The sequence below is a fragment of the Capra hircus genome, chromosome 23 (genome assembly GCF_001704415.2).
Source record: "Capra hircus breed San Clemente chromosome 23, ASM170441v1, whole genome shotgun sequence".
NCBI lineage: Eukaryota > Metazoa > Chordata > Mammalia > Artiodactyla > Bovidae > Capra > Capra hircus.
This window is the reverse complement of record NC_030830.1, coordinates 23,995,377-24,138,482: the sequence shown is the minus strand read 5'-3', so window position 1 is coordinate 24,138,482 and position 143,106 is coordinate 23,995,377. Positions and strand designations below refer to the sequence as shown.

At 44.6% G+C, this 143,106-nt stretch overlaps 4 protein-coding genes and 1 pseudogene across 18 annotated transcripts; 1 reads left to right on the top strand and 4 right to left on the bottom strand.

Annotated features, from left to right (window-relative positions):
* Positions 31,286-49,133, top strand: TMEM14A (transmembrane protein 14A). Of its 12 annotated transcripts, none has more exons than XM_018039202.1 (7): positions 31,875-32,268; positions 41,673-41,757; positions 42,413-42,512; positions 43,127-43,211; positions 45,435-45,536; positions 46,811-46,898; positions 48,383-48,989. In XM_018039202.1, exons 4-7 carry the CDS (start codon positions 43,142-43,144, stop codon positions 48,420-48,422), a joined length of 300 nt encoding a protein of 99 aa, XP_017894691.1. In that variant the 5' UTR covers positions 31,875-32,268; positions 41,673-41,757; positions 42,413-42,512; positions 43,127-43,141; the 3' UTR covers positions 48,423-48,989. The 12 variants fall into 12 exon arrangements, with proteins under 12 accessions (XP_017894689.1, XP_005696478.2, XP_017894691.1 ...); XM_013973903.2 differs by having other exon boundaries at positions 42,194-42,512; XM_018039204.1 differs by having other exon boundaries at positions 31,877-32,268; positions 41,708-41,757; positions 42,325-42,452.
* Positions 57,413-71,218, bottom strand: LOC102173702 (glutathione S-transferase A2). Its single transcript, XM_005696422.3, has 7 exons — positions 71,081-71,218; positions 65,433-65,547; positions 63,287-63,338; positions 62,158-62,290; positions 59,437-59,578; positions 58,336-58,467; positions 57,413-57,782 (listed from the first exon to the last, which is right to left on the bottom strand). Exons 2-7 carry the CDS (start codon positions 65,517-65,519, stop codon positions 57,657-57,659), a joined length of 672 nt encoding a protein of 223 aa, XP_005696479.2. The 5' UTR covers positions 65,520-65,547; positions 71,081-71,218; the 3' UTR covers positions 57,413-57,656.
* Positions 82,871-88,430, bottom strand: LOC102186642 (annotated as a pseudogene). The gene is made up of 6 exons (XR_001917065.1): positions 88,361-88,430; positions 87,978-88,023; positions 87,060-87,192; positions 85,306-85,447; positions 83,882-84,013; positions 82,871-83,061 (listed from the first exon to the last, which is right to left on the bottom strand). The product of XR_001917065.1 is annotated as a glutathione S-transferase A1-like (transcript).
* Positions 102,100-117,153, bottom strand: LOC102174170 (glutathione S-transferase A1). 3 transcript variants are annotated; one of them, XM_018038498.1, is made up of 7 exons: positions 117,025-117,153; positions 110,253-110,365; positions 107,766-107,817; positions 106,864-106,996; positions 104,765-104,906; positions 103,416-103,547; positions 102,100-102,594 (listed from the first exon to the last, which is right to left on the bottom strand). In XM_018038498.1, exons 2-7 carry the CDS (start codon positions 110,337-110,339, stop codon positions 102,472-102,474), a joined length of 669 nt encoding a protein of 222 aa, XP_017893987.1. In that variant the 5' UTR covers positions 110,340-110,365; positions 117,025-117,153; the 3' UTR covers positions 102,100-102,471.
* Positions 119,431-141,521, bottom strand: LOC102174444 (glutathione S-transferase A2). The gene is made up of 7 exons (XM_005696425.3): positions 141,472-141,521; positions 134,617-134,730; positions 127,659-127,710; positions 126,702-126,834; positions 123,829-123,970; positions 121,302-121,433; positions 119,431-120,683 (listed from the first exon to the last, which is right to left on the bottom strand). Exons 2-7 carry the CDS (start codon positions 134,701-134,703, stop codon positions 120,561-120,563), a joined length of 669 nt encoding a protein of 222 aa, XP_005696482.2. The 5' UTR covers positions 134,704-134,730; positions 141,472-141,521; the 3' UTR covers positions 119,431-120,560.

The following is a 143,106-nucleotide window of genomic DNA, read 5'->3' as shown; positions in this document are numbered from 1 at the left end:
AGCCATCATGGTCAACGAAAGAGTCCGAAATGCAGTACTTGGATGCAATCTCAAAAACGACAGAATGATCTCTGTTCGTCTCCAAGGCAAACCATTCAATATCACAGTTATCCAAGTCTATGCCCCAACCAGTACTGCTGAAGAAACTGAAGTTGAACGGTTTTATGAAGACCTACAAGATCTTTTAGAACGAACACCCAAAAAAGATGTCCTTTTCATTATAGGGGACTGGAATGCAAAAATAGGAAGTCAAGAAACACCTGGAGTGACAGGCAAATTTGGCCTTGGAATGAGGAATGAAGCAGGGCAAAGACTAATCGAGTTTTGCCAAGAAAATGCACTGGTCATAGCAAACACCCTCTTCCAACAACACAAGAGAAGACTCTACACATGGACATCACCAGATGGTCAACACCGAAATCAGACTGATTATATTCTTTGCAGCCAAAGATGGAGAAGCTCTATACAGTCGACAAAAACAAGACCAGGAGCTGACTATGGCTCAGATCATGAACTCCTTATTGCCAAATTCAGACTTAAATTGAAGAAAGTAGGGAAAACCGCTAGACCATTCAGGTATGACCTAAATCAAATTCCTTATGATTATACAGTAGAAGTGAGAAATAGATTTAAGGGTCTAGATCTGATAGATAGAGTGCCTGATGAACTATGGAATGAGGTTCATGACATTGTACAGGAGACAGGGATCAAGACCATCCCCGTGGAAAAGAAATGCAAAAAAGGAAAATGGCTGTCTGGGGAGGCCTCACAAATAGCTGTGAAAAGAAGAGAGGTGAAAAGCAAAGGAGAAAAGGAAAGATATAAGCATCTGAATGCAGAGTTCCAAAGAATAGCAAGAAGAGATAAGAAAGCCTTCTTCAGCGATCAATGCAAAGAAATAGAGGAAAACAACAGGATGGGAAAGACTAGAGATCTCTTCAAGAAAATTAGAGATACCAAGGGAACATTTCATGCAAAGATGGGCTCGATAAAGGAAGGAAATGGTATGGACCTAACAGAAGCAGAAGATATTAAGAAGAGGTGGCAAGAATACACGGAAGAACTATACAAAAAAGATCTTCACGACCCAGATAATCATGATGATGTGATCACTCATCTAGAGCCAGACATCTTGGAATGTGAAGTCAAGTGGGCCTTAGAAAGCATCACTACGAACAAAGCTAGGGGAGATGATGAAATCCCAGTTGAGCTATTTCAAATCCTGAAAGATGATGCTGTGAAAGTGCTACACTCAATATGCCAGCAAATTTGGAAAACTCAGCAGTAACCACAGGACTGGAAAAGGTCAGTTTTCATTCCAATTCCAAAGAAAGGCAATGCAAAAGAATGCTCAAACTACCGCACAATTGCACTCATCTCACATGCTAGTAAAGTAATGCTCAAAATTCTCCTAGCCAGGCTTCAGAAATATGTGAACCGTGAACTCCCTGACGTTCAAGCTGGTTTTAGAAAAGGCAGAGGAACCAGAGATCAAATTGCCAACATCCGCTGGATCATGGAAAAAGCAAGAGACTTCCAGAAAAACATCTACTTCTGCTTTATTGATTATGCCAAAGCCTTTGACTGCGTGGATCACAATAAACTGTGGAAAATTCTGAAAGAGATGGGAATACCAGATGACCTGATCTGCCTCTTGAGAAATCTGTATGCAGCTCAGGAAGCAACAGTTAGAACTGGACATGGAACTACAGACTGGTTCCAAATAGGAAAAGGAGTACATTAAGGCTGTATATTGTCACCCTGCTCATTTAACTTCTATGCAGAGTACATCATGAGAAACCCTGGGCTGGAAGAAACACAAGCTGGAGTCAAGATTGCCGGGAGAAATATCAATCACCTCAGATATGCAGATGACACCACCCTTATGGCAGAAAGTGAAGAGGAACTAAAAAGCCTCTTGATGAAAGTGAAAGAGGAGAGTGGAAAAGTTGGCTTAAAGCTCAACATTCAGAAAACGAAGATCATGGCATCCGGTCCCATCACTTCGTGGGAAATAGATCGGGAAACAGTAGAAACAGTATCAGACTTTATTTTTGGGGGCTCCAAAATCACTGCAGATGGTGATTGCAGCCATGAAATTAAAAGACGCTTACTCCTTGGAAGAAAAGTTATGACCAATCTACATAGCATATTCAAAAGCAGAGACATTACTTTGCCAACAAAGGTCCGTCTAGTCAAAGCTATGGTTTTTCCAGTGGTCATGTATGGATGTGAGAGTTGGACTGTGAAGAAGGCTGAGTGCCGAAGAATTGATGCTTTTGAACAGTGGCGTTGGAGAAGACTCTTGAGAGTCCCTTGGACTGCAAGGAGATCCAACCAATCCATTCTGAAGGAAATCAACACTGGGATTTCTTTGGAAGGAATGATGCTAAAGCTGAAGATCCAGTACTTTGGCCACCTCATGCGAAGAGTTGACTCATTGGAAAAGACCCTGATGCTGGGAGGGATTGGGGGCAGGAGGAGAAGGGGACGACCCAGGATGAGATAGCTGGATGGCATCACGGACTCAATGGACGTGAGTCTGAGTGAACTCCGGGAGATGATAATGGACAGGGAGGCCTGGCATGCTGTGATTCATGGGGTCTCAAAGAGTCGGACACGACTGAGCGAATGAACTGAACTGAACTGAACTTCATTTTTTTAAGATTTTTTTTTTTTACTGGTCAACATTGCCTTTAGGAGGAAACAAGTAGGATTAGTTTTAAAATAAGCTCAGTGTTTTATTCTGTTTTGCCAACTGAAGAACTACAGTAATAATTAATGCTGAACTCCTCACCGTTCATATTTTAGAAGATGAATTAATGAAAAGGATGAGGTAGACTGCTGTTTTTACCGATTACTTGCTATGTGACCTTGAATAAATTTTTTGATCTTCCTAGCCCTCAGCCTCCCTAACAATAGTATGAATATGTACCTCAGTGTCATAATGAAGAGTAAACATCATCTGAGAAAATGCCTTGACATCTGCCAGGAGCTCAATAAATATTACTGCCTCCCTTTAACTCCTTAGCAGGGAACAAGAGTGAAGATGTTTCTTCTTCCATATTTCAGAGGTAGGTACACTCTAAAATCTGGACCTTCTCTGGGGAATTTACACAAGTCCAGTTTGAACTGTTTTACAGGTGAGGTGGCTATGGACGGATTGAGGCAGGTGGGAGTGGGAGGGCCGTGTGAGCCTCGCCTTTTATCTCCCTAGAACATCATGAACATTTCATAATAACTAATGATGAAAATATTGCCTGCAGTTTCTTTTCTTCTCGATGAAAGAGTACTAAGAAAGCCGCTTCTTGCTGTTGTTGTTTTTTCACTGCTTACTGGGAATCACTGATCTGGGACCTGGCTGGTGAGTGGGAGGGCAGCTTTCCCAAGAGCCGGTGGTGGGGGCATGTCAGCCCAGGCTGCCGAGGTCACTCTCAGATCCTGAATGACGCTCCCCAGTGTGGCAGGGAGGGCAGGCATGGAGAGGTCCCTCTGCCCTCTGTTACATTTTGTTTAAAGAGCCATTTCTGCCTTTGTCACCTCCCTCAGAGCAACCAGACTTCACTACAAAGCCCAACCAGATGTAATAAATTACCTGGCAAGAGAGAAAAGGACATAGTATTAGGAAATCTGACTTCCTAGAGCATTCAGGGTTACCTGTTCCAAAGGCGCAGGGTTGTACTAGGGTGTGTGCTGGGCAGTTTGCAGCTTAACATTAGTAGGAAAATGTTCAGTTGGTTCAAATCATTTACAAATTGTTTGTATTAAGGGTTAAATGTTTCCAAACCTGGAGAAGTAGTGTTACAAGACAGCACTGGACATTTGTACTGCAGGTATAAATAAGCCTGTAATTGATAACCTTTACAACAATTATGTGAGGTTGGTTATGTGTTACCCATTTTTATAAATGAGTAAACAAAGGCTCAGAGAGGATGTGTGTTTGCTTGGTGTCATGCGTATCATAAGGAAGAAGATGAGGCTTAGAGCCCTGGCCTTGCTCCAAATCTTTCCCCACTAGATGGTCAATGAATGCTGGATGCTAGTTTGACTTTACATAAGTGTGTGTGTATGTGAAAGTGTTAGTTGCTCGGTTGTGTCTGACTTTTTGCAGCTCCATGGACTGTAGCCCACCAGGCTCTTCTGTCCATGGAATTCTCCAGGCAAGAATACTGGAGTGGGTGGCCATTTTCTTCTTGAGGGGATCTTCCCGACCCAGGGATCGAACTCAAGTCTGCTGCACTGCAAGTGGGCTCTTTACTGTCTGAGCCACTAGGGAAGCATGTGTGTGTGTGTGTGTGTGTGTGTGTGTGTGTTGGAATAGAGTATGTTGGAATAGAGTTGCTTTACAATGTCTGAACTCTTTTGAGAATAGTATTAGTTGACTGGTGAGCAGAAAACTAGCCCAGAATGTGATCCTGGGGATCCAGAGAGTGAGGGAAAAGGTGGAGACGAAGGAAGCTGACACGAGCTGCTGTATGCAAGCATGACAGCAAGGACTTCAGGGGACAATATAAGAGGCGTTTCTGATGGACTCTCTTGAATCAGATCTCCTTTCATATATTTCCTTTCTGGGATTACACCTCTTTCTCCAACTGGAAACAACCAATGCCGAGTGAAGAACAAGGGGAAATAGAAACACATATCATTTCCAGAGTGTCAAAAGTATCATCAAAGTGAGGAAGAAGTTCATAAATGTGCACACATAATTTTTTTTAGATTAAAAACACCATGTCCCACCTAGTACAAAGCTTGTTCGATTTTTTTTTTGGTCAGCCCCGTGTATTTTTGTTAGTAATGTTGACCACTGAGATTATTTTCTTAGCACAGAATTTTCCAGTAAACCTCCCACATTGGTACAAACTTCCTGTTCTTCTTCCTAGGCCCATCATTACCAGCGAGTCAGTGATACCATCCAACCATCTCATCCTCTGTCGTCCCCTTCTCCTCCCACCATCAATCTAGGCAGCAGGAGAGCTGATACTCAGCAGAAAATTAACTTGGTGGGGTGTATGCTTAAAGGCATCAACTTTCGAGAAAAGGAAGTTTTTGTTTTGTTTTACAAAGCATTGCTTTTTACTTGTGGTGGGTCTTTTGAAGTTATGGATTATTTTCTGAAGATAGAGGTTTTTGGTTTAGCACAATTCTCAGTACCTGGAAAACACTCAGTGTATGTTGTTGAACTGAATGGCTAACATGTACTTTCCCTTGATCAAATAAAGAAATGTTACGGGTTCTTATTTATTTTGATTTAAGATACAGAATTATGCACTTATTTATTTTTGGCTGTACTGCACAGCATGCGGGACCTTAGTTCCCTGACCGGAGATCAAATCCATGCCCCCTGCGTTGCAAGGAAGAGTGTTAACCTCTGGACTGTTGGGGAAGTCCCTTCATCCTTTATTTTCGATGAGCTTATAGGAACAGGCAATCTTTGGAAACTAGACAAATGGATTCATGAGGACTATGGTCCAAGAACATACTTTAAAAAGGAGGCTTTGATCCTTTATTAAGCATAAAACAAGCACACAGCTAAGTAAACCTCCTCTTAAATTTGTAGCTATCAGGCTTGGCTGTATATTGTAATCACCTGGGGTAGAACAGTAGTAGCTTTAAAAAACATACTGCTGCCAGGTCTCAGACTCAGAAATTCTTGTATAATTGGTTTAATCTACAAAATTTTCCAATAGCCATGTATAGATGTGAGAATTGGACTATAAAGAAAGCTGAGCGCCAAAGAATTTATGCTTTTGAACTGTGGTGTTGGAGAAGATTCTTGAAAGTTCCTTGAACTGCAAGGAGATCCAACCAACCCATCCTAAAGCAAATAAGTCCTGAATATTCATTGGAAGGACTGATGCTGAAGCTGAAACTCCAATACTCTGGTCACCTGATGCAAACAACTGACTCATTGGAAAAGACCCTGATGCTGGGAAAGATTGATGGTGGGAGGAGAAGGGGATGACAGAGGATGAGATGGTTGGATGGTATCACCGACTTGATGGACATGAGTTTGAGGGAAGGGAAGCCTGGTGTGCTGCAGTCTACAGGGTCACAAAGAGTTGGACACAATTGAGCAACTGAACTGAACTGAGCTTCAGATTTTAAAAAACTTCCCAGGAGATTCTAATGGGCAGCCAGAGCATCATTCTTTTACATGAATGAATGTATTTAATCAGTATCTACTGAATACCAGGCACTGTGCTGGGTACTTGTTATTCTTTATTTTACTAACATGGAAACTGGGACTTGTGCATGTTGGCTTGCTCACCACGATAGGGCCTTACACTCTTTTTGCCATTTCAGTTCAGTTCAGTTCAGTTCAGTCACTCAGTCGTGTCCGACTCTTTGCGACCCCATGAATTACAACACGCCAGGCCTCTCTGTCCATCACCAATTCCTGCAGTTCACTCAAACTCATGTCCATCGAGTCGGTGTTGCCATCCAGCCATCTCATCCTCTGTCATCCCCTTTTCCCCCTGTCCCTAATCCCTCCCAGCATCAGAGTCTTTTCCAATGAATCAACTCTTCGCATGAGGTGGCCAAAGCACTGCAGTTTCAGCTTTAGCATCATTCCTTCCAAAGAAATCCCAGAGCTGATCTCCTTTAGAATGGATTGGTTTCATCCCCTTGCAGTCCAAGGGACTCTCAAGAGTCTTCTCTAACACCACAGTTCAAAAGCATCAATTCTTCAGAGCTCAGCTTTATTCACAGTCCAACTCTCACATCCATACATGACCACTGGAAAAACCATAGCCTCGACTAGACAGACCTTTGTTGGCAAAGTAATGTTTCTGCTTTTTAACATGCTATGTCAGTCACAACTTTCCTTCCAAGGAGTAAGCGTCTTTTAATTTCATGGCTGCAATCACCATCTGCAGTGATTTTGGAGCCCCCCAAAATAAAGTCTGATACTGTTTCTACTGTTTCCCCATCTATTTCCCATGAAGTGATGGGACCGGATGCCATGATCTTCGTTTTCTGAATGTTGGGCTTTAAGCCAAATTTTTCACTCTCCTCTTTCACTTTCATCAAGAGGCTTTTTAGTTCCTCTTCACTTTCTGCCATAAGGGTGGTGTCATCTGCATATCTGAGATTATTGATATTTCTCCCAGCAATCTTGATTCCAGCTTGTGCTTCCTCCAGCCCAGCGTGTCTCATGATGTACTCTGCACAGAAGTTAAATAAGCAGGATGACAATATACAGCCTTGACGCACACTTTTTCCTATTTGGAACCAGTCTGTAGTTCCATGTCCAGTTCTAACTGTTGCTACCTGACCTGCATATAGGTTTCTCAAGAAGCAGGTCAAGTGGTCTGCTATTCCCATCTCTTTCAGAATTTTCCAGTTTACTGTGATCCAGTCAAAGGCTTTGGCATAATCAATAAAGCAGAAGTAGATGTTTTTCTGGAAGTCTCTTGCTTTTTCCATGATCCAGCGGATGTTGGCAGTTTGATCTCTGGTTCCTCTGCCTTTTCTAAAACCAGCTTGAACATCAGGGAGTTCACGGTTCACGTATTGCTGAGGCCTGGCTTGGAGAATTTTGAGCATTACTTTACTAGCTTGTGAGATGAGTACAATTGTGTGGTAGTTTGAGCATTCTTTTGCATTGCCTTTCTTTGGAATTGAAATGAAAACTGACCTTTCTAGCACTGTGGCCACTGCTGAGTTTTCCAAATTTGCTGGCATATTGACTGCAGCACTTTCACAGCATCATCTTTCAGGATTTGAAATAGCTCAACTGGGATTCCATCACCTCCACTAGCTTTGTTCGTAGTGATGCTTTCTAAGGCCCACTTGAAGTAGGGATGTCTGGCTCTAGATGAGTGATCACATCATCATGATTATCTGGGTCGTGAAGATCTTTTTTGTATAGTTCTTCCGTGTATTCTTGCCACCTCTTCTTAATATCTTCTGCTTCTGTTAGGTCCATACCATTTCCTTCCTTTATCGAGCCCATCTTTGCATGAAATGTTCCCTTGGTATCTCTAATTTTCTTGAAGAGATCTCTAGTCTTTCCCAGCCTGTTGTTTTCCTCTATTTCTTTGCATTGATCGCTGAAGAAGGCTTTCTTATCTCTTCTTGCTATTCTTTGGAACTCTGCATTCAGATGCTTATATCTTTCCTTTTCTCCTTTGCTTTTCACTTCTCTTCTTTTCACAGCTATTTGCAAGGCCTCCCCAGACAGCCATTTTCCTTTTTTGCATTTCTTTCCCACGAGGATGGTCTTGATCCCTGTCTCCTGTACAATGTCATGAACCTCATTCCATAGTTCATCAGGCACTCTATCTATCAGATCTAGGCCCTTACATCTATTTCTCACTTCCACTGCATAATCATAAGGCGTTTGATTTAGGTCATACCTGAACGGTCTAGTGGTTTTCCCTACTTCATATGCTAGCGACTGCAGAAGCCAGTGTCTGACCTTTGAAAATGTAGACATGAGTGAATGAAGACTGACTCACTGAAGATTAGAAGGACAGTCCTCAGAATGCTATGTGAAGCAAATTTTTTTAATATTTATTTTTATTATTTGGCTGTATCAGGTTTTACTTGTGGCTTGTGGAATCCCCAGCTTCAGCACACGGGATCTTTAGTTGAGGCACAGAAACTCTTGGCTGCAGCATGTGCGATCTAGTTCCCCAGCCAGGGATTGTACCCTGGCCCCCTGCATTGGGAGCATGGAGTCTTAGCCACTGGACCACCAGAGAAGTCCCTGAAGTCAGTTTTTAAACATACATGGAAATAAAATCTGGGTGCCAGGCCTATTGGATACATATTTCCTTCTAATGTATTTAGAATGTATACATATTTCCTTCTATTTTTCAAAACCCAGCAACGTCTCTTACTGAATTGGAAATTGCAGATCATTAGAAGGGCCTGGGAGAGGGCAATGGCACCTCACTCCAGCACTCTTGCCTGGAAAATCCCATGGATGGAGGAGCCTGGTAGGCTGCAGTCCATGGGGTCGCTAAGAGTCGGGCACGACTGAGCGACTTCACTTTCGCTTTTCACTTTCATGCATTGGAGAAGGAAATGGCAACCCACTCCAGTGTTCTTGCCTGGAGAATCCCAGGGACGGGGGAGCCTATTAGGCTGCCGTCTGTGGGGTTGCACAGAGTCGGACACGACTGAAGCGACTCAGCAGCAGCAGCAGCAGCAGAAGGGCCTGATGTCAGCCCTTGTTGAGTTGAGCCTCAGCGATGTTCTTACTAATAGCCATTGAAGAGCAGGACTGAGTGACCACCACAGAGAAAATCAGGGCTGAGGTGTCCATGGGGTGGGAGTCACAAAGGTGCCGTATGGCAATCAGGTTACTCATTGCCCCTGTTGTAAACTAGTGTGCTCTGGACTGAGACTGTGTATCATTTATGGACATCCAGACTGCTTAGAGACCCAGGGAGCAGCTATTCAGTTAAGAAAAGGTAAGCTAAGAAAAACCAGACTTCAACCAAACCCAACTGTAATCGTGGTGGAGCTCATTGCCTGTCTGGAGGTGGCTTGTGAATAATGTGTGAGTGCGCTGTGCGTATGTTTTGGCTTGAATAACCCCTTATTCACAGTGTTATGCCTCAGATGTCCCATCAATGCTTCCTTTTTCCTCTCTGAAGTTCCCTCCCTTCAAGGTCTTTCCTCCATCCTTATAAACTCTCTGTTGGCCAAGAAACATATGGGGTAAGCATGGCTTGTGGGCATTTTAGAGTTCTGTTGGGAGAAGTGAGAACTATTTAAAAAATAAAGACAAATCTGAGACAAAGGCTGATGAGAAAGGGAAGTGGACACAAAAAATGAAATGGGCAGGTAGAGAAAGTGATAGGAAGGTACTTAAATAAGAGATGGAGAAGAACAGACAGTGTAAGAGTGAATGAGGCACAGACAGGCAGAATCCTAGCGAGAGAGAATGGAGAGAAACAGACAGGAGCTCAGAGAGAGCAGACAGACAGGGATAGGGAGACAGACAGACAGACAGAGGCAGCCAGTCAGCAATGGAGAGAGAAACAGAAAGAGGCAGCAGAGAAGACCAGACAGGAGACAGAGGTGGTCAGAGGTGAAGGGAGAGAGACAGGTATCGAGAGAGGAGCTTGGGACAGAAAGAGGTGAACAGGGAGACGGACAGCAGTGAGCAGAGGGGAGAGGCCAGTGGGGGTATGGTGTGTCTCCTCACAGAGAAACGAGAAGGCGGATGGGTTTGCCAGGAGGGACAGCCTTTCTACTGGGGCTGTTGAAGGGGATGAGTTTAGTCATCTTCAATAGAAGCAGGATTCCTTCCTCCCTAAGCCCAGATCCATGTTCCATCCGGTGGGCAGTCCAGTGAATGCGGCTTCCTACACCCGCACTCTGGGCCTGGGAAGGACCTCACAGAATTACAGATGTGGGAACCGAGACCCTTGTGGTGGACGTGTGTGGTTTCCTGGCCAGCCCTTTTCCATACTCTCTGTTTCCAGTAACGACCTCCCATGTTTGTAGGGAACCACCCCTCCCCACCTCCATCCACTGTGGTTTTTGTGGCCTTGGCAGGACCTCCCACCACGCCCATTCCAGGGACAGTGTAGGATCCAGGCTTGGTGTCTGATCCAGAGCATCAGTTTACCCTGTGGCCAGTGATTGGCTCAGGGGTAGGCACGTAACTCAAGGGAGGCAAGTCAGAGCCAATCAGTCTCCTTTGGAGGGTGTACGTGGGCTCCAGGGTTTGCCCTCAGATCCAGACTTGAACCTGGAGACACGTTGGCTGAAGCTGGGGCTGCCATCTTGCCAACTCGCATAGTCACAAGATGAAGCCAGCACACAGTGAAACAGAGAGTAAAATGAAGAACCTCTGCATTCTCGTGGTTTCTTCTGAACCCTGATCAAGCTGTTCTAAGTCAGAACTATCTCTAGAGTTTTTATTTATAAAAGTTAATAGATAAGCTTTTTCTCTGGCAGCATAAACCAGTTCAAATGGAAGTTTCTGTCACTTGCAACCAAATCCTAATTGATATAATGTTCTGGGCTATATCATCACATTCTACAGACTTGTAGTTTAAGTAACTTATCTAAGATTTTAGCTAGTTGGTACCAGCACGTGAACTGAGGTTTCACCAGCCAAGTACCCCACCGAAGTCACTCTTCCACTCTCTCCCCCTCATTTTATTTTTAAGATAATTGGGCCCATTTCAAATAAATGGTTTTACTCTGTGACTTCCTAAGGTCTGGAAATGCCAGCTCTAAGCAAAATTTCTATCCCCAGGCAATGCTTATTTAGACTCAGCTGTTTCCTTATTCTATGATGTTCTCTCTCTTCCTTGCTGTGCTAAGCAGAACATGATAGGTGTCTCAGATACTTTCATGTGAAAGTATCTTGCAGTGGTTCAGACATTAAAGAACTTGTCTGCAATGCAAGCGGCCTGGGTTTGATCCCTGGGTTGGGAAAATCCCCTGAAGAAGGGAATGGCAACCCACTCCAGTATTCTTGCCTGGAAAATTCCATGGAGAGTGGAGCCTGGCATTCTACAGTCCATAGGATCACAGGTTAGACACAACTGAGCAACTAACACTTCTTCTTCTACCAAGTAGAACTTTTACCTTTTAAAAGAGGACAGTAAAAAGATCCCAAAGGAATAAATCTCTAAAGCAGGAATCCCAAATAGTGTAGCATATGGTTAGAGAACATACTTGGAGGTGCTGAAGCATCTTCTTATTCTCTGAACAGTGGGCACTAGGTCCAAGGGTCATCTTATAAGATTGTAAATGAAACCTTCCTGAAAAATCCTGAAAAATGTCCCCATGCTACATACATTTAGAGCAGTGACTCTCCAAATTTGCTGCACGTTGGAGTCATTGGACAGCTTGTTAAAACAAACGCTGGGCCCCGCCCCCAGAGTTTCTATGGGTCTGGGCCTGAGAACTTGCATTTCTAAAAAGTTCCCAAGTGATGCTGGTACTGCAGGTCTGGGTGGCACCGCACTTTTGAAGATCACGTTTAGATTTAAAAATACAACTCTGAGAGAGTTTGACCAGCTGACATAAAACCTCCACACTGTGCTGCCCTAGTGCTAGACAGCAGTAAACCCCCACTTCTCCCATCCCAACCCCCAGGAGAGATGCCAGTCAGATCTTGAGGTGTAGCCTGGACAGTGGTGCAAAGGTCCCTGGTGTCCCCCAAGTGAGCCCACTTGTGAATAAGATGCAGGACTAGCGCCAGGAGTCCAGGACGGCTAGGATCAGCTGATGCCTGTGTGGTGAGAAAACATTTTAAAAGCATGAATTCAGAGTTTTTTCCTTTCTGGTAATTCCTGTTACTCTAGCACTGTCCCCTACCCAAACCTCTCCTCTGACTCTACTCCCGGCAACAATTAGAACCCCTTAAAAAAAATTGTTTATTTGGCTGCCCTGGGTCTCAGCTGCAGCAGGCAGGATCTGCAATCTTCACTGTGGCACGCGGGATCTTTAGCTGTGGCGTGTGAACTCTTGGTTGCAGCATGTGGGATCTAATTCCCAGACCAGGGTTTGAACCCAGGCCCCCTTCATTGGGAGTACAGAGTCTTAGCCACTGGACCACCAGGGAGGTCCCAGCTAAAACGCTTTTATTCTCAGTGCACCACGGAAGGGCTGATATAGTATAAGAAACAGGAAGTCTGTTTCAAGCTTTTGTGCATCGGACCACACAGGCCAGCCTGTTTGGCAGTGTAATCAGTGTCGTACACAGGGCACTGCTCCCAGAAGGCCCTTGCACTTAGGTCGAATGCTCTGTAGTGGCTGCCCTGAAATTCTTAATAATTTTTGCTTTGCATCTGTGACGTGTAAACCAGACCACAGGACAGTGGAGCGCGCACAAGGGGCTTGGAGCCGTGACTCTTGTGCATCCTGCCCCCACTGTGTCTGGCTTGGGATCCCCACTGCTCACCTCTACGTCCCCTGGTGCCACAGCCCGTCACTTCCCTCTTCCTGTGTTGTGATCTGCTAGCTCCCTCCACACCTGATGTGGGCCTGGGCACAGGTGCAGGCACTTGGGGTGTCAGGGCTAGGTGCACCCACCCCATGGCATCTGGGGGTGGGATTCAAGGAAGCTGCCTTTTGGCCTCAGGCTGAGGGCACCAATCTGGTGGAGTTTCTTGCCCACTCATCCAGAGACTGAGTGTGTACGTGTGTACCAGCATGAAGGTTGCCATCCTTCGGGGATCGGCTGTCTGCTGTGGGCTGGCACTGTGGGCCCTGGGGAAGGGGACATTGACTTTCCCAACCCCTGCCCAGCTTGGTGTTTTCATTTTGCCTGGAGTCTGGCAAGTGATGCAGCTGACCTGAACATGGGGCCTGACACAGCCCACCAAAACCTCTGCACCCAAGAATAGCAGAGATGTAATAAAGAGATGTGGAGAAGGCAATGGCACCCCACTCCAGTACTCTTGCTTGGAAAATCCCATGGACAGAGGAGCCTGGTAGGCTGCAGTCCATGGGGTCTCGAAGAGTCAGACACGACTGAGTGACTTCACTTTCACTTTTCACTTTCATGCACTGGAGAAAGAAACGGCAACCCACTCCAGCGTTCTTGCCTGGAGAATCCCAGGGAAGGGGGAGCCTGGTGGGCTGCCGTCTATGGGGTCTCACAGAGTCGGACACAATGGAAGCAACTTAGCATTAGCAGCAGCAGCAGCAGCAGCAATAAAGAGATGAAACAGCAGAGATGAAATGAAGTAGAGAGATAGCCCCATGGAGGTTCCTGCTTTACCCAGCACCATGTGGGAAAGAAGACCTTTGCACTCCAAGCAGTAAAGAGTTGAGCTGAGAGCAAGCTGGAATTGGGGGGCCTTGGGTCAGGGATGACTCAGCACTGACCTGCGCAGTCCAAAGGCCAGGTGAGAGCAGGCATCCCTTGCGGGATAACAGCATGGATAGACTGTGACCCAGACGAGGTGGATCTGTACCTGTGTGTAAGCTCACTTGGACAGATTAAACTCCCGCCATCATATGAAATGGAGGTTTGAAGTAGAAAGTAAGTTTGTTTATAGACGAAGAATCTTCAAGGTCTTTCCCGAATTTATGAATTGCGGTTCATACCTGACACACTATCCTCCCCAGAATGGGAAAAGGAGGTTGTAGAGGCATAGGGTTAAGAATGTGCAAGAAAAGGCATCATCTTGCAGATTGGGAGCTGAGAGACTGGTCAGCCTGGCAACCAGCCTGAACCACTGTTCAAAGGGCCTAAATAGAGAACGCTGGATGTCACCCACAGGAGACAAATTACCCAGGCTCATGTAACATCAGGACTAAGGCTGGTCAGAGGAAGCCACCCTAGGAAGCAGTGACATGGCCCACTCAGAAACTCCCTTATAAGAGAGTTGTCTAAACTGTTCATTAAAATATTTTGTTCTTTCGTGGATATATATTTCTTTTGCATTTTATTTGGGAGAACAATTTCCTTATAGTAACTTCATTAAAGTGGTTTAGGAATAAAAAAAAAATGTTGGTCGCTAGGGGCACTGTCCCCATGAAGGGCAAGATCAATATCTGATGAAGTGAGCAGGAGCTGAGTTAGAAAGACTGGAAGGAGGAAAGTGACCTCAGCCTGATATTTTTACTGAAAAATCGTTTTAAGATGTTTTTCTTTTTACCTACTTTTTCTGTAACAAGCAATGCTTTCCTTGTGCATTTTTACAAGAGGGGGAAAACCTCTGAAAACAAGAGGAAACTGGAAGGACTCACAATACCTGTGGTGAAGGCTAATTTATGATTAGCCGTTCTCTGCATTTCGGAGGAGAGGAGGAATAAAGGAAGAAAAATCCCCGACATAGACTACCTGTCACATTCTGTTTTTATTAGCTGGATCCAGATGTAACTGAAAGAACAAACATCCCCAGGGAGCAACTGGAAAGATGCGGCAGCAGGGTGGTCCCCCATGGGGCCTGAGTCTTCAAAGGTAGAAAGTCCACCTGCAGGAGCCCTTCTCAAGTTGTCAACTTGGATTAGACGGCAGCTGACCCAGAGGATGCACCCCAGCAGGTTGCTGGGCTCTTGAGATTGCAGGGTGGGGGCAGGGAGTGGATTCTGTGGCCAGACTAGACCCATGTCTGTAAAACTTCTTACATAATCAAGTATGGTCCAGGTTGCAGCAAATGAGATAAAACTCAGATAAAACCAAAACCACTGCACCCAAAGTGCACGGATGGTTCCCTGGGGTTCCCTGGAACTGGATCTGACTTAGGGAGGGTTTCAACTTCTCCATTTGGTGCCAAATCTACCATAAGAGAGAACTCCCGATAGGGATGCAACTTAAACCTGTGATAAACTAGGACAGAAAAAGCCATTCAAAAAGCTGAAGCAGCTACACAGAACAAAAAGGGAGCAGAGACAAGCAGACTCAGAGAGAAATGGCATTTGATCTCTCAGAGCAGATGACTGACTTGTTCTTATGGAATCAGAGTGGAAAAAGGTTCTTCAGAAGGGGGTCAAGGCCCCCGTCCCATTTGAAAGAACATGCACCCTACTTGGCTGGGTGCCCTTCTTCACCGGCGTGGCCTCTATGTAAAGAGAATTGGACCCTGGTTCTCAGAAGCTTGTGTTTCCTCTCTGTCAGGGAGCCTGTTTAGCTCATGATGGGAATTTTGTCTTCAGCAGCATCGGTTTTCAAAATTCCTCACATGGACACAAAATTAAAAGGGAAGTGGAGTCCCTTTGGGATGTTTTATCTCAAGAATCATCCATCCCTTCCTGACTCTCCTGGGAATCCCATCCACACACAGAGGTCCCATTGACTCCTGTGGTCCCTGTCGAAGCCAACTTCAAGAATGGAAAAGATGAGCCCGAGTTGATTTCATGTTGGACTCACCAGCTAAATTCTATTGCTGGCAATGGTCAGATCGGCCTAGGATTAAAGAGACAAAAATACAAGAGCCTGCTATTCAAGTACTTGGGGGTTTCTAGCATTTGGACTGTAAATAGATCCAATAATTTATATGCAGACAGATGAATGGGCAACAGAGCTCTGTAGAGCTCTTTAGCTTGTTTGGGTAGTAACTAGGCTGTAAACACATGCAACTAAAGAAAGTCCTTTGTCGATTTTTATTTTTCTTTTAATATTAGAACAAGTAACAGAGTTTAAGAAAGTTCATTGAAATCTGTGCAGTCCAAATCGTTTCTAGGGACACAGCAACTTCAGTTTTTGAAATGTTTGTCTGATTTAAATAGTCAACAAGAAAAATTATTTTTCATAAACAGGCTAGAACTGTTCTGTATACCTCACAATCCCAGGAAGAGAAGAGAAAGTACTGACTGATGGTCATCAGAAATTTGTTCTTTGGAAACATGAGTATTTCTGTGTTGTTCATAAATAAATAACTGATTTGCACACTTGGTCATTCATCCATTCACTTTGTTCATTCACTGGACATCAGGTAAGTCCCTTCTTGTGCTAGGCCTAGGTGAGTAAAACGAAATTAGATAGATTCCAGTTCTATGTAAGATGGGGTAGGTAGCCTTGTGTCTCCCACTGAATGCAGCTGTAAAACCTGGACAGAATACATGGAGCAAGTATTCACCATGAAAAGTAAACAGTATTAGGCTGACTAGAGAAAAGACCCAATTTTGAACTACCACTGAATGGGTGGTGAACCTGACACTTTTTTCCCACTGATATGCCCTGGCCTGGTCTCAAGGCAGCCTCAGACCTGGAGGGGAGCCTTGGCAAGGATGCGAAAGGAAGGCTCCAGAAGACGCCATATAAATTCTGACATGAGGAATGGCAAAGGGTTTCCTGACATTCAGAGAGAACAGAGAAAATTCCCCACTTTTCTTTTTCCTTCCTTTGCTTTTCCTTAATCTCTCACATGATCCAGCCTGCAACAGCCCACAGGCACCTAAAAACTCTGAGGGAGAGGAATCCTCCTCTCTGATTGGAAGAAGTGGCCCTAGAGAATAGCACAAATCCTATTACTTTTTTTTTCTTTCTTCTGGTCCTTACAATGATGGATCTGATTCTGTTTTTGAAGTTCGAACGCTCATAGCTCTCACACCTCACCATACCCTCTTCCCTTTCTGCCCTACATCTGGGCAAAACTGCTAGAAAGCTCAGATACTCCTTTGTAACTAGCAGGCAATTCACACTATGGAGCTCCAGCTCCCAAGAACTCACCCCAGCATCAGACCCCAGCATCACAAACACCAAGCCAGTCTCCTCACCTGGTTCTTAAGCCATTTTCAGGCCAGACTGAGAGCTCTCCGTGCTCTCTCCAGAATGTATTAACCCTTTTCATGCCTCCTAGTTGCATCTAGCTGCATGTGTGGTATCATTTATCTTAATATCCAAAACAAAAAAATTGGCGGTGGGGTTCTATCTCACTTGCCTGAGTGACCCTAACAGCTCCAGACATGGGTGCATTTATGGGAAACATACAGCAGACGAGGGTCAAAAAGGGACGCTCCAGGGAATCAGAGAGCGCCAGGGAGATCTCAGAAGATCTCAGAGGGGAGGCAGGTGAAGCGCTGCTCAAGTTGTTTAAGACTCGGCTTATTCTCTAGCTGTGTATGTGTGAATCTGACCCTGAAGAGTCCGTGAGGGACTGAGAAACCTACCACGGGTGAGATCACCGCCCATGGTCAGATTGGCCACTAGGTGGCGTACACAGTGAATCAGAAGAGCGCGGCAAAGGCTTTGAAAACAGAACCAATACTGAAAACATCATCCACAGCAAGTTGGTCAGACCTTGCAGACTGAAATCAGCTAAGTTGATTGCCTGCTAAAACAGAAATGGCAACATTTTACAGGATTCAAACAAGGCTCATAGTCTTATAATATCATTTCCAAATGTCCAGGATACCATTATTTAAATTATTCAGCATATCAAGAACCAGGAAAATCTTAACTCAAAAAATATACACAATTCTCAAACTTCATAAACCGTATATAAAAAGTCAGATTTGCTGTATGTCAAAAAATTTTAATTATTACAATGTAAAAAATTTTAATAATGTCATTTGTCTACAAGAAGCTAACAATCTAGGGTTGGAAATAGAATAAAAAATGGATAATAACATAACCTTTACCACCTATGATTTTTTTTTTTGTTTCTGTTCAGTCACTAAGTCGTGTCTGACTCTTTGCAACCCCATGAATTGCAGCACGCTGGGCTTCCCTGTTCTTCACTATTTTGCTCAAATTCATGTCCATTGAGTTGGTGCTGCCATCCAACCATCTCATCCTCTGTCGCCCCCTTCCTCTCCTGCCCTCAATCTTTCCCAACATCAGGGTCTTTTCCAATGAGTCGGCTCTTCACATCAGGCGGCCACAGTATTGGTGCTTCAGCTTCAGCACCAGTCCTTCCAGTGAATATTCAGGGTTGATGTCAGGAAAGATAATGTGGATGCACAGGACACCTAACTCAATCTGGAGAGGAGGGCATTCAGAGATTAGGATCACCTTCCTAGAAGCACAGGTGCTTAAGTCTTAAAGACTAAGTAGGCAAAAAAAAAAAAAAAAAAAAAGAATAAGTAGGCAAAGAGAAGGTAGGTAAAGAAGCAGAAGGTATTCACACCTAAGTAAGGGGCTTCAGGAGCAAAGATATAAGGTCTAGTGGGATGAGGCGCTATAAAAGTTTTGTTTTGTTGAGGTTCTAGCTGCCAAGTGGGATGCCCAGAATCCAGCCATGGAAGTCTTTACCATATACTGCACTTAACCTGATAAATCATCATATCTAGAATCTGATCTTAATTCTGTCAATGTTAACACAATGATCATAATGAAATCGTGGCATCCCTCTGCATCTTAGCTTTTTGTGGGAAAAAACTATAGGTGTGTGACCGATATCGGTGTGGTCCTCTGTTTCCCAGCCTCTTTTGCAATTGGGTTGGCTGCAGGATCCATTCTGCTTGAAGGATCTGAGCGGAAGTGATTCATGAAATACTCAGGCCTTGGATGTCTAAAGTAGCCAAGTGCCTTTCCTGAATTCTCTTCCCCTTTCCCATGGACTTTTCAGGCCACGTGTTGAGGGGACATGAAACAAGATAGAAGGAACCTGTATCACTCAGTCATCACTTGGAGGAGAATGCCTGATCAGAAACATCCATAAAGGAGTTTGCACAAGGGACCAATCAACTTTTCTTCTGTTAAGCCACTGAGATTTCATAGTTTATTAATGCATTATAGTCTAGCCTATCTGACTGATACAGTTTCTCCATTTCTTTATCAAGAGCAAGACAGCCACCCCCTAAAGTCTTTTCCAGCTCCATAAATCCAACTTAATCTCGAGAAGGCTCTCTTCCAGTTATCTGGCTTCTTCCTGGTGCTTTGCCTAAATTTCTTGGGATCAGTCCTGCCTATACTCTTGCTTTCCAGGATAATTCTGCATCTTCCCTTGTAGAAAGGAGATGTTGCCAGAGACACCAGGACTGCATAGGCTCTCAGAGTTCACCTCGTTTACCTTTCTACTGCCTGACTCATCTCTTCAACACCCCTGCTATGTGGTGGTCCAGGGCCTGCTTGAAAATCTCTAGTAACTGGGAACTCATGACCCTGACTATACAAAAGCTCTTCCTCCCTAAACATTCTAAATAAGAAACACATTGCCTATAATTTATAATCCCCATGGACTGTGCTTAAATCCCCCTATTTTATTTTTCAAATATTCCATTCAAATGAATGAGTTATAATTCCATTTGGGACATCTGAGCCTTTTCCCGTCCTCTTCTCATCATGACAACACTTCTTTTTTTCTTTATACAAAGAACTATTTATTTGGTGAGGTTGTATGGCCTGTGTGTGACAGTCCAGAAATGATTCTTATATCCATCAACTCCCTTATCCCCATGGGTAAAGAGCTTTCTTTGAAAGAAGCTTGTCCATAATGTCAAGGACAAGATCTGATAAGCAATAGTTGTCTTGCAGTTTACATCCTTGGAAATTTCAAGTTTCTCTGTATGTCCTGGGGTTTCTCTGAAACCACAAACATCCTTCAAAAGTCAACACACCTAAACAACAAAGAGAAGGGAAATATCTTCATCTAGATGGAAAGTTTTTAACATGAAAGCTTTTTGCAGTGAGGGACTCAGCATTCTTTGATGCAATGTGTTTAGTGGATAATGCTAAACAGTCCTTGAGTAACATCAAGCTTAATCCATGAAAAAATATTAAACTGGACTGCATCAAAATTAAACTTTTGCTCTGTATGGAAAAACTCTATCAGAAGTATGAAAACACAAATTCCACATGGGAGAAAACATTTGCAAACCACAAATGTGACAAAGGACTAGTATCCAGAATATATAGAGAACTCTCAAACTCAAAAGTAAAAAAATGTCATTCAACTAGAAAATGGGCAAAGACATGAATAGACATTTCACCAAATGGTGGCAAATAAGCACATGAAGTTCAGTTCAGTCGCTCAGTTGTGTCTGACTCTTTGCGACCCCATGGACTGCAACACACCAGGCCTCCCTGTCCATCACCAACTCCTGGAGTTTACTCAAACTTATGTCCATCGAGTCAGTGATGGCATCCAACCACCTCATCCTCTGTCGTCCCCTTCCCCTCCTGCCTTCAATCTTTCCCAGCATCAGGGTCTTTTCCAGTGAGTCAGCTCTGCGCATCAGGTGGCCAAAGTATTGGAGTTTTAGCTTCAGCATCAGTCCTTTCAATGAATATTCAGGACTGATTTCCTTTAGGATGGACTAGTTGGATCTCCTAGCAGTCCAAGGGACTCTCAAGAGTCTTCTCCAACACCACAGTTCAAAAGCATCAATTCTTTGACGCTCAGCTTTCTTTATAGTCCAACTCTCACATCCATTCATGACTACTGGAAAAACCATAGCCTTGATAGATGGACCTTTGTTGGCAAAGTAATGTCTCTGCTTTTTAATATGCTGTCTAGGTTGGTCATAACTTTTCTTCCAAGGAGTAAGCGTCTTTTAATTTCATGGCTGCAGTCACCATCTGCAGCGATTTTGGAGCTCCAAAAAAAAAAGTCTGCCACTGTTTCCACTGTTTCTCTATTTATTTGGAAACACCTGGAGTAACAGGCAAATTTGGCCTTGGAGTACAGAATGAAGCAGGGCAAAGGCTAATAGAATTTTGCCAAGAGAATGCACTGGTCATAACAAACACCCTCTTCCAACAACACAAGAGAAGACTCAACACATGGACATCACCAGATGGTCAACACTGAAATCAGACTGATTATATTCTTTGCAGCCAAAGATGGAGAAGCTGTATACAGTCAGCAAAAACAAGACCAGGAGCTGACTGTGGCTCAGATCATGAACTCTTTATTGCCAAATTCAGACTTAAATCAAAGAAAGTAGGGAAAACCACTAGACCATTCAGGTATGAGCTAAATCAAATCCCTAATGATTATACAGTGGAAGTGAGAAATAGATTTATGGGACTAGATCTGATAGAGTGCCTGATGAACTATGGATGGAGGTTCATGACATTGTACGGGAGACAGGGAGCAAGACCATCCCCAAGAAAAAGAAATGCAAAAAAGCAAAATGGTTGAGGAGGCCTTACAAATAGCTGTGAAAAGAAGAGAAGCGAACAGGAGAAAAGGGAAGCACATGAAAGGCAAAATAAAAGGTGTTTACTTAGCCATTAGGAAAATGCAAATTAAAACCACAATGCGCTATCAATACACTAAAATAGAAGAGACTGACAACACCAAATGCTGGTGAGGATGCAGAGAAACTGAATCACTCACACGTTGCTGTGTGTGATTTTTTGCATTTTTACGAATGCAAAAATGGTACAGCCCCTCTGGAAAATAGTTCAGCATTTTCTTTAAAAACTAAATATGCACTAACTGTACAACTCAACAATTCTACTGCTGGACATTTATCCCAGAGAAATGACAATGTATGTTTACACAAAAATACGTACATCAATGTTTATAGGAGTTTATTCCTAATAGTCAAAATCTGGTAACACTCCAGATGGTAAAACAAATTGTGGTACAAACTAAATATTGACACCTGCAACAGCCTGGATGAATCTCCAGAGAATTATGCTGCATGAAAAAAGCTGGTTCCCAAAGATTACACATTGCATGATTACACTTACATTGTTAAGATGACCAATTATTGAAATGGAGAATAGATTGGTGGTTGCCAAGAGGTTAAGGGTGGGGTTGGACGTCAGGCATGAGTGAAACTGCAGCTTGCCCTCCGTCTCCTATTGCTGATGACCCTTCAGCTCTACCATCTCCCACCTCCCCTTCTTCCTCCAGTCAGTAACTCTTCTTGCCTGTTCACTTGATGCCAGTCCCTGTGAGCCTCCTGTACTTTTCAAGGTGCTGCACTGTGAGATTAAAATTGTTTTACTTTAAAAAGCCAAAAAAAAAAAAAAAAAAGGATGGAGCTGGAGTGGGCAGGGAGGTAGGTGTGGTTATAAAAGCCCAACAAGAGGGAAGGATCTTGGTGATGATGGAAATGTTCCAGATCTTGCATATATCAATGTCAATAATGTGGCTGTGATATTGTATTACCATTTTTGAAGGTGTTACCATGCAGGGGTAAACAGTATACGGAATCTCTCTGTATTAGTTCTTACAATCATCTGTAAACCTATATATAAAAAGATTAACAAAACCACTCCCCATGCCTGGGTTGCACAGTCCATACCTGGTAAATTACAATACTGAGAGATGGGAGCCAGGCATCAGTAGTTTTTAAAGATGGCCAGGTGATTCCAGTGGGCAGAAAATTTGGGGACCACTGAATTGAGCATTTCAGAAGCCTCTAAGGAGATAATCTAAGAAGAATGAGAAAAAACAAACAGTTTTCTTAAGGTTCTGTTAGAGGCATCTTTGCAAAAGGGAATGGTGGAAGCATCCTATTACATTTTGGGCACAGCCCCAGACAATTTGAGGGAGAAGCCCTGACTGTTTCTTATTCATCTCGTAGGCTCCTAGCACTGAGTTTTCCCTAACTGAAAACTCCAGCCTCCACACCAGCATTATTAACCACTTTACTAATTGTATTAACTGACAAAAAAAATTTCATAAATAGCTCAGTTTCTTCCTATCCATCTTTATCCCAATGATCTTTATTAAATCCAGCCTGAGAAGTGAGTTATATAAACGCTGATAGAAGTTCCAGGGCCTCCCCAGGTGTGTGGTTGTTTTAAAATTAACTATCCATCCACACCTGGTTGGAATTTCAGAAACTAATATTCACTTCCCTTTTTTCCATGACATTTATTAGAGATGCTGCTTAAACTTGCTCTAATAATTGGTATGAAGTATAAGACGAAAGGAGAGGAAGAGGCTGAAACTTTCCTTTCTTTACGTTTGGACCCAATTTCACCTTTACAGTGAGTCCTACTACACTGATGAGTGGATTTTCAGAATGTTTCTCCATTGCATGTTTCCAAATGTTATCATGCCCTCTTTTTCGACCGAAGTCTTCTCTTGGGACTTTTTCTTTTAAATTAAAAACACTGTTTAAAATGCATGATCAGAGCAACATTAAAGTAATGAGAAAAGGCAGCCTTATCGGATAAGATAATCTGCTTTTCCTCAAAGATGCCATTTTTATTGCATTAAGGGTTGCTTGCTCAGAGATCTGAAGAAGAAACACAAATTAACTCTGTACATCAAGTCCTCTTTCTCACATCTGTTTGATTTTTACACTACTAGTACAGAATTGGCTCCATGGAGACCCATAGAATAGAAAAAATGAGCTATCTTTAATATTTTTTTTTTATTCCAAGAAATCTTTAGGGAAAGATGAAGTTAGACAGAGATGCTAGTGAATGAATGTAAATCCATTTTACCATTCTTTTACTGCTAAGCAGGACAGGTCAGGAGTCATCTCCTCTGAAACAGAGGCACTTGTGGATTTAAGCATACACAGATGCAAAGCATTCAACTCCAGTTAAGAACAACCAATGGAAACAAAGCAATGCACAAGGTTACCTCTCACCCCATAATGGAAATTTCCCTTCAGCAACACCTGGAGGCTGCAGTCAAGACGATTTAAATAAAAGACTCAGAGGCAGGAAACCCATCAGCCCAGCTCTTTATGAACACTGCTTGTTGCTGCACCAATTTACTCTGCCTCTAATTCACTATTCTCTACTCCCACCCTCCTTTGGGTCTCACCAGGCATGGAGCCCTTCCCATCCAGCCCCCCTGCAAGGGCCTTTGCTCAGGCATTCCTGCTGCCTGCAATGAGGACCCCCCTGACTCCTTGCTGCTGGCTCCCTCTCAGACTTCAGGTTTCAATTATAATATCCCTTCCCACTCCCCTTGCTCCAGAGTCAGTCTCTAACTCTGAATCCTATTCTCAGACTCCTATTCCAGGGCTTGACATCTGTTGCGGGGCATCCCACAGGTCTGCAAGCCCTGTAGTTGTTCAGCCTCGAGACCAAAGAAACAGCCTGGAGACAGCGACAGAGACAGGGGTGGTTTATTGGACGGGGGAATCCTACCAAGGGTCCTGGAGCGACAACTCAACACAACCAGTGGACAGGACATGGCAACAGCCTTTGCTACTCAGGGGAGGAGGAGGCTACCATACACAGGGAGAATTGATGTCTGTTGCCAGGGACTAATTAAGCCCTATAATTAAGAGGACTGAGTATTTATGTGAGTGAAGTAGGGGCTGGTGGAGCAGGGGATGTACAAAGAGCAAGAGAACAGCCATCCAAAATGGCCTGACCATATAACATCAAACAGATAATTATTTGTGAAATTAATAAATGTTTTCTCTGAAAACTTAATAAGTGCTTCCTCCAGCTAGAAGAGTAGATACCCTAACATTCCTTAGGACAATTTCAGTGACTAATAAAAACTGACTACATTTTTCTTTTGGCCTCACCGTGTGGCTTGTGGGATCTTAGTTCGCCGACCAGAGATAGAACCCCTGCCCCTTGCTTTGGGAGCACAGAGTCTTAACCACTGAACCTCCAGGAAAGTCCTGACTACAGTTTTAATTAAACACGCACACCCATATGGTATCTAAATACAGAGACTACAGTGATCAGCTCAAGCCATTCGGGATCTGAGACTACTTTCTGATGATGATATGTAGGCTACTCATTTAAGCATTCAGTGATCTGCGAGCCAGACCTGACCACTCTTGTTTCACAGCTGTTTTCCTCCTCCACTCACTTCCATGCATCTATTCTCTGTCCCAGTCACCCATCAGAGACATCTCTACTGCCTTATGTGTCATAAGGACCACTGAAAGTAGATTTTAAAGTCTTGGAAAGCAAGGACCACTCTTTTAATAGTAATAGCAAACACTATTGAGTATTTCTTCTGTACCAGTCAAAATGTTATGTGCTTTCCTGTATTAATAAAATATGCAGTGGAGCCATGATGGGAGCCCACGCACGACGACTGCAGAGACGGTATACACACTCTTCTTTAACCTGGATCGACACTTCTCAGCTGTCAGCATGAGCTCTGGCAAGCTGCCTCAGTTTCCTCTTCTGTAGAACGACTCAGTATCTATCTTAGACGGTTACTGAGAGGATTAAATGCTTAGAAGGTGGCCGGCCCACTAGACTCATTAAATGTTAGTTGTTATCATTATTGTTTACAATTATTCCAGGAAACCTCTCAGTCCTGGTCTTAGCACAGAAAGTCCCCTGTTCTAGGCAAAAGTTCAAAATGAGTCTAGAAGGCAGGCGTAGGTAAACGAGTCAGAGGTACCTTGCTCATTCTCCACCGCCTGCCTCTTTCAGAGCCCACCTTAAAATTTCCCCTTATATCCTGGAACTGACCCTTCCCCTCGCCACAATATTTCAAGAACCTGTACTCCTTAGTCTACAGGTCGCAGTGCAGAAAGCATTACTTTTTTTGTACATTCTTTTACGCAGACCACCGATCTGTTTTTCTGAGCAAATTATTTGGTGTCAGACCGTTCGTCAATCTATCAAGGTTTAAAAAGTCCCGGCTACCTGAGCGAAACGAGAGCATCTAGTGCCCCCTGCCGCCTTTCGCAGGTAAGGCACCCAAACAAGAAACTCGACTTGCGCTTCAGTTCAGTTCAGTCGCTCAGTCGTGTCCGACTCTTTGCGACCCCATGAATCGCAGCACGCCAGGCCTCCCTGTCCATCACCAACTCCTGGAGTTCACTCAAACTCATGTCCATTGAGTCAGTGATGCCATCCAGCCATCTCATCCTCTGTCGTCCCCTTCCCCTCCTGCCCCCAATCCCTCCCAGCATCAGGGTCTTTTCCAATGAGTCAACTCTTGGCATGAGGTGGCCAAAGTACTGGATCTTCAGCTTTAGCATCATTCCTTCCAAAGAAATCTCAGGGCTGATCTCCTTCAGAATGGACTGGTTGGATCTCCTTGCAGTCCAAGGGACTCTCAAGAGTCTTCTCCAACACCACAGTTCAAAAGCATCAATTCTTTGGCGCTCAGCCTTCTTCACAGTCCAACTCTCACATCCATACCTGACCACAGGAAAAACCATAGCCTTGACTAGACGGACCTTAGTCGGCAAAGTAATGTCTCTGCTTTTGAATATGCTATCTAGGTTGGTCATCAAGTTCTAAATAGAAATCGGTAAAAAATATAAATCCTAAAAATTCTATAATAATATATAAATAAATAGAAATAAAATAGAAATAAATAAAATAGAAATCCTAAATAAATAAATAGAAATCGTAAATAAATAAAATAGAAATCCTAAAATTGAAGTTAAGATTCCCGTTTTATCTTTTCTAGAATTCAATGCCCTGAAATTCATCTGTTTACTTCGCCTATGCAAAAAAAAAAAAAAAAAAGTCTGGCTTAATTGTACTTTTCTCTTTTACCTTTGCTTTCCTTGAATTCGACTGTAGCTGTTTTGACTTGGGGATTTATTTGTACTGGTTTTTGTCTTACTCTTGGCTCGCTTTCACTTCCCTGAAGCCTGAGGCTAATGCCCGGTTGAGGCGTCGGCTGGCAGAGGCGACCTCCGCCGGCTTCACCGGCCTCGGGAACCCTCCGACGCGCTCTGAGAACCTTCTGACCCGCCCGGAGAACCCTCTGACGCGTGTTGACCACTCAGCTTTCTCAGACACCGAACTTCCCCGGATTTATAGAGGCCCCGTTGGAGCCAATGGGACGCCAGCGCACGACTGAGTGGCTGATGAGCTCGACCAATGACCATGCGAGTTAGGTGATATGGGCCCGCCCACCTCGGCCGTAGAAGCGGTCTGCTGGTCGCTCACGACCAAAAGAGATGGTCCCGACTATGGTCTGGCCTGTGACCGGTGCCCATTAGCGGGCTCTGCGGCGTCCTCGCCGGGGAGGGTACAGCTGGATCTGCCATGGGGGTCAGAAGCAGGTCAGGGCGAGCAGCCTGTGGAGACGATGCGCCCAGCCGAGAACAGGCACGGGGCCTCCAGAGAACCTTCGAAGAGCGAGCAGGTCGCGGGTAGGGGCTGGGAAACTCGAGAGTCCCTGGGTGGCCTTGGGCATCGTCCCCATGCCGCCTGGCCTAGAGGGTAGGAGGCCGGGAGTGAAGTGTGCACTCGGACTGGGGCTGAGCCAAGTCCTGCGGTGCCCCAGCCAAGACCTCCATCCCCCCGCACGTTCTCCCCTCCAGCTGGGAACGGACTCACCTTGTGACCGCAGTCTCTGCCCCAGGAAGCCCACGTTTCCTGATAGCGACATCTGAGCACAGAGGAAGACAGGGATAGACGGTAGCACTTTGATAAGAGGGTGTCTTCCAGTTGTGACCGCTGGCCCGGCCAGGTTGCCCTTTCTTTCCCCTCCCAGCCTGGAGGGGCTGCGGTCTTGAGTTTTGTTAGGGCCTCGGTGGAGTTGAGATCTCAGTAAGGAGGTGGTGTAGCTGTCTTTCCAGAATGAAATCTTTCATCCTCAGGGTGAGTGAGAATGGACTTTTGCTGCGGATTGTGGCTTTATTTGTAATCCTTCCAGTGAAAACTTTGGGAGATCCAGCCCTTCCTTAGCTCGTGGATTTCTAGTAAGACATTCAAAGCTCATGACTTCCTTGTAAGACTTCTTGTGGCCATGTGTCTCACCCGACCTTTTCAGAAAATTGTTCATTGGTGACATAAACTTGGACACCCAGCCTGTGTATTAACTGTCATGTTTTGTATCAGGAGAGTGCTAGTTTTAACTTTTTTTTTTTAATAACACTGAGTATTGTGACCATGTTTTCTAAGAGGTCAGATAACGAAAATGAGAACGACCAACGCAAAAAAGGCTAAACAACTGTGTTACGTTAACTTCCCTGGTGGCTCAGACGGTAAAGCGCCTGCCTATAATGCAGGAGCTGCTGCTGCTAAGTCGCTTCAGTGGTGTCCGACTCTGTGCGACCCCATAGACGGCAGCCCACCAGGCTCCTCCGTCCCTGGAATTCTCCAGGCAAGAACACTGGAGTGGGTTGCCATTTCCTTCTCCAAGGCATGAAAGTGAAAGTGAAGTTGCTCAGTCATGTCGGACTCTTAGCAACTGCATGGACTGTAGCCCACCAGGATCCTCCATCCATGGGATTTTCCGGGCAAGAATACTGGAGTCGGGTATCAGTCGAGAAGATCTCCTGGAGAAGGAATTGGCAACCCACTCCAGTATTCTTGCCTGGAAAATCCCATGGATAGAGAAGCCTGGTAGGCTACAGTCCATGGGGTCGCTAAGAGTCAGACACAACTGAGCAACGTGACTTTCACTCTTACGTTAACAGCAAATGGAAGGACACATACAGTTGGATCGAAAGGGGTGGATGGTGGTAAATAATCCACACAGAGCATCCTGTACAGTGTGTGAGAAAGACTTTGGGATTGGGCATAGTGGAGAAGGGGATGTGAAAGCACATTTGGAGATTGAACCTGGCAAGTTCAGAATGAGAGAGGTGAGTGCTTCCAAACAAACCAAAAAGTGTTGTCTTTTGGGAAAATGAAATCAGCCTTCAGTTAAAAGTGTCGACAGCAGCTACTGAATTAGGGTGGGTGTCCTACCTGAACAGACATGCCTTGTCCTTTGGGTGCTTTGATTATTTTATGAAACTGAGTACAGTCACTTTTCCTGATTCAGAGGCAGTGACCAAAATATCCTGTGGTTATATGATGAATTTACAGATGTCAGCAGCTGGGCTGTCACAACAAGCCTGTGGAAACAGTGGGTGGACGTTTTTGAAGAAATGAATTCCTACAAATCTAAAAACTTGTCGTTGCTAATAAGTAAAATTCCAAGTATTCCATGTTCAAACATTTGTGTTGAGTGGATATTTAGCTTAATGTCATCACATTGGACTGAGCCTCAGTGTCACATGAGTGTGAGAACAGAGCTGCAGGTCAGAGAGAATTTGACTCTTGATCGTGTTTATCCAGTTTTACCACTGCATCAAAGAGAAGGATATCCTGAAGGCTGCAAGCAACTCAGAAAACTATTATTGGAAAAGAAGACAGAAAGAATGAAAGTATTCTACCATATCTTGGGACAGAAAGAAATATGTCGTCTTTTAAATATGGGAAATACCTGTTTAATCTTATTCATATTTTCCTTTTAAAGTTTTACTTTATGTCTCTTATTTATATATTTGTATTAAAAATATCCACAATATGTCTACTTTAGAGATAAATGATACACATGTATTGAGATGCTTGTTCAAAATTTGTTTTACTGATGAGCAGAGAGAGGCCTAAATGATAAGGCCTAAATGATCTGGAAGAAGAAAAGAATCAAGGACCTGACACAGGCTTTGTCATTTGTTTAAAAATCAACAAGTCCCTTATGATGTTGGTTTCTATGAATCAGTCTCCCAAAGCCAGGACGCCCCTGGAAGAAAGGATACAAACTGAGTTTCTGCACATTTAAAAATGAGGACCAGGCTCAGGATCACAGGGCACTGACTGATGTGCGGAGGTCCTTGGAGGTCCTGCCTGAGCAGCCCATCTGCAAGTCAGTCGGGCTCTCAGCCTTGCCCTTTTCTTTCACATCCACCAAATACAACTTAGGAAACCCTGCATTACTGGGGACTGGGAGTTCTGCAAATCCAAAGGGGCCTGAGGATAGAAATCAGGAATTGGAGAATCTGGATGGGAAAAAGAAGTTTCTGTGTCCACCAACCTCTAACTGAAACTTAACATTTGTTTCCATTAGGAAAATGGGCAGCAGACCAAGAAGTACTGCTACCTGTGACTGATTCCCCAGGAATCACAGATGTTCACATGTTACAGATACCTCAAAGTATTGTTATATGCACCACTACTTGGAAGTTACGGTAATTATTATACCCACTCCTAGATCCCGTGATTTAATAATGAAGCACATCTTTAGCACAGATTTAAATGTTTCCTACTTTAATAACTTTCCTTCTTTGGATAACTTTATTTCAATAAAACTGGCTTCCCTGGCAATCCTGTGTATTTTATCTTGTACGTTTCTCCAGGAGTAGTGGTGCATTGGAAGTTAAGACTCTGCTGTGGATAATGAGCAGAGAGCTTTACAAAAAAGGTAGAGGTGAATAGATTTTGCGGCACCCTCACCTTGGGCTCTAACCTTCCCATTAGATGGAGCAGGTGGCAGTTGGTGGCATGTAAGCTAAGAGGACAGTGGCCCCTTTTAAGAACCTTCCTGTTCCTATATGTTGTTCATGTTGGTCTTTTTTTAGATGAAAATACTTTGAGTAGGAATATCCTGCTTTCAGCCTCTAAGACCACAATGACAGGGCTGGAAGGGATCTCAGCATCATAAATCCAGGCTCTGGGGTTCAGGGGTAACTTATTTACTTGAGGAGGGGGATCATATTAGTGAAAGATATTGAGGCATCCCAAGATAGTTTTTGGTTTTATTCTGGATAGAGAAAGTGTCCTGGAAGTCTTGGGAGAGAGGAAAAGGGAAGGAGGGAGGAAGGAAAAGAGAGACACACAGGTGGGCATGCATAAGCGTGGGAGAACACGTGCACACGCGTGCCAGCATGCACTGGGCTAAGGTCGGCATAGAAGGGGGTGAGGAGAGCTGGAAGGACTCAGCACCAAACTCCAGGATACCACTTTCTCCATCCACCTCCCAGCACCTGCCATCAACACTCCTATGAGTCTCCCAGAATCCTGTTAACTTCCCCGGCCCACCTTAGACTTCTCAGAAGTTAGATGCAGTCACACTGCTTCCTTGAAACACTTTTAAACACAAGGAGTAGATTCAGCAAACAAATTTCAAAGGTTTAATTTATATTCTTAGTTTCTTTTTTTTTAATTAAAAAATTCTATTATTCCCAACCCCACGGCACCCCTAGAGCTGCTTGATGAACCCTAGATGATGCTTTCCTGGTGGCTTAGATGGTAAAGAATCTGCCTGCAATGCAGGTGACCTGGGTTCGATCCCTGGGTTGGGAAGATCCCCTGGAGACGGGAATGGCGACCCACTCCAGTATTCTAGCCTGGAGAATTCCATGGACAGAGGCGCCTGGCGGGCTACAGTCCATGGGGACATGCCAGAGTGATAGCCTAGATGACAGTCGTCTTCAAATCTGAAAAGCTATTATATAAGGAAGAGGGTTGGAGCTACTGGCAGTGGCTTGGACGGCAAAACTGGAGTGAGATGAGAAGTTGTAGCCTGGAGGCAGGATTCACAGGTTTACCCCTGGGATTAGACATGATTTAGTGCCTTTCAGTTCTGGCAGTCTGTACCTGGTCCCTTCAGGTACTTAAGCCCGGCAAATCCTGGGTTTTACCAGGATGCTGGTCTCCGCACCAGATCTAGATAACGTCGTAGATGGTAGGATGTAATGAAGGGTGCTCGGGCTTTGAAACCCAACTCGCGCTCTAACCTTTGCATCCCACTTAGGAGTTAAGTCTGTGGAAAAGTCCTTCGCCTCTCCGAACCTTAGCTCCCTCCGCTGAAAATGGGGTCTATCTGCTGGAGAGTACGTAAAAGGCCTGCTGGAGAGGCCCACAAACGCTCCTTAAGTGAAGGAACCTCTACACTGGTTAAAAATCTTTTGCCAGCTGGAATCCCCGTTACACCCAGATTCACGCCCAGTCTCGCTCAGTCCGGCAGGGGGCAGCAGACTCCAGTCCCAGGATCAGGGCCAGGACCGAAAGCCGTGCCGCCGGAGCGAGTGGCCGGGTCCCGAGCGAGTGACCGGGTCCCGAGCGAGTGACCAGGTGTGGCCGCCGCCTGAGATGCTACAGCGCCGGCACTGCAGGTGGTACAGCCAAGTAACAACCTCCGCTGCACCGGGAGAGCACCGACCCGGTAGGACCGAGCTGCGGAAGAGGGAATGCTGCGCATGCGCATGCGGGGGCGGGGCCCGGTGCTTTCCGGAACCAGCAGCCCCGCCCACTGCTGGGAGGTGAGCTCTCGGAGTGGGAAGGCGCTGGCGGCAAGGTTAGCTTCTCGGTTCCAGGTACGAAGTTTTCCCTTAGATGGCTCCCACCTTTTTTCTTCAGCCGCGGGGAGAGCTTGGGGCTGTAGGTGAGCTGTACATCTGGCTGTACCTCGAGATCTTTCTGCCCGTAATGTTCATGCAAAGATGCAGAAATTGGCAGATAACGATGCCGAGAAACTTGGGAAGATTTTGCAGGGGATGGAGTCTCTTCTTCCGGGGATCGCTTCTCTCCTTTTTCTGGGAAGTCCCCGAATTTCTTCCTTCCGAGGTCCTGAATCTCCTACCTGTCCTCTCTCCTTTCTCGGAGCTAGGGAGAGATGGAGAAAGGGGTGGGGCCCTTGGATCATCGCAGAAATGCTTGGTAAGGTTTCAAACCTTCCCAGCACCACCCAGACTTCACTCGAAAATGTCTTTCAAGCCCCGAAGAGTTCAAAGGTGTTAGGTAAAAGAGGACCAGGACACCAAAAGAGTGTAACAGGCTTTAATGGCGAAGCGCTGCCGGGCGGGGTTCCCGGACCCGAACCGGGCAGGTCGAGGAAGTCTGCGCCCCCGGACCGTGTTAGAAGTTTGTTTATATATGCACGTTGCGAGGGACGGCCTTTGGGGCGGCTTTAGCCGGGGAAGTGTGCTGTTATTGGTCCCCGGGATCCTTTAGGGCGTAGGGACTTCCCCCCGCCGGCGGGGGAGAGGAGGGGCGGCTCATCATGGCAACCGGGGAAGTGTGCTGTCATTGGTCCCCGGGATCTGGGAGGATCCTTCCGTTAGGGACCTTCTCGCCGGTGGGAGGGAGAGGAGGGGTGGCCCATCATGGCCCCAGGGGTCGACCTTGCATTCTGACCCTTTTGATAGGATAAGGGGCGCCGTTATCGTTTCTGGCTACTTCCTGCTGAACTGGGGCGTCGTTGGTGCTGAGGGTCGTGGCTGGATCCCGGTGACCTTTAGGGGGCCTCAGGGTCTCTGGACTGGAGTTTGGAGTATGCGGCCACCATCAGCATCTGTCCAGTAGCCATCTGGGTCAGGTCCCTGACCCTCCGGAGGATGATCTGAGAAACACAAGGTCCTATCAACAGGATGAGGAGCAAGGCTGTGAGGGGTCTGAGAAGTGGGAGAAGCCATTTTGCCCAAGGTGACTTCCACCATCCGGAAAAGTCGGAACCGCCCAACTCGGCCTAAGTCTGATGCTTTCTCTCAGCTCTCGGACCTTGTTCTGAACTATCCCCGAGGCATTAATGAAAAGAAAACAACAGTCTTCCCCTAGGAACTGGCAGGTCCCCCTTTTTCAGCCCTTAGCAGGTCTAGGGCCCTTCGATTTTGGAGAGCCACTGCTGCCAGAGAGGTTATCTGGGTCTGTAATGCCATCAGGGAGTCTGCCACCTTGTCCAGGTCTCGATTGAGGTCTGTGGACTGCTTATAGCAAAAGTGCGTGGCTGATCCCAATCCTCCTGCCCCCAGTCCTAAGGCTGCGAATAAACCTCCTCCGAGGAGCAGGGGAGCTGCAGCTAATGCCCTCCCTTGGCGGTGGGTTGGTCGGATCTAGTCTTCCACCACCTGTGGTGTCAGAATGATCAGATAGGGCATAAGGAAGACCGGGGTGCAAGGCTGAGTCCAGTTGGGCGGGTTTGGGGATAGGGGGCCTCGTCTTGAGCCATCACAGGCCACTGTGGTTAATGAGGTGTTGTTGGCCAGAACGCAAGAGGCATTGGCTGGTAGATACAGTACCTCAGTGGTCAAGGGCCCCATTGGCCAGGTTACTTTTGTGGCATTTCGAGTGAGATTTTAGGCCTCTACCCATTTGCTGGGAATCGGTTGGGCAAGGAACGGTCGGGGTCTCAAGGGAGGACAGAGCCAACATGAGAGGTTTGGTGAGGTTTCAATCAGGGTCTGATAGGTGTCATTGATGCTGGTGAAAATTTGGGATGAAAAATCCAGGGGTTTGAGCGCCTGATGAACCTGGTCTAGGAGTTGTTGGGCTCATGGTGTGGATCAGAGGCTTCAGTCGCCAACTTTATGAGGTCCTGTTGGACCTTATGTTGGGTTTGTTGTTGCCTCTGATCTTGGGCCCCCTTCCCGTCTGTCATTCCATAGTGAGTTAGCATGGTAAAACAGAGATCTTTGCCTCCAGCTTTATGGCAGTTAGAGGCTGAACTTGATTTGGCTGTCCCAGGGCTCTTGGCCATCCAATACCATTTACCTCCATGAGAGCATGGCTGGGAAGGTGGAGCATAACAGTCTCGGTGGACATAAGTGTAGGTTGTGAACCCAGTTTTTTGTGGTCTCGTTTGGTGTAGCCCCGGGGGCAGGGTGTAGGTTGTCCTATCCGTGTTATCATGGCCAGGAGGAATAGTGACAAGAGCGTGTTTAGCTATGATATTAGGAGGAGAGTGATAAAGGAGAAAAAATCAATTTGAGCTTTTGTGAAAAGGAGGAAGGTCTCCTGTAAGTGCAGATCAGAAATTGCCTGGGTGAAAGAGTCATGGTCAATAATCGGGGTAGCCAGCCAGAGGTCTTGTAGTAGGGTCAAGATAAAGTCTTTAAGGCAGGCTAGAGACATATGGCCAGGTCAGGCCATTCTAAAGGAATAGCACCCCAGGAGCACCCCAGATGATAAGGTAAGTAAGGGCCAGTGAAAGTCGGAGGGTGGGCGGCCAGTCCTGGGGGGAGCCGTGACAGCCAGTCCAATGGCGAAGAGTATAGCCAAAGTTGTGATTGGCAACAGCCACAGCGGATGAGGCCAGTCAGGCATTGGACGGGGTGTGTCACTCACTGGCAGGAGGCAGGGGTGTCTTAGTAAAGGTGAATTGCTGGAGCCAAGAGTTGCTAAGGTCTGACAGGAATTTGGAAGCCAGGAGGTCGGCCAGGTGGTGTGGTGAGAATATAGTTAGGGGTTGATCTAGAATTAGTTTTTTTTTTTTTTTTTTTGCATTTGCGTATAGAGAAGCTGCTGCTGCCAGGGCGCGTAGGCAGGGGAACCATCCCCGGGCGGTGGGGTCTAACTGTTTGGAGATAAATGCCACTGGCAGGATTTCAGGGCCTGCAGGCTGTATGAGGGCTCCAAAGGCTATGACCCCTTTTTCATCAGTATACAGGTGATAGGGGAGATTGGGATTGGGCAGGAAGAGCGGGGAAGAGGACAGCAAAGCTGAGCGGAGGTTGTAGAAAGCCTTTTTGACCTCTGTTTCTGAAGAGAGCGGTCCAGTGGGGGTGTCTTTTGCGGCTGTGTAGAGGGGTTTAGCCAGTGAAGCATAGTTGGGGCCCCAGTGCTGGAAGAATCCTGTTAACCCCAAAAAGGACAAGATTTGTTCTCCAGTGGAAGGGGGCAGAGGTCTCAGAGAAGGCTGAGTCTGTCAGTAGTTAGAGCCTTGGTTGTTGGGATAATCTTTAGACCTAGGTAAGTCACAGAGGTCTGGGTGAGTTGGGCCTTTTGTTGAGATATTTGGTATCCTTTAGAGCTAAGGAAGTTAAGAAGAATAGTGGTATGTGTCTGAGAGAGAGCTTGTGAGGGGCTGCAGAGCAGAAGGTCATCCACATACTGTAAGGGGACACTAGGGGCCAGCGGGCATGTGGCCAGATCCCAGGCCAGAGCCTGGCCAAAAAATGGGGGCTGTCTCTAAACCCTTGGGGGAGGACTGTCCATGTTAGCTGGGAGGACTGTCGGGTTTCTGGGTCGGTTCATGTAAAAGCAAAGAGGAATTGGCAGTCTGGGTGTAAGGGAATAGTGAAAAAGGCATCTTTGAGGTCTATGACAGTAAAGTGAGTCGTACTGCTAGGGATGTTAGAAAGTAAAGTATAGGGATTGGGGACAATCGGATGAGCAAGGATTATGGCCTCGTTTATCAGTCGAAGGTCCTGGACCAGTCAGTAGCCACCAGCAACTTTCCGTACTGGGAGAATGGGAGTATTGCAGGGCGAGGCCGTGGGGACCAGCAGGCCGTGGCCTAAGAGACGGTCTATGATTGGCTTAAGACCGCATAGGTGAGTCTGAGAGATGGGGAATTGAGGGCGGCTTGGGAAGTGGGAAGGATCACGTAGTTTTATCAGGATGGGGGTGTGATGGGTTGCTACCAGAGGGATTTCAGTGTCCCAGGTGGTAGGGTCGACAACTGGAGCCTCAGGGGAGCAGAGGAGAAGTAGGGGCAAGGTGAGAGATTGGGAAAGTGAGAGAGGTAGGTGAATGGTGGCCCTAAGCTTAGCTAGAATGTCTCGCCCCAGCAGGGGAGTGGGGCATGGAGGGATTATCAGAAAAGAGTGTGCGAACAGGAAGTGGTCAAGCTGACAGGGCTGTGGCCCAGTCTACAAGGGTCATGAAGATGTGCCATCTATACCCACCACCGAGACCTGGGAAGGATGCAAGGTGTCCCCGAAGGAGGGAAGAACCGAGTAAGCAGCCCCCGTAGCATCAAGAAATTGATAGAATTACCCGCCACTTGAAGCATTACCCTGGGCTTGGCTTGGGTCATGGGGGTCCCCGAGTCTGGGCACCGTCAATCTTCACCAAAGGAGAGAAGTTCCAAGGTGGGGTGCGGGGAGGAAATGTCCTTTTGGGAGCCCAGACCTTGGCCCGGTATGGCCGGGGCCTGAGTCGCCTGGGAACAATCACTCGCCCAATGTCCCGGCTATTTGTAGCGAGGGCAGGGCTTTGTCGGGAGCCAGGGGTTTGGGCATTGGCGGGCCCAGTGGCCCTCATGATTGCATTTGAAGCAGGCTCCTGGCGGTGGCTTCTGGGAACCCACCCTCTGTCCCGTGGCCGGCCGCAGGGCTGCTACCAGTGCCTGGGTGTGTCTCTCAAGGAGGTTAGCCTGGAGTTCGGCCTTTTGTTTAAGCCTCGCCTTGCAGCTGGCTTCGGTGGCTTCTTCCTGGGCCATTTTTACCAGGTCTCGGAGCGGGGTCTGAGGCCCATCCTCAACCTTGGAGAGTTTTTTTCTGATGTCTGAAGCTGATTGGGATATAAAATGGTTGGCTAGGGTAGTAACCCCCACCGGAGAATCTGGGGCAATCTGGGTATAGGTGGTGAGAGCCTCTGTCAGCCTGTTAAGAAAGGCTGCTGGGTTTTCATCGGGGCCCTGAGTCACTTCATCTAGTTTAAGTAGCTTTACTACCTTAAGGGAGGTGGTTTCCATTCTCTCTAATAGGCATTCTATCATGTATTGAATGTTGGCCTTCCCTCTTTGTCCCTCTTGATAGTCCCAGTCTGGGTCTACGTCTGGAATAGCAGCTGCTCCGGGTGGCCGGGCTGGGTCTGCTGGGTTGGCTACATGTCTCCGGTCTGCTACCACTCTTGCTGTGGCCCAAATGGCCTTTCTTTTCTCTGGGGTAGTAGTGGACCCCAGGATGACAAACACGTCTTGCCAGATGAGGGCGTAAGACCGAGAGAGCTGTGTGAAGTTTTTGATGTAGTTAGAGGGGTTGGCCGAGTAGGAGCCTAGCCGTTGTTAAATATGGGCAAGATGTTGGAGTAAAAAGGGCACGTGGACATGGGTGAGACCCTCTGGGCCGGCCACCTGGGGGAAAGGAAGCAGGGGAGCTGGTGGCAGATTGGGAGCAGTCTGCGACCTTGTGTGTGAGCTGACTGGTGAGTCAGAAAGGGGGGTGGGGCATGGAGGAAGGGGCGGATACTGAGGTGGAGCCAGGGGAGCGGCGAGAGGTGTAGTCACAGGAGAGCTGAGCTGTGAGAACAGTGAAGGGGCAGACGATAAGGGGGGAAGGGGTGGATGGAGAGACGGAGCCAAGGACGGAGTCAGGGGGCGGCGGGAGGCACAGTCACAGGAGAGGGTCCATATGGAGGGAGTGGGTGAGGGCGATAGAGGGGAGGTTGGTGTGGGGGAGGTCGGTGAAGCCGGGCATGAAGGGAGGGGTGGATATAGAGGTGGCTTTGTCACAGGAGGGCTGGGCTGTGAGGGCAGTGGAGGAGGGGAGGACACGGGAGAAGTTGGCAAGGGCGATAGGAGAATTTCAGAAGGGGAACAGTGGGTATATAGGGTGGGACAGGAGCGCAACAGCCAGAAAGCCCGTACGTAGGGTACCTCAGACCATTTTCCTGTCTTCTGGCAGTAATTATCTTAGTCACGGAGGATGTTTAAATCGAAAGTTCTGGTTGGCGGCCATTGTGAGCCGTTATCTAAAGAATATTGGGGCCATGCCTCAGAACAAAGGTAGGTTAAGCGTTGGGAACAAATTTCTCCGGAGATATGTAGAGTTCTGAGGTTGGCAAGTAAACATTCTAGTGGTGTAGACCAGGGCCGTTCGGGCTTGGAGGGAGCTGCCCCCATGGTGACTATGAATCAAAGGTCCTGGACCAGTCGTTAATGGGGCTGGGAGTGGTCCGGTCAGGCGTCCCCGAATAGTCCGTCAGCCCAGCGAGGAGAAGGCCACTCAGCCAAGATGGATGTCTCCAAATTGACAGGCGGTGAGGAAGCAAGCCTGGCTTGCGGAGGAGGGGTCCAGAGCGGCCGCGATTTACCCGAACCGGGACACCCTAGGCATAATTGCCATGGAAGCAAAAACCCCCAGAGCCCAACCGATGGAACTTACCCCGTATCCTGCCAGACGGTTGAATGGTCCCAGAGGGGTGACGGGGTGACCTGGTCCGGTGCAGGCCAGACCTGAGGGGGCCGCAAATCCCGCTTGTCGCGGGATGGGCCCTCGCCTCGGGCCCCACATTGGGCACCAAATGTTAGGTAAAAGATGACCAGGACACCAAAAGAGTGTCTAACAGGCTTTAATGGGGAAGCGCTCCCGGGTGGGGTTCCCGGACCCGAACGGGGCAGGTCCAGGAAGTCCGTGCACCCAGACCGTGTTAAAAGTTTGTTTATATATGAAAGTTGCGAGGGATGGCCAGTGGGGCGGCTTTAGCCGGTGAAGTGTGCTGTTATTCATCCCCCAGGATCCTGGAGGCTCCCTCCGTTAGCGGGTAGGGACTTCCCCCCGCCGGCGGGTTAGAGGAGGGGCGGCTCATCATGGCAACGGGGGAAGTGTGCTGTCATTGATCCCCAGGATCTGGGAGGATCCTTCCGTTAGGGACCTTCTCGCCGGTGGGAGGGAGAGGAGGGGTGGCCCATCATGGCCCCCGGGGTCCGACCTTATAAAAGGTAGGTAATTATTGATACCCAGCATATGGAAATGCTTTTTATATAATAGCTTAGGGAGATCTCTTAGTGGGTTCTCCAAATTTCGGAGGGCTAGGGACAAGGCAGGGCCCTGTCACCTAGTTTTGTGCGCTGTGCAGTAAGTCGTTTTGGTGCATTGCACCCAAGATGCTTTCTGGCCTTTCCAAGGGCTGGGCATTGCATTTGCGATGGGAGCACGTGATGCAACACGCACACCATCTTCATTCCCATCCCCGCCTTGTTAACGCAGCCTCTGGCTTTGCTCTGTGATTCTGAGCAAATCAAACAGTCCTGCAACGGAAAAGGAGCGACAAGGCGAATTGCCTTTTGTTGGGATTTTCACTGTAAACCCTTACAACAGTTGAGAATAGATTTCTTTTGCCTCCTTAGAACGACACTCGGCTCCCTAAGGCTGTGAAGGGCTTTTTCCTGGCAATAGAGCTATACCGAGGGTAGGTCGGTTTCAGAGTATCTTAAGGCAGAAGTTATTCCTGAGTTTAGTCCTCAAGGACCTTGACTGGTGCAGAGGAGAGAGCTCAAGGGAAGTGACTCTACATCAGGGCCCCAAGAGAGGATCAGAGGAAAAACTGGGGGGCTCAGAGGAGGGAAGGGAACCAGCCTTCCACAGCAGGTGATTGACTTAAGGAAAAAATTAGGGTCCTAAGTTACCACCTGATGATGAGTGATCTCTCTCATAACTTCACCTCCTGACTGTGTGTTGGTCATCTTAGACTGAACATGTTGCTTCCCTGTCTCAGGAAACAGCATCAAGGCTCTCCTCCCCACTAGTGGTCCAAGCCAGAGACTCATCCCGTCCCTGTTCCCCCCACCCCCACTCCCCCACTCCGGGCTTGTTGACTCAACCCCCTGACCTGTCCACCTCACTCCACTCTCATTTCTCCAGGCCAGACCACCATCATCTCTTGCTTGGCTTACTGCATCAGCCTCCCAGCCCATCTTTACCAGACTCCCTTTACAGGGCTTCCAGGAGTAGTCTGGCCCTTACACAGCAGTGCCCGCTCTTTTCACACCCCTTGCAGTTCTCTCCGTTTTAAAACCGTGCCATGCTGTCTCACGCCACTAGGCTTTTGTAGGTGTCTCCCTTCTGCCTAGCACACACCCTTCCTTGCCAGACTGCTCCCTTGCTTTACTCCTGCCCACCTCAAGACCCCAGCTGGGTCCCTGCTTCCTCACAGAACGAAGCTTAGGCTGCCAGCCTGGGAGGGTGAAGCTCCTGGTTATAGGGCCTGTGCCTCTCCTCTGAGGGCTCCCTCAGGCAGCTGCGGCCTTCCCGGTGCTGCGCTGGAAGTCTTGGAAGATCAGGGCCGTGTCCATCAGTGGGGCTTTCCATCTCTTCCTGCTTCCTGCACATAGAAGACACCCAAGAGATAGTCGTTGATGTAATTGAGTATACATGCAAGTTATATCGGTAATATTATGGTTTGAGTCTATGAACGCCTGCATCATAAATCACCCTGCCTCAGTTGATTTCTCATTGTGCTGAAGTAGTATTGCCCTTGTTCACATCAAGCTTAAAAATGGGTGTAAGAGTGAAAGGGAGGAATCACCATTTGAGCAGCTAATATTTGTTGGGTGCTCAGTGTGTGCCAGGCATGGGTTCTGAGTGCCTTACAGCGTTAACTCATTTCATCACCACAGCAACTCTGTGAGGTAGGCATTTTTATTATCCCTGCTTTACAGATGGAGAAACTGAGACACAGAGAGATTAAGGAAGGTGCCTAACATTACACATTGGTGAAGCCAAGCATACACTGTGGAATGTGATGGGCTCCTTGAGAAAGACAGGAAGTAGGACTGGATGTGAGGTGCTCACAGGGCTGAGGGTGATAGGTCTCCAGGTGGAAGCCAGTGCAGGGTGGGCTAAGCTACGAGGCCAAGAAGTGCTTAACCCAGAATTCAGAACTTTCAGGAACTTCAGTCTCACTTGCACCTTCACTCTTTTGGCACCTAACTTAGTTTTTGGAAGTACTGCTGATTAGGAATGAAACTTCTCTGAGTCTGCTATCTTGGTTCTGCTGTGTGACCTCGGGGCTGCTGCTTGCCTTTTCTGTTCTTTAGTCGCCTCATCTGCAAAGTGGGTAATGATAGTACTTACCTCCTAGGGTCGTGGTGATAATTAAATGAGCTGGTACATATAAGGCCTTGCAGTGGTGCCTGGCACGTGGTAACTGCTCAGGAACGACATCCTCATTATGATTTAACCATGGTTTGGAACACAGGTCCTTCTTCTATATTCAGCCCCACTGGACCACTTCTTGGGCATCAACAACCATCCTGTTTTAATTCTTCATCCCACAGACATTGAGAATTTTCCATCGTTGCCTCCTTTTCAGCGCCATCCCCTCCTGTGCCTTGGGCTCCCAACCCCAGACCCTTCCTAACAGTAAGTGCTAGCTTACTCTACTTTTCCATTCTTCTGGGCGAGTTTGTTACCAGTTGCTACAGAGAATTAAAGACCAGGTTAACCTAAATGGCAAACAGTGAGAAAATTGTGAATATACAAAAAATTCTCATATACCATTCCTCGTGTATACAAAGGTAATTAATTTTCCCAGGGAGAAAATAGAGATGTAAAAAGTGTGCAGTCACCGCCAGGAACCTTAGAATTAAAAAAAAAAAAAAACCAACAAACTAGAGCTTATCTCATCTATTCTCCTCACTTTGGGGGAGTTGGCCTTTTAGGGATGGGGCATGGTCCAGGGTCCAGCAGCCACTAGTGACCAGAGGCCATGTGTCCAGCCTGTAGCCAGCACTCTCCTACGTCTTGGAGAATTCCAGGCAGGATTTCCATGGAGTTTCTTCGAACTTTTCACCCGTAGGTGTTTCAGCTGCTTCTGTGAGGCCTGCAGTATCTCGCGGTCACTCAAGTTAACTTCCTGCCAGGGCTGCATTGCATTGCATCCTTCAGTGGTTTCCCGTGGACCAAGCGTGTGTGTCTCTGCCACCACAGGGGAGCTGTCTCACAACAAAGCAAAGAGCACGTTGAAAGGGAATCAGTCAACAAGCACACGTCCTTGTTACCCCTTTCCTGTTCTTAGATGTGAAGAGGAGCGGGTACAAAAAGGAAAGAATTACAAGGTAGAGTTAAGGTCAAGGAAGTTAGAAGAGCAGACACTCCAGACCAGGTGGACGGCGCAGGTGGGAGTGGTTAAGGAGGTTAGGGGTGTGGCTGAGAAGGGGCGTGGTTAAGGAGACTAGGGGTGTGGTCGAGAAGGGGCGTGGTTAAGGAGGTTAGGGGTGTGGCTGAGAAGGGGCGTGGTTAAGGAGGTTAGGGGTGTGGCTGAGAAGGGCCAAAGTTAAGGAAGTTAGGGGTGGGGCTGAGAAAGAAAGTAGGTTCAGAGGGAGATGGTTCCTAGAGAATGTAGGTCCGGGAGAAGCGGGCAAGTTCCAGGCGCGGGACTGCAAAGTGAACACGGTAGAGTCACTGCCCCGCTAGGAGCCCAGGCTAACCAGAGCAGAAGTCCTGCTGGGGAGGTGGAAAGGCGTCCCCAACTGAGAGGACAGCAAGTCTTGGCAGACGGGAAAGGAAAATCAGCCTCGGGTGTCTCCCTGAGTGATCTTGAGAGTGACGAGGGTTGGGGGGGACGGCGGCTGAGTGCCCTTGGGAGAGGGGGAAGACCTAGCTGCGCTTTTCTTAGTGAACTAGAGAAATTAATTTATATAATTCTGTGGAATGCACATCATTTTTATATACATTGGCTCCCCCAGACTCTTCTTGTCTTGTAAAATATGTCCCTTCCCCCTTGCTTTAGACTTGAACCTTGCCAATGGACCTGATTGGTTTTGGTTATGCAGCCCTGGTGACATTCGGAAGCATTTTGGGATATAAGCGGAGAGGTGAGGCCAAACCAGATTTTTCATCAAAAGGACCTGGTGGGAGGTTGTGCTGGGATCATCTGAGAAGTCTATAAATAGGACATGAAGTCCTCAGGTGGCTGAGGACCAGCATGTGGTGGGAGGATTCGGGGAAGTAGGGGGGTTCCCTGCGGCTGGGTGAACAGAGCCTGGGTGTCTGGGTCTCCCTTCATCTGTTAATATTAGTTGCATAATTAATTGACTTAACCTCCTCAGGGCTACTCACTTATTATCAGATGAGTTTGTTTTTTTGTTACATACTCATAGTGTCAAAAGGGCTTCCCTTGTGGCTCAGGCTGGTAAAGAATCCGCCTGTAATGTGGGAGACCTGGGTTTGATCACTGGGTTGAGAAGATATCCTGGAGAAGGGACCAGCTACCCACTCCACTTTTCTGGCCTGGAGAATTCTATGGACTATATAGTCCATGGGGTCGCAAAAGTGTCAAAATGAATTATGTTGATGTTGTGTGTTGCAACAGAAAATTTGTTCAATACTTAGATATAATATCTGAAGTGGTCTCTTCATCTCTGTCCCAAGATGGAGAAAATATGCAGTTGATAAAAGACTTTCATGGAGAAAAAATGAAAGGCCAAGTTTTCTATTTTAGTTTGTTTTAAGGTAAATGCATTTATATAGTCACAGTGCCCCACAATTCTCTTTCTTATTTTTTTAGAAATTCATAAAATGAAGTTATATTTTGAAGACTGGTTGATTAGTGACATTGGAGGACTTGAATTTCAGGTCTATATGGTTTTGAAAGTTACTTCTTTTAGCGATTTTTTGCTGCTGCTGCTGCTAAGTCGCTTCAGTTGTGTCTTGACTCTGTGCGACCCCATAGATGGCAGCCCACCAGGCTCCCCCGTCCCTGGGATTCTCCAGGCAAGAATACTGGAGTGGGATGCCATTTCCTTCTCCAGTGCATGAATGTGAAAGTGAAGTTGCTCAGTCGTGTCCTACTCCTAGGGACCCCATGGACTGCAGCCCACCAGGCCCCTCCGTCCATGGGATTTTCCAGGCAAGAGTACTGAAGTGGGTTGCTAGTGACCTGATTTTTTCTCTGAGGTGTAGGAAAGAGAGAGAGAGTGCGCGCGTGCGCGTGTGTGCGTGCGTGCGTGCGTGTGTGCGTGTGTATGTGTGTTGGGGTTGCTGGAGGGTGTGGCAGGAGAGGGTTACTTTAGTTATAAGACAGCTGCTTCCACTTGTTGCCTGAAGAATTAAGCTGGAACCTAGTGCACGTGGCTTCGGTTTCTGGATGGGGGTGTGTGTGTGTGTGTGTGTGCATTGCTGTAATGGTTTTTAACCCTGCTGCAATCTGAATTTTCTGTCGATGTTTTAAAAAAGATGCCTTGTAACTGAATCACTTTGCTGTACATCAGTAACTAACACAACACTGTAAATCAGTTATACTTCAATAAAAATAAATGATACATTTAAATCCCTCCCCTCAAAAAAAAACCCCAGAGGTGCCTTGACCCTAGAGATTCCAATCTGATAGATTCTAAATAGAGTGAGTGCCTTGAAGTGGGGACTATGTGTGTTGGTCACAGTATCACTGATGTGTACCCTCTTGCTCCCTACCTGGGGCAGAGGAAGTCCTCTCTCTGTCCGGGTGCCTGGGGCAATGCTGGGCGGGTACTGGCTGGGGAAGGGGATGGGTTGGCAGCTGGTTAGCTGAATCAGTGACCAGGTTTTTCCTGTTACTCATTATGGTCCTGATCCACCCCTGAATCCTGATGTGTTGAGGCTGGAAGCTTTGTTAATTACTCAGGACAGAACCACTGCTTGGTTTTCATAGGACCCCCTCTACCTCCATGAGTTGAAAACATCATTTATCTTATTTTTATCATCACAACCTGAGAGTGAAATAATAGAGGCAAAGAGAATAGGGGGAATAAAAGAGGGGCATAAAGAAGTTAGATAATTGTCTAGGATCATGCAGTTGCCATTGGAAGCACTACTCCAAGGCAGGCTTTAACTCCACACCCATCCCTCCCATTGCTGTGTACTTGGGGTTCTGCATGAAACAGTCATTTCTTAGAAACTGTCCATGGATAGCTGATACATGATTTGGCCTTGTCCAGTTACAGTGCCCAAGAAGAAACACATTTTTTTCCACTTGTTGCATATATCACACATTAAGTGATAAAGGCATGTCTTCATTTGTGGATTTTCTATCTGAACCCTTACTTTTTTTTTCCCTCCAGGTGGTGGTCTGTCTCTGATTGCTGGCCTTTTCATTGGATTTTTGGCTGGCTATGGAGCTTACCGTGTCTCCAATGACAAGCGAGATGTAAAGCTGTCACTGTGTAAGGCGTTTTTTCCCTGGTTATGCAGAATCAAAGCTTGGGGGTAGCTTTTTAATACCCAGCCCAGGTGTCCTAGAAAATACCGGTGAGTTGGCAGGTGGCAAAATGCTTGTATGGAGATGGAACACTATTCTGGTTCCTTTCTACACATACCCGATCAAAAGTAATGATGTTGCTGCCAGGCCTCAGAAGAGTATTTCTGTAAAGTTTGTTACTAGGAAGAGAAAATAAAATTAGAAAAAATGAGGAATTATGTCTGAATTTTCTGCTAACCCTTCTAAATGCATGTTAGCATAGTTTTTTATTACTGTGGAAATATCTAAAAAGAGACCGTCTTGGATTGTTTTATTGAATTTACAAACTGCTTTTAGATCCCACTTTGCCTTAAGATTGAACCTAGGAATGCAAGGCTGGGGCTTCCCTGACTGTCCAACGATTAAGACTTTGCCTTCTAATGCAGGGAGTGTAGGTCTGAACTTCTGGTCAGGGCACTAGATCCCACATGCTGCAACTAAGACCTGGCACAGCCAAATAAATAAATATTTTAAAAAATGATACACATTTTGGGCATTTTATTCATATGCACTTAAACAGTTAATATATCTTATTGCCAGTCATGTTGATTTGTATATCAGCAAGTGATTTTGCCTTTAAAGTTGTTCTTAAATTGTGATATCAGTGGCCTGGTCTCTTACATAATCTCTTATCATAGTGGTTCAGCTCCTAAAAAGCTGGTATGGTGCTTCTGAATTTGTATTATTATTAGACTGTTGTTATATATTTTGTCTCCAAGCCTTCATTTTTTTGAAAATGGAATGCTATGAAATAAAGCCAGCCTTTTCCTGCTATTATTTTATTAATCAGTCTTACTTTAAAGATTCACTTTAGAAACTGATTCTTTTCCTTCCATTTATTGGATGTCTCCTGTGAGTCTAGGCATACTGCCTAGTATTCCTGAGGAAACTTGGAAAAGATACAGTCCTGGCCTTCCCAGGAGTGTTCTATAAATAGAAATTTAACTTAGAAAAACACTTTTTCTTTTCAAGATATTTCAGTGATGGATTTTTAACATGCTTGTTTACTCAGAAACCTTTTTGATTAGCTAATTTATAAAGTATTTTGACAGAACACTTTATCTTTTCAAGAACATAGCAACTCAGTACCAACACATAATCATTGTTATATTAAAAAGCTGAAATCAAATCCATCTGTTTCACAAGCAAGCACTGATAACATGTTTGAGGCCCTGGTTCATGCACTGGTCTGATTTTTAGTTACAGCTTTCTTCCTGGCCACCATGATGGGGGTGAGATTTAAGAGGTCCAAGAAAATCATGCCAGCTGGACTGGTTGCAGGTTTAAGGTAAGAAAAACCTATTTTGATCTATTCTTTCCTCTGCTGTCATTTTGAAGTGCTGAATTTTGGGCAAAAGTGAGTTTTAACTTGAAAGGTCAAAGTAATTTTTATTACAGTTAGCATGACTATAAAACCTTAAAACATCATCCATTCAATCAATTGCTGACATTTATGTGCCTGGGAATGTTTTTTATCAAATATACTTAGTGTTGCTATAGTATCTGATCACATGTACACAATTATACCTTTTTCAGAATAAAGAATTAAAATCAGCCTCATTTTTTCTCATGATTTACCTGTCTGAGGCAGTAAGTGTATTCATTTAAATCTGGTATCTCTCTTAGAGAGTTTGACAGTAACAGTCTCTCACAGTTATTTTGAGTTTTTAAGGGAGAAAACTTAATATTTTTAAAAAAGATAAATAGGGAGCTTCACATTTCTCTTAATCTCAGTAATTCTTTCCATGAGATTAAGCACATTCCCAAGTAAAAATTTGTGCGTAACATTTTAAATTCTTCTTGGAAGCTGCCTTTATATATTGAAAGTTGTCAATGTGTTCATTTTCTTTGATGTAGGTTTTCACTTTTGGCAATTTATGCTGAAAAAATAATGAGATATATACAAAGACTGATGTCTATTACAACTCTGTGTCTAGTTGAAGATATGAGGAGCTGAAAAATTAGAAGCAGCTTGAAAATTCACCAGTAAAGAAATGGTTCAATAATTGTTTTTCCACTTAGTGGATTATTGAGCAAGCATTGCATCTCATGTTTTCAAAAACCATTTAGTGATTGTTTGAAAATATTAATGACGAAATAGGAGATGAAAACAGAATAAACAACCAAATATAGTGTGATCTCAATTTTTTGAAAGTCTGTGTATAGAAAAACAAGATAGGAAGGAAATACTTCAAATACTTCATGTTAGTAACGGAATGAGAAATTTTCTGCTTTCTACTTTTCAATAGAATTTTCTAGCATGACTGGATATAATGTTTATGATTTGGGAACAAAAGTGTGATTATACAGACCTGATTTCTAATGAGAGTCCTGTTCCAATGATGATACTTGGTAGTGGAAAGTCAAAGTAGGGTTTATAGGTTAAAAAGACACGACTTCAAGCTTGGAAAGTAGCTGAGATTGTAATAATAACACAAAATTGCCCCTTGATGAGTTTTTCAAGCTCCTTGCCTTTACTATCTATTGAAAATTTTGTTTCCTAACTTTTCTCTTATGAAAGTTCAGCCCAGATTTTCAGAACATTAAATTCTGATTTTTCTCCTTCACTTAGTGAACATTTTTAAAGTGGCCAGTTCAGTCACATCTGGGAAGTTCAAGTACAGGGATCCTGAGAGCATCTCTGGCCCAGGGAGTAGCAGCAGAGCCGCACCCTGGAAGCCAGGGTCCAGTACCACACAGGTTAGGTAGGCACGTGAGCCTTCTCTCACCTCCTGAGTCACCTCCCCTTGCCTGTCTTTTGTTTTAATCCAGCCTCTTGATGATCCTGAGACTTCAGTTACTGCTGCTTTGAGAATCCAGAGAAAGTGAAAACTAAATCTGAGTCTTTCTGCTCTAACGGCCAGAAGCCTACTGTTTGTACCGAAAAGATAAATTCCAGTATGGAATGTTCAATGTGGTCTTATTTTATGTCGGAAACTACCCAAGAAACACTGTCGCCTCTAATATGGACACTAGTTTGAAGGATTTTTGTTTTTTTTTTAAATAAATAGTTTAACTGTTTTCTATTGTTAGATTCTGATTTCATTAAAGATATTTTAATGAAATTGTGATGTACATCATAAATTGTGATGTACTCTTTGATTTTCTATGTCATGTTTTATAGATGGTGGTTCCAAATACTCATGTCTGGAGTAAGTTTAAACTATAAACTATAACTTATCAGATGATGGAATGCCCTAAGTGGGCTTCATAGAATGCTCTTGTATCTATTTGTCATTTGTGTTATATTCGATTTTTTTTCCCATTTTAATTGTATTTCTGCCAGTGTTTTTTCTTCCTTTAATAAACTTCATCTCCAGCACACTCTGTACAAATAGAATGTATTCAGTATTCAAATAAAAGACCTGTTTTAAGCCTGTTTCTCTCATTTTAAAGTCTTCTCTATATCCTCATCTTTAATAGTCTTTTTTAAGGATTCTATTCTACTCCCTTTATAATAACAGAAAATAAATAAAAGTTTAAATGTTTACAATTTGGAACAATAAAAAATATTAAGAAAATATACTGATACATGGCTCCCTGATTGTCATTCCTTAATATTTTATGTTAAATAGTGTTAAACCACTGAGGGCATCAGATCACCCTCATTCTATACCGTGAAGATCAACTACAATTAATTAACTACCATTCTCAAAACCAACAGCAAGAAACATCTCTATTTCCAGGGAATCCTGCCATTTTCAGAAGACAAGACAGATGCAAAGATGAAAAAAAAAATCTGTCTTCCCCTTATTCACTTACAAAATGTTTTCAATATTATTGCATGTTATAGAAACTCATTGTAGACAAATCAGAAAATATGGATAAGCTAAAAACATTTGTCCTCCTTACCGGCCTTTTTTCTCAGATTGAGCAGGTGTTTAATAGATGTGCATTTTTCCTGTGGCTGTCTATGTCTTAATGAGTAGAAACACGGCATTCGCAAGGTAGAAATTGGGCGCTTAATTACGTTTAAAAAGAATCCTGTGTGAGAGTGGAGTGTGTGTAAGGGCGTCTCTTCTTTTTTCCCCTCTCCTCTTTGTTTTCACAAAATAAGTTCTCTTTCACACTACTATATATAAAATAGGTAACCAACAAATACCTACTGTATAGCACAGGGGACTATATTCAGTATTCTGTAATAACCTGTGATGGAAAATAACCTAAAAAAAGATGATAACTGAATAACTTTGCTGTATACCTGAAACTAACACAACATTGTAAATTAACTGTATTTCAGTAAGTTTTTTTAAGAAAAACAACCCCAAATAAGTTATCTCTGGGTCTGTTCATGATGCCCAGTATTCAGGCTTTCTCCCCACCTCCTCTTCTTCTGTGTCTCCAAACTTTCTCATTTCAGACAGTTGGTGGTGGGGATCCCCCTCTTTCTCTCTCACGTATTTTCACCAGCAAAAGGAATAAAAGGGCGGGGGGAGGAGCTGACATAATCACCTTGGGGCCCTTCTACAAGCCTTTGTTTGATTCTTGGGAAGCCCAGAGACATTAAGTGACTTTCCTAAAGTCCCTAAGCTAAAGGGTGGGAAGGACCAGGGCTGGGATCTCTTCTCTCCAAGCCCACCACCTTCTGGATACTCATGTCTTAGCAAATGTTTAATTTGTATTTAACTACTTTTGATAGGAAGAAGCCATGTTCCAAAATTAATAACAAATACAAGAATACAGATCGGGGTAACCAAAATAAACCAAAGCTTCCCCAAAAGCATTTTCCCCTAAATTTAAAGATTACTTGTGACTTCTATGAAGTGTGACTTGCAGAAAAAAAAAAAAAAAAAAGCATATGTTCCTGATTTCAATTTCTCCTAAAATTTGTCATGTCAGGAACTGCAGGCTAATTTTTTGCTGTCTGGTTTGGCAAGCCTCCAGAAGCTCCCAGAGTGGAGCCCAGTCTAAAATTCCAATGGGGCCATTCTTGTTACCTTGTTAGGTCTTGCGGGCAGCTGGGGAAGAGGGGAGAGGGCAGCTGTGAACCCCGTCAGGCCCAGGGGTGCAGTCTGGGTGGGGCCATGAAACATCCTGGGATCCATCAGAAGTCCAAATAGATGCCGTCAAAAGAGTTTTCTGGTATATTAAGATTGACTTTCTCCAGATTACACAGAAAAGTTTTCCCAGCAGAACTTTGTTTTAAAAAAATGATATGTTTTTCTCAATTTTTCAATGTGCTTATAGGCTTACTATGTGAGGGCTTACTATCTGCAGGGGCTCCAAAGATAAAGTGCAGCTGTTCTGGCAAAGTTGTATATGCTAGAGCATGATGATTCAGCTTCTGAAAATTTGCTGTGACTCACATCATAAGGGAAATTTGGGCACAGAAGGTGAATATTGACTAGGAACTTTCTTCTAATCCTGGCCGGCTCAGATGGTGCCAGCACTGAAAATAAAAACCATGAGGAAATCAGAAGACCCAGGAAGAGCATCACATAGCTCAGATTTGGCCCTTCCCCAATTTGAAAAAATTAGATCATCAGAAGAAGAAATGACAAGTTAAATGCTATTTTTTATATTAAGCAGTTTTGTTTTTTTTTTTTACTGTTCCTTAACATTAGGAAACAGTTGCCTGTTTCTTAACATTCTTGAGACACAGTTAAACACAGTACTTGGCTGATAAGAATGAGAAAAGCATTGTGTCCCTTTTTTCCTTCCCTCCCTCCCTTCCTTCCTTTGTTAAAATCACTGTTTGCACCACCTTGGATAAGCTCAGTATCAACAACCAGTTACCACAGACTTTGGACACTTATTTAAAAACACTGAGTCATTCATTCACAGCTCAACATTTAAAGAATCAGTGATAAAAAGTGCTTTTTGTTTGGGTATCATAAAAAGAGTTTTGTACAACTGCTCCCTAAGTAAGTTCTTAATAACCCCCTGAGATCAAAGTCATTTTCTTATGCTGTTATTTATTTATTTCTTTTTGGCGCATTGCAGCATGTGGGATCTTAGTTCCCAACAGAGATTGAACCCATGTCCTCTGCATTGGAAGCACGAAAGCGTGGAATCTCAACCACTGGATTGCCAGGGAATTCTCGGCCCCCATCCTTTGAATACATTTACAATTCATTTATTTTACAAGTTTTACAAATTATGCCAGCATACTTATCCATGAAACTCCAGAAAGCTAATGAGTCTCGTTGAGTTGGCAAATCCACACTCTGACCGGTTTTCAGTTTTCTCTTCATCCTTTCTTTTGGTGCAGAAGCAGATGAGTTTTTTCTTCTTCAGTTCAAGCTATGCTTTCAAATAGCTACAGTGTGAAATTATACCTCCCAAAATACTGTATCATCTGGCAAAAGCTTATGGAAGAAAGCCAGACATTGGATTCTCACTTCATTTAGAATAAGATCCAAATTCCTTGACAGGACTGAAGGAGCGTGTCATCTGCCATCTGTCGCCCCTTCTCATTCTACCAGTGGCTCAGATGGTAAAGAATCTCCCTGCAATGCAAAATACCCGGGTTCAGTCCCTGGGTCGGGAAGACCCTCTGGAGAAGGATATGGCTAAACCCACTCCAGTATTCTTGCCTGGGGAATTCAATGGATAAAGGAGTCTGGCGGGCTACAGCCCACGGGGTCGCAAAGAGCTGGACATGACTGAGCAACTAACTCTTTCTTTCTCATGCCGGAAGCCACCCACTACCCTCCAGGCATGCCTACTTTGGCTTGGGGTGCCAGACACTGCTTTCCACTCCAGGGCTTTGAAAATTCTGGTGTGTCCATCTGGAACTATCTTGCCCAACTCCTTGCGTGTCTGCTTCTTTCTTACATTGTGTCTCAGTTTAAATGTCACTTCCCCAGAGTGGCCTTCCCTCATCACCCACCTAAAGTAGAGCTCTCCGGCCTTCCCTGGTGGTCCAGTGGCTGAGATGCCACGTTCCCAGTGTAGGGGGTCTGGGCTCGATTCCTGGTCAGGGAACCAGATCCCACACACCACAACTAAGACCCAGCACAGCCAAATAAATAAATACATAATAACAAGAAAAAAATAAAAGTAGAGCTCTCATTGGGCAAAGGGTATAAACTTTCAGTTATAGGATAAATAAGTTCTGAGGATCTGAGGTATAATGGTGACCCTAGTTGGTAACGTGTGTGTAAGTTGCTCAGTCATGTCTGACTCTCTGCAGCCCCATGGACTGTAGCCCGCCAGGTTCCTCTGTCCATGAAATTCTCCAGGCAAGAATACTGAAGTGGTTGCCATTTCCTTCTCCGTGGTAACATTATATTGCATTTTTTAAAAGTAAATATGTAAGGTGATGATGAATGTGTTAATTTGGTGGGGGCAACCATTTCATGATGTATATCAAACATTTTTAAAATATTGTACAATTTTATTTGTCAATTATACTTTGTTAGAGCAGGAAAAGATAAAGCAGAACTCTGCCCTCTCCTCCCCCTGCAACTCGTCTCCGGGACAGACCCTGTTTGATTTGCTTCACATCCCTATCATGCCACTCCTGGGTCTCATCCAGGTTGCCCTGCCACACACGGCATTTCTGCCCAACGTCAGACACTGGAGCCTTTTCAGAGCCTTATTCACAAGCCGGAGGGCTGTCACTGATAACATGTTATTTATTTTGTGAAAATTCTGACCTTTTGAAATGAAGCAGGATTGGGTGGGATGAGTGTGACAGCATGTTGGCAAGGAAGGCGTGTGAATCACAAAACTAAGATGAGCGGTATGGACAACATGAACGCTAGAGCGATGGAGGGCGGGGGTCTGGCAGAAGGCTGCTGATAGAAGAGGAGACGGGGCTTGGATTTGCAGTAAAGAAATCAGAGGATAGATATCAGGCAAGACTTTTGAACTATTAGAACTAATATGGTGATTAGTTCATTCAGTAAGAAACCTAAGCTCAAGACTTTGGAGAGACGTCAAGTCAATGCAAAGACTACTTGAGTTTTGGAAGTGACAGCAGAGAGGGAAGGAAATACCAAAGGGAAAACCAGCCAGGGATGAAAGAGGACTTTTTGGATTTGTTTTGGAGTGCTTGTTGTTGTTGTTGGTTTTGAGGGGCGGAGATATAGATGGCTAAGGGGAGCAGGACAGGAGACCAAAGCCTGACTGTAATTAGACGACAACTTCCCAGAAGAGAGAGGCAGCCTGGGTGGGGAAGAGAGGAATTGTCGAGAATGACCATCACAGGATAGGTTTGTGGGGTTTTACTTGCCTCCTTTAGTCTTAGCATCATATTTGGGGGTTTAATTGCCTTATAATAAATTGCACATAATTTAAGTGTACAGTTGGATACGTGTGTGTGTTAGTCACTCAGTCGAGTCCGACTCTTTGTGACTCATGGACTGTAGCCTGCCAGGCTCTTCTGTCTATGAAATTCTCCAGGCAAGAATACTGCAGTGTGTTGCCATTCCCTTCTCCCAGGGGTCTTCCTGACCCAGGGATCCAACCCTAGTCTCCTGCCTTGCAGGCAGATTCTTTACCATCTGAGCTACCAGGGAAGTCCAAGTGTTGACAGGTATACACCCATGAAAGAATCATAGTCAATATGGTGAACGTTGTATGTCCTATGCCCTTGGACTCGCTTCCCCCTGCTCCTCCCCTACTATGTGTTACTTTCTTGTCAAGATAGACTAGTTTGCATTTTCCAGAATTGTATATAAATAGAATCATACAAGTGTTGGGTTTTTTTTTTGGTGTAGTTTCTTCCACTCAGTGTATCATTTTGAAATACGACCATGTTGTTGTGTGTATTCATTCTTGTTTATTGCAAAGTAGTTGCATTAGCTTTCTGTGGCCATTGTAACAGATGACCACACACTGGGTGGCTTTAAACAACAGAAATTTATTCCCTCTGGAGGCCTGAAATCAAGATGTGGACAAGGTTGGTTCCTTTTGAAAGCTCTGAAGAAGAATCCGTTCCATGACGCTCTTCTAGCTCCTGTTGCTGCCAGTAGTTCTTGGGGTTCTCGGCTTGTGGAAGGATCACTCTGATCTGTATCATAGAAACGGAGGATGGAAAAGGACATGGAATAGACGGACTGATGGAAGAAGGTGAAAAGATGAGGGCATAAGAAAAGTGTCAAGGGGAAAAGAGGAGAACGCTCCAACTTAGCCTTCCATCAGCAGTTTTAGTTTCTCTTGGGAGCAGTTTATGTGGATTTACGATTGTTTAAAATTTTTATTTATTTATTTTCATTGGAGGAGAATTACAATATTGTGATGGTTTTTGCTGTACATCAACATGAATTGGCCACAGGTATACATGTGTTCCCCCGCCCCCCCATCCGGAACCCCCCTCCCACCTCCCTCCCCACCCTACCCTTCTGGGTTGTCCCAGAGCACAGGCTTCAGAAAAAGCAATTTTTCTGTTCCAGCAAGCAGATTGCTCTCACCTGAAGAGGCCCCACCTACTCTGGGCAGTGAGTTCGGCGGATGCCACGGCTGAACACTAGGTGGCGCACTTGCACTCCCTGGGGTCTGGCATCCTAGGGCTTTAGGAAGCTCTGTGGCTGTGACACCCGCTTCTGCTGTTCTTGGGTGACTTCCCACAATTAGAAATAAAACTGAGCCTAACCCTCCCTTTCTGTCCTAGATCTCAGACAGAGATCTTTCCTAGATCTCTATGATTCCACTCATCTGCCTTTTGCAGCGCAAACCTTCTCAAAAGGGCTGTCAGTGGCTGCTATCTCTATGTCAAACTTCCCATGAGACCCTGCCCCCCCAACCCCACCGTCAGACGTCTGTCTCAGCACCCCGCTGCCGTCTTCAGTTTCCAACTGTGTGATGCCACACTTCCCTGCCTCACAGATGCCTCCTCCTCAGACTCCTTGGCTGGCCCTGTCGCTTCGAGGCCGTCTCCTCAATCTATCACTGTCCTTGGAACCATGACTTGCGATGCCAGGTCATAGGTATTGCTGTTTCCGTCTTGGTCTCCGGACTGCTTACTCTGGGCGAAGTTAGGGGATCCATCATGAGGACACTCAAGCAGCCCCATGAAGAGGTGGACAAGGAGGTCTTTTCCAGCAGCTGTGAGAGTGAACCATGTTGGCAGTGGAGCCCCCATCCCCAGTCAAGCTTTCAGATGAGTGCAGACCCTGCTGAGGGCTTGACTACAGCCTCCTGGGAGATCCCAATCCAGAACAACCCAACTAAGTTGCTCCCAGATCCCTGATCCTCATAAATTGTCTCGGGTAATAACTGGTCAGCTGGACTTCACTAAACTTTGGGGTGATTTGTTATGTAGCAGGAGAGAACAGATACACTCATGCCTACCTCTCTGACCTCATCTTTCATAGTTTCTCACCATGCCTCCCACCATGCTTGCCTGCCTGCTGTGCCTGAAGTCCACCAAAGTTGTTCCTGACCAAGGCCCTGGTCCCTCTTGTGAAGATCCTGTTACCCTGGGTCTTCTCATACTGTTTTTTTTCTGGTCAGTAAGGTCTTAGTCTGCTCTGACCACTCCTTTAGAGTTAACTATTGCCCCATCACCATCCACATTGCTCTTTTATTTTCCTTATATAATAGCATTCATTGTTAAGCATAATTAACTTTTAAATTTGATTTATTTATTCATTATCTGAGCAGGAAAATGCTTTTATGTATCATCACATCTTCTGTGCCTTGAAAAATGAAAGAAACAAAATAGGTGCTCAGTAAACATTCACTAAATAAAACAATGAATAAAAGCTTTTAAATATGGTTTATTGGAACCATAATCCTTAAGAAGATTTAATCAATTTCTGAGTCAAAGTCTAAATTTTTTTAAATGAGGTATGTTTGGCCTGTTGCCTTAGAATGTTGCAACTATGTTGAAAGCTTCAAAGGACAACATATTCAAACATAGCTGTAGAGTGCAGAGGGGAGGTGAACAAAGATTGTGGGGATCACAGTCAACACGGATTAACCTTGTGCTGACACATGGCTGCCGTGTCCAAGCAGCTCTGGTTGGAAGAATATTTCTGATACGGATTTGTTCTTCCAGAAGATTTTGGAAAATTGACAAGTTGCTACATACAATGGGCTTCCCTGATGGCTCAGATGGTAAAGAACCTCCTGCAATGCAGAAGACCAGGGTTTGATCACCTGGTCGGTAAGATCCCCTGGAGAAGGAAATGGCAACTCACTCCAGTATTCTTGCCTGGAGAATCCCATGGACAGAGGAGCCTGGTGGGCTACAGTCCATGTGGTTGCAAAGAGTTGGACACCACTGAGCTATGAACACAACACTATATATAAATAGCTCAAATCTTGATCCAATCCCCCCAGGACATTCAGAGTAATATCTACTTACATTTATATAAATATAAATATGTATTAAAATATATATTTAAAATATGTTTGTAAATACACAAGTATGTAGTGTATCTCCATGAAAATGCTGGATGATGTAGGGATCAAAGACCAAATGCAAATAACTTTGTAACAGATCTCTGTGTGTTTATGTCACAAATTACCCAGGAATGATACTCAACAGGCATGATTTTGGATTAAAATTGCCCATTTTGTTGTTTCTCTTACTAATGTAACCTCCTTGGTGACAGGGACTATATCTGGTTTGCTTATCCTTAGTTATCATGCTCCTGGAATACTGAATGTTCCCTATTAGATATAAAGATTCCATAACTGAATAGGAAAAGGGGTTGAAAACGTGAAGGAATGAGATTGTCTGAAAAAAAGAGAAAAGTTTTAGGTTATGGGTCAGAAGAGCAGCAAAGCGCAAAAAGAAGACTATTTTTGTGACACCAAGCACGTCAGATGAAAATTTCTGCTTAACTTGCTTTGACAGTGATAGCTGGTATTTTCATAACTTTTTTGAACAGATCAAACAGTCCATGATACTTTTTCTCCCTTTATTTATGTTTAGGTCTGAAACATTCTAGGAGGAGATCATGATTTTATACGTGATCAAAACAAAATAGATTGTTTTGCAACTAAATTTGCATTCTAATGAAATCATCAACTATACTCTGAAGAAGTTTATTAGTTTCACAATAGCCAAGATCTACATTTAGGCAAAGCACTTCATTGTTGGAGAACTTCAGAAGAGTGATCCTGCATGTCATGGGCAGCCCTGCCTGCTTTATTTAATCCTGAAAATCCTCTTTGCTTCTTCCAGATTTTTCTCATCCATGGGAGGCTTCCTCTGGCTGCCAGGCTGCAGAAACTTCTTCACGGCCGGGAGATTGCTGACTCTGGCTTTCAGGCCCTGCAATGCACAAGAGCACAGCTCAGAGTGCCGCTAAAGACCACCCCGTCACGGACACAAGCCTGGGACCCCAAGACCCTCCTAGACAAGGGCCAGCCAAGGCCCCTTCATCAGCACCAGGAGGAGGCTGGACACAGACGCCCACTAAGCCAGGAAGATGACAGCCCAATAGCGTTTTCCCCAGAGATGTCTTAGTGTAAGACCGTTCAACTTCCTGAACTTCCTGATTATCAGTCCTGTGGGTTCACCCTCGAGTGCGGTATGAGGAAAAGAAATGTGTCAGATAGCAAGACAGGAAAATGAAAATACAGGGAAATTGGGCTGGAAGTGAAGACAGAAAATATGAATGGTAATCCGTGAGGCAAGTCAGAACCAATCTGCTCTCGGAGGGGAAGAGAGACAGGCAGAGAGAGACCAGCATGTGAGAGAAGGAACAGGAGCTGAGGGGAGGAAACGACTCAGCGTGGACCCTAGCACCCCAGTCCCAGGGTCCAGGGAGCAGAAGCCGAGGTAGGGGGTGTGGCTGGCCCCCCAGGGCCATGGGAGAGCTCACCTTCAGCAGAGGGAAGCTGGCCAAAAGGCTGGGGTCCAGCTCTTCCACATAGTAGAGAAGTTCAACCAGGTGGATGTCAGCCTTGCTCAGCTTGTTGCCCACCAGGTAGTCTTGTCCGTGGCTCTTCAGCACCTGGGGAATGGAGGGGTCAGATCAGGGACGCAGGTCCTGGCAGGCTGGACCCCTGCTCCTCCCCTGCCCCTCACCCAGCCCCACTTCCATCTCTGTCCCTCGCTAGGTGGATGGGAACCTCAGACCTTCTGCTCCCCCTGACACATAAGCAACAAATTAATACTTGTGAAGTTAATGAAAGAATGATTTAAATTGTATAAAGATGACAGTGTTGGTTTAAGCTTTTCTTTTACATATAAGCCTCCTGTATCTTATATTTTTTTTTCAATTTTTCAGCTTGTGATTTCTGTTTAGCATGATTTAAGGTAGTTTAATTATGAAATGTTCTCCTCTTACATTTAAAGAGAAACATTACTACTAAGATGTATACTAGGTGTAATGATGGAACATTAATTTCTTGGTTTTGTATGACTTTCTTTAAGAGTCTGAGAGCCATGTCCCCAAAATTTGTAGATTATTTTCTCCTGAATAACTTTTCCTCTATCTTTTCGTCTCTACCCCACCACCCCCATATCTCATCCACCCCCAAAAGACTATTGCATTCTGCTGACAGGCAGCTGGTCTCATGTCTCCCTACACATGGTATCAGAGTACTTTCTGATGTATTGCTGACATCATGCTTCTCTTGGATCAAGGCCCCTGCACCATGTTCTGAGGATCCATCTACTCCAGGCTCCAGTGTGGCTCTCAGAGCTTCTGAAGCCCAAGTTCTAAGTATGTGAAATTCCATTGAATAGAGAATTCCAGATTGGCTCTGAGTAAACAGAAATTTGGCTGAAATATTATAATTTGGGTAAAACTGGTGCAATTTCCCTCATAGTTGACTTCTATAAAGTGCCCTGAGAATCAGACTACTACATTAGTATTCAGACAGGCTCACAGAGGTGAAGGTCAATACCCTATCAATGCCAAGCACTTTTTCCTTTGCCCTTTGATCTCAGTGCCAAAAATACTGAACAGTCCACTCACTTTTTCAAACGCAGGGAGATAACGGTTTGTTATGCTCTGTTTGATCTGAGCTATTTTGGCATCTTTTTGATCAGGTGGGCACAGTGGCAAAAGCAGGATCATTTCACCCAAATCTGCCACACCCTCTGAGTACATATCAATCCTGAAAAGACAAAATGACCAAATTGTCAGATATCTCCTGCCTTAGGTTATACAGTTTAGAAAGGCTAAGAGTGGGACATCAAGAAATGGCAAAGTAATTCACCTCCATTGCGTGCATTTTTCTATGCCAGTCATACCGTTATGACTTTTTAAATTAATTTAAACATTTCATTCCAGAACAAATCAATATAGATATATATGTCTAATATTTTTGTTATACACATGGCCAAATATAAGAAGAGCATATCAGTGACCCATCCAGAGTCACAAGAATGAGAGAAAAGGGTGGAAGCAGGGCAGGTAACCACGAGACCACACCTGGGTTTGCCATCTCTGCTGTGGTGTGGCCTGTCCACTGTTAGTGTGACGCATTAGTACCACCTCGGTCGTATCGAGAGAGAATCCTGGCACCGCCACCCCTGTCTCATCCTTTTCCCTCTCTTGTCCTGTTATAACACTCCGAGGCTCATCTGACTGCCCAATACCAGCGCTTCTTCCGGCTACACTGCCCAATACCAGCGCTTCTTCCAGCTACACTGCCCAATACCAGCGCTTCTTCCAGCTACACTGCCCAATACCAGCGCTTCTTCCGGCTACACTGCCCAATACCAGCACTTCTTCCAGCTACACTGCCCAATGCCAGCGCTTCTTCCAGCTACACTGCCCAATGCCAGCGCTTCTTCCAGCTACACTGCCCAATACCAGCGCTTCTTCCAGCTACACTGCCCAATGCCAGCGCTTCTTCCGGCTACTTCCCGTAGAATGTGGTTCACAGTGCTCTCCATACGCTGCTGCTGGACTCTGGCTTGTTTGCGTTTCTCAAGACTCTACCCAGAATATCCCCTGCAATACTGCATTTCTTCTTTCTGTGCTCACAGTGCATAGTCCAGGTAATTTTGTTGTTTTTCTGCCAAAGATGACTTCCCACAAGAGTGTCCTTAACTAAAAAGCTTTGTTGAAATATAATTCGCATACCAGAATGTCACCCTTTTCAAGTGTGAAACTGTGCAAGTGGTACAGTCTCAGGATTCTGTACCATCATCATTCTCTAATTCTAAAATATTAATGTTTTCATCACTCCCAAAAGAGATGCTGAGTTTTTGTTTTTTTTTTTTTTTTTTTTTTCAGGCATTCAACATTCCTTCCTCTCTCCAGCTTTGGCAGTTGCTAAACTCCTTTTGGTTTTATGACCAGGAATGTCCTGAATGTGCCAGACAAACGGAATCCTACAATATGCCTTGTTTGGGTCTGGTTTCTTTCTATAAGAGCATGTTTTCAAGTTCCATCCATGTTGTAGCATGGATCAGGACTTCATTTCTTTTCGTGGTCACATAATGTTCCGTCGTATGGATGTGCCTGCCTGTGTTCATCCATTCACCAGTTAATGGACATTTGTGCTGTCTTCGCTTTTTGAATGTTATGAACAACAGCACTATGAGCTTTTGTGTACAAGTTTTAGTGTGGTTGTATTTTTAGTTCTCGAGTATATTCCTAGTAGAGGATTGCTGAGTTGTATGGTAACTCTATGTATAGTTTTTTGCGTAACTGCCACATTTCATGATTCAATCATATAGTCCCATCACAACACAGAGGAGCCCCCCCCCCCCGCAAAATATGGCTGCAATGAATAAGTCAGGCTGCTACATGTGAAGAGTTAGTTGCTCAGTTGTGCCTGACTTTGCAACCCCATGGACTGCAGCCCACCAGGCTTCTCTGTCCACGGGATTTTCCAGGCAAGGATACTGGAGTGGGCTGCCATTTCCTTCTCCAGGGGATCTTCCTGACCCAGGGATAGAACCCAGGTCTCCTGCACTGCAGGCATTCTTTACTGACAGAGCTATGAGGGAAGCCCCTGGCTGCTATTGACATATTCAAATGTTCCAGACAACATTTGGGCTCAATATCTGCTAACCTTTGTCAAGCGACCAGTTCATATAAAAGACTGATAAATCAGGTCCCTGGTCATCATTCTCATAATTTCTGGAACTTAAAAATCAGCTCCTCTAGAGCCTTCCCTTCTAAGGCTTTATCCTCTAGACACTCAGATGCTTTGTCCCTTGTCCCTAACTGCTGGGGGGTGTTAAGCTCAAAAGGGCCTGAGCTTCTGGTGTCATGGTTCCACCATCCTCCCAGCTTCATAGTCCATCCGTGTTTGGAGACCTCCGTCACCGTTCTATATCCATGGTCCATATCTTCTTACATAAATATGTTAAAATGAATTTATTTAATTTATTTATATGACTGTGCTGGGTCTTAGTTGTGGCATGTGGGAACTTTAAGTTGCAGCCTGTGGAATCCAGCTCCCTGACCAGGGATCGAACCTGAGTCCCCAGCATTGGGAATGCAGAGTCTTAGCCACTGGACCACCAGGAAAGTCCTACCTAAATTCCTGGCTCCACTCCAAGTTTACTCTTCCCTCACCCTCACAGGTCTCTAGTACTGGACCTCAGTTACACCATGAAGGTCTATACTGCTGTTGGTCATGATCTCTGTGAGCACATCCTGCTCACTCAGGGAAGCCCCTAAATTGTTGCTATCAATCACAGATGAAAGAACAGAAAAAAAAAAAAACTACCGTACAGGGCTCTCTCCTTCATGTCTTTCCCGTAGAGGTTGTATTTGGTGGCAACGTAGTTGAGAATGGCTCTGGTCTGCACCAGCTTCATCCCATCAATTTCAACCATTGGCACTTGCTGGAACATCAAACTCCCATCTTTGGAAAGAAGAAAAGAAGTAGAGTGAGATGTTGGAGGAACCATGCTGTTTAATTAAACTGAAATTTTTTATGAATCAAACTTTTTGTTGAAATGGCTGAAGACATAAAAGGAAACAAAATTTTTGCTTGGTAGAATATCAGTAGGAACAGCATTTTGCTTTTAGCTTCCTGTAGTCCTTCTTATCAATTTGTCTCTTACTTTTCAATCTGTCATTTCACTTTTAATTTCGCATCCAGAGCATGGTATGTGTCTTTATTTTATGTACTTGACTTGCCTTCATGGATTTTTTAGGAACAATATAGGAGAGGTTCTACTAGCCGGTTGCCAAGTCAAATGAGATATTTCTAAAGTAAGCCTCCTGCGGTTGATGGCATTAAGGACAGTTCTAAGAGAAACTCCTACATACGGTGTTTTGTATGCTCACCAAATCCCACCCCCAGACAGTGCCTGGGGCAGCTCTCTTTTTCCAGCTCCATTGCTGCTGGCCCTTGTGCTTTATCTCCCTCCTCACATGCTCACCTGGACTTCGAACTATTTCAACACCAGCTGGTTATTTGAGTCTGCAATATTGCTACAATATGACCTTTTCAAACCCATTAATGAAAAGGACTCATGGCAATGGCTGGGCCTCTTTCTCTTCTCTTCTCTTCTCTCGGATGCATGTGTGTTTCCTGACTTTGGGTGGCAGGGCTGTGTGGCATCCTGAACTGGTGTGGTCACTCACGGTGCAGAAAGGCAGAGAGAGCACAGAGAGGGCATTCATGGGGCACCGGGGCTGGCTCCTATAGCAAATACTCACGTTCCAGCCCTTCTAAGTCCTGGGTGAGCTGCAAGACCTCCTCGAGGAGCCCCAACCTTTACCTTTAACCACGTTTCTCCCACTCCCCTGATGCATACCCACCATGCACACACATGGCATTGCTAGTATTCTAACCTCAACTGAAGACTTCCACTAGATACTCCTATCAGAGGAATTTAGTTCTTGGTCGTACCATTTTTTAACTTATCCAGGTCTTCTGGTTGTTCTATAAATTTCTCTTCAAACTGAAAAACAGAAACAGTCAATGAGTCTTTGTTATTTCAGTCCATAGTGCTCATTGCTGAACTTGAATGTCCCCTGTCTGGTGCTATGTAGAAGATAAGATTTCCAAGTTTGACAGCAGACAATGATTATGGCTTCTTGGAAATTCAGATTAGAGCCACCAAGATAAAAGTGTGGCTTGTAGCACATAATTGCTTATTCTGCAGGTTCGGGGCCCCTCCATACTGTCTCTATCTCTGTCAATCGTTAGACATGATTTGGGAGGAGGATGTCACTGGAGAGAACTGATAGCAAGTTCTAGTTATGGAGTTTTAATATCTCTGGAAAGCCTTTCTCTTCCTATAAGGTCAGGACAGGGTATTGCGTGTCCCCCAGCATGGAGTATCCATGGGGTCAGTGACCCCAAGATGTCACCAGGGGCCTCTGCTGTATATTACCTCCTTCCATTCAAGTTTATATTTTAAAAGGGGTCTTGATGGTGAGGGACTTCCCTTGTGGCTCAGACAGTAAAGAATTTACCTGCAATGCAGGAGACCTGGGTTCAATCCCTGGGTTGGGAAGAGCCCCTGGAGAAGGGAATGGCAACCCACCCCAGTATTCTTGCCTGGAGAATTCCATGGACAGAGGAGCCTGGTGGGCTACAGTCCATGGGATTGCAAAGAGTCGGATATGACTGAGTGACTTTCATGTGTAGATTCTTGATGGTGAAGAGTTTGGGAACTGGGAGTTTCTAACTTGCTAAACAGTTTGCTGTGGATCTGCATGAACTCACAGGGTCAGTCTGTGCAGTCGGCATCTCCCCCCGTCAGGCTGGGCTGGACAAGAGGAGGCCTGGCTGCTCCCAGCGTCTCAGCGCCTCCTGTGCTGAACTCATCCCACCCAGGAACTCTGAACACATCCTTGAACCCCAGGGCTGGACCGCAGGGAAAACTGTTGGTTGTTGATTATTAGAAATTAAACAACCTGGAATGGCACTGTTTGAATTTTTTGTGTGTACTTGTTTCTTCACATACTTGAGAATGGATCAAGCATGAAGCAATCAAGTGTTATCTGAGGCTTAGGTAAACATGCTGTTAGGAAGCTAAGGGAGCACACTAGAGCTTCCCTTTGAAGAACCCCACCTCACCTGCAGCCCTCCTTTACTGCTCTCCTCTAAGGGACCGAATCTCCAGAGTGTGTCCCCTACTCCCACCCCGGGGAACCCTCACAGAGTTGCTGGGTCCCTCTGACCTGGGCTGAGAAGTGTTTTTCTCAGTGACACCTCTAGAGGGCAGCACTCAGCAGAGTCCCACAGAAACCTACAAATTTGCTGCTGGGAATATGGCATTGTAACTCTAAAACGTTTGGGTGTCCTTCTAGGTGCTCCCACCCCCTTTTAATCACCCACACACTGTCTGCATCCTCACTAGAGTGTAAGCTGCCCAGGGGCAGGGACTGTATCTGTCTCATTTGTCCCTGTATCCATTCAGTTCAGTTCAGTTGCTCGGTTGGGTCCGACTCTGCGACCCCATTGACTGCAGCACACTAGGCCTCCCTGCATCGCCAGGTCCCGGAGTTTACTCAAACTCATGTCCATTGAGTCGGTATCCATTAACCAGCTTCATTGTATGTCATCTATATGCTTATCCCCCGCACCCTTGTAAGAATTTGAAACATCCCAGATATCACATATTTTCATTTAAATACTTCAGTGTGTATTTCCAAAATATAAAAATATAAAAACTATTAAAAGTAACACGGTACGTTACAATACCTAACACATTAACAGAAGTTACTGAATATATCTATTGATATTTAATGTTCACATTTCAAATTGTTGTATAACTGTCATATATAATATTTTACAATTTTAAAAATCAAATTCCAACTTAGGACCGCACGATGTGATTAGTTTCTTAAATTTATTCTAATTGTTTATTCTGTTTGAGAGGAAGAAAATTTAATAATCCATAAGAACAAATCTGTTTATCTCTTAATAGCTGACAAATTTTCTTTAATGAAAAACAACAGGTTATTTAGAAAGAAAAGTCTCCTAGCTTACGTGAGAAAAATAGTTTGATACTGTCAATTTATGTCTGACTGGAGATGAAACCTACCTCCACTCCGGCTGCAGCCAGGAGCCACCGAATGCATTCCATTCTGCCACGTCCATTGAAGTAGTGTAACTTGGGCTTCCCCGCCATGATAGCAGTCCCCTGCTTTCTCTAAACACTGATGAATGAATGAATGAATAAGTGAATGAATGAACAAAGATAAAACCTCAGAAGTCAAATGCACTTTACGATATATGGCTGAACAGCACCAACAGTGCTGAGGAAGTGTCGACCTCCTTCATGGCAGAGTTGGAAGAGTCCCTGGAATGTCTTCCTTGGTCCATATTCTCACTCCTTTAAACCAATCATGGAAAATTGTACCAAGCCATTCTCCAGTCTCCACAGGGTAAAATCTGATTGTCTTGGCAGGCTAAGAAGTAAGTCTGTGGTAAGGATGATGGGTGGGTATTAGAGAAAGGACTAGAGAACTAGTATATATGTATTTTTAATTAATGCATTTATTTGACTGTAACAGGTCTTCTCTGTGCCAGGCAGGCTCTTCTTTTCAGTTGCACCATGTGGGATCTTTAGCTGTGGCAAGGAAACTCCTTAGTTGTGGCATGTGGAATCTAGTTCTGTGACCGGGATTGAACCTAGTCATTGGAGAGCATGAAGTCTTAGCCACTGGATCACTAGGGAAGTCCTGAGCACTAGTATTTACTGAAAACCTCCTAATGGTCCTGCTCCAATGTTAACCCCTTTGGATGTTTAATCCTCACAACAATCCCGTGAAATAGTGTTTGTGGTTTTTTTAGTTAATAAAACCAAAGCTCAGAGGTTAAGTGTTCACAATCATAATCCAGTTAGTGATGGGTGTGGATATCCACACCTAGGATTAAAATGAGGACAAGGCTGGAACCTACACAGATGCAGGCCCTGGGATCCTGGGAGGGAGGGGCCTTGGAGCCAGAGGGCTTCAAAGAGAGTGAGGAGGAGGAAGTGGAGACAGAGGCCACGTTCAGCTCCTTGGCTGTTACACTGCATTAGTTCAAAAGCTGAAATTAAGACTCAGATTTGCTTAACTGTTGCTCAACAATCTTAATTCTTTCTACAGGCTTGGGATGCTAAGTCCCTCCATTTTCTTGCAATTCTAGATTCTACCTCTCTGCGTACATCTTCTATCTAGAACAAGGGGTGTTGCTGCATGAACTTTACAGTCTGGGATGGATCCGACATTTGTTCAATGTTTGTCACGCAGTGGGCATTGTCAAAAATTTATCTTCATTTAACCCTCCCCAAATCACCTGCTGTGACGTTTGTCATTGCTCTCACTTTGCAGTTGGGAATATTGAACTTTCTAGGGTAGCTTGCCCAAAGTAGGTGGCAGACTTGGGATTCAAAGCTACTTCTATATGAACCCAAAGCTTGGTTTCATTTTTCCATATTAGTGTTTTTCCTAATGTGCATGACAATCCTTCAGTGGACTGTGAAATCCACCAATTTTTAAAGTAGAAGAAAATAGGAAATATCAAAGTCCCTTCTATGTTCAAAAGGTAACCATCATTCCATGAAATTTTAGTTTTGCTGTGTGTATGGGTAAAGGAAAGCACATGGGCACAGTTATCTGGTCATTGCAATGGTAAGAGATACTTTGGTTGGGTCCACTCAATGGAGTTATAAGCCCTTGGTCTACAGCAGCCTGCCTGAAGGGTGGACACAGCAGGGGACCAGAGAATCAAACTCAAAGGCTCTGGACAGAACTGGTTCTGTTATGACTGAATGGAAACATACAGGACTCATTAAAAGCAGGAATCCCAAAGCCAGGATGTATGGACAAACAGCTGCATTTTCTATGCAAATCCCAATGTTTAGAAAGCACTAAGATTCTCTTGCAAAATTTTGTTGTTATGGAGCTTGGGACAAAAATATACTTCTCTTTACCCAATAATCATCTCCTGAAAAGTATACACGACTTGAATTTTAGATGCCAAATGTTTTCAATATCCACATTTTTGATGTGAGATGAACGGTCTAACCTTTGGAAAATCAAGGATCTCTTGGAAACCTATTTATCTCATCTGTCTGGAAGTTGAGATTGTGTATATTGTACTTTTCTTATCATGGGGAACAGAGGAGCTGTGATTCAGCAGAATTCTGAGAAGGTGTCGCTGTGAGGTGGAAGTCACAGATCCCCCTCACACTAAGCTCCTTCTCACACTAAACTCCCTTATCCAATAACCAAGGATCAGGTTACAAAGGGAAATGAATTTTAAAATTACATAATATTTATCGTATCTTTCTTATAATATCTTTCTTCATCTTTTGACGGCTGGGGCAAATGTGATATAAACCTCCTGGTCCCCAGAAAATGAGAACTAGAGAGATTCAGTGACTTGCCATCTGTCACACACGTGTGTTCCCAATTCACACTCAATATCTAGCAAGTGTGTCCACCTCTAGGACAACTCCAGGAAATAGCTTCTAGTAGCCTATTATCAGGAGGAGGAAACTTGAATTCAAAGAGCTGAAGCTACTTTCCTAGCTCACTCGTTTTGTGAGCACTAGGGTCCTTTGAAGGCATCTTCTGACTTCTGATCTGGGCTCTCACCCCAACCAGGTAACACTTAGGCCCTCTCTCTGTTGATCTCTGAGACCCTCAATATTAGTTTGTTACCCATTCAGAATCTGTTAGTCAATTAATTAAATGGGAGAGAAGGAAACATTAAGTTCATGAGTTCCTTTTTTGTTAGCTAATTCTTAGGGGCTTGATATGAGCAAGCACAAGCTGGAATCAGGATTGCCGGGAGAAATATCGATAACCTCAGATATGCAGATGACACCACGCTTATGGCAGAAAGTGAAAAACTAAAGAGCCTCGATGAAAGTGAAAGAGGAGAGTGAAAAAGTTGGCTTAAAACTCAATATTCAGAAAAATAAGATCATGGCATCTGGCCCCATCACTTCATGGCAAACAGACAGAAAAACAATGGAAACAGTGAGAGACCTTTTTCGGGGGGGGCTCCAAAATCACTGCAGATGGTGACTGCAGCCATGAAATTAAAAGATGCTTGCTCCTTGGAAGAAAAGCTATGACCAACCTAGACAGCATATTAAAAAGCAGAAACATTACTTTGCCAAGAAAGGTCCGTCAAAGCTATGGTTTTTCCAGTAATCATGTATGGATGTGAGAGTTGGATCATATTTAAAGTTGAGTGCCGAAGAATTGATGCTTTTGAACTGTGGTGTTGGAGAAGACTCTTGATATTCATTTGGACAAATAGAAGGTCAAACCAGTCAATCCTAAAGGAAATCAGTCCTGAATATTCACTGGAAGGACTGATGTTGAAGCTGAAACTCCAATATTTTGGCCACCAGATATGAAGAACTGACTCATTGGAAAAGACCCTGATGCTGGGAAAGATTGAAGGCAGGAGAAGGGGACGACAGAGAATGAGATGGTTGGATGGCATCACTGACTGGATGGACATGAATTTGAGCAAACTCCAGGAGTTGATGACGGACAAGGAAGTCTGGCGTGCTGCAGTCCATGGGGTCACAAAGAATCGGACATGACTGAGAGACTGAACTGAACTGAACTGATATGAGGAAAAATGCATAAAAACATACCTTACTTTACCTGAAACCCTAAAAACTTACTATGAGTAAATTGAGCACTAGTATAACTATATTTGACCTTCACAAGGAGGTAGGCTTATATTCCCTGAAAGGAATGTGTGTGTGTGTGTGTGTGTGTGTGTGTGTGTGTGTGTGTGTGTGTGTGTGCTTAGCTGCTCAGTCGTGTCCGACTCTTTGTGACCCCATGGACTGCAGCCTACCAGGCCCCTCTGAGCATGCAATTCTCCAGGTAAGAAAACTAGAGTGGGTTGCCATTCCCTCCTCCAGGGGATCTTCCCAATCCAGGGATCAAATCCATGTATCTTGCATTTCCTGCATTGGCAGATGGATTCTTTACCACTGCGCCACCTGTGAAACCCAAAAGGAGTGTATCCTGGGATAATCCAGTGTGAACTAAAGGAGTTGTATCTGGGAGCTGGTGGGGAGCAGGGCCCTGATGACAGTGTTTCTTAGCAGAAAGAAGGAAGGCTTAGAGGCAAAGCCTAACTGCTTTCCTTATGAGGTACATACACTCAGGGGGGTTGTTTAATCTCTTTACCTCAGCATTCTCTTTTAAAATATAGTTATATCTACTAGTGAAGGCTGATGAGAAAATTTAAGTATGAAAAATTCATAATAGGGACCAGGAAATTTCCCTCCTGCTCCCAGTTCCTGGGAGATGGGCGAGTCTCTGAGCACACTGGGCAACGTGTGTCTATTTACCTCTTGACTCAAAGGTCTTGTAGGCATAAGAATTTATACATATTTAGATTTTTTTTAACTAAGTCATGCTGGTTCTCTTTTTATTTGGTTTGTGTGAAATGTTAGTGATGATCACTGATTAGTTACCCTGGATTGCATGAAGTTTTTGGCAAAGATTCAGGGAGATACATCTCAGCATATTTCCTTCTGGCAGCCCCAAGATTGTAGCTGGCCCCTGGTTGAAGCATGCACCCCCGCCTTGCCTTGCCCCTCAGGCCTGGCCCTGCCCCACTCACTCCCTGTTCTGGACTCCCTGGAATTTTTCCTGCCCCATCCCTCACCCCCTTGGCCACAGCAGGAGCTCAGGGTCTCACTCTCAACACCTGATGGAAAAAGATCCCTTCTCTCCAACCTCTGGCTCCTTACCTGAATATGCAGACCCTTCACTGATCTTTCTTCAACACCTTATTTCTGGTTGATGTGTACGCGTATTTCCTCCTCTTAACAAGTTTCCTTCAAACCTTCTAAGGCCTTTTTTTTCCCCCCAATATTATTACTTACAATAGCGCATTAACTCCTGCATTCCAATTCGAACGACTGGTGCCTTCTGAAAGTGAAAGTGTTAGTCGCCAGTCGCTCAGTTGTGTCTGACTTTTTGCGACCCCATGGACAGAGGAGCCTGGCAGGCTACAGTCTACAGGATTCTCCAGGCAAGAATACTGGAGTGGGTTGCCATTTCCTTCTCCAGGGTATCTTCCCAACCCAGGGATTGAACCCAGGTCTCCTGTATTGCAAGCAGATTCTTTACCATCTGAACCACTGGAGAAGCTCTGTACCTTCTAGCCACGTGAATGTCTGTGCTTTCTAAAAGCTAGTTTCTGCTCCCATATTATTTAGTTTTCCATCCAGACCGCTTTTGGAGTTTTGCCAAGAGTTGTTGAAACCCAGAGAGAGAAGGGGACTTGCCAGCTGGCTAATCACAGCACAGAGCTTCTGTTGACATTCAGACTTATTCCTATAATAATAATATGTCTTAATTTTTAGTCTTCACAGCCCACATAGTTTTACAACGTCACAGTTTGCACCTGTTGTGTGTTGACTCTGTCTATGGAGAAACTTGCTTCAGCAAAAACATCTACTCTCTCGTTCGCACTAGTCATATTCTCCGACTGTCTAAAATGCTATCATTCTTTTTTCTCTTCACATCATGAATTTTTCTCAGATCTAAGTTCTCACGCTTAATGTTTTACGTTCTTTATTTTTACACTTCTGTAAAGCTATATCCAACAAAATTAGACTAAACAACTTAAAAAGTCCCTTAAACCACGATGTGAGTACAAAACAGTTTTTCTTGTGCCACGGGCACATTATACTGACATAAAATCAGTACTTACCTTAGGACTGTCTGTCTCCCACTTGGCTCAGCCCCTTAATGCCAGGTCCACATGTGTTTATAAGCTGCTGTTACAGTCGACTAACTCCGCCTCTTTCAAGAGGGCAAGGGCTCAGTTAGGGAAAAGGCTCTCCTACCGTGTTCAGAGCTGCAGATTCCATGCTAGATTTAAAAAAAAAAAATGATGAGTCATTCCCTTATCATGATGCAACTAGTTAATATGTTCCTTTCAGGGTTGGCAATTAAAGATTAAACACAAAATTTCAAGTTGTTGGACCCACTCTGCCAGAGGGTGAAATTTTGAAGGATGACTTTTTCTTTCCTTCAGCTTTTTTAACCATGAGAAACAAATTGAAATATAGTTAATTACAATGTTGTGTTGGTTTCAGGTGTACAGCAAAGTGATTTAATTTTATATGTATATATAGTCTTTTCCAGATTCTTTCTGCTTATCTGTTATTGCAAAATACTGAGTATAGTTCCCTGTGCCAATACATCCTTGTTGCTTGTCTTACATACAGTAGTGTGTATACGTTACTCCCTAATTCCTAGTTTATCTCTCCCCCACCTTTCCCCTTTGGTAACCATAAGTTTGTTTTTTAGGTCTGTGGATCTATTTCTGTTTTGTAAATAAGTTCTTTTTTTTTTTTTTTGCATTTCACATGTAAGAGATATCATATGATATGGTATTTGTCTGACTTACTTCACTTAATATGATAATATCTACGTACATCCATGTTGCTGCAAATGGCATCATTCCATTCTTTTTTCATGGCTGAATATTATTCCATTATATATCTACCACGTCTTCTTTATCCATTCATCTGAAGATGGATATTTAGGTTTCTTCCTTGTCTTGGCTACTGTAAATAGTGCTGACGTGAACATGGCACATACCTTTTTGAATTCAAGTTTTCTCTGGCTATATGCCCAGGAGTGGGATTGCAAGATCATATGGTAAGTCTATTTTTAGTTTTTTTAAGGAACCTTCCTACTGTTCTCTATAATGGTTGCACCAATTGACATTCCCACCAACAGTGTAAAAGACTTACTTATTTTCCACATCCTCTCCAGTGTTTATTTTTTACAGGCTTTTTAATGATGGCCATTTTGACTGGAGTGAGGTGATGCCTCACTGGAGTTTTGATTTGAATTTCTCTAACAGCTAGTGATATTGGCATCTTTTCATGTACCTTTTGGCCATCCGTTTGTTGAATTATGCTTCTTTGAAAAAACTTAATGTGAGGTTTTCGTGAATCGAATGCAAGGACTAGGGCAGATGATAAACCTCTACTGTGGGGACACCAAGGAGCTGGTGTCATTAAAGGGCATGGGCGCCTCTGAAATACTTTTTACGTTAGGTTGTGGATAAACTACAGGACACTCAAATTTAGGCACACAATAAATAATTTTTCAGAAAAGTATGCTCTAAACACTGTATGAAATATTACTTACTGTGTATCAGAAATTCACATTTAACAGGTATCCTGTATTTTATTTTAGCTACTAAATCTGAGGGAGGAAACAGACTTAACAGGCTCCATCTTTCAAGCAGGACTCCATCTTGGGCTGGACTGTGGACTTTGAGCTATATGCCCAGTATTTATGGAAACGACATACCAACTGGAAAACCAGGTGCCAGGATGGAAGAGCCCCAGGGCTCATACCTAGACTCTCCATCACCTAAAAAAATACCCTAATTAGCTGTGTAACTGAGTAGAATTATAAATTCTATTATGCTTATTGGGGTATGACAACTGGCCTATTGATAATTGTCCACTGTTAACTACCTAGGCTTAAGGCATATGAATCCTGGGTTAACTTTGATTATATCTTTCGTTTCCTTTGTTCAGACTAGTTTCAGGGAATTTGGTGGGGGCGGAGTGGTGGGTTTGGGCACGTACAATTAGGGAACAAAATGTTTTCAGAAAAACTGGTCGGGGTCCTTGGCTAAGAGGAGACTCTGCCTTGGGCCCACTGGTGTAAAAAAACCGCACTCCACTGTCTGCATTGGCCTGAGTGAGTTTGTTTCCCGGAACGCATGGCTACAGCAAATCTGGCAAAGCAAATTTTATACTTTTTCCTCCCTGCCTCACTCAGATCAGCTTCCCTTCTCTGTGGACCTTTGTTCACGCTATTTGCTCTGTTCAGAAAAATACTTTAGAGCTATCTTGAGCTCCTACCCTACTTCCCCTATAATGTCTCTTCTTACATTACCTTGACGCTATATGTTTTGATATTAAATTAAATTAGGACTCCCCCTAGAGCCTCCAGAGAAAATGCGGCCCAGTCTGTGCCTTGACTTTGGACTTCTGGCCTCCAAAAGTGTGAGAGAATTCATCCTGTTGTTTAAAGCCCCCAGTTGTAGTGAGCTGACACAGCAACCACAAGGAACCAACGTGGTCCTGCTTACTCACCTATAGGATTCAGTTCAGTTCAGTTTAGTTCAGTCGCTCAGTTGTGTCCGACTCTTTGCTACCCCATGAATCGCAGTACGTCAGGCCTCCCTGTCCATCACCAACTCCTGGAGTTCACTCAGACTCACGTCCATTGAGTCAGTGATGTCATCCAGTCATCTCATCCTCTGTCGTCCCTTTCTCCTCCTGCCCCCAATCCCTCCCAGCATCAGAGTCTTTTCCAGTGAGTCAACTCTCCGCATGAAGTGGCCAAAGTACTGGAGTTTCAGCTTTAGCATCATTCCCTCCAAAGAAATCCCAGGGCTGATCTCCTTCAGAATGGACTGGTTGGATCTCCTTGCAGTCCAAAGGACTCTCAAGAGTCCTCCAACGCCACAGTTCAAAAGCATCAGTTCTTGAGCGCTCAGCTTTCTTCACAGTCCAACTCTCACATCCATACATGACCACTGGAAAAACCATAGCCTTGACTAGATGGACCTTAGTTGGCAAAGTAATGTCTCTGCTTTTGCATATACTGTCTAGGTTGGTCATAACTTTTCTTCCAAGGAGTAAGCGTCTTCTAATTTCATGGCTGCAATCACCATCTGCAGCGATTTTGGAGCCCCCCAAAATAAAGTCTGACACTGTTTCCACTGTTTCCCCATCTATTTCCCATGAAGTGATGGGACCAGATGCCATGATCTTCATTTTCTGAATGTTGAGCTTTAAGCCAACTTTTTCACTCTCCCCTTTTACTTTCATCAAGAGGCTTTTTAGTTCCTCTTCACTTTCTGCCATAAGGGTGGTGTCATCTGCATATATGAGGTGATTGATATTTCTCCCAGCAATCTGGACTCCAGCTTGTGTTTCTTCCAGTCCAGCGTTTCTCATGATGTACTCTGCATAGAAGTTAAATAAGCAGGGTAACAATATACAGCCTTGACATACTCCTTTTCCTATTTGGAACCAGTCTGTTGTTTCATGTCCAGTTCTAACTGTTGCTTCCTGACCTGCATACAGATTTCTCAAGAGGCAGGTCAGGTGGTCTGGTATTCCCATCTCTTGAAGAATTTTCCACAGTTTATTGTGATTCACACAGTCAAAGGCTTTGGCATAGTCAATAAAGCAGAAATAGATGTTTTTCTGGAACTCTCTTGCTTTTTCCATGATCCAGCAGATGTTGGCAATTTGATCTCTGGTTCTTCTGCCTTTTCTAAAACCAGCTGAACATCAGGAAATTCACGGTTTACGTATTGCTGTGCAGCAAATCCTACACAGCTCATGACTGCATCCATCCCACAATTAGTAAATTGCTCTTTAAAAGGAAGAATTATTTTTCTCAATATAATTACACTGTTCAATCACACTAAAATTTTATAATTTATATAATTTACAATTATAGCTCCTTAATTTCATTGAATGTTCAACATTCTAATTTTCCCCATTGTCTCATAAAGATTTTTTGGTACTTGGTTTCTTTGTAATAGGGCCCAAGCAATGCTGTCATTAGAGTGATATGAATACATATGTCTTGAAGACTTGGATGAATGAATAGAGCTGTCAGGCAGATGAGAGTGGGTGGGGAATTCCCACAGTCCATGAAAGAGGAAACATAACAGGCTCTATCTTGAAAGCAGGACTCCATCTTGGGCCGGACTGTGGACATTGAGCTTTATGCTGGTTTCAGTATCTGTGGAAATGACATACCAACTAGAAAACCAGGCCCCTGAAAGGAAGAGCCCCAGGGCTCTCCATGGCCTAAAAGAATACCCTGATTATCTGTGTAACCAAATAGAATCATACATTCTATTATGGTTATTGGGGTATGACCAAAGGCCTATTGATAATTGTCTACTGTTAACTACCTAGGCTTAAGGCATATGATCACGGGTTAACTTTGATTGTATCTTTCTTTTTTCTTCATTTAGACTAGTTTCAGGGAACCTTATAAGCATAATATAATGTATGATTCTATTCGGTTACACAGATAACTAGTGTATTCTTTTAGGCCACAAAGAGTCTAGATACAAACCCTGGGGCTCTTCCATGGTGGGGGTGGGGTCCTGGTTTTCCAGTTGGTGTGCCGTTTCCATAGATACTGGGCATATAGCTCAAAGTTCTACAGTCTGGCCCAAGATGGAGTCCTGCTTTCAAGATAGAGCCTGTCCTGTCTGTTTCCTCCTTCAACGTCATATATATTCATTCATATTAAATTCACACATGTCATCTGTGTCATAGAGATCAGCCCTGGGGGACCCCATCAAATGGGAGTGAGGCCCTTATGCAGGGCCCCACAGAGCCTCGTGCAGCAGAGCTGTGATGACCAGACAGCCACAGCAGGGTCCCCTGAGCACAGAGCTGGGGTCCCTTGGGTTCTTATTATTACCCCACCTCCCAGAAAACTGGAGAGCCCACAGTAGACAAGATAGTTATTCAAAAATGGGTAAGAAAAGACATTTTCATTATTAGATGAAAAATGCCTCCCAAAGAAATACAGAAAATGTCTTTCTGCCATGATCCCAGAAAGGTAGCTCTTTCCTATGAAAACGTAAGACTGTCAGATATAAACTGTTTCACTTTTCTCTTTGTTGGGCTATGTGACAGATGTTATAGGATGATCCTTGGAAAATATGAAGGGAATATATAATGTTTCCTGTTCTTATTTATCTTTTAATTCCAAACTGCTGTAGCCACGTGTTCTGGGAAACAAACTCACTCAGAAGGACGGTGAAGGTAGTGAAGTGCAGTTTATTACACCAGCGGGCCCAAGGCAGAGTCTCCTCTTAGCCAAGGACCCCGACCAGTTTTTGTGAAAACCTTATATACCCTAAGTGTACACGTTCAAACCCACCTCCCCAAATTCTCTGAAACTAGTCTGAACAAAGGAAAAGAAAGATACAATCAAAGTTAACCCGGGATTCATATGCCTTAAGCCTAGGTAGTTAACAGTGGACAATTATCAACAGGCCAGTGGTCATACCCCAGTAAGCATAATAGAATTTATGACTCTATTTGGTTACACAGATAATTAGTGTATTCTTTTAGGTAATGGAGACTCTAGATACGAGCCCTGGGGCTCTTCCATTGGGGGTGGGGTTGAGGGGCAGGTCTGGTTTTCCAGTTGGTATGTCGTTTCCATAAATACTGGGCATATAGCTCAAAGTCCATAGTCCGGCCCAAGATGGAGTCCTGCTTTCAAGATGGAGCCTGTTCTGTCTGTTTCCTCCTTCATTCCCCTCTCTTGACGCTCTTAACTCATAGTATGAGCATCACTTATAGGGATATATTGCTCCCTAGCTCTCCAACCGCCAGTCTGGGAGAATGACACCAACCTTTGGGTTACAAAGGTCACAATACATTGTAAAATGCAAGGTCCACAGAACAGAACTATCAAGGCAACTATAACAATGGTAAATTAATTTTCCGCTAATCACCCTTCACCCAAGATAGTACCGAAGTCCAGAAAAGAATGTTTTCATTTGAGGTTGTTTTTACCTGTTTTTTTCATGACATCTAAAGCAGCTGATACAGTGTCAGATAAATCAGGAATATATACATAACATTCAACCTTGAGCTGTGAGCATGTCCAAAACCATTTTAATTTGAATTACCACTTCTGTTACTTTTATGAAACTGGTGTTTACATAATATGTAATCCCATGACCCAAGTCTATTGAGTGTAGGTCTGGCTTACATCAAGAGAGCAGAGAGAGATTTTCTGTGTCCCAGAAAAGAGCAGAGTGGTTTAAAGTCTCCTTGGCAGAGCCACCAGGGAAGTCTATCCATCACAGACAGAGGCATAGCCCCACATACACAACAGTTGGAGATGTTGTGGAAGTTGGCATATCGATGAGGTCAAGCAGCAGGAGTTGATCATGTGGCTTCATCCTGAAGGGGCTCGTCCGGGATCTTCCTTTCCTTCTTCTTAAGGATGGTCTTAGTCTCTCTCGGGTCTGTGGGGTCCCCCTGTGCAGTCCACTCAGCATTTTCTGGGTCTGCGTGGTATGCTCTCTTCACCCTGGTATGATGGATCCAAGGGGCAATACGTGCAAATTTAACTGCTGTAGGGGTAGTTAGAATAATATAAGGGCTCTTTCACCAAGGGGCTAGCAAATCATGTTTTCAATCTTTCACCCATACTTAGTCACCAAGCGTAAACTCATGAATCTGTTCCCCAAGGGGGAACGGCATCCTTTCTTGTACAAACTTAGTTACCCAATTTTATTACCTTACCCAGTTCCATCTGCTGTGAAATCCCATCCCCCCTTACCTGAGGCAAATTTGTTGACACCTGTTTTATTATGGGAGGGGGCCTCCCATATACAATTTCATATGGAGAATAGCCTTGGGACTGTAGGGTCATCCTGAGTCTGAGCAGAGCTGTTGGAAGCAAGTCCACTCAGGAGCAGTCAGTCTCTACAATCCACTTGGAAAGTCTCTTTAAGTGTCCGGTTGGTTCATTCCACCATCCCAGAACTCTGGGCCTATATGCAGTGTGCAGTTTCCATTTGATGTTTAAAGTTTTGCTTACTTGTACTAAATCAGCTACGAAAATCAGGCCATTGTCTAATCGAGTGCTGGTAGGAAATCCAAATCTGGGAACTATTTCTCTAAGCAGGCACTGGGCTACTTTTGATGCTTTTTCAGTCCAGGTAGGAAAAGCTTCTACCCATCCTGAGAACGTACATACCCTGACCAGCAGGTAATGGTAGGGTCGGTGAGGTTTCATTTCAGTGAAGTTCACTTCCAGGTGTTCAAAGGGCAGTGTGCCTTTTAGTTGAATTCCCAGAGATTTCTGTTTCAGAACCTGTGAGCAGGCAGTGCAGTTCTGAGATTCTGTCCTGCATAGGGAGGAGAGGCGGGGAACCAGGAAATATTTTTGAATTAGTTCTTCCAGTTTATCATGGCCTATGTGGGTTGCTTGGTGTGTTTGGCTTATCGGAATGGGTGCCAGCTCCTCCAGTACCAATGATTTGCCACTTGGCAATTCCCACCATCCCTTTTTAGTTCTGATGGCCCCTTCTGCTTTGACTAGTTGGTTTTGGGCTTCAGTGTATTTTGGAGAGTCCAGCATTAACTCAGGTAGCTCCACCAATACGAGAGCTTTAATAGGGGCTTCACTTGTCAGCCCTAAGCCCTCAGCCGCTTGTTTGGCGATCTTATCTGCCAGTCTGTTTCCCCAAGCCCAAGGGATATCCTCTTTTTGATGTCCTCAGAAACCCTTTCTGGTTCCCAGGCAGCATCTAATAGGGTCTTAATTTCTTCCTTATTTAATATTTTTTTTCATTAGCTGTCAAAAGGCCTCTCTCCTTATACAGAGCCCTGTGTGCATGTATTGTGGCAAAAGCATACCCGAGTCTGTGTAAATATTTTTCTTCCTCCTTTTGACAGCTGGAGGGCCTGCCTGGATTAGAGCAGATAGTTCGGCCCATTGAGCGGACCAGTGTGATGGCAGAGAGCTAGCCTCAACGACGGTTTCTTCCGTGACTACCGCATATCCTGACAGTCATTGTCCTTGTTTCACCAGGCTGGTGCCATCGGTGTACAGGACCAAATCTGGGTCCGGGATTGGCTGGTCTCTCAAGTCAGGTCTGCTGGCATATTTCCTTGGAATCATGTGAGGGCCCACCTTCTCCCACAGGAAGGAGAGTGGCCAGATTCATGGCCTGACAAGGCTCAACAGTAACATGGGGGTTTTCACATAACAGTCCCTGGTATTGAGTAATCCGGGATGTTGACAGCCATTTATGGGGGTCTCCTCGCAGGAGAGTGTTGACCTCATGTGGGACTTTTATGATCAAATCTTGGCCCAAAGTCAGCTTGGTTGCCTCCCGGACCAATAAGGCAACTGCAGCAACTGCCCCTAAGCATCCTAGCCTCCCAGTGGCAATACTGTCCAGTCATTTCAGGAGATAAGCCACGGGTCTGTCCCATGTCCCCATAGTCTGGGACAACATTCCCATAGCCACCTTGTCCTTTTCAGTCAGGTAAAGAGTAAACAGTTTATATAGGTCTGGCAGGGCCAAGGTGGGTGCTGATGTAATTGTACTGGGTTTGAGTTCTATTACCAGTGGGACTTGTTTTGCAAGCCTGGGAATCAGGGGCGGGTTGTCTTCCTCCCAGACCTCAGGGAGGTTGAGTTAACTCTCTCTTTCGACTGTTTAACCCGTCCAGTTTCCCTTCTGGGAGATCGTGCAACCTCCATTCATCTTGAGGGGTTACCGAGAGGAAGAGTAAATAGGTGGTTGATCCCACTCGAAGAGTGGGTCTTTCGTGGGTGGGGGGGGAAGGTCACTTGTGCCTCCAGTTTAGCAAGTCTCTTCCCAACAAAGGTACTGGGCATTCAGGGATGTATAAAAACTCACGAGTCACTTGGTGTCCCCCCATCTGACATTTTTGGGATAGGCTTGAGACACAAAGGCTGCATTTATCACCATCTGAGACCCAGCAGCCTCTGGATCTATTGGTGTATAAAGTCTACAGGCCTCGCACAGTCTTTCATAGAACTCAGAGGGTGATTTGCTTTCCCTTTGAATCACTTTGGAGAGTTTTGCCATACTCATAGGTTTTCGGGGCCCTCTCTTGAGGCCTTGTAAAATAGCTGCCCAATATCTCTCCAGGTGGCCCCTCCCTTCCTCTGGGTTACAGTCCCAACTGGGCCTGTCATTGGGGGTGGCTAGTTCTGCCCACTGCTGCAGGGTGGCAGTACCCTAGGTGCCATTTCTCTTAACCATTTTCTGACCTCAGTTAGGATCCTGTCTCTCTGCCAGTTTAATATATTTGTAGAGGAAAATAATAATAGGCTACAGAGGGCTGATCGTAGTGCCCACATACGTCCTGAACCAGAGGCTGTTGTAGCTCTCTGAGGGGCATTTGTAGTGGGGTTCTTTCCCCCTGTTCCTTGGCAGAGCACAGCCTCTGTCTAATTTCTGTGTTTTCTTCCCCCTTCCCATCAGTACTCACTGAGAGAAGTGGATACAATCTAGGAGGTCCTGCTGAGATGGAATTCTGGGGGCGTTGACTAGAGGTCTCCATTGCTGGGATCGGAGCATGCCGAAATGGTGCCTCTACAATCTCTGGGAGAGCTGGCAGAAGAGCAGAGGCTGCTGTAGGAACTTCACCTGGCCCTGGATTGGGCATTAAGGCGGCCTCCGGTCCCGGTGGAGCACTGGGAGGCAGGTGCGTCATTGTCAAGTATGAGGGAGGGGTCAGGTCATCCCCATCCAAATCCTGTAGAATTTCCTTTTTATCATCAGTCAAGTTTTGTGCCATTAATATTTTCCCCTTTCCCTTCTGGAATACAGAACCTTGTCCAAGTAGGAGGGTCTTGAGCTAACCCTAGTCATGAGTCAATATATGGATTTTGATCCAGGTGTCTTGGCTCTCCTGTGATTACTGTATAGGCTGCTTCCACTATTTTTAAGTTCATGGTGTTCTCTGGTGGCCATCCCACTCCCATAGGGGGCCATTCGACCTCACAGAGCATGTGGAGGTAGTTAGGCATCATCTTCATCCCATGCTGCTGCTGCTGCTAAGTCACATCAGTCGTGTCCGACTCTGTGCGACCCCATAGACGGCAGCCCACCAGGCTTCCCCATCTCTGGGATTCTCCAGGCAAGAACACTGGAGTGGGTTGCCATTTCCTTCTCCAATGCGTGAAAGTGAAAAGTGAAAGTGAAGTCGCTCAGTCGTGTCCGACTCTAGCGACCCCATGGACTGCAGCCTACCAGGCTCTTCTGTCCATGGGATTTTCTAGGCAAAAGTACTGGAGTGGGGTGCCATTGCCTTCTCTGTCTCCACCCCATAGTCTTCTGCAAATCCCTTCTTTAAATTTTTAATCATGCACTCCAATACAGTTGCCTTAGATTCACTTCCCCCCATCCTGCTTACCTTCTCGGACCTTCTTCTACTTTTCCTTTTCATTCTGTCTATGAAGTTCTCCGTACCCTATGTACTTCTGATATTTCCAAGCAATGAAACGCTTAAATTGCCATTCCGCCTCCTTCCTAACTGGGGTGAGAAAAGCCTTACCTGCCAGATCACAGAGGGAGAAGGGGGATTGGCGTGTCTTCATCTGCCAGTCAGCACGGCAGAACCAGAACACCACATGGTCCAAGACTGTTTCTCCCTTAACTTTTAAAGTCTGTTCTGCCTTGGTGGACTTGATCAGGTGCGGATGAAAACACAGATGGGTTAAATATCCCACGTCCTAGGCCATCTCCAAAAAAGCCAATTCGTACTCACTTATGTATTCCCCTCCTAGCATGACAATTCCGAGGGGGTCAAGAATTTCACAGCAGATGGGACACCTCCTGGGGGAGGGTAGAATACGAGCACACAAGGACCAAGTTTCTTCTCCTAAAAATCCCTTGGTGATTGCTTGGTAATAATTTTCCCCAAGATGGCATGGGCACCACCCCCTAAATGATCTTCACAAATTTCCTTCCTAAACCCTAACACGTTTGTCAACCTGTGTACCAAACAATCGCTGCTTCCTGCCTATTCCAGGCCCCCATGGGTCCGTGCCCCTTCTAGTTCCTCCCAGGGGGGTGATCAGGCCCCCTCTTCCACCCTGCCATGTGGGTTCCTCCTCACCTGAGCGCTCAGTTCCCTTGCTGCCGTTCACCACCTGCCAAAGCGAAGTAACCGGGCATTGAAAGGCTGAATTCTTCCAGAGGGGTGAGGCGCCCTCCCCCCTCTAGGAGATTCAAGCCACAAAGCCTCGGGATGGCCTCAAATGAGATCTGTCTCCTCAAAGTGAGGAGTTTCCCGGCCCATGCACCAAATGTAGCCGCATGTTCCGGGAAACAAACTCACTTAGAAGGACGATGCAGGTAGTGAAGTGCAGTTTAATACACCAGCGGGCCCAAGGCACAGTCTACTCTTAGCCAGGGACCCTGACCAGTTTTTGTGAAAACCTTATATACCATAAGTGTACATGTTCAAACCCACCTCCCCAAATTCTCTGAAACTAGTCTGAACAAAGGAAAAGAAAGATACAATCAAAGTTAACCTGGGATTCATATGCCTTAAACCCGTGATTTGTATGCCTTAAGCCTAGGTAGTTAACTGTGGGCAATTATCTATAGGCCTGTGGTCATACCCCAATAAGCATAATAGAATTTATGATTCTATTTGGTTACACAGATAATTAGTGTATTCCTTTAGGTGATGGAAAGTCTAGATACGAGGCCTGGGGCTCTTCCATTGGGGGCGTAGGGTCTGGTTTTCCAGTTGGTATGTCGTTTCCAAAATATTGGGCATATAGCTTAAAGTCCACAGTCCGGCCCAAGATGGAGTCCTGCTTTCAAGACGGAGCCTGTTTCTGTCTGTTTCCTCCTTCAAAACCATAAAGGTGAGAAGGAGATCATAGTGAAAAAGAACACATTGGAAGTAAATCTGCTCATAGGAGCTTTACTGTTTTATTGTTAGAAAATTTCAGATTTGTCCCGGGCAGGCAGCTTTATTAAAACCTAAAAACCTTCCTAACTTCTATTATTTTCTCGTCCGTGGGAGGCTTCCTCTGGCTGCCGGGCTGGAGAAACTTCTTCACGGCCGGGAGATTGCTGACTCTGGCTTTTAGGGCCTGCAATGCATGAGAACACAGCTCAGAATGCAGCTGAAGAGCAGCCCTGTCACTGGCGCAGGCCAGAAGGGACTCAGACCCTCCTAGACAAGGGCCAGCCGAGGCCCATCCGTCAGCACCAGGAGGAGGCCCATGAGACAGGAAGCGGACAGCCCAGAAGTGTTCTCCCCAGAGAGGTCTTAGTGTAACACTCCATTCGGCTTCCCGATCTTCCTACACACCAATCCTGAAGGGTTCACCCTCGAGTGCAGTGTAACAAAGCGGAGTGTGTCAGATATCAGCACACATTAAGGCTCCAGATGTCAAGACAAGAAGAGCTAGGACACGGGGCTGGAACCGAAGACAGAAAACATGAAAGGTCGTGTGTGAGGTCAGTCGGAGGCAATCTGCCCTCAGAGAGAGAAACAGGGAGAGAGAAATCAACGTGTGAGAGAAGGATCAGGAACTGAGGGGAAGAAGTGAGATGGTGGGAAACCCATTCAGACAGACTCAGGGAAAGAGGGACACACGTGGGACAGAGGGGAGCGAAGAGGAAATGAGGACAGAGGCTGAAGTGGAAGAGGGGCCAAGAGAGATCCAGCCCTGGGTCTGTCTCCTGGTAAAAGGCAGGGCATTTTCCGTGGGGCAGAGTCCACCTCCGATGTCCTTGGCTTGACAGATTCTTTCCACTCTCCAGACCAGGGCCTTGGAGTGAACTGAGGAGACCAGGGTCAGCGAGGTCTGGACAGGGATGGGGACCCTAGCACTCCACTCCCAGGGTCCAGAGAGCAGATGCCGAGTAGGGGTGTGTCTGGCCCCCCAGGGCCGTGGGAGAGCTCACCTTCAGCAGAGGGAAGTTGGCCAAAAGGCTAGGGTCCAGCTCTTCCACATAGTAGAGAAGTTCAACCAGGTGGATGTCAGCCCTGCTCAGCTTGTTGCCCACCAGGTAGTCTTGTCCGTGGCTCTTCAGCACCTGGGGAATGGAGGGGTCAGATCAGGGAGGCAGGTCCTGGCAGGCTGGACCCCTGCCCCTCCCCTGCCCCTCACCCAGCCCCACGTGCCCCTCTGCCCCTCGCTGGGCGGGTGGGAACCTCAGACTTTCTGCTCCCTCCAACTCAGGGACGGGCCAGGCAGGTTCTTGCTGTTCCCTCCTCATCCCCAGTGGAAGGCAGACCACCATTTCCTTTTCGTGTCCCCTGCTCGCTGTGGCTGCCTTACTTCTTCTTCCACGGGGCCAAGGCCTTAGCACCGTCTGCACCGTGTTTTTGTGGACTGCACACCCTCAAGTGTGCAGCCCTGAACTCTGCAACGTGACCCTTCATCCATCTCTCTCTGTGCTTCTCTCCCTCATCCTTGGGCAGTGTCTCCATCTTCATGACAGCCTTCTACCACCCTGAGCCAACTCATGCAGACTCTGTATTCCTTCTCATCTCTTTTCCTCTCCTCATTGCCTGGTCTTACAATCTTTTTTTTTTTTTGGTTCATCATTTTAGTTAAGCATGATTTCTTGTAGTTTTGATCATTACTTTGCCAACAAAAGGTCTGCCTAGTCAAGGCTATGGTTTTCCCAGTGGTTATGTATGGATGTGAGAGTTGGACTATAAAGAAAGCTGAGCACCAAGGAATTGATGCTTTTCAACTGTGGTGTTGGAGAAGACTCTTGAGAGTCCATTGGACTGCAGGAAGATCCAACCAGTCCATCCTAAAGGAAATCAGTCCTGAATATTCACTGGAAGGACTGATGCTAAAGCTGAAACTCCAATACTTTGGCCACCTGATGTGAAGAACTGACTCACTGGAAAAGACCCTGATTCTGGGAAAGACTGAGGTGGGAGGAGAAGGGGATGACAGAAGATGAAATGGTTGGATGGCATCCCCAGAATATTTTCTGATGTATTGCTGACATCATGCTCTTCTTGAATCAAGGCCCCTGCACCGTGTTCTGAGGATCCATTTACTCCAGGCTCCAGTGTGGCTCTCAGAGCTTCTAAAGCCCATGCTCTAAGTATAACCATGAAATTCATTGAGCAGAGAATTCCAGATTGGGTTTGAGTAAATAGAAATTTGGCTGAAAAATTATAACCTGGGTAAAACTAGTGCAATTCTTCTACACATTCAATTTTTATAAAGTGCCCTGAGACTCAGAGTACTACATTAGTATTTAGAAAGGCTCACAGAGGTGAAGGTTAATGCCCTGACCAAGCCAGGCACTATTTTTCTTTGTCCTCTGACCTCACTGCCAAAAATGCTGAAAAGTCCACTTACATTTTCAAATGCAGGGAGATAATGGTTTGTTGTCTTTTCTCAGATTAGGGTCAGCTTGACGTCTTTTTCAGCAGGTGGGCACAGTAGCAAATGCATGATCATTTCACCCAAATCTGCCACACCCTCTGAATACATATCAATCCTGAAAAGATGAAGTAACCAAATTGTCAAATGTCTCTGCCTTAGATTTCGGAATGGGTAAGAATGAGACATTGAGAGGTAGCAAAGTAATCCTCCATTGGTGCATTTTTCTATGCCAGTCATTTATCTTTGTTTCTTACAATTAATTCTAGCATTCCATTTTAGAACAAGCCATCAAGGTAAACATATGTATAATCTTTCTGTTATACACATGACCAAATATAGGGACAGAGCACATCAGTGACCCGTCCATAGTCACAGGCATGAGAGAATCGGGTGGAATCGGCACAGGTAACCACGGGAGAACACCTGGGTGTGCCATCTCTGCTGTGCCATGGTCTGAGCATGGTTAGTGTGATGTGTTAGTACCACCTCAGTCATGTCCAGACAGAATCCTGGCACCTCAGTCCCAGTCACATCCCTCTTTCTCTCTCATCCTGTTAGAACACCAGGCCCATTTAGAGTCCCAGTACCAGCATTTCCTCCAGTCATTTCCCATAGAACCTGGTTCCATAACACTCTCCACATACTATTGCCAGACTCTGGTTTTGTTTGAATTTCTCAAGACTGTACCTTTCATTCCTTTTCCATGGCTGAATAATATCCCACTGTATGGATGTACCAGCTTCTGTTTTCTCATTCATCAGTTAACGGACATCTTTGTTTCTAATTATTGATTATGAACAACACTGCTATGAACTTCTGAGCATAACTTTTAGTGTGGGATATTTTTAATCCTCTTGAAAGGAATTGCTGAGTCATATGGTAACTCTATGTTTAACTTTTAGAGTAAGTGCAGTAGTTCCTTGAGTGCTAAGTCATGTCTGATTCTTTGTGACTCTGTGGACTATAGCCCACCAGGATCCTCTGTCTATGGGATTCTCCAGGCAACAATACTGGAGTTGGTTGCCTGCCCTCCTCCAGTGGGTCTTCCCGACCCAAGGATCAAACCCACGTCTTGCATTGCAAACAAGTTCTTTACTGTTAGAGCCACCTGGGAAGTTCCTTACATGATTTTAATTTCAATCGTGTAGTCCCATCACAACTGAGAGAATACCCCTCACCCCCAGGATATAGTTGTACTTAAAAATCTGGCCAACTAAAACTATATCGAAATGCTTGATGTAACTTTACCATATTGAGCTCAACCTCTGCTAACCCTTGTCTAGTGGCCAGTCCATGTAAAGGGATAATGAGTTCCTGGTCATCATTCTTAGAATCAAGAACCAACTTCTTTAGATCCTGCCCTTTCTAAGCTTTATCTTCTAGACACTCAGATGCTTTGTGCCTTGTTTCTGGCTGTTGGTGGGTGTCCAGTTCAAACAAGCCTGAACCCTTGGAGTCTTGGTTCTACCATCCTCTTCGCTTCACAGATCAGCCATGTCACTGTGCTATATCCATGGACGGTATCCTCTTCCATAGGCAGTTGATTTCACTCCAAGTTTATTTACTCTTCCCTCATACTCATAAGTCTTTGCTGTACTGGACTCAGTGATGCCCCACAAGGCTTATACCATCCTGTTGGTCATGATGCCTTGCCTTGATCTGCTCAGTAGCGAAGGACCTAAATTGTTCCTACTAGTTGTTGATGAAAAAACTAAAAACTACCATACAGGGCTCTCTCCTTCATGTCTTTCCCGTAGAGGTTGTGTTTGGTGGCAATGTAGTTGAGAATGGCTCTGGTCTGCACCAGCTTCATCCCATCAATTTCAACCATTGGCACTTGCTGGAACATCAAACTCCCATCTTTTGAAAGTAAAAAAGAAGGGTGAAATGTTGGATATGTTGCACCCTTTTAAGATGAACAAATGTTTGCTGAAATAACTGAAGATACAAAGTGAAACACTAAAATGACCTGGTAGGCTTAAGCAGGATGGCATTTGGTTTGCCTTTTACTTTCTATCCTATTATTTCATTTATCCTTTTATTTCCCATTCAGACATATGGGCGATCCCTTGTAAATCTGGGCTGATTTGTCTTCATGTATGTTTTAGAAAGAAGCTGGAAGAGGCTTCAGCAAGTGTGCCAACCAGTTGATGTTTAATGGTCATTCCAGAGAAAATCTCAGAACACATGAGACGTGTTTTGAGAGAGTATGCCCTTTCTCTGCTCACCGAGTCTACATTATTGCTAGGATGTTACTTTGCCAAACCTGGACTCACAGCAACTTCTGGACCTATTTCTCCTTTCTTCTCTCAGATGAACACCTTTTCCTGACCTTAGGTGTGAGTGCTGTATGATCCTAACAGATACAGTCACTCACGATGCAGAAAGGCAGAGAGAGCACAGAGAGAGCATTCACAGGCATTGGGGCTGGCTCCTTTAACAACCACTTGAGTTCCGGCCCTTCCTAGTCCCAAGTGAGTTGCAAGACCTTTTCAGGGAGCTCAGCCTTTTACTTTTAACCATATTTCTCCCTCTTTATTAACCCCACTCCCACCATGCACACACATGACATTGGTGGTGTTGAAACCTCACCTTAAGACTTCTACTGGTTACTCCCATCAGGGGAATTTAGTTCTTGGGCTTACCATTTTTTAACTTATCCAAGTCTTCTGGTTTTTTTTATAAATTTCTCTTCAAACTGAAAAGCAGAAAGAAGCGATAAGTTTTTGTTATTTTATTCCATAGCATTGCTGAACTTGCATGGCCTGTGTCTGGTGCCCACTATGGACACTGTAGGATTTCCAAGTTAGGCCGGTGCACAGAGGACAGTGATCAAGGCCATTTGGAGATTTAGATTAGAGCCACCAAGATAAAAGCGTGGGTTGCAGCAACTAACTGCCTATTTTGCAGGTTAATTCACCTCTACCCTGTCCCCACTTCTGTCAGTGATTAGGTAATGATATGGGAGGAGGGGAATATCACTGGAGGGAAGGGACTGGGAAGTTCTAGTTATGGAGTTTTAATGTACCTGGAAAGCCTTTCTCTCCCTGTGAGATCAGGATAGGATTTTGGGGTGTCCCCGAGTATGGTGTGTCCATGGAGCCATTGACCCCCAAGAGGCTGCCACCAGGGTCCTCTGCTGTATATTACCTCCCTCCTTTCAATTTTTTATTTTAAACTTGGGTCTTGATGGTGAAAAGTTTGAGAATTGGGGATTTCTAACTGACTCATTGGAGTAGTTTATTATGGATTGACATGATCCCATAGGGTGAGACCATACAGATAGTGAGTATGTGGGCAACAATTTATAAAGCACCCAGTTCAAGACAACCCTGAGAGGTGACGGATGGGTAGTCATTGTGAGAAGGGGCTGGCTGGTCAGCTGTTTCTTGTGAAACTGATGGAGATGAATGCGGTTGTGAGGATCAGGCTCTGGGCCCAGAGAACCCAGAATTCCAACGATCTTTGGTCAGTCGAGCCCCACACCCTCCTCCTTCAGGCTGGGCTGGACAAGAGGAAGCCTGGATGCTCTCATCGTCTCCCCCTTCTTCACCGTCCTGTGCTGATCTCATCCCTCCCAGGGACCCTGAACACATCCTTGAACCCCAAGGCTGAACCGCAGGGAAGAATGTTGGTTGTTGATTTATAGATTTAACAACCTAGAATGGCAGTGTTGGAATTTTCTGTGTACTTGTTTCTTTACACACTTGAAAATGGACCAAGCTAATGTGCCCTGCATTCCTGAAGCAATTGAGAAAGTATAATCTGAGGCTTAGGTAAACATGTTTTTAGGAAGCTAAGGGAACACACTAGAGGTTCCCTTTGCAGGACGTCACCTCACCTGAAGTCCTCCTTTACTGGTCTCCGCTGCGGCTGCTGCTGCTGCTAAGTCGCTTCAGTCGTGTCCGACTCTGTGTGACCCCATAGACCGCAGCCCACCAGACTCCCCCGTCCCTGGGATTCTCCAGGCAAGAACACTGGAGTGGGTTGCCATTTCCTTCTCCAATGCGTGAAAGTGAAGTCGCTCAGTCATGTCCGACTCTTAGCGACCCCATGGACTGCAGCCTACCAGGCTCCTCCGTCCATGGGATATTCCAGGCAAGAGTACTGGAGTGGGTTGCCATTGCCTTCTCCGTGGTCTCCACTAAGGGACTAGATCTCTGAATTTTGTCCACGACTCCCTCCCCAGGAAACCCTCACAGAGTTGCTGGCTCCCTCTGACCTGGGCTGAGAAGTGCTTTTCTGAGTGACACCTCTAGAGGGCAGCACTCAGCAGAGTCCCAAGGAAACCTATCCGTTTACTCCTGAGAATACAGCGTTTTTACACTCAGGTTTTCAGTGTCCTCCTAGGTGCTCCCAGTCCTCTTTTAATCACCCATTTACGTGTCTGCATCCTCACTAGAGCATAAGCGGCCTGAGGGTAGGGACTGTGTCTATCTTGACCATTCTTGTATCTCCAGGACCTGGTACGAAACCTGGCAGTTCAGTTCGTCACTCAGTCGTGTCCAACTCTCTGCAACCCCATGAACCGCAGCACGCCAGGCCTCCCTGTCCATCACCAACTCCTGGAGTTCACTCAGACTTATGTCGATTGAGTCAGTGATGCCATTCAACCATCTCATCCTCTGTCGTCCCCTTCTCCTCCTGCCCTCAATCTTTCCCAGCATCGGGGTCTTTTCCAATGAGTCAGGTCTTCGCATCAGGTGGCCAAAGTATTGGAGTTTCAGCTTCAATATCAGTCCTTCCAATGAACACCCAAGACTGATCTCCTTTAGGATGGACTGGTTGGATCTCCTTGCAGTCCAAGGGACTCTCAAGAGTCTTCTCCAACACCACTGTTCAAAACCATCAATTCTTCGGTGCTCAGCCTTCTTCACAGTCCAACTCTCACATCCATACACGACCACTGGAGAAACCATAGCCTTGACTAGACAGACCTTTGTTGGCAAAATAATGTCTCTGCTTTTTAATACGCTGTCTAGGTTGGTCATAGCTTTCCTTCCAAGGAGTAAGCATCTTTTAATTTCATGGCTGCAATCACCATCTGCAGTGATTTTGGAGCCCAGAAAAATAAAGTCAGCCACTGTTTCCATTGTTTCCCCATCTATTTGCCATGAAGTGATGGGACCAGATGCCATGATCTTTGTTTTCTGAATGTTGAGCTTTAAGCCAACTTTTTCATTCTCCTCTTTCACTTTCATCAAGATGATCTTTAGTTCCTCTTCACTTTCTGTCATAAGGGTGGTGTCATCTGCATATCTGAGGTGATTGATATTTCTCCCAGCAATCTTGATTCCAGCTTGTGCTTCTTCCAGCCCAGTGTTTCTCATGATGTACTCTGCATATAAGTTAAATAAGCAGGGTGACAATATACAACCTTGATGTACTCCTTTTCCTATTTGGAACCAGTCTGTTGTCCACTTCTAACTGCTGCTTCCTGACCTGCATACAGATTTCTCAAGAGGCAGGTCGTGGTCTGGTATTCCCATCTCTTGAAGAATTTTCCACAGTTTATTGTGATTCATACAGTCAAAGGCTTTGGCATAGTCAATAAAGCAGAAATAGATGTTTTTCTGGAACTCTCTTGCTCTCTCAATGATCCAGCAGATGTTGGGAATTTGATCTCTGGTTCTTCAAGGTGCCCAACAAATTCATTGCCGAGTGAATGCATTAAATCCAACAGGCAGTTTGTTACAATCAGCACTGCTCTATATTTCTGATTTATGTTTTAACTTTAATTACTTTTCTTTTCTAATATGTATATTTTTTCCTTTTCCTATGGAAATTTGTGGCATGCACAAAATAAAAGATACAATGATTCTCCTTGTAACCATCAACCAGCTTCAATAATTATCAGCACAACCCAATCGCAAGTCATCCATATACCTACCCCCAGTCCCTGGTAATAATTTGAAACAAATCCCAGATGTTATACATTTCATCTTTAAATATTTCATGGTATATTACTAGATCATTAAACTTATTTTAAAACTAACCACAATATATTAAAATGACATATTAACAATAATTACTTACTATCAATTGATATTTAATATTCACGTTTCTAATTGTTACATGAATGTAATAAATAATTTCCAGTTCTAAAAATCAAAATTCAGGAAAATTTCTGACAATTCAGTGGTTAAGGCACGGGCTTTCTTTCACTGTTGTGGGCCTGCTTTTGATCTCTGGTCAGAGAATTAAAATCCTGCAAGCCTCAGAGCCAAAAACAAATAAACAAACAAATTTTTTTTTTGTATTTTATTTTTTAATTATTATTATTTTTTAACTTTAGAATACTGTATTGGTTTTGCCATACATTGACATGAATCTGCCACGGGTGTACATGAGTTCTAAATCCTGAACCCCCTTCCCACCACCCTCCTCATATCATCTCTCTGGGTCATCCCAGTGCACCAGCCCCAAGCATCCTATATCCTGTATTGAAAATAGACTGGCGATTCGTTTCTTACATGATAGTATATATGTTTCAATGCCATTCTCCCAAATCATCCCACCCTCTCCCTCTCCCACAGAGTCTAAAAGTCTGTTCTATACATCTGTGTCTCTTTTGCTGTCTCGCATACAGGGTCATCATTACCATCTTTCTAAATTCCATGTATATGCGTTAGTACACTGTATTGGTGTTTTTCTTTCTGGCTTACTTCACTCTGTATAATCGGCTCCAGTTTCATCCACCTCATTAGAACTGATTCAAATGTATTCTTTTTAATGGCTGAGTAATATTCCATTGTATATATGTACCACAGCTTTCTTATCCATTCATCTGCTGATGGACATCTAGGTTGCTTCCATGTCCTGGCTATTATAAACAGTGCTGCGATGAACATTGGGGTACACATGTCTCTTTCAGTTCTGGTTTCCTCAGTGTGTATGCCCAGTAGTGGGATTGCTGGGTCATAAGGCAGTTCTATTTGCAGTTTTTTAAGGAATCTCCACACTGTTCTCCATAGTGGCTATACTAGTTTGCATTCCCACCAACAGTGTAAGATATTTTTATTGTTTATTGTCCTTGAGAAGAAGAAATGTCAATAAAAATCTGTTTACCTAATAAATGTTTTTAATGTAAAATTCTTAGCAGATCATTTAATAAGGAAAATTTCCTCTGTGAGAAAATAGTTTGATACAGTCAATTTTCCTGGAGTAGGAAATGGCAACCCACTCCAGTGTCCTTGCCTGGAATCCCATGGACAGGGGAGCCTGGCAGGCTGTGGCCTATAGGATTGCAAAGAATTGGACATGACTGAGAGACTAGGCATGCTTAGTCACTTCAGTTGTGTCCAACTCTCTGAGACCCCATGAACCATGGCCCACCAAGCTCCTCTGTCCATGGGATTCTCCAAGCAAGAACACTGGAGTGGCTTGACGTTTCTCCAGTGAAGTGAAGTGAGTGAAGTGAATTCGCTCGGTCAGGTCCGACTCTTTGCAAACTCATGGACTGTAGCCCACCAGGCTCCTCAGCCCATGGGATTTTCCAGGCAAGAGTACTGGAGTGGGTTGCTATTTCCTTCTCCGAGAGACTAGGCATGCATGGTCAATTTAGATCCAACTGAAGATCAAACCTACCTCCACTCCAGCTGCAGCCAGAAGTCACCGAACGCACTCCATTCTGCCATGTCCATTGAGATAATGAAAAATGGGCTTCCCTGCCATGATGGCAGTCTCCTAGTTCCTCTAACCCTTAATGAACCAACAAGTGAACGAATGAATGAAGAAATGAACAAAGAATAAAAACATAGAAGCTAACGCCATTATGATACATGGCTGAGCAGTACCAACAATGCTGAAGAATTGGCCTTTCTCATGACAGTTGGAAGAGTCCCTGGAATGTCTTCCTTAGCCCAGATTCCCACTCCCAATAGCCAGCTGTAGGAAATTCCACCAAACCATTGTCCAGCCTCCACTGGGTAAAATCTGTTTTCTTGGCAGGCTAAGAGGTGAGTCTGGGGTATGGATGCATGGGTTGGTGTCGGGGAGGGGAAGGATTAGAGAACTAGTATTTATTGCAAACTTCCTAATAGTCCTGCCCCAATGCTGACCACTCTGAATGCATTCTATCTTTAATCCTCACAAGAATCCCATGGAATAGTTAGTATCTCCATTTTCCAGTTAATGAAATGGACCTCAGAGCTTAAATAACATTCATGGGAATCCACACCATGGATTAAAACCAGGGCAGGGTGGGAACCCACACATGTGCAGGTCCTGGGAGCCTGGGAAGGAGGGAACTTAGAGCCAGAGGACTTCACAGACAGGAGGAGGAGGAAGGGGAGGCAGAGTCCATGTTCAGCTCCTATCCTAGTATGCTTCATTTGCTCAAAAGCTGAAATTAGGACTCAGATTTGCTTTACTGTTGCTCAGAAAAACCCAAAAAGTTCCTTTGGGTTTTCCTGTAAGCTGTTATAGGAAAACTCAAGCAAACATTATGACCAACCCAATTGTTCTCTCATGGAAGTGAATGGAAACATACAGGACTTAGTAAAAGCAGAAATCCCAAAGCCAGAATATAGGAGGAAACAGCTGCACTTTCTATCCAAATCCCAGCTCTGTTTGAAAGCATTAAGATCTTTTTGCAACATTTTGTTGACTGTTCAGGATGAAAAAATACTTCTCTTTAGCTGATAAAGTATGAATAACTTGAATTTTACATAACAAAATGTTTTCAATATGCACATTTTAAAAATTTTATTTAGTTTTGGTTTATTTATTTTTTATTTCAATATTCATGTTTTTAATGTAAGAATCAGTGCTCTAACTTTTAGAAAGTAAAAGATCCCTTGGAAACATACTTAACTCATCAGTCTTCAAGTTGGAGATTGTGTATATCGTACTTTTCTTATCATGGGGAATGGAGGAGCTGTGATTCAGCAGAATTCTGAGAAGGGTGTCCCTGTGAAGTGGAGGTCACAGGTCCCCTTACACTAAGCTCCCTTATCCGGTGACCAAGGATCATGTTACAAAGGGAAATGAAGTTTTAACTTGCATAATATTTTATCTCATCTTTCTTATAAGTAACTTTCTTCACCTTTTGAAGGCTGGGGCAAAAGTGATATAAACTTTCTGGCCCCCAGAAAACGAGAACTAGAGAGGTTCAGTAACTTGCCATTCGTCACACACGTGTGTTCCCGATTCACACTCAATATCTAGCAAGTGTGTCCACCCTCATGACAACCCGGAAACGGCTTCTAGTATCTTATTGTCAGGAGGAGGAAACTCTAGTTCAAAGAGCTGAAGCTGCTCTCCTAGCTCACTCGTTTTGTGAGCACTGGGGTCCTTTGAAGACATCTTCCGACTTTTGGTCTGGGGCTTCCCCCCAACCATGTAATGCTTACGCCCCCTCTCTGCTGGTCTCTGAGACCCTCAATATTAGTTTGTTCCCTATTCAGAATCCGTTAGTCAATTAATAGTTAAATAGGAGAGAAGAAAACATTAATTCTGTTAGCTGATTCTTAGGGGCTTGATATGAGTTAAAAATGGATAAAAACGTACCTTTCTTTACCCCAGACCATAAAAACTTACTGTGAGTATCCTGAGCACTAGTATAACTATATTTGAACTTCATAAGGAGGTAGGCTTATATTCTCTGAAAAAGAATGGCTCTTGGGAAAATTCCAGTGTGAACTAAAGGAGCTGTATCTCAGGGAGTAGATGGGAGGGGGCTCCTAATAACAGTGTTTCTTAGCAGAGAGAAAGGAGGCTTAGAGACAAAGCCCAACTCCTTTCCTTAAAAGATAAATAAACCCAGGCGAGTTGTTTAATCTCTGTACCTCAGTGTTCTCTTTTGAAATATAGCCATGTCTACAAGTGAGGACTGTTGAGGAAATTAAATTAGATAAGGCATAAAAACTTCATAACAGGGAGCAGCAAATCCAGCTTCTGTCCTGCTCCCAGTTCCTGGGAGATGGGTGAGTGAGCACACTGGGGAGCACGTGAGGCTTCTGTCTGTGTGTCTGTCTATCTGCTATCTCCCTCTTGACTTCCAGCTCTCATGCTATGCTCTGCTGTGCTAAGTCAATTCAGTCCCTATAGCTCTAGTAGGAACAGGATTTTATATATATCCAGATTTTGTCAACTACTTGATACACTGGTTCTCTTTTTATTTGTCTTGTGTGAAGTATCAGTGAAGCTCACTGACTAGTTAACCTGGATTAGAGGAAGATTTTGGCTAAGGTTCAGCGAAGTCTGGCACAGCCTTTTGAAATCCCAAGACTGAAGTAGACCCCTGGTTCTGCCCCTGAACCATGCACCCTTCCTTCCATTCCCCCAGGCCTTTGCCCTCCCACTCACTCCCTGATCTGGACTCTCTGGAATCTTCTGCCCCCCTACCCAGCCCCTTTGAATGGGTTCCAGCCATGGCAATGGGAAGCCCACCCCATTCTATAGCAGGATTGCAAGGACTCCCACTCAGTACCCTTCTCTCCACCCTCCTGTCCCTTCACTGATCTTTCTTCAGCATCTTCTTTCTGGTTGACCTGTCCACGGATTTCCTTCTCAACAAGTTTCCTTCAAACCTCCTCAACTAACACTCATTGAGCAGTTGCCTGCACTAAGAAATGATGGCTGGTGGGGAATGCAAGAGGAATCTGATGTGGTCCCTGCCCTGGAGGGGTTAAAATCTAGTCTGAAAAACAGGTTTGTTGACGACTGACAGCACACAAAGAGCCCTGCAATGACTTCACTTGAATTGGTTCCGTGCCAAGGACCGTGATTCTCTCAGCGAAGCAAGTGAGAACAAGGGCAGAGGCTGCAGGCTGAGAAAGCAGAAGGTGCTGCCCTCCTGCCCTGGTTGGCCCCAGCACCATAGCATCTCAGCCTCCAAGCCAGTGACTCTCATGGGGTCAAACCTCATCCCCATCGAAACATTGCTCTCTGTAGCATCTTGCACAGTACTTCTGAAGGAGGAAACAGAACAGGCTCTATCTTGAAAGCAAGACTCCATCTTGGGCCAGACTGTGGACTTTGAGCTATATGCCCAGTATCTATGAAAACGACACACCAACTGGAAAACCAGGCCCCTAGAAGGAAGAGCCCCGGGGCTCTCCATCACCTATATCTGTGTAACCAAATAGCATCATACATTCTATTATGTTTACTGGGGAATGACCACAAGCCTATTGATAATTGTCCACTGTTAACTACCTAGGTTTAAGGCATATGAATCTCGGGTTGACTATGATTGTATTTTTCTTTTTCCTTTGTTCAGATTAGTTTCAGGGAAATTGGGGAGGTGGGTTTAGACACATACGCTTAGGGTATATAAGGTTTTCACAAATACTGGCCGGGGTCCTTGGCTAAGAGGAGATCTGCCTTGGGCCTGCTGGTATAATAAACGGCACTCCGCTATCTGCACTGTCCTTCTGAGTGAGTCCTTTTCCTGAATGTGTGGCTACAACACTTCTTCTCTACCCAGTCTCAGTATCTTCTCTTTTCAGGCTTAGGTACCATATTTGCCCTGTGAATTGCCATGCCGGGAGCAACTCTAGGACTTTCACAGGATCTCACTGAACCTCTCCTGCCTCAGGCTTTTGATTTACCCCTACTAGTAATACTGGTAACAGAGCATTGTTTGCTCTGCATCCTGATTGGAATGACTCAGGTGAATTTCTTTACTCTTGGAAGCTAATTCTCTGCTCCCGTATTATCTAGTGTTCACATCCAGACTTCCTGTGTTTAGGAGTCTGAAAAGTCATATGAACCAGTGGTTCTTAACTGGGGCTGATTTTGCTCCCCCAGCCCAGAGGACATTTGGCAATGTCTGAGGACATTGTTGGTTGTTAAAACTAGGTGGAAGGGTGCCACATAATTGGGGAGAGACCAGAGGTGTCTCTGATGTTGGGGGTGGTGGGGCTGCCTCCCATGTGCGTCTGATGGTTCATTACTCCTCAGTCTGCACTCTATCCAGCTTTTTCCATCAATCCTGTGGTCTTTTAAAATTTAATATAAAAAATTTTTAATTGGAAGATAATTGCTTCACAATATTGTGTTGATTTCTGCTGTACAATAACTGGAATCAGTCACAATTATATATATATAGTCACCCTGCTTATTTAACTTCTATGCAGAATACATCATGAGAAACGCTGGACTGGAAGAAACACAAGCTGGAATCACGATTGCCGGGAGAAGTATCAATAACCTCAGATATGCAGATGACACCACCCTTAAGGCAGAAAGTGAAGAAGCACTAAAAAGCCTCTTGATGAAAGTGAAAGAGGAGAGTGAAAAAGTTGGCTTAAAGCTCAACATTCAGAAAATGAAGATCATGGCATCCGGTCCCATCACTCCATGGGAAATAGATGGGGAAACAGTGGAAACAGTGTCAGGCTTTATTTTTGGGGGCTCCAAAATCACTGCAGATGGTGATTGCAGCCATGAAATTAAAAGATGCTTACTCCTTTCCGGAAGAAAAGTTATGAGCAACCTGGATAGCATATTCAAAAGCAGATACATTACTTTGCCAACTAAGGTCTGTTTGGTCAAGGCTATGGTTTTTCCAGTGGTCATGTATGGATGTGAGAGTTGAACTGTGAAGAAGGCTGAGCGCCGAAGAATTGATGCTTTTGAACTGTGGTGTTGGAGAAGACTCTTGAGGGTCCCTTGGACTGCAAGGAGATCGAACCAGTCCATTCTGAAGGAGATCATCCCTGGGATTTCTTTGGAAGGAATGATGCTAAAGCTGAAACTCCAGTACTTTGGCCACCTCATGTGAAGAGTTGACCCATTGGAAAAGACTCTGATGTTGGGAGGGATAGGGGGCAGATGGAAGAGGGGGCGACAGAGGATGAGATGGCTGGATGGCATCACTGACTCGATGGATGCGAGTCTGAGTGAACTCCGGGAGTTGGTGATGGACAGGGAGGCCTGGTGTGCTGCTATTTATGGGGTCGTAAAGAGTCAGACACGACTGAGTGACTGAACTGAACTGAACTGATATATATATATATATATCCTCTCCCTCTTGAGCCTCCCTCCCCACCCCCATCCCACCCCCTTAGGTGGTCACAGAGCGCCAGGCTGGGCTCCCTGTGTAGCAGCTTCCCACTCTTACCCATTTTACATGTGATAGCATATATATGTCGTCGCTGCTTTCTCAGTTCATGCTACAGCCCTGTTATTTTAACAGGCACATTTATTGGATATTTAGTTGGAAACATCTATGATTGATGCAGCTGCCTACTAAACTATGTAAGCTTCCAGGATAAGGTATTTTGTGAAGTGAAGTGAAGTCGCTCAGTCGTGTCCGACTCTTTGTGACCCCACGGACTGTAGCCTACTAGGCTCCTCTGTCCACCGGATTTAATTCTGCTGTAGCCACGTTTATCTTCTAGTCTACTTTCTGGACGGTCACGACATGAGGAAGGAAACTCTCCCACAGCCTGTGTTCTTTCTACAAGTACAGAGTGAAAGGGAAAGTGAGATTATTAATCTTCATTGTGTCATCCATATTGATGAAGTGACAGTTTCTCTTAACACTTTTAAACAGACTATCACTGCAAGTATCTGAGAGGCGTCAAATTTGGAAATTTGAAGAAATATCAATATATATGTTAACACTGTTGTCAAGTACATTCCTTAAGCCTAATTCAATGTACATTTCTATAGCAAATATTTTTTTTAATTTTTTTAAATTTTTTTAATAGAAAATATTTTTAACTTAAAAAAAAAAAAAGACATTATACAGGACAGGTCCCCGCAACAAAGAATTACCCAGCTTGAAATGTCAGTAGGGCTAAGGTTGATAAACTCTGCTCCAGCCAATTTCTAGGTTTCCCATGAGTTGCTTGAGCTCCACGAGAGACAGAGGGGGACTTGCCAGCTGGCTAGTCAAAGCAAAGACTGAGTTAAAATCCAGTTTTCTGGCAGTCACTTAGTCATTCCTCTTATAGTTAAATCTTAATTTTGAGTTTCCAAGTCCACATAGTATTACCACAGTGCAATTCACACCTGCTGTGTGTTGACTGTGTCTAAGGAGCAGGCAACTTTAGCATAAACACCTGCTCTCCCCTCTCGTACTGGTCACACTCTCTGATCGTCTAAAATGCTGCCATCCTTTTTCCCCTCATATCATTAATTTTTCTCAGATGTAAATTCTCATGCTTAGTTTTCTACGTTCTTCACTTTTACGTTTCTGTATCCAACAGCAATTGACTAAACAACTTGAATGTCCCCCAACCACAGCAAGAAGGCACATATGAGCGTGAAACAGTTTTTCTTGTGCTAAGGAAACATTATACAAACATGCAAAATCAATATTTACCTTACGAAAGTCTGTCTCCCACTTGGCTCAGCACCTCAGTGCTAAGTTCACATGTGTTTATAAGCTCTTGTTACAGTTGACGGGCTGACTCCTCCTCTCTGGAAGGGGCAGAGTCCTGTTAAGGAAAAGCCACTCCCATGGTATTCAGGGCCCCTGGTTCTACACTAGATTAAAAAAGAAAAAGGCAAATTGTCCTCTTATCAGGATACACCTTGTTAATAACTTCTTTTCAAGATCCACAACTAAAGATTAAACACAATATTTCAAGTTGATTGTATCCTCTTGCCAGTCCATGAAGGATGGCCATTGGAGAAAACTTACTTGTCTTGAATTGGCTTTCATGAATTGGAAACGGGCACTAAAGCAGATTATAAAATCTACTGTGGGGATACCAAGGGGCTATGGTCATGAAGGCTCACATGGACCTCTGCCATACTCTTTATAGGACACCCAAATAGATATGAACTTCAGACACTTAATAAGTAATTTCTTCATATAAGTACATCCGAAACATTGTATGACATGGGTTCATGCTTAGTCGTGTCTGACTCTTTGCTACCCTATGGACTGTACCTTCCAGGCTCTTCTGTCCCCGAGGTTTTCAAGGCAAAAATACTGGAGTGGATTGCCATTCCATCCTCCAGGGGATCTTCCTGACCCAGGGATTGAAACTGGATCTCCTGCAGAAAATCACAGGTGAATTCTCTACAATCTGAGCCACGATGGTGGTCTCCAAAAGAAAAAAATGTCCATGTCTAAATACCTGAAACCTCTGGATGGGACGGAATTTGGAGGAAGAGTCTTTGTAGATGCAATTAAGGAACCTGAGGTGAGACTATCCTGGATTATATAGATAGGCCCAAACCCAACAACAAGCGTGCTTACAGCAGAAGAGAAAATACACAGACACACACATATGGGTGATGTGAAGATGGAGGCAGAGATGGAAGTGATGTGGCCATGGGTGGTGGAAAGTTCAGTTCAGTTCAGTTGCTCAGTCATGTCCGACTCTTTGCAACCCCGTGAATCGCTGCACGCCAGGGCTCCCTATCCAGAAGAGGCAGGGAAGACTTCTCCCAAGAGTGTCCAGAGGCAATGCAGTACCTTAACTTTGGCTTCAGGCCTCCAAAAGTGTGAGAGAATTCATCATGTTGTTTTAAACCCCCCAATTGTAGTAAGTTGATACAGCAGCTGTAGAAAACCAACACACAGACCTGTTTACTTCCCCAGAGCACAGGATTACTGTGCAGCAAATCCTACACAGCGTATGATGGCATCCATCCCACAATTATTAACTTTACCTCTAAGAGGTAAGGACTCTTTTTTTTAAACATAATCACACTATTCTATCACACTAAAATTTCATAATTTATATCTTTTATACTTAAAGTTCATTCATTTGATTAAATGTTCAGCATTCTAATTTTCCCAGTGTCTCATAAAGACTTATGTGAAGTTGGTTTATTACATTAGGATCAGAGCAAGGTCTGTCCATAGCATTGGAGGGATATGAACATCTTGGTCTTGAAGACTTGGCTGAATGAATAGAGCTGTCAGGCAGATGAGAGTGGGTGGGGACTGTGAGGCATTCCCACAGCCCAGACCCTTGGGCCATGGAGGAGTGTGTGGAGGTACAACCATTCATGGTGAGCCCTGGGATTACACAGGGCTGGGCCCCCATCAGGAACTCACAGATGCTGAGGGAAGCCAGTGGCCTTCAGGGGGTTTACTGGGCTCTGGGGGAAGCAAAGAGGTGCGTCCAGGTCTCCCTAGGGAGCACAGAGCTCAGTTTGGCCACCGGGGTGGAGCTGGCCTGGGATGGAACAAAGGTGCCCAGGCAAGAAGGAGGTGGCCCCCATACGTCTTGTGTGATGGGACTGGCACTCGGGGGTTGAGGAGGGAAGGGAGGAGGGCACCCCGTGGGCAGCAGGAGTCACTGAGGGAGGTAAAACAGGGTGGTGATTCTCAGTCTTGCATTTTAGAAAAATATTTTGATGTCAGTAGAGAACAGACCACAGGGAGGGAAGGGCAGTCAGGGAACCCGTGTGTCTGTCAGCTCTGGCCCCGCCCCTTCACGTGGGGGTTCCGGGGTGAGGGTGATGCGGGCAGCTCACTCCAGGGAGAAGAGAACCCGAGAGTCTGAAGGCCAGGTTTCCTGGGGAGTGTTCACTGCAGGCCCCACGTGTGACCAGAGCCAATCCAGGCTCCCTGGCTCCATGAGAGGCCAGGGGAAATGACGTCATATATATTCATTCACATCAAATTCACACACGTCACCTGTGTCATAGAGGTCTGATCTTGGGGACCTTGTCAAATGCGGGTGAGGCCCTTGTGCAGAGCCCCACAGAGCCTCTTGCAGCAGAGCTGTGATGACCATCGGCCACAGCAGGGTCCCCTGAGCACAGAGTTTGGGTCCACTGGGTTCTCATTATTTCCCCACTTCCCAGAACACTGGAGGGCCCACAGTAGACAAAAGAGTTGTTCAAAAATGCATAAGCAAAGACATTTTTATTATCAGATGGAAATTATCTCTCAAAGAATTAAACAAAATGTCTTTCTGCCATGACCCCAGAAAGGTAGCTCTTTCCTGAGAAAACCTGACTGTCAGATATAAAGTGTTACACTTTTCTCTTTGATAGGCTATGTGACAGATGTTATAGGATGATCCTTGCAAAATATTAAGGGAATATATAATCTGTTTCTTGTTCTTATTTGTCTTTTAATTCCAAACCTTAAAGGCGAGAAGGAGATCATAGTGAAAAAGAACACATTGGAAGTAAATCTGCTCACAGGAGCTTTATTGTTTCATTGTTAGAAAATTTCAAATTTGTCCCAGACAGCCCCGCCAGCCGCCAGCTTTATTAAAACTTGAAAGCCTTCCTGGCTTCTTCTATTTTTTTCTCGTCCGTGGGAGGCTTCCTCTGGCTACCGGGCTGCAGAAACTTCTTCACGGCCGGGAGATTGCTGACTCTGGCTTTTAGGGCCTGCAATGCATGAGAGCTCAGCTTAGAATGCAGCTAAAGAGCAGCCCTGTCACTGGCGCAGGCCAGAAGTGACTCTGAGACCCTCCTAGACAAGGGCCAGCCGAGGCCCATCCATCAGCACCAGGAGGAGGCCCATGAGACAGGAAGCGGACAGCCCAGAAGTGTTCTCCCCAGAGAGGTCTTAGTGTAACACCCCATTCGGCTTCCCGATCTTCCTACACACCAATCCTGAAGGGTTCACCCTCGAGTGCAGTGTAACAAAGCGGAGTGTGTCAGATATCAGCACAGATTAAGGCTCCAGATGTCAAGACAAGAAGAGCTAGGACACGGGGCTGGAACCGAAGACAGAAAACATGAAAGGTCGTGTGTGAGGTCAGTCGGAGGCAATCTGCCCTCAGAGAGAGAAACGGGGAGAGAGAAATCAACGTGTGAGAGAAGGATCAGGAACTGAGGGGAAGAAGTGAGATGGTGGGAAACCCACTCAGACAGACTCAGGGAAAGAGGAACACACGTGGGACAGAGGGGAGAGAAGAGGAAATGAGGACAGAGGCTGAAGTGGAAGAGGGGCCAAGAGAGATCCAGCCCTGGGTCTGCCTCCTGGTAAAAGGTGGGGCTTTTCTGTGGGGCAGAGTCCACCTCCGATGTCCTTGGCTTGACAGATTCTTTCCACTCTCCAGACCAGGGCCTTGGAGTGAACTGAGGAGACCAGGGGGCAGCGAGGTCTGGACAGGGATGGGGACCCTAGCACTCCACTCCCAGGGTCCAGAGAGCAGATGCCGAGTGGGGGTGTGGCTGGCCCCCAGGGCCGTGGGAGAGCTCACCTTCAGCAGAGGGAAGCTGGCCAAAAGGCTAGGGTCCAGCTCTTCCACATAGTAGAGAAGTTCAACCAGGTGGATGTCAGCCCTGCTCAGCTTGTTGCCCACCAGGTAGTCTTGTCCGTGGCTCTTCAGCACCTGGGGAATGGAGGGGTCAGATCAGGGAGGCAGGTCCTGGCAGGCTGGACCCCTGCCCCTCCCCTGCCCCTCCCCTGCCCCTCACCCAGCCCCACGTGCCCCTCTGCCCCTCGCTGGGCGGGTGGGAACCTCAGACTTTCTGCTCCCTCCAACTCAGGGACGGGCCAGGCAGGTTCTTGCTGTTCCCTCCTCATCCCCAGTGGAAGGCAGACCACCATTTCCTTTTCGTGTCCCCTGCTCGCTGTGGCTGCCTTACTTCTTCTTCCACGGGGCCAAGGCCTTAGCACCGTCTGCACCGTGTTTTTGTGGACTGCACACCCTCAAGTGTGCAGCCCTGAACTCCGCAACGTGACCCTTCATCCATCTCTCTCTGTGCTTCTCTCCCTCATCCTTGGGCAGTGTCTCCATCTTCATGACAGCCTTCTACCACCCTGAGCAAACTAATGCAGACTCTGTGTTCCTTCTCATCTCTTTTGCTCTCATTTCCTGGCCTTACAATCTTTTTTTCTGAGGGGGTGGGTGGTTCATGCTTTAAGTTGAGCCTGATTTCATGTAGTTTTGATCATGAAACGTTCAAACAGAAAAAACTAAAATACACACGAGGCATAATGATGGAACACTACTTCACTGATTTTATTCCACTCTCTTCAAAAGTCTGAGAGTCATGTCCCAAAATATCTAGATTACTTTTTCCTGAACAATTTTTCCTCTGTCTCTTTCTCTCCATCCCACTGCCCCCATATCTATCTAGATACATGTCAATCATCCCCAAAACACTACCACATTCTCCTGACGGGCCGCTGGTCTCATGTCTCCCTACACAGGACACCAGAATATTTTCTGATGTATTGCTGACATCATGCTCTTCTTGAATCAAGGCCCCTGCACCGTGTTCTGAGGATCCATCTACTCCAGGCTCCGGTGTGTCTCTCAGAGCTTCCATAGCCCACGCTCTAAGTATAACCATGAAATTCATTGAGCAGAGAATTCCAGATTGGGTTTGAGTAAATAGAAATTTGGCTGAAAAATTATAACTTGGGTAAAACTAGTGCAATTCTTCTACACATTCAATTTCTATAAAGTGCCCTGAGACTCAGAGTACTACATTAGTATTTAGAAAGGTTCACAGAGATGAAGGTTAATGTCCCTGCCAAGCCAGGCGCTATTTTTCTTCGTCCTCTGACCTCATTGCCAAAAATGCTGAAAAGTCCACTTACATTTTCAAATGCAGGGAGATAACGGTTTGTTGTCTTTTCTCGGATTAGGGTCAGCTTGGCGTCTTTTTCAGCAGGTGGGCACAGTGGCAAATGCATGATCATTTCACCCAAATCTGCCACACCCTCTGAGTACATATCAATCCTGAAAAGATGAAGTGACCAAATTGTCATATGTCTCTGCCTTAGGTTTCGAATGGGTAAGAATGAGACATTGAGAGGTAGCAAAGTAATTCTCCTCCATTGGGTGCATTTTTCTACACCAGTGATTTAGCTTTGTTTTTTTAAATTAATTTTAGCCTTCTAGAACAAGCCATCAAGGTAAACATATGTGTAATCTTTTTGTTATACACATGACCAAATATAGGGACAGAGCATATCAGTGGCCCACCCATAGTCACAGGCATGAGAGAATCGGGTGGAATCAGCACAGGTAACCACTGGGTCCACACCTGGGTGTGCCACCTCTGCCATGACGTGGTCTGAGCATGGTTGGTGTGATGCATTAGTACCACCTCAGTCATGTCCAGACAGAGTCCTGGCACCTCAGTCCCAGTCACATCCCTTTTCCTCTCTCATCCTGTTAGAACACCAGGTCCATTTAGAGTCCCAACACTAGCACTTTCTCCAGTCACTTCCCATAGAACCTGGTTCCATAACTCTCTCCACATACTATTGCCAGACTCTGGTTTTGTTTGAATTTCTCAAGATTGTACCTTTCATCCTTTTTCATGTCCAAATAATATCCTACTGTATGGATGTACCAACTTTTGTTCTTTTATTCATCAGTTAATGGACATTTTTGTTGATTCCAATTATTGATTATGAACAACACTGCTATGAAATTCTGCGTATAAATTTTAGTGTGGGAGTGTTTTTAATCCTCTTGAAAGGAATTGCTGAGTCATATGGTAACTCTATGTTTAACTTTTAGAGTAACTGCAGTAGTTCCTTGAGTGCTAAGTTGCTTCAGATATGACTGACTCTTTGTGACTCGGTGGACTATAGCCCACCAGGCTCCTCTGTCCATGGGATTATTCTCCAGGCAAGAATACTAGCATGGGTTCCATGCCCTCCTCCAGGGGATCTTCCTGACCTAGGGATCAAACCCAGTTTTCTTACATCTCCTGCATTGCTAGCAAGTTCTTTAATGTTAACGCCACCTGGGAAGTTCCTTATAAGATTTTAATTTCAATCATGTAGTCCCCGGAGAAGGCAATGGCAACCCACTCCAGTACTCTTGCTTGGAAAATCCCATGGACGGAGGAGCCTAGTAGGCTGCAGTCCATGGGGTCGCAAAGAGTTGGACACAACTGAGCGACTTCACTTTCACTTTTCAGTTTCATTCATTGGAGAAGGAAATGGCAACCCACTCCAGTGTTCTTGCCTGGAGAATCCCAGGGACGGGGGAGCCTGGTGAGCTGCCGTCTTTGGGGTCACACAGAGTCGGACACGACTGAAGCAACACAGCAGCAGCAGCAGCAGCAGCATGTAGTCCTATCACAACAGAGGGAATACCCCTCACCCCCAGGATATAGTTGTACTGAAAAATCTAGCTGACTAAAACTATATTGAAATGCTTGATGTAACCTTACCATATTGAGCTCAACCTCTGCTAATCCTTGTCTAGTGGCCAGTCCATGTAAAGGGTTAATAAATTAAGTTCCTGGTCATCATTCTTAGAATTTTTGGAATTCAAGAACCAACTCCTTTAGATCCTTCCCTTTCTAAGCTTTATCTTCTAGACACTCAGATGCTTTGTCCTTTGTCTCTGGCTGTTGGTGGGTGTCCAGTTCAAACGAGCCTGAACCCCTGGAGTCTTGGTTCTACCATCCTCTTTGCTTCACAGACCAGCCATGTTTGGAAATCTTGTCACTGTGCTGTATCTGTGGACGGTGTCCTCTTCCATAGGCAGTTGATTTCACTCCACGTTTATTTACTCTTCCCTCATACTCATTGGTCTTTGCTGTACTGGACTCAGTGATGCCCCACAAGGCTTATACCATCATGTTGGTCATGATGCCTTGCCTTGATCTGCTCAGTCTGGGAAGGACCTAAGTTGTTACTATTAGTTGTGATGATAAAACTAGAAACTACCGTACAGGGCTCTCTCCTTCATGTCTTTCCCGTAGAGGTTGTGTTTGGTGGCAATGTAGTTGAGAATGGCTCTGGTCTGCACCAGCTTCATCCCATCAATTTCAACCATTGGCACTTGCTGGAACATCAAACTCCCATCTTTTGAAAGAAAAAAAGAAGGGTGAAATGTTGGATATGTTGCACCCTTTTAAGATGAACAAATGTTTGCTGAAATAACTGAAGATACAAAGTGAAACACTAAAATGACCTGGTAGGCTTAAGCAGGATGGCATTTGGTTTGCCTTTTACTTTCTATCCTATTATTTCATCTATCTTTTTATTTCCCATTCAGACATATGGGGAATCCCTTGTAAATCTAGGCTGATTTGTCTTCATGTATATTTTAGAAAGAAGCTGGAAGAGGCTGCAGCAAGTGTGCCAACCAGACGCCATTTAATGGTCATTCCAGAGAAAATCTCGGAACACATAAGACATGTTTTGAGAGAGTTTGCCCTTTCTCTGCTCACCGAGTCTACATTATTGCTAGGATGTTACTTTGCCAAACCCGGACTCACAGCAACTTCTGGGCCCATTTCTCCCCTCTTTTCTCAGATCTTCACTTTTTCCTGACCTTAGGTGGGAGCACTGTGTGGTCACTCACGATGCGGAAAGGCAGAGAAGCACAGAGAGAACATTCACAGGCACTGGGGCTGGCTCCTTTAACAAACACTTGAGTTCCAGCCCTTCTTAGTTCCGAGTGAGTTGCAAGATATTTTCAGGGAGACCTGCCTCTTACCTTTAACCATATTTCTCCCACCCTACTAACTCCACTCCCACCACACACACACAGCACATTGGTGTTGTTGAAACCTCAACTTAAGACTTCTACTGGATACTCCCATCAGAGGAATTTAGTTCCTGGGCTTACCATTTTTTAACTTATCCAAGTCTTCTGGTTTTTCTATAAATTTTTCTTCAAACTGAAAAGCAGAAAGTGTCAATAAGTTTTTGTTACTTCATTCCATAGCATTGCTGAACTTGCATGGCCTTTGTCTGGTGCCCACTGTGGAGACTGTAGGATTTTCAAGTTCGGCAGGTGCACAGAGGACAGTGATCAAGGCCATTTGGAGATTTAGATTAGAGCCACCAAGATAAAAGCGTGGGTTGCAGCAACTAACTGCTTATTTTGCAGGTTAATTCACCTCTACCCTGTCCCCACTTCTGTCAGTGATTAGGTAATGATATGGGGAGAGGGGAATATCACTGGAGGGAAGGGACTGGGAAGTTCTAGTTATGGAGTTTTAATATACCTGGAAAGCCTTTCTCTCCCTGAGAGATCAGGACAGGATTTGGGGTATCCCCTATCATGGGGTATCCATGGGGCCATTGACTCCCTTAGAGGCTGCCACCGGGGTCCTCTCTGTATATTACCTCCCTCCATTCAACTTTTTATTGTAAACAAGGGTCTTGATTGTGAAAAGTTTGAGAATTGGGGATTTCTAACTGACTCATTGGAGTAGTTTATTATGGATTGACATGATCCCATAGGGTGAGACCATACAGATAGTGAGTGTGTGGGCAACAATTTATAAAGCACCCAGTTCAAGACAACCCTGAGAGGTGACAGATGGGTAGTCATTGTGAGAAGGGGCTGGCTGGTCAGCTGTTTCTTGTGAAACTGATGAAGATGAATGGGGTTGTGAGGATCAGGCTCTGGGCCCAGAGAACCCAGAATTCTAGCGTTCTTTGGTCAGTCGAGCCCCACACCCTCCTCCTTCAGGCTGGGCTGGACAAGAGGAAGCCTGGATGCTCTCATCGTCTCCCCCTTCTTCACCGTCCTGTGCTGAACTCATCCCGCCCAGGGACTCGGAACACATCCTTGAACCCCAAGGCTGAACCGCAGGGAAAAATGTTGGTTGTTGATTTATAGAAATGAAACCACCTGGAATGGCAGTGTTGGAATTTTCTGTGTACTTCTTTACACACTTGAAAATGGACCAAGCTAATGTGCCCTGCATTCCTGAAGCAATCGAGACAGTATAATCTGAGGCTTAGGTAAACATGTTTTTAGGAAGCTAAGGGAGCACACTAGAGGTTCCCTTTGCAGGACGCCACCTCACCTGAAGCCCTCCTTTACTGGTCTCCGCTGAGGGACCATATCTCTGAATTTTGCCCATGACTCCCTCCCCAGGAAACCCTCACAGAGTTGCTGGCTCCCTCTGACCTGGGCTGAGAAGTGCTTTTCTGAGTGACACCTCTAGAGGGCAGCACTCAGCAGAGTTGCACAGAAGCCTATCCATTTACTACTGAGACTATGGAGTTTTTACACTCAAGTCTTCGGTATCCTCCTAGGTGCTCCCACTCCTCTTCTAATCACCCGCATACATGTGAGCATCCTCACTAAAGTGCAAGTGGCCTGAGGGTAGGGACTGTGTCGGTCTTGACGATTCATGTATGTCTAGGACCTGGCACGAAACGTGGCACTTCAAGGTGCCCAACGAATTCATTGCTGAGGGAATGCATTAAATCCAACAGGCAGTTTGCTACAATCTGCATTGCTCTGTATTTCTGGTGTATGTTTTAACTTTAATTACATTTATCTTCTAATACGTATATTTTTGTCTTTTATTATGGAAATTCGTGGCATGCACAATACAATGATGCTCCTTGTAAATTTCCACCAGCTTCAGTAATTATCGGCTCAACCCAATCCCAAGACATCCATATGCCTACCCCCCTGTCCCTGGTAATAATTTGAAACAAATCCCAGGAATTATATATTTCATCTTTAAATACTTCATGGTATATTACTAGTTCACTAAACTTATTTTAAAACTGACCACAATACATTAAAATGCCTGACATATTAACAATAATTATTAATATAAATTGAAATTTAATGTTCATATTTCTAATTGTTGCATGAATGTAATAAATATTTTACAGTTTTAAAAATCAAAATTCAGGAAATTTTCTGACAGTTCAGTGGTTAAGACATGGGCTTTCACTTTTGTGGGCCTGCTTTTGATCTCTGGTCAGAGAATTAAAATCCTGCAAGCCTCGCAGCCAAAAACAAATAAAAACACAAATTTATTTTCTATTGTTTTCTATTGTCCTTGAGAAGAAGAAATATCAATGAAAATCTCTTAATCTAATACCTAATAAATGTTTTTAAAGCAAAATTCTTAGCAGATCATTTAATAAGGAAAATCTCCTCTATGAGAAAAGTAGTTTGATATGGTCAGTTTCACTGGAGTAGGAAATGGAAACCCACTCCAGTATTCTTGTCTGAAGAATCTCAGGGACAGAGGAGCCTGGCAGGCTCTGGCCTATGGGAGCGAAACGAATTGGACACGACTGAATGACTGACTAGGCACCCACGGTCAATTTAGATCCAACTGGAGATGAAACCTACCTCCACTCCAGCCGCAGCCAGGAGCCACCGAATGCACTCCATTCTGCCGCGTCCATTGAAATAGTGAAGAATGGGCTTCCCTGCCATGGTGCAGTCTCTTGGTTCCTGTAGCCCTTAATGAACCAACAAATGCATCAATGAATTAACAAAGAATAAAAGCATAGAAGCTAACGCCTTTATGATACATGGCTGAACAGCACCAACTATGCTGAAAAGTCGGCCTCCCTCAGGGCAATTGGAAGAGTCCCTGGAACGTCTTCCTTAGCCCAAATTCCCACTCTCAACAGTCACCTGTGGGAAATTCCACCAAACCATTGTCCAGTCTATGCTGGGCAAAATCTGATTTTTTTGGCAGGCTAAGAGGTGAGTCTGTGATATGGATGCATGGGTTGGTGTCAGGGAGGAAAAAGATTAGAGAACTAGTATATATTGCAAAACTCCTAATATTCCTGCCCCAATGCTACCTGTCTCCTGAGAAATCTGTATGCAGGTCAGGAAGCAACAGTTAGAACTGGACATGGAAAAACAGACTGGTTCCAAATCGTCAAGCCTGCATATTGTCACCCTGCTTATTTAACTTATATAAACAGTACATCATGTGAAATCCCAGGCTGGATGAAGCACAAGCTGGAATCAGATTGCCGGGAAAAATATCAGTAACCTCACCTATGCAGATGACACCACCCTTATGGCTGAAAGCCAAAAAGAACTAAAGATCCTCTTGATGAAAGTGAAAGAGGAGAGAGAAAAAGTTGGCTTAAAGCTCAATATTCAGAAAACTAATATCATGGAATCCAGTCCCATCACTTCATGGCCAATAGGTGGGGAAACAATGGAAAGTGAAAGACTTTATTTTTGGGTCTCCAAAATCACTGCAGATGGTGATTGCAGCCATGAAATTAAAAGATGCTTGCTCCTTGGAAGAAAAGCTATGACCAACCTAAACGGCATGTTAAAAAGCAGAGACATTACTTTACCAACAAAAGTCCATCTAGTCAAGGCTGGTTTTTCCAGTGGTCATATATGGATGTGAGAGTTGGACCATAAAGAAAACTGAGCACTGAAGAATTGATACTTTTGAACTGTGATGTTGGAGAAGACTCTTGAGAGTCCCTTGGACAGCAAGGATGTCCAACCAGTCCATCCTAAAGGAAATCAGTCCTGAATATTCATTGGAAGGCCTGATGCTGAAGCTGAAGCTCCAATACTTTGGCCACCTGATGCGAAGAACCGACTCACTGGGAAAGACCCTGATACTGGGAAAGATTGCAAGTGGGAGGAGAAGGGGATGACCCAGGATGGGATGGCTGGATGGCATCACCAACGCGATGAACATGAGTTTGAGTAGGGTCTGGGATTTGGTGATGGACAAGGAATCCTGGTGTACTGCAGTCCATGGGGTCACAAAGAGTCGAACACAACTGAGCGACTGAACTGAACTGAATGCTGACCACTTTGAATACATTATATCTTTAATCCTCACAAGAATCCCATGAAATAATTATCTCCATTCTTCAGTTAATGAAATGGACCTCAGAGCTTAAATAACATTCATGGAAATCCACACCCAGGATTAAAACCAGGGCAGGGCAGGAACCCACACATATGTAGGCTCTGGGAGCCTGGGAAGGGGGGGCCTTGGAGCCAGAGGACTTCACAGACAGGAGGAGGAGGAGGAGGAGGAGGAGGAGGAGGAGGAGGAGGAGGAGACAGAGTCCATGTTCAGCTCATTGGCTATAATGCTGCACTTGTTCAAAAGCTGAAATTAGAGCTCAGTTTGCTTAACCGTTGTTCAAAAGATCCCGATTCTTTCCACAGATACGGGATGCCAAATACTTCCATTTTCTTGGAATTGTATATTTTATCTCCATTCGTACATTTTGTATCTAGAGAAAGGGATGTCACTGCATTAACTGTACTGTCTAGGTGGAACTGACGTTTGTCCTATGTCTGTCATGCACTGCACATTCTCACAAATTTGTCTTCATTTAACCCTACAAGAGTCACCTGCTATGAAGTTGCCATTGCTCTCATTTTGCAGTTGGGGATACCGAGATTTCTAGGGTAACTCGCACAAAGTAGGTGGCAAACTAGGGATTCAAACCCATTTCTATATGAACCCAAGTCTTGGCTTCATTTTTCATATTAACATTTTTCAAAATAGGCATGACACTCCTTCAGTGGACTGTGAAATTTTCCAGTTTTTAAAATAAAGCATTGTTTCATGAGTTTTTCGTTTCAGCTATGCGTGCATTGTATGTTCGGGTAGAAGAAAGCACGGGCACACGCATTTGGTTATGGCATTGGTAAGAGATACTTGGCTCTTTTCAGGTCAGTGAAGTCTGAAAGCCCCTGGTCTCTAGCAGCCTGTGTGTGGAGCGGACATAGCAGGGAACCGGAGAATGGAACTCAAAGGCTCCAACAATGGACAGAAATGATTGGGTTGGCCAAAACGCTCCTTTGGGTTTTTCCGTAAGATGTTACAAGAAAACTCAAACATTGTGACCAAACCAATTGTTCTCTAATGGGAGTGAATGGAAACATACAAGACTCACTAAAAGCAGGAAACCCAAAGCCAGAAGACAGGAAGAAACAGCTGCGTTTTCTATCCACATCCCAGCTCTGTTTAGAAAACATTAAGACCTTGCAACTTTTTGTTGAGGAGTTCGGGACAAAAATATACTTCTCTTTAGCGGATAAAGTATGAAAAACTTGAATTTTAGATAACAAATTTTTTCAAAATCCACATTTTAAAAAATTTATTTAGTTTTGGTTTACTTTTTAATTTACATATCCACATTATTAATGTGAGATCAATGGGCTAACCTTTGCAAAATAAAGGATCCCTTAGAAACATAATTAACTTGTCCATCTTGAAGTTGGAGATTGTGTATATTGTACTTATCGTGGACAACGGAGGAGCTGTGATTCGGCAGAATTCTGAGAAGGGTGTCGCTGTGAAGTGGAGGTCACAGATCCTCCTCACACTAAGCTCCCTTATCCAGTGACCAAGGATCACATTACTAAGGGAAATGAAGTTTTAACTTACACAATACTTCATCATATCTTTCTTATAAGTAGATTTCTTCACCTTTTGAAGCCTGGGGCAAACGTGATATAAACTTCCTGGCTCCCAGAAAATGAGAACTAGAGAGATTCAGTGACTTGCCATCAGTCACACACGTGTGTTCCCGATTCACACTCACTGTCTAGCAAGTGTGTCCACCCTCAAGACAACCCCGGAAACGGCTTCTAGTATCGTATTGTCGGGAAGAGGAAATTCAAATTCAAAGAGCTCTGTGAGCACTGGGGTCCTTTGAAAGCACCTTCTGAATTCTGGTCTGGGGCTCCCCCCGCAACCAGGTAATGCTTATGTTCCCCTCTGCTGCTCTCTGAGGCCCTCGATATTAGTTTGTTCCCTATTCAGAATCCTTTGGCCAATTAACAGTTCAATGGGAGAGAAGCCAACGTTAATTCTGTTAGCTGATTCTTAGGGGCTTGATATAAGGAAAAATGGATAAAAACATAACTTACTTTACCCCAGACCTTAGAAACTTACTGTGAGTATCCTGAGCACTAGTATAACTATATTTGACCTTCATAAGGATGTAGGCTTATATTCTCTGAAAAGGAATGTGTTTTGGGATGATTCCAGTGTGAACTAATGGAGCTGTATCTCAGGGAGTTGGTGGGAGGGGGCTCCTAGTAACAGTGTTCCTTAGCAGAGAGAAAGGAGGCTTAGAACAAAGCCCAACTCCTTTCCTTATAAGATAAATAAACCCAGGGGAGTTGTTTAATCTCTGTACCTCAGTGCTCTCTTTTGAAATACAGCCATGTCTACTAGTGAGGGCTATTGAGGAAATTAAATTAGATAAGGCATAAAAAACTCATAACAGGGAGCAGCAAATCCAGCTTCCGTCCTGCTCCCAGTTCCTGGGAGATGGGTGAGTGAGCACACTGGGGAGCACGTGAGGCTTCTGTCTGTGTGTCTGTCTATCTGCTATCTCCCTCTTAACTTCCAGCTCTCATGCTATGCTCTGCTGTGCTAAGTCAGTTCAGCCCCTATAGCTCTAGTAGGAACAGGATTTTATATATATCCAGATTTTGTCAACTACTTGATATACTGGTTCTCTTTTTATTTGTCTTGTGTGAAAGATCAGTGATGCTCACTGACTAGTCAACCTGGATTAGAGGAAGATTTTGGCTGGTTCAGCGAGGTCTGGCACAGCCTTTTGAAATCCCAAGACTGAGGTAGACCCCTGGCTCTGCCCCTGAACCATGCACCCTGCCTTCCGTTCCCCCAGGCCTTTGCCCTCCCACTCACTCCCTGATCTGGACTCTCTGGAATCTTCTGCCCCCCTACCCAGGCCCTTTGAATGGGTTCCAGCCATGGCAATGGGAAGCCCACCCCTTTCTATAGCAGGATTGCAAGGGCTCCCACTCAGTACCCTTCTCTCCACCCTCCTGTCCCTTCACTGATCTTTCTTCAGCATCTTCTTTCTGGTTGACCTGTCCACGGATTTCCTTCTCAACAAGTTTCCTTCAAACCTCCTCAACTAACACTCATTGAGCAGTTGCCTGCACTAAGAAATGATGGCTGGTGGGGAACACAAGAGGCATCTGATGTGGTCCCTGCCCTGGAGGGGTTGATATCTAGTCTGAAAAACAAGTTTGTCGACAACTGACAGCACACAAAGAGCCCTGCAATGATTTCACTGGAATTGGTTCCATGCCAAGGACCGTGATTCTCTCAGCGAAGCAAGTGAGAACAAGGGCAGAGGCTGCAGGCTGAGAAAGCAGAGGGTGCTGCCTGCCTGCCCTGGTTGGCCCCAGCGTCATAGTATCTCAGCCTCCAAGCCAGTGACTCTCATGGGGTCAAACCTCATCCCCATCAAAACATTGCTCTCTGTAGCATCTTGCACAGTACTTCTTCTCATCCCAGTCTCAGCATCTTCTCTTTTCAGACTTAGGTACCATATTTCCCCTATGAATTGCCATGCCCTGGACAACTCTAGGACCTTCACCGGATCTCACTGAACCTCTCCTGCCTCAGGCTTTTGATTTACCCCCGATAGTAATACTGGTAACAGAGCATGGTTCACTCCTGCATTCTGATTCGAATGACTTGTGCCTTCCAGTCACGTGAATTTGTCTACTTTTGGAAGTTAATTCTCTGCTCCTGTATTACCTAGTTTTCACATCCAGACTTCCTGTGTTTAGGAGTCTGAAAAGTCATATGAACCAGTGATTCTTAACTGGGGCTGATTTTGCTCCCCCAGCCCAGAGGACATTTGGCAACGCCTGAGGACACTGTTGGTTATTAAAACTAGGTGGAAGGGTGCCACATAATTGACGAGAGACCAAAGGTGTCTCTGATGTTGGGGTGGTGGGGCTGCCTCCCATGTGCGTCTGATGGTTCATTACTCCTCAGTCTGCACTCTAACCAGCTTTTTCCATCAATCCTGTGGTCTTTTTAAATTTAATATAAAAAATTTTTTTAGTTGGAAGATAATTGCTTCACAATATTATGTTGGTTTCTGCTGTACAACAACTGGAATCAGTCACAATTATATATATATATATATCCCCTCCCTCGTGAGCCTCTCTCCCCACTCCCATCCCGCCTCCCTTATGTGGTCACAGAGCGCCAGGCTGGGCTCCCTGTGTAGCAGCTTCCCACAGCTGCCCATTTTACATGTGATGGTGTATATATGTCATCGCTGCTTTCTCAATTCATCCTACAGCCCTTTTATCTTAACAGGCACATTTATCGTATATTTAGTTGGAGACATCTATGATTGATGCAGCTGGCTACTAAACTATGTAATCTTCCAGGACAAGGTATTTTGTAAAATACAGTGATTCTGCTGTAGCCACGTTTATCTTCTAGTCTACTTTCCGGGCGGTCACATGAGGAAGGAACCTCCCCCACAGCCTGTGCTCTTTCTGCAAGTACAGAGTGAAAGGGAAAGTGAGATTATTAATCTTCATTGTGTCATCCATATTGATGAAGTGACAGTTTCTCTTAAAACTTTTAAACTATCACTGCAAGTATCTAAGAGGCGTCAACTTTGCAAATTTTAAGAAATATCAATGTATATGTCAACACTGTTGTTAAGTACATTCCTTAAGCCTAATTCAATGTACATTTCTATAGCAAATATTTTTAACTAAAACAACAACACCAAAAAGAGAATATACAGGACAGGTCCCCACAGTAAAAAATTACCCAGCTTGAAATGTCAATAGGGCCAAGATTGATAAACCCTGTTTCAGCCAATTTCTAGGTTTCCCATGAATTGCTTGAGATCCAACACAGACAGAGGGGGACTTGCCAGCTGGCTAGTCACAGCAAAGACTGAGTTAAAATCCAGTTTTGCTGGCAGTCACTTAGTTATTCCAATTAGAGTTAAATCTTAATTTTGAGTTTCCAAGTCCACATAGTATTACCGTATTGCAATTCACATCTGCTGTGTGTTGACTGTGTCTACGGAGCAGGCATAAACACCTACTCTCCCCTCTCGTACTGGTCACACTCTCTGATCGTCTAAAATGCTGCCATCCTCTTGTCCCCTCATATCATTAATTTTTCTCAGATCTAAATTCTCATGCTTAGTTTTCTACATTCTTCACTTTTACATTTCTGTATCCAACAGCAATTGACTAAACAGCTTGAATGTCCCCCAACCACAGCAAGAAGGCACATGTGAGGGTGAAACAGTTTTTCTTGTACTAAGGAAACATTATACAGACATGCAGAATCAGCACTTACCTTATGAAAGTCTGTCTCCCACTTGGCTCAGCACCTCAGTGCCAAGTTCACATGTGTTTATAAGCTCTTGTTACAGTTGACGGGCTGACTCCTCCTCTCTGGAAGGGGCAGAGTCCTGTTAAGGAAAAGCCACTCCCGTGGTATTCAGGGCCACTGGTTCTACACTAGATTAAAAAAGAAAAAGGCAAGTTGTCCTCTTATCGGGATACACCCTGTTAATAACTTCTTTTCAAGATCAGCAATTAAAGATTAAACACACTATTTCAAGTTGATTGTATCCTCTTGCCAGTCAATGAAGGATGGCCTTTGGAGAAAACTAACTTGTCTTGAATTGGCTTTCATGAATTGGAAATGGGCACTAAAGCAGATGATAAAATCTACTGTGGGGACACCAAGGGGCTGTGGTCATGAAGGCTCACATGGACCTCTGCCATACTCTTCACCCTGAGTGGCAGATAAATAAAGGACACCCAATTAGATATGAACTTCAGACACTTAATAAGTAATTTCTTCATATAAGTACGTCCGAAACATTGTATGACATGGGCTCATGCTTAGTCGTGTCCGACTCTTTGCTACCCTATGGACCGTACCTTCCAGGCTCTTCTGTCCCTGGGGTTTTCAAGACAAAAATACTGGAGTGGGTTGCCATTCCATCCTCCAGGGGATCTTCCTGACCCAGGGATTGAAACTGAATCTCCTGTAGAGAGTTACAGGTGAATTCTCTACAATCTGAGCCACGATGGTGGTCTCCAAAAGAAAAAAATGTCCATGTCTAAATACCTGAAACCTCTGGATGGGACGGAATTTGGAGGAAGAGTCTTTGTAAATGCAATTAAGGAATCTGAGGTGAGACTATCCTGGATTATATAGATAGGCCCAAACCCAACAACAAGCGTGCTTACAGCAGGAGAGAAAATACACAGACGCACACATATGGGTGATGTGAAGATGGAGGCAGAGATGGAAGTGATGTGGCCATGGGTCATGGAAAGGAAGGATGCAAAAAGCCACCAGAAGCCGGAAGAGGCAGCGAAGACTTCTCCCAAGAGTGTCCAGAGGCAATGCAGTATCTTAACTTTGGTTTCAGGCCTCCAAAAGTGTGGGAGAATTCATCATGTTTTAAGCCCCCCAGTTGTAGTAAGTTGATACAGCAATCATAGAAAACCAACACACAGACCTGTTTACTTCCCCAGAGCACAGGATTACTGTGCAGCAAATCCTACACAACTCATGACTGCATCCATCCCACTATAATTTATATCTTTTATACTTAAAGTTCATTCATTTCATTAAATGTTCAGCATTCTAATTTTCCCAATGTCTCATAAAGACTTATGTGCAGTTGGTTTATTTGCATTAGGTTCAGAGCAAGGTCTGTCCATAGCATTGGAGGGATATGAACATCTTGGTCTTGAAGACTTGGCTGAATGAATAGAGCTGTCAGGCAGATGAGAGTGGGTGGGGACTGTGAGGCATTCCCACAGCCCAGACCCCTGGGCCATGGAGGTGTGTGTGGAGGTACAACCATTCATGGTGGAGCCCTGGGATTACACAGGGCTGGGCCCCCATCAGGAACTCACAGATGCTGAGGGAAGCCAGTGGCCTTCAGGGGGTTTACTGGGCTCTGGGGGAAGCAAAGAGGTGCGTCCAGGTCTCCCCAGGGAGCACAGAGCTCAGTTTGGCCACCGGGGTGGAGCTGGCCTGGGATGGAACAAAGGAGCCCAGGCAGGGAGCAGGACACCCCCACACGTCTTGTGTGATGGGACTGGCACTCAGGAGGTGAGGAGGGAAGGCAAGAGGGCAACCCATGGGCAGCGGGAATCACTGAGGGAGGTAAAACAGGGTGGTGATTCTCAGGTTTGCTTTTTAGAAAAATATTTTGATAATTTTTGATCAGTGGAGAACAAACTAGAGCAGGGGGAAGGGCAGTCGGGGACCCCCATGTGTCTGTCTCTCTGGCCCCACCCCTTCACCTGGGGGTTCCGGGGTGAGGGTGAGGCGGGCAGCTCACTCCAGCAAGAAGAGAATCCGATACTCTGAAGGCCAGGTTTCCTGCGGAGTGTTCACAGCAGGCCCCACATGTGACTGAAGCCTCAATCACTCCCATTCCAGGCTCCCTGGCTCCTTCAGAGGCCAGGAGAAATGACGTGTATATATATATATTCATTCATATCAAATTCACACATGTCACTTGTGTCATAGAGATCTGATCTGGGGGAACCTGTCAAATGGGGATGAGGCCCCTGTGCAGGGCCCCACAGTGCCTCGTGCAGCAGAGCTGTGATGACCAGGTGGCCACAGCAGGGTCCCCTGAGCACAGTTTGGGTCCACTGGGTTCTCATTATTTCTCAGCCTCCCTGAACACTGGAGAGCCCACAGTAGAAAAAAAATAGCTGATCAAAATGCATAAGAAAAGATATTTTTATTATCAGAAGGAAAATGTCTCTCAAAGAAATTTTTTAAAAATATCTTTTTGCCATTACCAGTGATAAAAGAAATGTTCACATATTGAGATATACGGAAGTCATTCTGACTTATACACGAGTCAGCTTGAATTTTATGCCAACTGAAATACCCGTTTGTGGCCAACCAAACATACATTCTATATCTGCTTTAGTTATTAGAGACAAGAGCACTTTGACCAGAAGGAAAGATAGTCCATGTTAAAAATAAAGATTAAGGGACTTAGTTGGTGGTCCAGTTGTTAGGACTCCGTGCTTGCAATGCAGGGGGCACCGGTTTGATCCCTGGTCAAGGAACTAAGATCCTGTATCCTGCAAGCAGATGTGGGGCAGGGGTGAGGGGTGCGGAGTGGGGAGATTAAATGCCTTCCTTCCTGGGACTCCAATGCTGGTCCTCCTTCCATGATAAGAGTCCTGTGCCAGGTGCCAAGGTCATGCTGACTGTACATGTGCTGATCTCTGTGGTGTTTTTTTTTTTCAATCTTGAAGAAATGTATCCCTGACTCATTTAATGTCCTTTGTTCTGACAAAGATATACGAAACTGTGCTGGAAACCATATATGTCCAGAGCAAGCTGCTCAGAGTAATCTGGGAAGGTATCTTTCTGGCTAGTCCTCAGTTTGCTCAAGTAAAACTCTTGCCTGTTCTTATTATTGTTTATTAATTGTCTTCATTGACACCAGAAAAATAACTCTTTCCTGTGGAAACCTAAGAATGTCAGATTATGAATTTCTACACTTGATTCTTTGAAAGCTATGTGACAGATGTTATATGATAATTCCTACAAAAAAATCAAGGGGATGACACAATCTATATTTCCCTTTTGTATTTAATTTTTAATTCCAAAACAGCAATGTGCTAGAAAGAGATGGCAAATCTGATTTTATATTCGATTCTAAAGAAAAAGAGTAACTAAATCTGCTCATTGGAGCTTTATTCTTTAATGGCTACTAAAACTTTGGAATAGTTTATTAGTCTCACAACACCCAGGGTCTACACTTAGATAAAAACTTCATTGCCAGGAGTTTCATAAGTTTGGTCCCAATGTCCTGGGTGGCCCCACTGGCTTTATTAAAACTTGAAAATCTTTCTGGCTAGTTCAAGGCTTTTCTTGCCCCCCGGAGGCTTCCTCTGGCTGCCGGGCTGCAGAAACTTCTTCACGGCCGGGAGACTGCTGACTCTGGTTTTCAGGCCCTGCAACGCACAAGAGCACAGCTCAGAGTGCAGCTAAAGACCACCCCGTCACTGACACAAGCCAGCAGGGACTCAGAGACCCTCCTAGACAAGGGCCAGCTGAGGCCCCTCCATCAACACCAGGAGGAGGCTGGACATGGACACCCAGTGAACCAGGAAGATGACGGCCCAATGGTGTTTTCCCCAGAGATGTCTTAGCACAAGGCTCCATTCAGCGTCCCAATCTTCCTACTTTTCAGTCCTGCAGGTTCACCCTCGAGTGCAGTGTGAGGAAGAGAAAAGTGTCAGATATCAGCACAGAGTAAGGCTCCAGATATCAAAACAAGAAGAGATAGCAGATGGGGCTGGAAGTAAAGACAGAAAACATGAAAGGTAATCTGTGAGGTCAGTCAGAACCAATCTGTCCTCATAGAGAGAGACTGGTAGAGAGAAATCAAGGTGTGAGAGAAGGAACAGGAACTGAGCGGAAGAAATGATACGGTGGGGACCCTAGCATTGCAGTCCCAGTGTTCAGAGAACAGATTCTGAGGTGGGGGGTGTGCGCACATCCCCACCCCTACCCCTCCACCGCCACCCCAGCCCCCCTCCCTCCCAGTCCAGGGCCGTGGGAGAGCTCACCTTCAGCAGAGGGAAGCTGGCCAAAAGGCTGGGGTCCAGCTCTTCCACATAATAGAGCAATTCAACCAGGTGGATGTCAGCTTTGCTCAGCTTGTTGCCCACAAGATAGGCTTGTCCGTGGCTCTTCAGCACCTGGCGAATGGAGGGGTCAGATCAGGAAGGCAGGTTCAGACAGCCTGGGCCCTGTTTCTCCCCTGCCCACCACCCAGCCCCACTTCCTCCTCTGCCCCTCACTGGGCGGGTGGGGACCCCAGACCTTCTTATCCCCCCAACTCAATGAGATGGGCCAGTTGAGTCCCTGCTGTTCCCTCCTCAACCCCAGTGGAAGCCAGACTATAATTTCCTTTTCCTGTTCCCTCCTCGCTGTGGCTGCCTTTCTTCTTCCACTGGACCAAGGGCTTAGCATCGTCTGCACCGTGTTGCTGTTGACCCCACATCCTGAAGCGTGCAGCCCTGAACTCCACAACATGACCCTTCATCCATCTCTCTCTTGCCTCTTTCTCTCTCTCTGTCCCTCTCATCTTGCTCCCTAGGGCAGTGACTCCAACTTTCTTAACAACCTTCTTCAACCCTGAGCAAACTATTTCAATCTATATTTCTCTTCTTTCCTGCTTCCTAATTTCCCAGTCTCTCTCTGGGGCCTGAGATAAACCTGGGTCAACTTGAAGTCCCTTCTCCCTTACTCCTGACTTGCACTGTGTTACAGTTCACATGCTACAATGTCTGGGGGTGAACTTCACTGATGACTTAACTCACTCTGTTATATAGCCAAAATCATGTGTTTGATTGACAGAGGAGAAATGTAGAGATAATCACACATGATTATGGAAACCAAAGCTTAATTCTGGTATCCACATGGTAGGTTCATATGAGTTCATTTTAAACTTTTCTACATGTATGAAATGTTTCATAATAATATGTTAGGGAAATATCTTACATTTATTAAAATATTCTAGCAATATGAAAATCATAATGTATAAAGAGCAAAATGCATATAGCACCACTAACTAAAGTAATAACATTTTGGCAAATACACTTTCAGATTATATATACATATAGAAGCACGGAGAGTTTCCCAGGTGGCTCAGTGGTAAAGAATCTGCCTGCAATGCAGGAGACTGGGATTTGATCCCTGGGTGGGGAAGATCTCCTGGAGAAGGAAATAGCAACCCACCCCAGTATTCTTGCCTGGGAAATCCCATGGACAGGGGAGCCTAGGGGTCCACAGTCCATGAGGGCACAAAGAGTTGGATATGACTGAGCAACTAAAAAAGAAAACAAAGCAAAAAATAGAAAATCATGGACAAATGGATAATCATTTGGAAAAGAATATAATAACATCAAAACATATTTTGTAGAATATAATTTTACTTATGCTATCACGGGGCCCTTTGTTTTCAAAGTACCCTCTGTCCGTCAGTGCTCATGCTCAGTTTTGTCCAACTCTTTGTGACCTCATGGACTGTAGCCTGCCAGGCTCCTCTGTATATGGTGTTTTCCAGGCAAGAATACTGGAGTGCATTGCCGTTTCCTCCTCTAGGCGAATCTTCTCGACCCATAAATCAAAGTACAGATGAACTCAAACTGCAATCATCAAAGAGCTTATCATCTTGTGAATGTTGCATTAACTCTTAGCACCTCAAGGGCCGGGAGGGTGTGCTTTCTGATTACTATTAAATTCTTTGCTCCTTGAATATGGCCAGATAAGCAAGCAATGAATTAACATTTGCTAAATAAATGAAAGAATGATCCTATGCTCTGTGTTAATCTTTATATATGTATGTAACCCTCCTGAATCTCTTAAAATCATTTTTTTTCTAGGTTAATCATTTTTGTTTAGCGTGATTTTAGGTAATTTTGATCTTGAAATGCTATTCTCTTCAAGAAGAAACATTAATTAAGATATATACTAGGCATAATGATGGAACATTATTTCCTTGGCTTTGCATGATCTCCTTCAAAAGTCTGAGAGCCATATCCCCAAAATTTGTGATTATTTTCTCCTGAAAATCTGTTCCTCTGACTCGTCCTCCCCAATACTGCCCCCATCTCTGTTTAGAAATATCTCATCCATCCCAGAAACACTTCCACATTCTCCTGGCAGGCACCGGCTCTCATGTCTCCCTAGACATGGTACCAGAATATTTTCTGATGTATTGCTGACATCGTGCTCTTCTTGGATCAAAGCCCCTACACTCTGTTCTGCAGGATCCATCTACCCCAGGCTCCCATGTAGCTCTCAGAACTTCCACAGCCCAAGCTCCAAGTAAAACCATGAAATTCCATTGAACAGAGAATTTCAAATTGGGTCTGAGTCAATAGAAATTATGCTGACAAATGATAATGTGTGTAAAACTGGTACAATTCTCTCTCAGAGTCAATTTTTAGAAAATGCCCTGAGAATCAGGATACTGCATTAGTATTCAGGAAGGTTCACAGAAGTGAAGGTCGATTCCCCAGCAACACCAGGCACTATCTTCCTTTGTCCTCTCGTCTCAATGTCAAAACCACTAAACAGCCCACTTACTTTTTCAAATGCAGGGAGATAACGGTTTGTTGTCCTTTCTCGGATCAGGGTCAACTTGGCATTCTTTTGATCAGGTGGGCACAGTGGCAAAAGCATGATCATTTCACTCAAGTCTGCAACACCCTCTGTGTACATATCAATCCTGAAAGACAAAATGGCCAAATTGCCAAATGTCTCCTGCCTTAGATTTTCTAGTTTAAGAATAGATAAGAATGGGGCATCAAAAGATAATAAAGGAATTCTCCACTGGGTACAATTTTCTAAGCCAGTCATGGAGTTACGATTTTTATTAATTTTAACATTTCATTCTAAAACAAGCCATCAAGGTAGACATAGGCAATATTTTGGTTATATGCATGATCAAATATAGGGACAAAGCACACTGGGGACCCATTCATAGAGGCATGAGAGAAATGGGTAAATCCCTGCAGGTAACCTCTGAGACCATACCCTGGTTTGCCCTCTCTGCTGTGACATAGCTATGCACAATTAGTGTGACGCATTAGCACCACCTCAGTCACATCTAGAGAGAGTCCTGCCACAGTGGTCCCAGGCATGTCCCTCTAGCTCTCCCTTTCTCATCCTGTTACACCACTAGGTCCATTTAGATGCCCAGTATCAGTAGTTCCTCTGGTTATTTCTGATAGAAATGATTCCACAACCTCCTCCATATATGATTGCCCGACTCTGGCCTCATTTGCATTTCTCAAGATGCCACCCAAAATATCCATTGAAATAGTACAATTCTTCATACAGTTTCTACAATGAAAATTCCAAATGATTTTGTTTTTGTTTTTGTTCCAAAAGAATTTCCTACAAGAGTTGTTCTTTGTTTGGTAATAAAAGCTTTATTGAAATACATTCACATAGCATTACTTTCATCCTTTAAATGGTACTATTCAGTACTTTTTAGTACATTCTGAAATCATCACCATGTTCTAATTCCAGAACTTTTTTTATTGTTTTATCCAAAAGGAAATCCAGTATCATTGATAGTCACTCCCCATTTCCTCAGATTTATAGCCTTAGGCAACCGCTCAACTATTATTTCTATTTCTATGGATTTGAATGTCAGGACATTTCATATATTTGGAATCACACAATATGTAGCCTTTTGTGTCTGGTGTCTTTCATTTAGTATTTTTCAAAGTTCATCCATGTTGTCACATACATCAGTTTTTCACTCCTGCGTCCGTGCCAAGTCACTTCAGTCGTCTCCGACTCTTTGCAACCCTATGGACTGGAGCCCACCAGGCTCCTCTGTCCATGGGATTTTCCAGGCAAGAATACTGGAGTGGGTTACCGTGGCCTACTCCACTTTACTCCTGTTCATGACTAAAACATTCCATCACAGGGATGTATCATTCTTTGTTCATCCATTCATCAGTTCTTGGATATTTTGTTTGTTTCCACTTTTTGAATATTATGAACACTGCACTTTTATGTTCAAGTTCGAGTGTGGATGTGTTTTGTTTCCTTTTTTTTTTTCACTATGAAGTTTATTGTGGGTAACTAAGAAACAGGCAGGAAAGACAGTGCAAACAATGGTCCACAGACAATTACAGCTGCACTTTGTTCTGCCAAAAGGGATCTAGGGGAATTTAAAGGGGTCAAAACTAAAAGTAGAACCTGACTACCAAGTGAGAAGCAAGTCTACACTGAAGGAACTGGTGGTTTTTCCTCCCCTGGGGGTCTCATGACCATTAACCTTCTGTGTCAACAAAATACATTCTTCCAGTTTTCTTATCAGATGAAGGCAGGGGTAAAAACTGATGGGGAACTCATCCAGCTGGGGCACATTCTTTGCTGGGAGGCTAAAGTGCAGCGTGCAGAAAGATGAGGGTGTAGCGTTGGTGACCTGAAAACGGGGGAGGGGGGCAAAACGGAATCAGTGTGGTCCAGCCACACATCCTCACAAATAATCCCGTGGAGCCGAAGACTAGGTTTCAGATAAAATAGTAAAGAGCAGGACGTGAATGAAAGTGTCTGAAGTCATGAGCTGTTTAATGATGAATCTGCGATGGGAGTGCTGGCCATTCCACCCCAGCACCTGTGCTCTTGACCACAGCGCTGTGCTCTCATGTTGCTACCCACTGGCAGGCATCATGCTGAACTTGAACTGTGAAACGTGAATGTGTCTTTGACTCTCTTGGGTGTATACCCAGAAGTGGAATTGCTGAGTCATATGGTAACTAACTTTTTGAGTAACTGCCAACAGTTCCTTACATGATTTTAGTATCAGTCAGGTTGTCCCATTGCAACAGAGAGGATTCCCCCCAGTTTTGCTTGTATTGAATAAATCTGGCTGCTTCAGACTTATATTAAAATGCTCCAGATGACTCTGGTGTCTTGAGTTATCCCCTTTGTTATCCACTGTTATCCCCCAAGTTATCCACTTTGTTATCCCCTGTCAAGTGACCAGTCCATAAAGAGGACTGATAAATTAAGCTCCTGGTTATCATTCTAACATTTCTGAAACTTAAGAATCAATTCCTTTAGATCTTCTTCTTCTCAGACTTTATCCTCTAGACAGACATTTTGTCCCTTGACTCTAGCTGTTGCTGGGCATCTAGTGTGAGCCTCTGGAGTCGAGGTTCCACCTTCCTCCCAGCTTAATAATTTACCCGTGTTTGGAATCCTTCGTCACTGTGCTGTACCCATGGACCACAACTTCTTACGTAAGCTCTTGATTCCACTCCAAGTCTACTCTTCTCTCCTCTTCACAGGTCCTTGCTGTACTAGAGCTCAGTTACACCATTAAGGTCTATAGCTGCTGTTGGTCATGATCCCCATGAACGCATCCTAATCGCTCAGGGAAACACCTAGGATTGTTCCTACTTATCCCTCATGAAAGAACGGAAAAAATACCGTACAAGGCTCTCTCCTTCATGTCTTTCCCATAGAGATCGTATTTGGTGGCAATGTAGTTGAGAATGGCTCTGGTCTGCACCAGCTTCATCCCATCAATTTCAACCATTGGCACTTGCTGGAACACTAAACTCCCATCTTTTGAAAGGAAAAAAGAAGAGAGAAATATTGGATGAATTACACCCTTTTAGGATGAAAAAAAATGTTGACATAACTGAAGATATAAATAGAAATACTAAAATGACCTGGTATAATTAAGCAGCGTGGCATTTTGTTTTTGGCTTCCCATAGTCCTCTTCCTGCTCAGTCTTTTATTTTTTTAACCCATTATTTCATTTATCTTTTTACTTGCCATTCAGATACATGGGCGATTCCTTCTAATTCTGAGTCTATTTGTCTTTAGGGATGTTTTAGAAAGAAGTTGGAAGAGGCTCCAATAGGGCCGCCACCTGGTTGCCAATGTGAATGAGAAGTTCTAAATAAGTCTCACATCATATAAGGCAGATTTTGAGAGATTTCTATGTGCAGGTCCCTTTTCCTGCTCGCTGAGTCTGCAATTTTGCTAGACTTGTCAAACTTGCCAGAAAAAAGGATTCATGGCAATTTCTGGGCCTTGTTTTCCCCTCTTCTCTCTGATGCATGTGTTTTCCTGACCTTTGGTGGGAGGGCTGTGTGGCATCCTGAACTGGTATGGTCACTCATGGTGCAGAAAAGCAGAGAGAGACCAGCAAGGGCATTCACAGGGCACTGGGGCTAGTTCCTTTAGCAAATACTAGAGTTCCAGCCCTTCCTAGTCCCAAGTGAGCTGCAAGACCTTCTCAAGGAGCCCCACCCTTACCTTTAACATTTCTTCCTTTCCTCTGACCCCATTCCTACCTTGCACACACAAGGCCTTGTTGGTATTCAAACCTCAACTTATGGCTGCTACTAGATCCTCCCATTAGAAGAATTCAGTTTCTTACCATGTCTTAACTTATCCAAATCTTCTGAGCTTTCTATAAGTTTCTCTTCAAACTGGAAAACAGAAACAGTCAATGAGTTTTTATTTCATTCTATAGCATTACTTAACTTGCATGGCCTCTGTCTGCTGCCCACTATGGAGACTGTAGGATTTCCAAGTTCGGCAGGGTGCACAGAGGACAGTGATCAAGGCCATTTGGAGATTTAGATTAGAGCCACCAAGATAAAAGTGTGGGTTGCAGCAAGTAACTGCTTATTATGCAGGTTAATTCACCTCTTCCCTGTCCCCACCTCTGTCAGTGATTAGGTAATGATTTGAGGGGAGGGGAAAGTCACTGGAGGGAAGGGACTGGGAAATTCTTCTAGTTATGGAGTTTTAACTAGTTTCTGGAAAGCCTTTCTCTCTCTGTGAAATCAGGACAGAAATTTGGGGTGTCCCCCAGCATGGGGTTTTCATGGGGTCACTGACTCCCAAGATGCTCCCACCAGGGACCTCTACTGTATCTTACTTCCCTCCATTCAATTTTTTATTTTAAAAAAGGATCTTGATGATGAAAAGTTTGAGAATTGGGAGGTTTCTAACTGAGGCTTCCTTGGTAGCTTAGACAGTAAAGAATTTGCCTGCAATGTAGGAGGCCTGGGTTCAATCCCTGGGTCAGAAAGACTCCCTGGAGAAGGAAACAGTAACCCACTCCAGTATTCTTGCCTGGTGAATTCCATGGACAAAGGAGCCTGGTGGGGTACAGTCCATGGGGTCGCAAAGAGTCGGACACAACTGAGTGACTAACACTTTCACTTTTACTTTCAACTGACTCAGTGAAACAGTTTATTGTGGATCTACATGATTCCACAGGGTTAGACCACACAGATAGGGAGGTGTGTGGGCAACAGTTCGCAAAGTGTCCAGTTCAAGACAACATGAGGGGTGGTGGGTGGTCACTGTGGGAAGGTGTCAGAGGAAGGATGGGACTTGGTGGTGGGCTGTTGCTTATGAGGCTGAGGGAGATGAATGGAGTTGTGAGGATCAGCCTCCGGGCCCAGAGAACCCAGAAGTCCTGACCAGTGGCCTCTGGTCAGCCTTGCCCCACACCCTCCTCCTTCGGGCTGGGCTGGACAAGAAGAGGCCTGGATGCTCTCAGTGTCTCCTCCTCTTCACTTCCTGTGCTGAACTCATCCTTCCCATGGACTCTGAACACATCCTTGAACCCCAAGGTTGGACCATAGCAAAAACAATTGGTTGTTGATTTATAGAAAATAAACAACCTAGAATGGTTCAGTTTGTTTTTCTGTGTACTTGTTTCTTCACACACTTGAGAACAGACCAAGCTAATGTCCAGCAATCAAGAAAGTATCATCTGAAGCTCCTTTGTAATCTGAGGCTAATACTTGGCTACTTGATGCAAAGAACTGACTCATTGGAAAAGACCCTCATGCTGGGAAAGATTGAAGGCAGGAGGAGAAGGGGGTGACGGAAGATGAGATGGTTGGATGGCATCACTGACTGGATGGACATGAATTGGAGTAAGCTCTGGGAGTTGGTGATGGATGGACAGGAAAGCCTAGAGTGCCGCAGTCCATGGGGTCGCAGAGAGTCGGACACGACTGAGTGACTGAACTCAACTGAATCTGAGGCTCAGGTAAATATGTTAGGAGGCTAAAGAAGCACAATAGAGGTTCTTTTGCAGGACCCCACCTCACCTGAGACCCTCCTTTACTGCTTGCTCTCCCCTAAGGGATCATATCTCCAGAGTTTCTCCATGATTCTGAGGTAGGTGATTGATGGGCCTCTGGGCTGGGCTACTGGTGTTTGTTAAATGGAATAAAGCTGATGCCTTGTTTTCACTCAAACACCAAGGACAGAGCCCTTGTCCTTGAAGCTGAGCTCTGCTGGAATAAAGAGATAAAGTGGCCACTCCTGAGGTCAAGGAAGACTTCCCTGTCTGCACATCCACAGGAAATCTCCTTGGGGTCAAAAATGGAGGGGGTGCCTTCACACAATGAATATGGACATGTACCCACAGGCATCTGCAGTGGGATTCATCTTAGCCAAAAGGTGCGTGCATCCCGGGGAGGGTCCTAGGACCAGACAGATATGAAAAAAGAAACAAGCTAATTGGCCAAAGGTAAACAAAGATCTGGAAGGACTGTCTTATATAAGTGATTTAATTCGCTCCTTTATTACGCTTCTCCTGATTAGAGAGGACACCTATACATTTTCTTTCTAGGTGTGTATTTCTGCCTTGCTTCTGTCTTAAATAAACTGCTTCTCCGTGTGCTCTCCTATATGCTGTTCTCCCATAAACCTTGCACCTGTTTTTACGGTTTTCGCCTCCTTGAAACATTCTTGCTTTCAAATGGAGAAAAGAGCCGGGGCTACTTTGCTTTTAGCCTCTAGCCCCTGGTGGTCTAGTGATAAGTATTCCTGGTTGAGTTCCTGGGCAGGGAACTAAGATCTCTCTTCAGTATGGCAGTCTCTCCGAAATCATTTGATGAGAAACCCGGGAGTTCAAGGTGAACTGCTGCTGCTGCTAAGTCGCTTCAGTCGTGTCCAACTCTGTGTGACCCCATAGATGGCAGCCCACCAGGCTCCCCTGTCCCTGGGATTCTCCAGGCAAGAACACTGGAGTAGGTTGCAAGGTGAACTGCAGATCTTGCTAAAACTAGTGGCTGGAGACTCCTGACTTTCACTCTGTCTTCCACGGTGCTGGGATTTTCTTTCCCACCTTAGTTGCACAGCAAGGTTTCTTTTTTACCTAATTCTTTAAAATCCTCTTGGGTAAAGACTACCTGAAGTCTTGCGGCTGCCAAGCCCATACTTGACCGCTGCGGCGCTTTCCACTTTAGCCAACTCCGGTTCCTCCAGGAGTTCCCCTTCACTCCAGGCCTTGGCAACCCACAGGCTGGGACAGACTACTTATTGAGCAGGCCAGTTCCAATCAGCCTACATCCTGGGCAGTATCTGCCATCTCTAAAGCTTAAGGGAAAGCCTGCAACCACTATGTGCTGGTCCACATTTCCTCTCCAGGTATGAAAGGAGGACACCTTGCTTAAGGTGCCAAGGACAACTGGAGACTGCTGGTTAAAAATCAGTGGGGGCTAGGGGATGCCTCAAACCCTGTCAAGGAATAAGGTCAAAGTAAATTCAGGGGACGCTCTGAATCCCCTTCAGGTGTCTCCTAAATGTACAGAGGATGGTGCATTACGTAGCTAGAAGCTGTCTCTGTTCTGGGTTGCAGGTTATTCAATATAGGAGGATCCCTTTCTAAGCCAGAAGAAACACCTCTGGAATGTATCCTTAAGAACTAGCAAGTTTTTACTGAAACAGTGCCTGGCCTTTATGTAAATTGGAGGATGAGGAAAATGGCCTGAAAATGAATCTCTTACAATTCAATTTTTATCGCCACAGGATGAGATAACGGATTGCTTCCTTATGTTCAAGTTTTCAAAGCCTTTTATCATAATTCTGCTCTATGTGGCTACTATAATGAGAAAAAACTCTCCTAACATTCTAAACGATCTCCTTCTAACTTCTCCCAACTCTCGCGGGGGGGTGGGGGAACGACCAAGCTTCTCCCACCCCTACATGTTCCCTTACTTTTCCAGATCTTTCTGAGCAAACTAAGACCCCTACGTCCTCAGAAGAATAAACCTTTCTGGAACAACATTTGTCAGCCAGTCTGCCCCTATTATTAAGACCAATTTGACACTATTTGGCCTATATTTTAGCTATGAAACTATGACTACAAAAAAAAAAAGGAAAGATGATTTTTCTTGACAGTATGACCACAAAATTTGTTAAAACAAGACTTTTTTTTTTAAATTGAAAAACTAGCTCTCATGTGCAATTAGAAAAAGCTAACTTGCAGGAGTAATTTTTTTTTTTTTTTTCCAAAATTCTGACCCTGAGAGAATAAAAATATGCCTAGGAAAAAGCTATATCAACTCTTACCATGTCCTTGAGATACAAACACAGCCCACTTTGCCTGAGACTTTGGCCTTGGGTTAAGTAGAACTTCAAGCCAAGGGAGAAAAAAAAGGAGGCAAAGAGACATTTTAAATCTCAAGCAGAAAACTATGGGATCTCTGTCTGTCTGGATTTATGTATGTCAGGTAAATGAAAAAAAGACTGTCTCCTGATATATACAGAAATCTCAAACTATTTTGAAAACCTGTAGAAGAGAGAAATCCAGCTGGGCAAATCTGATAGCAGGCCTTTGGCACGGCTTTCTTGGCCTTGAGAGCCTTTGGGGAATTTATTCTGAGACTCTTTCTGAGGAGTTACACCCAGAGTCAGCATTAAATACCTTACATAGTCAAGGGACCAAACATTTTATTTTTTAAAATCTATTATTATTATTTTCAATGGTTATCTTTAATTTTAAAATTTATTCATTTAACTTTTGGTTGTGCTGGATCTTCGTCGTTGCACATGGGCTTTCTTTAATTGCAGCAAGTGGGGGCTACTTCTTGTGGGGTTATGCAGGCTTTTCATTGCAGGGTCTTCTCACATTGTGGAGCACAGGCTCTAAGGTGCACGGGGTTTAGTAGTTGAGGCACACAGGCTCAGCAGTTGTGGTGCACAAGCTTAGTTGCTCCATGACATATGAGAACTTCCCAGACCAGGGACTGAACCCGTGTCCTCTGCATTAGCAGGCAGATTCTTATTCCACCAGGGAAGCCCTGGCTATCTTTACTTTTAATATTTATTTTTATTCATTTGTTTGTTTGGCTGTGCCAGGTCTTATTTGCGGCATGTGCGATCTTTAGTTGCAGCACTGAACCACCAGGGAAGTCACCAAATTTATCTTAAAAATGAATTCGTCTTGGCAGTGTTTGGTAAAAATGAGGGTAATTTTAGAAAAAAATCCTTTCACTAAATATGAAATCCTTAAGTCATGTCTGACTGTTTGTGGCACTGTGGACCGTAGCATCAGGGTCTTTTCCAATGAATACCAGGTGGCGCTAGTGGTAAAGAACCCACCTGCCAATGCAGGAGACAGAAGAGATGCTGGTTTGATCCCTGGGTCAGGAAGATCCCCTGGAGGAGGGCCTGGCAACCCATTCCAGTATTCTTGCCTGGAGAATTCCTTGGACAGAGGAGCCTGGTAGGCATAGTCCATAGGGTTTCAAAGAGTCGTACATGACTGAAATGACTTAGCATCCATGCATGGCCTCTAGAGGTATCACTGAGGAAAACACTTGTTCAGCTCTGTGAGACCCCATGGGCTGCAGCACATCAGGCTTCTCTGTCCTTCACTGTATCCCGGAGTTTGCTCAGTCTCATGCCCACTGAGTCGATGATGCCCTCCAGCCATCTCATCGTCTGTCGCCCACTTCTCCCCCCACCTTGGCAGGGGGTTTGTTTACCACTAGCACCATCAACAGTCCTGCATTTGCTCCTGGGAGTGTGGTGTTCTAACACTATAAAATGCCTGGGGGTGCTCGTGGATGCTCCCATCTCTCTCTTAATCACCCTCTTGCTTGTTTGCATCCTCACTAGAGTGCAAGCTGCCTGAGGGCAAGGACTGCGTCTGTCTCATTCGTTTCTGTATCCCCAGAACTTAGTACAGAGCCTGGCACAAAAGTGAAAGTGCACGTGACTCAGTCGTGTCTGACTCTTTGTGACCCCATGGACTATACATTAGTCCACGGAATTCTCCAGGCCAGATTACTGGAGTGGGTAGCTGTTCCCTTCTCCAGAGGATCCTCCCAACCCAGGGGTCAAACCCAGGTCTCCCACACTGCAGGCAGATTCTTTACCAGCTGAGCCACCAGGAAGGCCCAAGAATACTGGAGTGGGTAGCCTATCCCTTCTCCAGCAGATCTTCCCGAACCAGGAATCAACCTGGGGTTTCCTGCATTGCAGGCAGATTCTTTACCAGCTGAGCTACCAGGGAAGCCCTAAAGTACTCCCACCCAAAATTATTGCTGAGTGAATATATTAAATCTTGTCAAGTGGTTTGTTACAGTTGGCTCATTCCCATATTTGTGATTATATCTTAACCTTAATTTCATGTATTTTTCTATTTTCTATTACATACAGTTTTCTATTCTATTTATTTCTATTTCTATTTTCTATTCTATTTCTATTTATTTTCTATTTATTTCTATTTCTATTCTATTTCTATTTGTTCTATTTCTATTTTCTATTCTGGGCTTCCTTGGTGGCTCAGAGGTTAAAGCGTCTCCCTGGAATTCAGGAGACCTGGGTTCGATCCTTGGGTCGGGAAAATCCTCTGGAGAAGGAAATGGCAACCCACTCCAGTACTCTTGCCTGGAGAATCCCATGGAGGGAGGAGACTGGTAGGCTACAGTCCATGGGGTCGCAAATTCTATTCTATTTCTATCTATTTTATATTACATACAGTTTTTCTTTTATTGTGGGGATTTTTAGCATGTACAAAAATTTAAAAAAATACAGTGTTTCTCATATCCTTCAACAGCATCAATAATTATCAACTCAAGCCAGTCCTGTGTCATCTATATGCCCATCCACATTCCCCTTTATGTAAAAATGGAGCAGATTCTAGGTATCATATCATGTATACTTCATGCATATTTCTAAATCAAAAGAACTATTTTGAACATAATAATAAACCTAAAAATTACACCTAAAATACTAACAATAATTCTTTAATAACATATTCAATCAACAATCAAGTTTCTACTTGAACTGTGTCATAAATAATATTTACTGTTTGTTAAAATGAAATCCAAGTAGGTTTCATGCAGTTGGACTAGTTGATGTGTCTTTTCAAATTAAAAAAAAAAAGTGTTTCTATGCTCTTCCACGGGCAGGATTATTTACATTTTCATTTGGTCAGATCAGTCCATTTCTTTCTTAATCTGCAGCTATTTTTATGCAATGCAAAATCATACTCAGATCCTTTAATGCGGAGGTCTGGCTCATGTGAGAAAGTGCTTTGATAGTCAACAGCAATCCAAGTAAAGAGGACCTACCTCCACTCCAGCTGCAGCCAGGAGCCACCGGATGGCCTCCATCCTGCCTCGGGCATCGAAATAGTGAAGCTTGGGCTTCCCTGCCATAATAGCAGTTCTTCACTTCCCGTGAACCTGGATGAATTAGACCACAGAGGCAAACTGTGCTTTACAATGTCCAGTCCATTTGAACAGAAGGGGTAGCATCTGCCTTTTCATGGCAGCATTGGAACAGTCCCATGTGGTTCTTCCTTGGTCTAAATTCTCACCTATCAATGGGTGTCATTGTGAAGTTGCACCAAACCACGTCTCAGATTGCATCTGTCCTCTCTCAGAGGACTTAAATAGAGCAGGGGCTTAATCTTGCTCAGCTGTCACCTGGGACTGGTGAGGGGACTTGAAACCAGGAAACTTCACTGACAGAGAGGAGCAGGGAGCCGGGCCGGTCCTTGACTGGCAGGTGGTCTTGTTCAAAAGCATTAACTGTGTCTGAATCCCGCCCTGACGGTCCCTAAACCTTCTAAATTCTCTCCACAGAAGACAAAACTCTTTCCTTTTTTCTTATTGGAATTCTGTATGTTCTTCACTGCTGGATGAATTTTATTTTATGATCTAGAGAAAGAGATGCCAGGGCCCTACCTTTTAGTACACGGAAAGGAACTAGCATACGTTTAGTGTCTATCACATAGTGGGCATTTTCTCATTTTTATCCTCATTCCACCTTCACAGAAATTATTTGAGGTACATTCTGACTAAAGTAAGCAGTGAGCCCATTTGATTGTACCTTGTTTTTAAAACTGTTTTAAAAAGTTGGGACATATTTGCTTTACAATGTTGTGTTGGTTTCTGCTGTACAACATCTTGAGTTAGCTATATGCATACACGTCTATCCTCTCTCTCTTGAGCTTCCCTCCCACCCCTCTAGGTCGTCACAGACACCAGGCGGACTTCCCTGTGCTACGACAGCATCCCACTAGCTGTCTATTTTACACAAGCTAGTGTACGTGTGCCAGTGCCTCTCTCTAAACCTGGCCCACCACCCCTTCCCCTCCTGTGTCCACAGGTCTGTCTCTACATCTGTGTCTCTATTCCTGCCCTGCAAATAGGTTCACTGGTACCATTTTTCTAGATTCCATATATATTCATTAACATATATTTGTTTTTCTCCTTCTAACTTACCTCACTCTGTATGAAAGACTACAAATGACCCAATTCCATTCCTTTCTATGGCTGAGTAATATCCCGTTGTATATATATGTACCACATCATCTTTATCCATTCATTCCTCAATGAATGTTCCAGTTCAGTTCAGCTCAGTTCGTCACTCAGTCGTGTCCAACTCTTTCCGACCCCATGAACCGCAGCACGCCAGGCCTCCCTGTCCATCATCAACTCCTGGAGTTTACCCAAACCCGTGTCCATAGTGTCGGTGATGCCATCCAACCATCTCATCCTCTGTCGTCCCCTTCTCCTCCTGCCCTCAATTTTTCCCAGCATCAGGGTCTTTTCCAGTGAGTCAGCTCTTCTCATCAGGTGGCCAAAGTATTGGAGTTTCAGCCTCAACATCAGTCCTTCCAATGAACACCCAGAACTGATCTCCTTTAGGATGGACTGGTTGGATCTCCTTGCAGTCCAAGGGACTCTCAAGAGTCTTCTCCAACACCACAGTTCAAAAGCATCAATTCTTCGGTGCTCAGCTTTCTTTATAGTCCAACTCTCATATCCATACATGACCACTGGAAAAACCATAGCCTTGACTAGACGGACCTTTGTTGGCAAAGTAATGTCTCTGCTTTTTAATATGCTGTCTAGGTTGGTCATAACTTTCCTTCCAAGGAGTAAGCATGGCTGCAATCACCATCTGCAGTGATTTTGGAGCCCAGAAAAATAAAGTCAGCCACTGTTTCCACTGTTTCCCCATCTATTTGCCATGAAGTGATCGGACCAGATGCCATGATCTTAGTTTTCTAAATGTTGAGCTTTAAGCCAACTTTTTCACTCTCCTCTTTCACTTTCATCCAGAGTTTAGGTTGCTTCCAAGCCCTGTCTATTGTAAATAGTGCTGGAGTGAACATGGGGGTGCATGAGCCTTTTGAAATTATGGTTTTCTCAGGGCATACACCTACGAATGGTATTGCTGAGTCACATGGTAGTTTTAATTTTAGTTTTTTAAGGAAACTCCATTCTGTTCTCTATAGTGGTTCTATGAAGGCACTTTTATTTGACATCAGTGTCTTGGGATTTTGTTATACCAGTGTGTGCCAATGATGGATTGTGGCCCACTGCGGATTGTGAAATTAACACAGCAGGTTCTGAGTAGTGTCTTTCAACTGCTATATAATAGTAAATATGAGGGTGTATCATATACAATTATAGAAAGCACTTTTTGCTAAAACTTTCATTTGAATTACAAAACCATGTACAACTCCCCTTGTCCTTGTTCTTGAAATAAAATGCTGACTCGAGTTAACCGCTGGGAAATGTGAAGATGTGAGAACAAAGAATAGCTGTTGGGCTGGGGAACTGGTAACAATTTAGACTATAAATCTGCTACATAACAGAATCACCCAGCTCACAGCTCCCTGAAAGATATAGATAAAGGCCTGACACATATTCCTAAATTGGTTTTACAAGAAGCAGATCTCCTCCAGATGAAAATTGCTGACCACAGGAACATAGACCCTAGACTGGTTGAAACCAGAAGATTGACGATGCTTGAAACTTCACCTTGATGCCAATCAATCTGAGAATTATCCATGAGCTGATCACATCCTGCTCCCTGAACACTATAAATCTCCTCACTACCCCATCCAGGGTGGGTCACAGTCTTGAGGGCATTAGCAATAAAAGCTACTCTTTTCTACTTCCTCCAAAACTCTGTCTCTGCATTGGCACCAGTGAACAGAGGCTGAGTTTTGGCAACAGATACATTTGTCGTGTGAGCGTCTGTAACAGCGAAGCCAAACCTGCCTTCGCACTGGGTCTATTCCTTTAGCTCTAACCTTTGTGCTCTGTAGCCTTTGCTTAGTCATGCTGGCTCTGCACTTCTTGTAAAAGAATGCTACCTATAGCCTGAAATACATAGGATAGCCCATTTTCAAAGTCTTTTCCTTCATATAAAGATAAAAGTCTTTGCCTCTATATAAGGATAAAACAATTGCAAAACAAAGAATAACATTTGCCTTGTTGGAGGTTTATAGAAACATTATGATCAGACCTATGTGGATGGTTGGAAGAACAAAGAATTCACATCCTGTGTCATTTTGAGTCTGGCTGACAACAAGAAATTTGCAACCACCAGCCACATAACTCTCCCCTTTTAGTATAAGCTTGACTTCTAACACAGGTTAGATGTTTCTTTGGGACTCTAGTCCACCATCTTTTCAGTCTGCTGGCTCTCCCAATAAAATCCCAGGCCTTGCCTCAACACCTCATTTCTCTATTTAATGAGAATGAATGGCTGTGTGGTGAGCAGTATGAACCGGGACTCAGTAATGTGTCAGTATGTGATTGTGTGGTCTGGGTTGTAAAATGTAAGAGACACTTGTGACTGGGACCAGCCAAAGAAGTCTGGTAGATGTTGCTCTAGTCTAAGCTGTCTGCACTAGTGACATTTGGGGTTGGATCCTTCTTTGTTGTCCTGTCATCAGAGGATGGTTACTTAACATCATCCCCAGGAGCTGCCAGTAGCATAGTGCTCCTGTCCCCAACATGGCTGGGTGAGTTCAGCAGTGGTCTTGGGAAAGTTTTATCAGTGATGACAGTACAGAAACACAGGAGTCATTTAAAAGCAAGGATTTGATTGCTTAGACTTAGGGAGGGACAATTTCAGTCCCATTTTTAGTCAACAGACCTCTGGCCAAAAAAAAAAAAAATTTTTTTTTTTAAATTCTTGTGAGATTTTGTGGTTGTTGAATCTTTAGCAGAGAAGTCCTTGCACAATAGTTATGTTTCAAAAAAGGCGTGTGAAACTGGTACCCTGTAACTTACAAGGCCCATAAGGTAGAAACAAAATGATACGCCAAGAATACCAGCTTACTTAGCAGAGTAACTACAGATATGGAGGCAACTTGATGACAGCCTCTCCAGCTGAGCACTGCCCACTCACACTGACCAACTAGGATGACTGACAGTCAACTTTAGAAGTCACATGCTGAAAATATGCCATGCTTGCACAGAGAACTCTTAAAACTTGCATTGAAACTTACACTTACTGTACACTAACCATTTCTGAGCGCTCCCCCTGCCCACTTGCTTCTTACTCCTAAGATAAATATGCCACTCAAAAAGGATCAGGAAGACAGATCTTAGCATTGCTTCCTGTCTCCTTGCTTAGCTGACCTACTATAAAGCCTTTATTGTTGCTGTTGAAAAAGACCATTGCCCCAGTATTTGGTCTTTCTCTTGGGACAAGGAGCTCACTTGCTTGGTAACAAAACTTGAGTTTTCTGTCAAAATAGTTTAAACATTCCAGAAGCCCTTTATTTATTTGTGCATCTATTTTCTTCATGGACACCTTGTTTTTGGCTGACACATGATGTATTTCTTCTTTTTAACAAATTTCCTTCAAGCTTCCTCCCCTAAGGCCCCTTCTGCAGTTTCAGGTATCAAGAGAGAATGGCTGGTGGGAAACAAGATAGGAGCCTGATGTGGAACCTGCTTTTAAAGGGTTTAAATTAAGTCAGAAGAACAGGTGTGTCGACAACCTACCATGCACAAAGAGCCCAACGGTGACTTCATTTTAATTGGTTCTGAGCCAAGGATCATGATTCTAGAAATCAAGCAAGTCAGAGCAAGAAGAGTGAAGCCTGAGAAAGCACAGGCTGCTGTGCCCTGCCTGGGTCGGCTCCACCTTCACAGGAGCATCATCCAGGCTGTGACTTTTCCATCCCTCCCTACCCTACATCAGGGGTGCTCCTCATTTTTGTCTAAAACCTATTCACAGACATTACAAGTGCTTGTTCTTCATTTCTATTTCCAAATCTTCTCCCTTGGGCTTATTTCATTTTTTTTTTTTTTCCCCTGTGAATTCTCTTTTGCCCTGGAAGCTCCAACCTCACTGTGATTTTGCAGGGTCTTTGAGATTCTGAGGCTTCTGTGTATGAGACATTTGTTTTATTCTTTTTAAGTTGGCATTTCTGCTGACTCCCATTATGTTGCATCCTACCTACTGGGGGCCTTCCCTGGTGGCTCAGATGGTAAAGCGTCTGCCTACAATGTGGGAGACCCGTGTTCGATCCCTGGGTCAGAAAAATCCACTGGGGAAGGAAATGGCAACCCACTCCAGTACTCTTGCCTGGAAAAGTTCATGGGCAGAAGAGCCTGGCAGGCTACAGTCCATGGGGTCACAAAGAGTCAGACATGGCTGAGCCATTTCACTTGCACCTACTGACTTCATGTGCATTTTAGAAACCAGCTCTGTGCTCCACTGCTGTACCTAGCTCTTCCCTCAAGACTTCTCGAGGTATAGAGCTAGAAGTCAGCTAGCCACTCCTCCAAGTGCGTAATTGATACACTGTACCCCAGAGAGAGCATGTGTTGGCCAACTATTGAGTTAGTGATGAAGTCTGGATTAGATCTTAGTCCTCCTGACAGACAGCCTAGTTTCTTCCTATTGTATCTATTTTGTTATTGAATTTTCACAGCCTGCAGAAATTTCAGTTTCTGTGCCCCCACTAACCTGTGAGCTGTCAGGAAGTAGTGACATCATCATAGTTTTTAACACAAGACATTGCTCAAAATTCAACAAACCTTCTGTGTAACGTGGCATGATTAGACAGCCCAAGAACCACACATGTGTTCTTCAGCATTTCCCTTAGAGGACTTGCAATTTTGCAATTCAGTAGTTTAGAACAATTAAATAATGAACTTGGATCATGATCATAAAGTAATCAATCCTACTTACAAAACCCAACATTGTGCTGTTTAAACATGACTATCAAAACACTAAAACTCTCCCACAAACTGAAAACCTAATGACTGTGCAAAAAAATTGGGCAAGTGCTTTGGCAGGGCAGCCAGGAGAATATTTAAGTTGGCAAGTAGACAGAATTTGCAAATTATCTGTTGGGCTGGAAATAGGGCAGTTCAAGAGAAGGGCATTATTTTCTTGAATTGCCTGAGAAATAAATCCACATGCACTTGCCTTACTATCCAAATAGCCCTATGCGTTTAGATTCACTTGCAATTTTGAATCTTTTCTTCCTAAGAAACTGTGCCCAGGCTTTGGTCCCTATTATTGAACACGAAGAAGGAGGTGGAGGTGGAGGAGAAGAAGGGAAAGCAGCAAGCTACTCTGTGCTCAGTCATAAACTAACTCATACAAGCAACAAGCTCACGGTGGGCGAATCAGCTTTGGAGGTGCAAATTCAGATTTTGACCCACCGCCATTGATGACTGACTTCCCAACAGGAGCTGCCAGTTCAAGTGACAAGCAACCAATCACATACATTTTCTCCTCATTGCTCGAGTGGGATTCCCCAAATGTGTGACTCTGCCAAATTCCAGTCCAGCAAAATTGTGTGATTTCCATATGAATCACACTGATACACCATCTAGTCCAGAGAAGGCAACTCTAACATAAGCTCACAGATCCCTCCCAACACTAATGTGTTTGCATTTTCAAACTGCTCTTAGTAACACTCTTATTTTCCCCAAATCATCAAATTCTCTGCCCTCACTTTCTAAATTCTTGATTATTATTTTCCTCTAAAGACATGTCCTTGAGGAACTAATAAACAACACTTGAATCATCTCCTGAGCACACCAAGAAAATGCAATAACGCCAGGTACCCACATAAAATAACAAATTGAAAAATATTTTCCTCCTGAAACAGACATGAGAAACTATATGAAGATGATAAGGTCAGTACCAACCTAATAAAAGTCCTGCTGCCTCTCTGCTCAGTTCCTCGATGCCAATCCTTAGGTGTACACTAGATGCTTTAATAATTTAACAACCAGCCCCCGCTTTGGTGGGGTGGGTGGGTCCAATAGGGAATAGCCCCACACAGTTGACCAGGCTGGCAGAACATTCCGTACATGCCACAAAGAAAATGATAAATCAACAATGTTCCATTTCAAGGTGATCCATAAATGCACACACAGAGATTCTAGATTTATTTGGCTGTCCAGCAGACAGGTGGGGACCACGCTTTCATGAAATGGGATGCCAAGTTTCTGGCAGATGGAAGAATCTTGGAGGGAGAGGGAGAGTGTACATAAGAGGGTGATGGCAGAAATGAGGATATGGTCGAGAGAATAGGGAGAGAGCAATCTAAAGTGGTAAAAAGAACTACATGAGGAATGGTATTGCAACCCCAATTGTATACACCCCCAAATAACCTTCCCAGTTTGTCCTCGCTCTGGGTGGGAGGGCTCCAGGTGGTGGGAGGGCTCCCTGCATCACCTGGGTCATTTTCAGACCGTTCTTTTCTTGACTGCACCTTGGCTTTTCTCTCCAGCCCCAGGGTCTTTGCATATACTGTTTCTTCTGCTTGGAACACCCAATTCCCGTGTGTCCTCTAATATATTAATTTTTTTGTTTGTTTGTTTTTGAAGTTTTTCTAAACATCCCACTATAGTTGATTTACGATGTCATATTAGTTTCAGGTGCACAGCATAGTGGTTCTATATTTTTATAGGTTATACCCTGTTTAAAGCAATTATTATCATATCATAATTTCAACCTTATGTGTTTAATATCTGCTTTCCCCCTGTGAACTGTGAACTCCTTGAGGACAAGACTGCCAAAGGCTTAACTACAGTGCCTGGCACATGAAAGGGACTTCATCAATATACATAAAATACATCTTTTTCTTTTTGTGGGCTTGCCTCGCAGCTTCTGGAATTTTAGTTCTCTGAACAGGGATTAAACCTGGGCCCTTAGCAGTGAGAGCATGGAATCCTAACCACTGGAGCACCAGGGAATTCCCATAATTTATATTTTCCTAGTGGAAAAATTCTAACATATGTAAATGTAGAAAAGAGTTATAAGGAGCTTTGACATACCCATCACCTTGCTTTAACAATTGTTAGCAATAGTTGGATGCAAACTGCAGGTTTCATTTTTGTCTAATCAATACATGATTTAATATGTATCTTTTAAGCTTTGGAGAAATTATTTACATTACAGAAAAATTGCAAAAATGGTACAGAGTTTCCAAATACCCTTTACCCAGTCTCCTCTGACGTTAAATCTCACATGACCACATGACTGTTCATGGTGCAGGCCAGGGAGTGCAGCAGGGCCATGCCCATACCAGGAGCTCACAGATAGCAGGGGAGGCCAGTGGCTTTCAGGATTACTGGAGACTTACTGGGCTCTGGGAGAGGCCCAGAGGGAAACCCAGCTCTCCCTGGGTAGCACTAAGGTGAGGAGCTAAGTGCCATCAGGTGTGAACAGTTGGCCAGGAAAGGAGCGAAGGCGAACTGGAGCACAGGTCTGCATCATTCATGGGATGAAACAGGTTCGTGTCACCTCCTATCCCCAGAACCAGCCCCAAGGCAAGC

Excerpts from the sequence above, each read along its gene's own strand:
- LOC102173702 (XM_005696422.3), bottom strand. The coding sequence starts at position 65,519 with ATGGCGGGGAAGCCCAAGTTACACTACTTCAATGGACGTGGCAGAATG. Across the intron at positions 59,579-62,157 it reads GACATGAAGGAGAGAGCCCT|GATTGATATGTACTCAGAGG; the intron begins GTACGGTAGTTT and ends TTGTCTTTTCAG. Across the intron at positions 57,783-58,335 it reads CCAGCTTCCCTCTGCTGAAG|GGCCTGAAAGCCAGAGTCAG; the intron begins GTGAGCTCTCCC and ends TGTGCATTGCAG.
- TMEM14A (XM_018039200.1), top strand. The coding sequence starts at position 32,143 with ATGCTGCGCATGCGCATGCGGGGGCGGGGCCCGGTGCTTTCCGGAACC. Across the intron at positions 32,269-41,672 it reads GGTTAGCTTCTCGGTTCCAG|ACATTGAGAATTTTCCATCG; the intron begins GTACGAAGTTTT and ends TTCATCCCACAG. Across the intron at positions 41,758-42,324 it reads ACCCCAGACCCTTCCTAACA|GGGAGCTGTCTCACAACAAA; the intron begins GTAAGTGCTAGC and ends CTGCCACCACAG.
- LOC102174444 (XM_005696425.3), bottom strand. The coding sequence starts at position 134,703 with ATGGCAGGGAAGCCCAAGCTTCACTATTTCGATGCCCGAGGCAGGATG. Across the intron at positions 127,711-134,616 it reads TGGCTGCAGCTGGAGTGGAG|TTTGAAGAGAAACTTATAGA; the intron begins GTAGGTCCTCTT and ends TCTGTTTTCCAG. Across the intron at positions 120,684-121,301 it reads CCAGCTTCCCTCTGCTGAAG|GGCCTGAAAACCAGAGTCAG; the intron begins GTGAGCTCTCCC and ends TGTGCGTTGCAG.
- LOC102174170 (XM_018038498.1), bottom strand. The coding sequence starts at position 110,339 with ATGGCAGGGAAGCCCATTCTTCACTATTTCAATGGACGCGGCAGAATG. Across the intron at positions 107,818-110,252 it reads TGGCTGCGGCTGGAGTGGAG|TTTGAAGAAAAATTTATAGA; the intron begins GTAGGTTTCATC and ends TCTGCTTTTCAG. Across the intron at positions 103,548-104,764 it reads ATCTCCCTGCATTTGAAAAT|GTGCTGAAGAGCCACGGACA; the intron begins GTAAGTGGACTT and ends TCCATTCCCCAG.